The following is a 144179-nucleotide window of genomic DNA, read 5'->3' on the forward strand; positions in this document are numbered from 1 at the left end:
TTCATGATGACCTGATCGTTTACATTAACATGCACAATCATATGTCACACATAAACTTTACATTAATAGATTATTTTATAGTTAACAAACATAAACATTAAGTTTTATAGCATTTTTAAACTACATATATAATCTTACAATAGACTTTCTATTCCTCATGCATTGTTTTATATTTTAATCTAAAAATAAGTTCAGTGTGATTGAACAAAGCTTTTAAAAAAATATAACTGTAGTTTTTATGTTTCTTTACTGTGAATAAATTTTCTGGCTTTTCTTCTTATGCCTCCCATTAATAAACATTTTAACCCTATTTATTTATGTTAGTTCCTTATTTCTGCACTAATGGAGACAAAGATCTAACTCTATTTTTATAGAAAAATCAACATAAAAATTCTTCAACTAATTCCATGCTCATACCAACAAAAGCTATAAAAAGAAAAGAATCTCAATGACATAGAATATTTCCCATTTTTCCCATATTCACTACATTTGCTTCATCACAAAATAAATTGTTTAACGAAAATTTTTGTTTTTGAGAAATTGCAAACAATAATTTTGGTTGGCTGGTTAAAACTTGAATACTCATTGTTGTATGTGTTAATAGGACAAATTCCTTAACTTAGTTAAGAAAAAAATTTTCATTGTCATTGCTGTTCGTATATTATGGACAATATAATCATCTAGTCATCATATTTAGAGAATGTGAGTGAATTAGGATTACATATTCGTTAACATACAATATTTTTAAAAATTCAAGTAGTTTTTTGTACTTCATTTATGAGTTTAATCGATTCAAATCTTAGCGATAATTTATCTAAAGTTGTTTTCTTGTATCCCAGATAAAAATATGAGGAAAATCAAAAATTTTGGAGAATATTAAACAGCGACTTTAATTTTGTACACAAAAATTATATAAAATGTAATTTGTTTGCAGGAGGCAGTGTTTAATGCTTTCAGACTTGAAACATAATGTAAAATATTGGAATTGACTAAAGGTTTGAACGGCCAAAATATTACGAGTAATAACTACTTTTCAAATTTTAATTAGAAAAAACTTCTGGCATTCTCCTGCCTATCATATCTACAAATGCACCGGAACAATTTGACATTTATCCTCTTCAGATCTGAATGTGAACAGATTGATATAGTAGTATTTTGATGTATTTTATCTACCTTCTGGTGTAAAAATATCTGCGTATACATGTATTCTGAGTAAGATCCACCTTAAAGTATTCCTATTTACCCAGAAGCATTTTCGTCGATTTAACGATGTCCATCCGACCGTCTGGCTGGATGCCCATGTAATGTAAAAAATATATATAAAATATGTTGAGCTGAAAAGCTGGGTGAAGGGGGAAAGGGCTGGATGAATTGGAAGGTTGTTCAAACTCTCTGAGCGGAAACAAAATCGTTTAGATTTTGTACTCAGAATAATTTAACAAACAATATGAAACGAAAGAAATGAATAAAACCAAAGGATTAGGAATTTTTCTAATTATTTATTAAATTATTTGGACAATGGATTCTTACCAATAAGGAACAATAGGGTCGTAAATACTTCTTTTCGCGAGAGATACAAATCTAACTCTAACCTGTTCACATCGCTGTATTTCTCCTATTGTTCCTTATTGGTAAGAATTCAAAATCGTTTTGTATTTTAACTTTCTTTGAAAGTTTCGCGACACTAACAGCTACATTCTCTTAAAAAAATGACAGCTAAGCTGACATATTAAGTCGGTATAACAAAATATAAGAAGAAACAATTGCAACGAAATTGTGCAAGCCCAACTAAAATGTAATTTGAATTTTTTTATTTTGAATTTTTTGACATTTAAGTCATCCAGTATTATAAAAATACTTTTGTATTTTCTGATTACTTAACTTAATTCCATAGAATTTATTGATAGTAAAAAGATAGAATGTTAGCAATATTAAATTAAATATCATTCAAAAAATTCATTAATGTTTGCCTTTCCTGGTGAATAATTGTTTACAATAAATAAAATGGTAAAATGCTCACACATAACTTAAAATAAAACACAGAAAAAGGAAAAAGGGCTTACAGTGAGGCAGCAATAATGCCCTTATATAGATGTCAATCACTTAAACATTGAATAGGATTGAATGACATTTCTCATTTCGCACTATTAAAACGTGTTTGTATTTTGTGGTTACGGTTTTTAAAATCAACACCAAAAACATGGGGATATATTGATTTGGTCACTCCGTTTGTAACACATCGTAAATAAACTTATTTTTTTGCTAATTTCTTCTTGCAATTCATATTTTCTTAAAAATTGTTCCATGCTGAACATGAATTTTACATTTTTCAATAGCGATTGCCGATTCTGAATTTAAATACCATGAAATATTTTAGCTTATTGTTGTTGGAAAATATAATGTCCATGGTATAAAAATAAATGGTTAAAGTTAAAGTTTGCTTAAAAAAGTGTCCACTTTTAAAGTGTCATCTATTATTTTCTCATGTTGTATTATTAGCCGTTATCTTAAATATATCACATTTAAAACTGACAGATGGGATAAATTAAATTAAAATAATTTAGTTTTATTAAAATTCAAAACCCTCTATCTGATCATTTTCACACATACACATTGAATATTTTGAGCAAAAAACCCTCTATCTATCATTAAGTCCCCAATAATGCAAAATTTTAAAAACCAATTATATATGAGATTCAGTATTTGCTTTTAAAAAATATTGTAGAATACCGAATTTTAATAACTCAAGTAATACACGAAAAACAGTTGGCTCTCCTGAAAACTTGTGTTTTTTAAGATAGAGGGCTTTGAATATAGTCCCTCGATATGTCAGCTTTGTACGCAAGTAGAACATTTGAATTTATTTGCTGGTTTATTGATTTATTTTATTATTATCGTTTTTTCATATAAATTTATATACAAATTTAAGAAACTGTATTTTACCATATAAATTCAAATTGATTTAACTTTGTTCTGTTCTATTTGTTTAAATTTTTATATGAATTTATATGAAAAAACTTACTTTTAATAACGGTTTTATTTATAACTCCAGAACTAATCGAGTCTTCATCGATTTTTTTTTGCGCGAATATAGTATAGGGTTTAGGTGTCCTCATACCATTTTCGTTTTGAATTTTTAACACTGCGATCTTTGATATTTTATATAGAAATATATACTCTGAAAATTGACCTTTAACCTTTTGGAAGTAAACAATTTTAATCACACCATTTTAAGGACAATAACTTTGTCCATTCATCAAATAAATGAATATAATTAATACCGGAATTTCTTGTTTGTGATTAATTGCATACTATGCCGTTGAAGGTATAAAAAATATCCTGTGAGTTTTAGTCAGACTCCTTATAATGATATGAAAGCTATTTATTATAATAGTTAAAATAATGCTTCAAATGAGTTATTTTGTTACCATTGTAGATAAAATATATAAATAATCGAATATCAAGTCAATCTAATTGTAAGAGTCTTTAAACTTTGTGTAAATTACGTTGATGTCAGTGTCCTGTTATGCCAGAACATAAGAAGGGGTGCCACACCCCTTGTTCCCATCCGTCCCATTTGTGGAAAACTTCATGTACTGATAAGAAATTGATTAGTATAAAGTTTGAAGGCTGTGGCAATAATAGTTTTGCAGATATTCGAAAATACTATATACTTTGCATGGGAAGTTCCATGCCCACTTATCCACTCCCGTCCATTTTCAGCTATTCTATGTAAAATCAAAAGAGAGCTATTCGGACAAAGTTGGAAGAATCTAGTAATTATTGATCTCAAGATATTTAGAAATAACTAATTACTTTGTATGGGAGGTGACTCACCTCGAGTTCCGATCCTTCCCATTTTTTTACTAACTTCTTGCACTGATAAGAAATTAACTCATATGAAGTTTGAAGCCTTTCACATTTACAGTTCTCCAGATATTCGAAAATAACTATTCACTTTGTATGGTAGGTGCCACACAGTGCTTTGTTTTCATATAGGCAATGGACAAAAATAGAAGGAGTTATTGCAGACGAATAAAAATTAGTGGAATATTACCTTTTGGTAAGATTAAGAAAAAATATAATTCTTGAAAAAATCCGTGAAAGGACACGGGTACCTCCCATATATCCTGAACATATAATTTTGAATAAAATTCACAGTTATACTCCTAACATTTTAAAATTTGGTTATAGTCATTTTAATAAAGTTATTGTTGTTTGTGAAAATTTTTATTACAATCGCACCACGGATTCGGGTGGCTGCCATACATCCTTTTCCTTAAAAAACCTATAAACCTGTATAAAATTATTAATTTTCAGAAATTATTGTTCTCTTATAATATTAGATGCAAAGTTATGAAAATTTTATCGGAAGGATATTCATAATTCCAAGACATCAAGATTTCATTATCCTGCATAACATCTAATTTTTTTTTTTTAAATTTGTAAAAATCGTTTCTTATTTTGGAACCAATTTGGTTATAATCATTTTAATAAAGTCATTGTTGTTTGTGAAAATTTGTATTACAATCGCAGCAATGATTCGGGTGGCTGCCATACATATTTTTCCTTAAAAAACCTATAAACCTGAATAAAATTATTTATTTTCAGAAATTATTGTTCTCTTATAATATCAGCTTAATTTAGTTATTAACATTTCAATTCTAGCAAGGATTTACATAACTGTCATATATCCTTTTTTAAAAAAAATACTTAAATATTTTATATATTTTCTAAATTCGGAAGGACGGATGGACGGACATTTTCAAATGTTGATAGCCTTATGGTTCAGCTGTAATATTAGAAACTGGATGTTGGATTATACATTAAGTGTTCATAATATCATCAGAAGCTCATATTAATATCTCAATATAAGGATATGTAGGTTATATTCAATTATTGAGTTACTTACATTTACGGTAAAAATGTATTATTTATGGGTGCCATCAAAAACAAATTTTTTTTAAAGTTCTAGTCAAAACGGACAAATAATGATTTCACATTATAATAAATAAGAGATAGGCATTAGATAAAATTAAAGAAAAATTAAAATTGATTAACATGTTTTTTTTCAAAATTTAATCAAACTTTGGTTTTTTTTTGACTTCAGCAAAAAAACATACAACATCAAGAACCAAATAAAGACCTATTAATGCACTTTATGCCATTAAACTACTTTTGTTAAATAATGCAATATTTCTTAGTTATTTAAAAGAAAAAACGGTATTATTTTATAAAAATTCAAAAATCTGGAGCTATTTCCCCAAACCATCAAATTGAAAATTTTCGAAATGGTAATTTATACATTTAAACAAAAACAAAATTTTAATAGTTTTCATAAGAAAGGACAACACATGATTACATTTTCTTATAGATAATACTTATGGCTATTCTATAGTAAAACATAATCGAAATAGATTAACACGTATTTTACTAATATTCCAACAAAGTTTTAGAATTTCAGGCTTACAATAAAAAAAATGTTAATTATTAAAAATTGCGCAGATTAAACTGTTAAACCTTTTTTGACAAAAACAGTAATTTTCCATAATTCCACATTCATATTCTTTCATTTGCAGCCAATATCGAGTTTATATCTTTTAAAACGAACTTTTAACAATGATTTTAGTTAACCTTAAAAAAAATATATTTTTCTCCATAAAATTTATGTTGAAAATGTACTAACTTTAGCGACCTCTAGTGACTACAAACAGAGATATTAATAAAAAAGTATTTTTTACACGAATGAGATATTTAGTTGTCTATTGAAAAATATAAATTTCGTTAACATCAAAGACATGATCTTGTTTTTGATTTTTGTCCATTGAACAAAGCACTGTGTGCCACGCCCACTAATTTAATACCACTCATTTTCAGCCAAACCATGTAAAATGATAAGGGTGATATTCGGACTAAATTTATATATATATTTGAAAATAACTATTTACTTTGTATGGGAGGTATCACACCCCCTGTTCCGTTCCCTCCTATTTTTAGATAAACTTCAAACAGTGATACGAAATTGATTCGTATAAAGTTTGAAGATAGTCACAATTTTAGTTCTGCGTACTTAGAAGAAATTTTCCCGAAAATATTCTTTGTTGATCAGAAATATTTGGTGTTGAAAATGTGCAAAATGGGTCCAACCAAAAATAGATTGAATCGTTAAAGAGGTTTGCATTAAAATCTATGAAAGTCATTGCACGTACTGGCCCAATCAGTCAAACATTTTTCAAAAGATTGAAGATATAGCTATGTAAAGTATTTAGGACAAATTTTGCCAGCACCAATAGGTAATAAGCAGTGTTGCGAGTTTAACCTTTTTGAGGCTAAATTTAGCCTTTTTATTTATATTTTATTTAAATAGCCTTTTTTGAAATTAAAAAAGGCTAAAAATTTCGAGACTAAAGAGTAAATAAAAAGGCTAAATTTATATTTGTGAACCATTTTCATTTTAATTCATTACTGATTTTCATTTAGCTTTTCAACATACTCAAGAATTGTGCAGTATTAAAAGAACAAATAACAATTGCCAATATCAAGTGGTTCAAAATGAAATAGAGTACTTTATATCTGAAAGCTTAAATGTCTAGCAAATTCTCTTTCAAGACAAAATTGTTATTACACATTATATTCATCATTATATAATGGACAAGAGCCCCACAAACTCTTGAAGGCTTGTGATACTCGATGGCGATCAATAGCCGTTAAACGTCTTGTGGATCTATGCTTCGAGTTAAAACCCATTTTGTTTTAATTTCGTCAAACCAGCAATTCTAAAAAGCCAAACTTTTAAGTAATTAATACACTGATTATAATTTGGCGTACCATCTTTTTTTAAAACCAGTATTGCACAAAGTACAAAAAGTAAATAAATCATTTGCTGTTTTCTGATTTAAAATTCAAGGAATTTGATCCATTATCGTCGCCAATTGAAAATTGTTTAATGTTTTTGACAAATTTTTCATACTAGTTTGATGAATGAGAGATAAAATAAAGAACGTTTTAATTAGTGAAGATTATGACAAAAATAATACGACAAATTAAACTAATTGAGCAATTGCGACAAAGATTACCATATGAAAACTCTACGCAAAATCAATTTTTTTCCCGTTGATAATAAAGTAGTAAAACCAAAAAAAATATATTATGTCATATTGATAGTGAAAAATTAAAGTGCTAATAAAATTACGAAGCTTAAGGCTCAGGGGCAGAATATATTAAACTACAAATGGACAAATATAGAACCAACAATGTCCATTTTCTGACATGGTTAATCTAGTATTTAACTTTTTAGTACTTCCTTTAAGTAAAGCAGATGAATTTTATGAACATATTTTCTAATTTTTTATTTAAAAATAAATATAAACCAAAATTCTTAATTTATAATATTTTAGCTTTTTTTTGGCTTTTTTTCTAAAGCGGTTTAGCTTTTTCTGGCCTTTTTTTGAAGCCAATATAGCTTCTTTTTTCGCCAGCTCCTGGCAACACTGGTAATAAGTTACATGGATGAAAAAAAAACAAAACATCTGTTTGTCCAAAATGTAAAATTTTTAGCTCATCAGCTTGGTGTGCAAATGTTGGAAGACATCGGTTTCAAAAGTTGTGTCACTTGAGATGAAACCTTCCATATGTTAATCCCGATAACATGTATATTCATGAATCTAGCAAAGTGAAATTTACCACTGATATTTTCTAAATTTATCTATCCAAATCGGCTGAACTAGATAAATATTGTATACAAAACACAACAATCGGTGCCAGTATTATATAGGTGGAGCATATATACGATTCGGTACTGCCGAATATAACACTCTTACTTGTTTATACTGCCCTTTCAATATATGAATATTTGCCTTTTGCATGTGGGATAATTTCATTGTCAAAGGTCTTGTGTTTTCATGTGTAAATAAGAAAACTATTTGCTTGTAATGAGAGGTATTTTGAGTTTCCCTTATTCGTTTAAAGTTTAAATTGCAAAAAAAAACATTTATTTTGTATTTAACAAGTTTAAGAAAATTAATGGAAAATCATTTTTAATTCATCTTTTTATAATATAAATAGAAAACATTTACTTAAATTAATGATTTATTTAAGAAATTATTTAAATAAATTAAAAAGGAGTAAAAGTAACTGAATTAACAAATTCAACGTAGAGGTTTAACCATGAAGGTTATACAAACTTAAACTTAATAACATTATGTAACGAAAATTGATGTGGTTTTTATAAATATTGCAATTAATTAATTTATGTAAATTTTATTACCAGCAGTTTATGTATAAGATAGATTTTACTCGTTTGAAAATATGTATGTATAAACTCAAATAAGTATTTTATATAACATCATCAAACATCAGACAAAATGTACTTAATATATTTCTATTTATAGATAATTTCTGTCTATTGCAGAGCATAAAATGTTATTATTGCGAACATTTTTCAAATTAATTTACTGTTTATGTGTGTTTTTTTGCGTTTTCTTTTTCTAAATAACCAATAAATTAAGGTCATAATAAATCAATTTCACTCAATATCTAATAACATGCCGAATTACAACCCAGCCATTATCACCATTGTTTCTGTTCTTCTTGTATGTACATGAACGTTAGCTACCAACCGTCAGATTTCTAAGCATTTGACCACAATACAAAAGTATTCGTAACAATGAACGTATATTTGAATAATGTACATAAATGTATTTACTTGACACATAAATATGCATTTACGTTTGGATATATCAAAATATTTATAGCATAGAGAAATAAATATAGAGCGGAAACTAGAGAAAAACTCAAATATAAAAACTACTCAAAATAATCACACATCTAGGCATTGTTTTTGTTTTCACATAGTTATTTTACTAACACATTCTGTCCACTTACATTTTTGACAACTGAGTTAGGTCTTTGACAGCAGAGTTTTCGCTCTATGTACATTTCTCAATGATTTATATTTACCCAAATATTTGAGTTCGGTTAGAGGAATTTGTGTATTGGGTAGAGGAAAAACTCTTTTTGAAAAAGTAGAATTTTATTAATTAATAGCTTTGTTCGAATACAATTGAATTGAATCCTTAACAGCGTCGCTGAGAATGCAGTTGAATATATCAATCCTGTCATATTTTTATACCATACAACACTATAATATAGAGAGGATATATTGGATTAGTGCAGATACGCCTAAAAATATTAGTCTAACACTAACTTAAAGTATACAGATCGAATCAGAATCACATGTACATTGTGCGCAATGTACATTGGTCATAGCTCCCACATAAGGCCCACTTTCAAAAATCACTCACGAATATAAATTATTGAAATTTTAAAAGAAAAATGTTTTTGCTCAATTACTTAAGGTAGGGTCACATATGACAAATATTTGACGAAAAATACGTAACCACTAAATAAAATACATTTGAATTCTTTTATTTATATGAAAAACTTCTTTTAATTAGGATGATTCAAAACAAAAAATTTAGTTTTATTTTATTTGATGTTGTTTGATCTTACAAAACACTTGTAAGAGTAAACACGTCAAACAATATTTTGCTAAGAAAAGTGGTTACGCTTTTTTGAGCAAATATTTGCCATGTGTGACCCTACCTTTAGTGTAGTGTATTATATGGTCGACCTTGACCGACCTCACTTTTTTACTTGTTAGTGATTCGATTATGGGTCCATGTAGAGGATTTTGCGAATAATATTGATAGCTGCTCGTAGATTTATTTTTGGCTCGTCCTTGTACCATTTTTCAATGTCTTGAGTCTCGTATTAAAAACCAATAAACCAGAATTGCTGCATGACAGCCCCTACATATTTATTTCGTTCACTTTTATATCGCTGTGTTATAGGACATTTTATTTTTTTTTGTATCATTAGTATCTCTTTCTCCTCCACAATATTTCATTGACACTTACATGACACCTTTGTTAGTACATATGTACTTAGTTCACAGATATTAATTTACAAACAAAATTATATTGGTTGATTTTTTTAGTCGTTCCTATTATGTATTATTTCCCCATTACTGGTACACAGACTTTAAATGAATCTCAAGTGGTTTGGTTGTTGACGTTTATACGTTTCAATACATTTTTGACCTTTACAGCAGTGTCAGTGTCCTTTATAATTATTTTGTTTGGTAAATGACAACACAAGCACGAAAAATTGAAACGAGTTTCAAAATGGAACAAAATTTAGGCAGATAAAATCTTTTAAGTGGCTATTTACCAGTAATTTATTTAAATAAACTTTGTGTGCAGGAGGACAGAATTTAAGGTAAAGCAGGCATAGTTAATATACATTGATTGTTATGAGTATTTGAACATAAAACCTCCAAAATGTTTTTGGTAAAGTAAAGAGAGATTGAAGAAAAATATGCTAAATATTACTACAAAATTCTGCATTACTTTCCATTACTTAAGTTACAAATTTAAAAGTCTTTGTGCATTAAATTGAAAAAATTAAAAATGTTCAAAAATCATAAATATTTTTATTAGAGTGATAACTTTGCTAACAAACTTATAATTGTTATGATTCATCCCTAAGCGGACAGGAGTCGGATTTCTCATGTGTATGATTTGCTGCATGTGTTTAGCAAATCATAGACATTATGACTCCAGACTATTATGTAAAGTCAAGAAAATCTTAAAAGAATTTAATTATTGCATGTAAGTGCACATTGCAGTGCTCCAAGGCTAGAGCTAGTTTCAATAGGCTTTGTGCTAAATTTGATCAGTCAATCAATTTTCTCATTGTTAAATTACCTCAGAAGAAACCTTAACCCTAACCATACTGACAACATTTACATACGTAGACTCCTGACAAGGGTACCGGGGTACCCGTGTGTATTTATTTGTCCGTTATTATTTAAATTATTGATTTCAATGGAAGAACATAATGTTTTTATTGGAATTTTTCTGGTCATGGGTATAAATAGTGGCAACGATGATCCTTTTTCAATTCTTTACTGAAATTACAGTTATCCTTTGTATAAAGCATCGTTAAGTGTCAACAGATTTCAGCAAATTCTACGCGTAATACGTTTCGTCTAAGTTTACGTTTACTATGTCCGATAGCAGGAATATTTTGATGCAGATTTTACGTTTATATTATTTTCCAAATTGAAATGTTACAGAAGACGAACAGTTATTTCCATTTAGAGGCAGAACCAGATTCACTCAAAGCCAGCTAAATACGGAATTGAAATATTTTGGTTGTGTAATACAGCCAAAAGCTATTCTTTTACACAGGCAAGCCAGAACTGATCGATTTCTACAAACAATTTGCAATACTGTAACAATAGACAATATTTTACCTCACCCCTTTGACCAATCGACTACAAGTTAGAGGAATAAGTCTCGTCGGTACCTTCGACAAAACAAAGCCTATATACCAAAAGAGCTACGGACAAACCCAACGTAAGATATAGGTAAACCACGATATGGTTTCAATAAAAACGGAACACTTGTTTGTTGTGACCAATAATATGAAAAGTGTTCTTTCTTTCTGTCAACAATGCATTATACTGGGGGGAGACAATTATTATTGGACAAAATGCGGAGTGGATGCTATGGACCAGATGGTGTCTAAATATACCATCACATGCAAAACATGTGGATGGATATTGGCCGTTTTTGTCAACATGATTGGCGTGGCTGCATTGGGTGTATTTTGTGTATACTCCAGCCTCAATCCATGCACCAAAAAAAACGAAGCTCTCATCGAGGTTTTTTGACATCATTAGGCATGGAGTTAGGCATATTGACCAAAGAGCGAATAATAATAATCAACTACTCTAACGTCAGCAACAATATTATTACAAAGTTTGATCTAAAATATTTTTTATTTTTGAATAACCAATAAACATAAAAATATTATAATTTTTACTTTTTTTCATATAAAATGTAAAAAAATATATGAGGGTACCCAGGTACCCTTATCAGGAGGGAAAGGACTATGTGACTTTGGGTGGCTCCAGAGTCAATCCAAACGAATCAGTATTACTTTGGATGGGAAAAAACGTTAGAAAATGGTTATCTGAGGGAACTTGCGGAACATCAAATTTGTATTTTACTTCGATTAAGAGAAATTTGATTTAAAAGTTCGTTCGGGTACCGGGGTACCCGTATTTGTACGGTTAGGGTTAATATTTATGAATATTAAATAATAAACTCAGTTTTCAAATCCATGTGTCTTAAATTGTTTCATTAGTAAGGCCGTCATTAATTTGTTGTGCTTTGAGAAGTTTTTGTTTGCGTTTTTCCGCATTTTTCTACAACAAATAAGCCACCAGCAAAAAACATTTATTTATTTAAATTTATTTTTTTTTTCAGTTTCCCATTTCAAAAGTAATAAAAAGCTGTGAAAACAAAAGATTGATTGTCTCGATGGGTATTTTTCAAATTGATGGAATGCTTTTCTTTCTTCATTCTTTACAACTATTTACTATATTGTATGTTTTACTTTGTATAGATTTGTATAAAGTTTTTGTATATATTTTTTTTATTCCACTGGTCCTTGAACATGAACTGGCTTGGCTGTTGATAAGAATGAAAAATAGTTAAAGTTTTTATATTCTTTTTTCTGTTTTTAAATCGTGTACAGAAATTCATCAATTAACTGAATGTCTGTGCTGGTTTTTTCTGATTTTTATTTTCTAAAACCGCTAATAAATTGCTAAAGGCAAAACTGCTCATAGAAATATTCAATCACTTTCATGGTATTTGGTTTAATACTATGCATTGTTAGATATTGAATTCAGTTGGAGAGGAGAATATATATATATTTCGACACCTTAAATGCAAATAGGCCAATTATCACTTTTGAAATTTTACAGGAGAGACAAAAAACTTAATAAAATGAAAAGTGTTGTGGTTACAAATATGATTTTCTTTCTTTAATAATAATAAAGTCGTTATTTTTAAAAATAGAAAGCTAAAAATTTTTGAAGACGTGCGCTTTACCAATATCCATTAAAAATTATATTTTTAATTTTTTGGTTGTTACGCCCTTTTGCATTTCTGCTGACGATTTGTAATTATTAATATATTCTACAAAAATATTCTCCGTAACATTTTACATAACTTTGTTGAACACATTTTATACCTAAAATGTAAAGATCACATGGTTTCTTATGACGATTAACAATAAGAATGTGCCAGAGTTGGGAAACTTTAAGCCGCCCACAAATGAAATTCAGATGTAAACTTTCAAAACGCCGATACACGTGTCTTTTTTTTTGTCTCCTCTATCAAAATTTATTGGTCGGACTTCGTAATCTTTTTTGGTGTTGTATAGTGTAATTTTCGTAATTGAAAACACATTTTAGTTATTTTTTGTTTTTTCAATTACGAAAATTATCTATTCAATAATTTTTGTATTTAAAGTTCAACCAATAACGAAAATTGTATATTCAAATATCAAAATTATTAAATTCAAAACTCAATAGAAGTTATCAGAAAATTTTGTTTTTGAGCACATGAATACTTGATTCAATTATGAAATAATTGAAACCAGTTTAATATTTGATAAATGTTTAAATTGAAATATAGTTTTTTCTGTGTACTGCAGAAGTGTGCAAAGTAAAATCTAGCTCACGTAAGCGGACGTAGTCCCCATCAGAATTATCGAAACTTGGCCAGTTTAAAAAAATATCTTTGAGTAAAAAATTCTAAAAAATCAAAGCATGGATCTTCCAAGAAATCCCATATTTGTATAACCCTATGTCTTACTTAAATATGTACAAAGTTATTTTACTATCGCACGGTAAATAATGTCACAGTAGGCACTTTTCTAAAAAACCTCAGTTTTTCCCTGTTTTAGGAATTTCGGTATTTGAAAATAAAAAATTTCAAAAATTATAATGCCATTGATTTAAGGATATTTGGGTCTACGTTATTTCCAAATCTTGTTATGATATATTTTCTTTATGGAAAATCTCCATGTTATATTTTTTTTAGTTTTTAATTTCGTGTAGCTAAAACATCCATCTTCTAGTTCTTTGGATTTCAACAATACCAACTAATTATATAAAAAGTTTATACTTACTCTTCAGAAGCTCAACAAACTTTGCCCCCTTTCAAGGTTTTTAACGTTTTTTTCATATATTCCAAGTTGTAACAACCATAAAATAAATTTTGATTGTACCTATTCTTACATTCCCTTTGTTTTTTTTATAAACTAAGAATATTGTGTGTAAGTGGGTAAATCATAAAACAAAAATAAAGCAACTTTCTCCTTTTAATTTTTTTTTGTAAGATAGTCAGTTTTCGAAATTGTTTAAATATTTAAACCTCCAAATCTTACATCAAACGTTATTTTTGGGTATACAAAATTAGTTTTTTAGTTGATGCAGCTTTAAGTTTCCTTATTCGATGAACAGATGGTTGCGTCTTGTTGGCATATACCTTCGACTTCAAATAATCCCACTAACGGATTCCAGTGGTGCACAGTGGTATAGACTAAAAAAAGAGGGAAATAAATCTGTAACTTCTCCGATTTGACATACGGAAAGAAGAAGTGTTGTCAAGTTTAAGTTTTATACTTTGACTGCATGGCCACACCAGGGGTGCGGACAGGGGTCCCCAAAGTAGGATACCTCGGGTATGTTCAATTTTTAAAACGATCCTATTTCTTCGTCTGTGTTTCGATTTCAAAGAAATTACACAAACATATATAATCTCCTCATTATTTTGTAAAGGGTTCCGATAACTCCGCCATGGTATGGATATTATAACCAAAAAAGTAAAAAATATCATTTCTATGATTTTTCAACACTTTTTTGGGAATTAAGGGATTCCTGATTTCAAATATAAAAATTTGTTTTTACTTTTCCATTTTCAATAGAAAAATCAATATAACTGAAAAATTTTATAAAAGAATATTCATAAATAAAAATTTAATTTCAATTTGAAAATATTTTTTCTTTGAAAAAGACAAATTTAAAAATTCGAAACATACATACATACATACATATGTAAATATGTTTTCTATTTTGCCCAATTTGAAGACCCTATGAATGTTAATGTGCCAATTCCATTCCTTCTCTGTATAAATAATGTTCAATACGTTTGAAGCAAACAGTGAATTTTTACATTTTCTAATCTCAATTTTCATAAAAAGTGGACCTTGCAAATTAGGCTAACGATATATTTTTATACACACCACCAATAAGATGGGGGCATATTGATCATGACATTCTGTATGTAACACATTGAAAATAAAATAATATTCTTTAAACAAAAAAACATATCGCTCATTTGCTGCATCAGAAAAACGACTTTGAATGTTTTATGACATTTTACTATATCTTAAATAAATTTAATAAATGTTCATCAGTTCAGTATTGTTATCAGCTGATACAACACGTGAATATTTGTGCTCTCGAAAATATTTTTTAGTTTTTATAAATTATTAAGTATAGCAATAAATATTTTTCATAGAATTTAATTTGACATAATTAAAACTATGAAAAGAAAAAACCAATTTGGGAATAACCCAAGGTATAAGTTTCCTAAGGCTCCGGATAACAACCCTGTAAAAAACAGGTATGATTTGCTCGGAGATGAACAAGATCTGGATTCATTCAGTGAAGGTGAGGAAGTCTCTGTTAAAACAGAAACATTTCCCCCTATAGTCGTTGACGACTCCACCAGCTTTACGATAGTACATAAACTTATCGGTTCGCAGTACACATTTCAAAGAATGTCAATTGGAACAAAAGTTATGTCTAGTTCTCTACTGCTGTATGAAGACGCTATGAAAAAACTAAAAGAACATAATATTAAATTCTACACTCACCAACTTAAAGATAACAAAAAGTTTAAACTTGTGTTATTTGGACTCCCTCAAATCACTATTAAAGATATCACAGATGAATTTAAGTTCACTCACAATATTGAGCCCATTAATGTGAAAGAAATAAAAACAAAGCGTTCTAGTTTAGATGATGCAATTTATATGATAGAATTTAATAGGCAACAAATTTCAAAACGAGAAATACAAAAAATAAGGTTTTTCTGTGGTATTGCTGTTAAATGGAGAAACCCACTAAAAGGCAATAAGGGTCCAACCCAATGCAGCAAATGTTCAATGTTTGGACATGGTACTAACAACTGCCATCGATCTGTCGTATGTCCAGCATGTGCAGGTGCTCATGACTATTCGGTTTGTAATTTAAATAAAATACATAATGAAGGTCCAGTCGTATATAAGTGTTTCAATTGCGTTAAGAAAAACTTTAACAATGTTAATCACAAAGCAAACGATCCAAGATGTCCATGTAGTCAGGAGTATATAAATATCCGCAAAAAAGTTACATCCAACAACATTTCAAGTCCCAGAAGATCCAGACCAACTCCAGAATTTCATCAGTCGTCAGAAGATTTTCCGAAAATTTTATCAACTGAGCCATCAACATCAAAGCAACATGTAAAATCAGCTGGTAATCGTAAAGTGTTCTTCTTCACTTTACGATTACCAGCTGATTTTACATGTTGCTTTGATGTTGATGGCTCAGTTGATAAAATTTTCGGAAAATCTTCTGACGACTGATGAAATTCTGGAGTTGGTCTGGATCTTCTGGGACTTGAAATGTTGTTGGATGTAACTTTTTTGCGGATATTTATATACTCCTGACTGATATGTCAAAACATAACCAGTATAACAATAATAATGATGATGTTAGTGATGATATCTCTAACGATAGATTGTTAGATATTTATTTTGAAGCTATCGATGCACTACAGAAGTGTAAAAATAAATACGACAAACTGAGAGTATTAGGAAATATGTTAAGACATGCTTTGTAATACCTTAAATTTCAATATGCTTCATGTTATGCACTGGAATGCTCAAGGCATAACAACACATTCAGCTATTTCGCAATTAGAACAATTTATTCGAAAGTTTATAGAAGGGATCGTCCAACTCATGGCGGAGGAGTGCTTATTGCGATTCGCAACTGTTTAGAACATAAATTGCTTCGTTATGATAAAACTTTTGATATTGAGAATATATCGATTTCTATTGATCTTAATGGAAGAACAACAATTATAACATCAGCGTATTGCCCACAGTTTTCTGATAAATTTAAAAAGGATCTTGATGTATTAACGAATAAATCAACAGAGTTTTTTATTTTTGGCGATTTTAATGCACATCACACAAGCTGGAATTGTAGTTTAAATAACCAAGCAGGTAATGTTTTATTTAACCACCAAAATCAGTCCAACTATTACGTTTTCTACCCTACAAATAACACTCGCTTTGATCAAACTGCTTCTCCTTCTCCTCCATCCACAATTGATATTATGCTCTCAAACTCAAGTCTATCATTCTCAAATCTAGAAACTCATCCTAATGAACTTGTCTCAGACCATGTTCCTGTAACTTGTTATATATATGGGAATATTCAAGGTACCTCAAACAAAATCCCACTCTACCATTTAGCCGATTGGAATTCTATAAGAAGATGGGTAGACAACGAAATACAAGTACAAAACCTAATATCAGAAGACTTAACCAATGTAAACATTGACTCAATTTTTGTAAAGGCTATCTCCATTTTAAATAATGCTTATAGAAAAATTCCTGTGGGTAATAATAGAGATTGGAAAAATAATATTTCTGACCTAACGATAAACTTAATTAGACAACGAAAGAAATATCTACGTAAATTACAACGGTGTTCTGATTATGGTAGAAGGCAAACATTAATTAGCATATTAAAGCAACTAAGGAGTTTGATAGATTTTCATATAAATAGAGATAGAAATGAAAACTGGTGTACATTTATTAAGAAACTACCAACGGGTAGCAAAAAGTTTTGGAAACTGACGAAAACATTTAAATGTAAACGTTTTGAAATTCCTTCCCTCAAATTAAATGGACATGAATATAACACCAATGAAGATAAAGCTAACATTATTGCTGATGTATTTGAACAGTCTCATAAAATTACCCTAAATAATCACACAACTATGGATAAGAAAGTTCAAAGACATACTCAAAGTCTATACCACAATAATGAAATACTATTGGAACAAGATGCTTTGACGAAAGCTACCGAATTAATAGAAATATCTAGTAATTTCAAAAACAACAAATCTCCAGGCTTAGATATGATCCAAAGTATTGTCCTGAAAAATATGCCCCTTTCATTTTTTGAAGTACTCTCCAAAATGTTTAATTTCTGTCTCAAAAACGGATATTTTCCTGATATATTTAAGAAAGCAAAAGTTGTACCTATACCCAAAAAAGGTAAAAATCCAAAATTGCCTAATAGCTATAGACCAATAAGTATGTTAAGCGTATTAAACAAACTTTTCGAAAAAATTATACTGCTTCGTATACTATGCTTTACCGAGAGAAATAATATAATAAACAATCAACAATTTGGTTTTAGAAAGCAGCATTCTACGGTTCATCAAATTAAACGAGTTATACAACTTATTGAAAATAATAAATCTAATAAAAGAAGTACAGGAGTGGTATTTCTTGATATTGAGAAAGCGTTTGACTCGATTTGGCACGATGGCCTCATATTCAAACTCAACAGTATGAGCTTTCCAATATATCTTCAGAAAATTATTAAAAGCTTTGTAACCAATCGATCTTTTGTGGTATGTATACAAAATAGCTACTCTTCAGTAAGAAATATTCCAGCCGGTCTTCCACAAGGCTCCGTATTGTCACCAACTCTCTATTCCATATATACATCGGATATTGTAATAAAAAAAGATAGTGATGCTGCCTTTTATGCAGACGACAGCGCATTTATATGTAGTGGAAAACTATCAAGCGCAATCATTAAAAGAATGAGTGTTTCGTTAAAATCTGCTGAAAAGTTTTTTAAAAAATGGAAAATAAAAATAAATCATGAAAAAACTCAAGCTATTATTTTCCCATTTAACAAATCACCAAAACGCATACCCAGTATCCCATTACAATTCGAAGGTAATACTATTGAAATTCGGAATTCAATAAAATATTTGGGAGTTATTTTTGATAAAAAACTAACGTTTAATGAGCATGTTCAACACGTCAGTGAAAAGGCAATTAAGTGTGGCAGAGCATTATTTCCATTATTAAACAGAAAATCAGTTCTGAATCTTAAAAATAAACTACTTTTGTATAAAATGTGTATAAGGCCTATAATGACATATGGGTGTCAAGCTTGGTTTTCAAAAACAGCAAAATCACACATAAAAAAATTGCAAATTATTCAAAATAAAAATCTCAAGATTATTCATAATCTGAAATGGAGGTACTCTGCGATAAGATTACATGATAAGTTTGGTCACAAAACAATTAGCGCAATTATGAGGGATCTGACGCTATCATTCCACGAAAAATGCAGACAGTCTAATTACGATATCATAAGAAATTTACTCTAAAAGCAACACCTTCTACTTTTTTACAAAAGTATTTTTGTTGTTGTTTAATTATTTAAATTTCTATAATTTGTTAACGAGTTATAAAATATCTTTATATTCTTTATCAAAGGTTTTTCATACCTAATTTTTCATCCTTAAACTGTGATATATTTTATAGATTATATAAGGTTAAGCTAATTTGTTATTAATTGTTGAAATACTTATGTAAAATCTCATAATTTGTAAATTGTAAACTTGAAAAATTTGAATAAAGGAAAAAATATATAATAATAATAAATGTTCATCAAATCATGCGAATTCAGAAATAAAACCTGATTTAATCCTTCTGCATCCCTTGGATATGTGCCCTTCCTATGATCCTTTGGGTCAATATGACCCAACATTAAAATGTAAACAAAATTTCATATTTAATATAGGAAATATATTTTGTTTGTAGTTTTTTTTTATTTAGTATAATAAAAAATAATGAAAACTAAAAAAATTAGCCCTTCCTGAGCAATTATTAAAAAAATAAATATAAAATTAAATTAAATTTGAAATTCAGCTGTTCTTTCCAAACTACACTTTTGTCCTTAGATAAATATGTAACTGAATTGCTGTGATCTATATCTACTGCTTCTTCGACCACCACGTTTTCAACGCTATTATTTTATGATGAATATGATTCGTCTTCTGCATCGCTCTTCGTCTTCATCACAATGAACAATGAGCCCACACTGCGACGGTGCTCTAACGAATCAATAGAGATGGATACCCAACTGTCACCAATAATCACCTTCGCCCTCTCCTATACGCAGTCGAGAAGCTCCAAATTAGACTTTGAAGCACCGGCCCATGGGAGTTGTACTCCATTTTCGGTCGGATATAGGTGGTATAAATATTGAGGAGATCAGATGGATTGAAGTAATTCCTACACTCTTTCCGAAATCCGAGACACTTGAATGCTTCTTTGGATACTTGAAAAAAGTGTTGAGACCAGCGGACATCACATTCTTGAAAGACTTGGTCTGTAACTGAATATGAATGGGAAATGAATATGAATGGCAAATGTTGCTGTCATCTGCAAAGCAATAGATAGGGTTGGAAGTTTAACGTAGAAGGTCATTTAGAAAAATAAGAAATAGAGTAGCAGAAAGAATGGAGCGTTGCGGTACCCATGAATTTATCTTGAACTCGTTTGATGTGATCCCAACTATAACAACTCGTGCAGTGCGATCATTGAAAATGCTCGATATTAATCGAGAGAAATTAATACCGACACTAAAACCAATAACTTTTGATAAAAAAGCACCCTACCACACTCTATTGAACACCTTGGAAATATCTAGAGCCAAAACGGTGAATGGAACGACACCATTTTTCCGATAGGAAAAATATCAAGTCTCCCGTAGTCAATTTAAGCGATTTTATTGATTATTTGACTGAAGAAATTATTGATCGATGATTCTGAAGATGAACTAAACTAAATTATAATTAATAGGAAAAGAAATGGTAAAGTGGAATTAAACTTGCAATATCGCTTGTTAGGTCATATTGACCCAAAGGATATTAAATGTTTGTAAATCGTGTTTTGAAATGTAGAGGGGGGAGGAAAAATTTAAATTTAATTATTTTATTTTAAAAGCATAGTTTTCGTTCCTGTAATGGATAAATTAAAGTTTCATTTTCATATCTTATAGTTAAAGGGAAAAATTTTGCGTTTGAAAACCAAAATTGGGTAAAATTGACCCAAGGAGTGCAGAAGGGTTAAATAGTAGATATTAATATCTTCCTAGTCTATATTTAACCAAAATTTTTACTTGTCAAATATATGAGAAAACATGAATTTTAATTTTGAAGTTTACAACAAAAAAATACTCTCATACAAAAATTAATTGACTTTTTCTAAAACTGATAAAATTATATGAAAGACTACATAACGGAGCATTTTGTGATATGTTTCCTTTTCACTGGAGAATGCTATTGAAATAAAGTGTACTTATAACAACTGTAATTCAATTGCTTGGCTATAATTAAAGGCTTGAATTACACGTGCTTACAACTTGAATTCCAGTTAAATGGTTCTTAAATATCTAAATATTATTTGTACTAGAACAAGTCTCAAACCATAGATGACAAATAGTTAGGTAACTGAGAGCCAAAAACCTAAGTCTGTTGTCAAAAACCTAATTCATGAGAATGTATTACATGTATTTTGTTATTGTATCACCCGTATGTGTATAAAGACCGTAATTTTCCATTCTGTGCCTTTATTCTATGTCTCAAACATTATGTTATATATTATATTTCAGTTTAATTTAACTGCGAATTAAATTATATATAACACATATATTTTACTATTTCTAAAAGCATTTTAAAACCTTTCATATGCAGGTCTTTTAAAACATAAATAATTAATTTATCACTGCAACTATTAGAAGTTTAGCTTAAAGACAAATGCACTGGTTTCCTTACTATTTGCACATAAAAACGCTTAGGGATTAAAGGAATATGCAAAGCAGATTTTTATTGTTTTTCCCAACTCGTTCAACAATACTGTATTAACTGACAATTTTAAAATTTTCAGTAGAGGGCAAAAACTGTTTGTGATTACATTTTAAGAGAATTTGAAAATCCCAATACATCATAGTAAGCAAATTCCATTTGAAAATATTTATACCCTACACCACCATAGTGGGGAGGGTATTATGCGTTTGTGCAGATGTTTGTAACACCCAAAAATAATAGTCTAACACCCACCTTAAAGTATACAGATCGACTTAGAATCACTTTCTGAGTCGATTAAATTATGTCCGTCAGTCCGTCTGGTCGGCTGGCTGGCTGTCCATGTAAACCTTGTGCGCAGAGTACAGGTCGCAATTTTGAAGATATTTCGATAAAATTTGGTACATGTTATTTTTTCCCAAGGACCAAGCCTATTGAAACTGGCTGAAATCGGTCCATTATTTCACCTAGCCCCCATACAAATGTCCTCTCGAAATTGGACTTCATCGGTCATAAATGTTTAATTTATAAATGTATCTCCACAAGTTGCGCTCCAAATAAGTTCTATATATACAAAATTCATGTCACCAAATTTTGTTACGATCGGTCCATAATTAGTTATAGCTCCCATATAGACCCGCTTCCGAAAATCACTTTAACGTGCATAAATCTCTCAAAAATGTTAGTATACACACAAAATTCAACATATTTAACTTGAATATGGACATAAATCACACGTACTAATTTCATGGTGATCGGTCCATAATTGGTCATAGCTCCCATATAAGGCCCACTTCCGAAAATCACCTTTACGTGCATAAATCGCTTAAAAATGTTGGTATACACACAAAATTCAACATAGCTAACTTTAATATAGACATAAATCACACGACATAATTACATGGTGATCGGTCCATAATTGGTCATAGCTCCCATGTTGGGACCACCTTCGAAAATCACTCAAAAATATAAATTATTGAAATTTTAAAAGAAAAAAGTTTTTGCTCTTTTACTTAGTGTAGGGTATTATATGGTCGGGCTTGACGGACCATACTTTCTTACTTGTTTTACATTGTTTTTCTTTAAAATTTTTGCAATTATTGCAGAATTCATCTATTTTTTGAGTTAATACCATTTTTCTGAATCTTCTCGATATTTTTTTGTATTATTTTATCAACAAAACAGTATCAACTCAAAATACTACCAAATTTAAATAAAACAATTTGATTATTTTTAACTTGAATAAAGACTCAATTCAAAATAATAATTTTTTTTATGAAAATATTCGATGTATTTCTATTTAAATTTTTGTATTAACTCAAAATAATACCTTTTTTTTGATACAAGGTAGTCACTAATTATCACGAAAATTGTCTCAAATGTGGTTTTCGAGGTGAAAGAGTAATCAGTAATTTTGTACAGTAGATAGATATTGATGTTGTTAGTTGATTTCTTGCAAAAATTGAATTTTTAAACATTTTGAGTTAATACAGTATTTTTGAACGAGTGTGTTATCTTGTGATATAAAAAATATTTATTATTGTTCTAGCTGAATATTTATGAAAAGAAACAAAAGTATGAAGAAAATACTTTGGGTAAAAGAATAACAAGAACAATTTGGAATATGGATCAGTAAAGAAATAAGTCCAACACACATAAGTATTTATATAAAAACAAGTAAGAGTACTATATTCGGCCGTGCCGAATCTTAAATACCCTCCACCTAAATATGATGGTATAACAACTGAAATAATATAACAATTGTTAGAAAGACTAGTTTACGCAGAAGATATTTTATTTCAAATGTACAAAAAATTGTATCTAATTTAGCAAATTTACTATTGGAATTCCTATTAGAACATATGAAATTTAACAATTTATATACTTAATAATTAGTTAATACGTTTGGATCAACATTTTTCCGGAACATATATTTTGTTATAATCAATATATGTATTTTGTTATAAAATTTGACTTCAATTTCCGTGCTGTCTTTGACCTCTAAATTTTTAGCACAGTGTCTTTCAGGAACTTTTTCAGACTTGTATGTTTTTAAACCTACATTGGCTTTAACTTTTCTTACAATATAGTCCGAGTTTTGAGCTAACGCGACAGCTTTCCTACCGGGTGTGGTGCGAGCTCTTTTGAAAATGTTTTCTATTTATTGGCTTTAGAAGCAAATAAAATGGATGGATCATTTCTATCAACGGACGAGTTCTCCCGATGCAGTTTAATATCATTGGAATCAGTCCAAGTCCAGACCTTTTGTTTGTTTTTTCTCGTCTAGTTTACGCAGAAGATATTTTATTTCAAATGTAAAAAAAATTGTATCTAATTCAGCAATTTATAATTTAAATTCCTATTAGAATGTATGAAATTTAACAATTTATATACTTAATAATTAGTTAATACATTTGGATCAACATTTTTTCCTGTTAACCTCAAGTGAAGAAACAGAGTATAAAAAAGGGTATACAAATATATTTAGACAAATTTAAAAATATTGGGTTATGGGATTTATATGGGAGCTATGACCTATTATGATTCGATTGTCATAAAATATTTTAACTTGATTTTTATGTTCTTATATGAGAGCTGTTGCCAATTATGGACCGATATTCACAAAATTCAGTAGAATGATTTGATCTGTGTACTGTTTTGGTTCAATATATGGAAGCTATGACTTATTATGGGCCTAAGTATTTGAGGGCTATTTTTGTAGAATTTCATATAAACAACGCTATTAACAAGAGTGGACCTTATATGGGAGCTATGCTGAATTATGGACCAATATTTAAAAAATCTTGTAGTACGATTATTGGATACAAATTACTGATCCAAGTAAAATTTTGGTTCAGTAAAGATTATTTTGGATATTTGTTCAGGTTAATGAGTTTTCTGGAAGTGGTTCTTATATGGAGGCTATGGCCAATTATGGACCTATCATCGTAAAACTTGGTACATCGATTTTTGTATACAATAGATAAATTTGTTTGGAATTTCAACCTGATAACTAAATTTGTAAGACATTTTTGAGGATTTTAGTGATTTTCGGGAGTGAACCTTATATGGGAGCTATGGTTAAATATGGACCGGTAATCACAAAATCCAGAAGTATGATTACTGGATACAAATTACTGATCTGTGCGTAATTTCATTTTGATATCGATATGTGTTAAATATTTTTTAAGGTTAATATCTTTTTCGGAAATTGGCCTTGTAGGGGAGCTATGACCAATTATCGGCCAATCTGCATACCATTTAGTATAGTGATTTTTATGTATATGAGTATTATTTTTGTCGAATTTTAGCATGATAAAGATATTTATAAGAGATTTATGAGTACTTAACTGATTTTCGGAAGTGGGCCTTATACGGGAGCTATGGTCAAATATGGACCGCTATTCATAAAATCCTATAATATGATTTCTAAATATAAATTATGGATTTGTGTAAAATTTTGTTTTGATATTGATATTTTTTAGATATTTATGTAGGTTAATGTGTTTTTCGGAAGTGGTTCTTATATGGGAGCTATAACCAATTATCGGCCGATCTTCATAGAATTAGGTACAGCGATTTTGGTATATATGGGGACTATTTATGACGAATTTCAATTTAATAGCGATATTTATAAGACATTTATGCTTATTTAAGTGATTTTCGGAAATGAACTTTATATGGGGGCTACGGTCAAATATGGGCCGATCCACAACAAATTTGGTATTGTAATTTTTTTAAGCACGAAACTTATTTTGCCTGAATTTTGTGTGGATACTGCAATTTTGTAGGCTTTTACAGACCATATAACCATATTTCGGGAAGAAATTTGTATGGGGGCTAGGAGAAATCATGGACTGATTCTTATAATTTTCGCCAGAGTTAGTCCGTTTAACATAAAAATAGCGTGTGTAGAATTTTATGGTATTATCTGCAATATATTTGCACAAATAACAAAAACTATGTTAAAATTATCAAGTTTTTTTTTAGGTTGTCTCACATTTTTGTTCATAACTCTGGTTCCACTAAACCGATTTTGCTGATTTTCAATACCAAACTGCTTAGGAGAACAGTAAACATTTTTTTTTCAAGTCTATCAATTTTGTTTGCCTATTTTGGACGTCAGCGTATTTTACATATACAGACAGACATACACACAGACAGACGGACATGGATCAATCGACTTAGAATTTCATAAGGATCAATAATATATATACTTTGTTGGGTCTCAGATGAATATTTCTTCTTTGGACGTCAGCGTGTTTTACACAGACAGACGGCCATTGATCAATCGACTTAGAATTTCATAAGGATCAATAATATATATACTTTGTTGGGTCTCAGATGAATATTTCTCAATGTTACACACGGAATGACAAACTTATATATACCCTCATTCACCACTTATGGTGGTGGAGGGTATAAAAATGTAAATGTCCTCAGTCTAGAGAGTCATATTAACTCAACATATTAACCCAGTCATAGTTACCAGAGGTACCCCGAAGTTATTCCCAAATAAAACGAACTAATTCCAAATCATTTTATTTTTTATACCCACTACCAATATGTGAGGAAGCCGCAGAACAAAAGGTACTTTTTCGAATTTTTTTACAAATTGATTTTTTGGTATTTATATAATATTTGGGTTGAAATCTTCTAGAAAAAGTCAATTTCCCAAAATTTTTAAATTTTCAAAAAAGTGCCTTTTGTTAAGACTAGGGGTTATATGGGGGCAGGCTCAATTATGAACCGATCTTGTTTATGTCCAGCTTCATCACAATATTAATTATTACAAGACAATTATGTATGTTTAAGGTATTTTCTGAGGGTGTAATTTTTGATCAATTTACATAAGTATCCGCACATATTCCCTCACAAATAAGTTTTACATAAAACGTTATTGTTATCAGCAATTCCATAAAATTAAAATTTAATTATGTCTTCATAATAAAAATTAAAAAATGTTGCAAGTACACTAATAGTTTTACTTATTACAGAAACTTTATCAAACAAATGTTTTCTTTGTGCACTATAATACCAATTTATGAATAAACTTTAAGCTACCCTATCATATACCAAAGACACAGACTTTAAATATGTTTATATATTTTCAAACATTTCAAATTTATTTGCCAAAGTCTACAAATTGATTTTTATTTGAAGATTTCAATTGTTTGGTTTGCAATTGCAATCAATTTTTAATGCATCATTTTAGTTACGAAAATATTTGTGTTTGTCTTGCTTGTTATTTTGGCCAGAACTTTTGGAAATGATTTTTACAGTACTAAATTTTAATATAAACAAAAATTCAAAAATCTATTTTGGCTTTGTATATTTAGCAATGGAATTTAATATTAATGAACAAAAATTGAGTTTACCATTTTGTTCATTATTTTGATTATTATAAAATTTTTACAGGAATAAAAAATAACTGAGTATAAATTAGAATGAATAAATACAACAAATAAGTTATCACAAAAGGAAGCAAATGGACTTAAAAAATACAATTTTATTTAAATCCAAATACCTAAAAGTTCGCTTTTAAAATGTTTTTATTTTCATAACCATAATTTGTTAAATTGGTGGCGTATGATCAATATTTAATAATGAATTAATAATAATACGCAACCTATTAAATGTCTTGTAGATTTTTTTTTTAAAAAACCTTTTAGTGTAATTAAATTAATGAAGTCAGCAGAAACTTATAATTTGTTTGGATTAAAATCTGTATAAGATGCCTACAGCAGCATTATACAAAACCCCAATAGCAAAAATTGCAAAAAAGAAGATCAACGGCACTAGTTTTAGCAGCATTAGATAACAGCGTCAATTAACCACAGCTCTAAAGAGGATAGTTTAAAAGATTTTTTAATTAAGGACTTGTAAACACCAACATATTTGAGAAAAAACATTAATTTTCAGCACAAAGATACAAAACGAGAATAACATCAGGCAAGTTGTGGTAGTGGCATAGTAGCAGAAGCTACTTAAAATGCTACTCACATAAATATGACTACAACAACTGTACAAAACGAACCATTCTATGGTTTAAGCATGTTTTTTTTCTAGTTTGTCTACATTAGTTGGTTGCATTTATCCACTAAAAGAAAATCGACAAATTAAATTGTATTGTGGCATGTCTGGAGGGATTCAAATGTTTCTGTTTTTATACAATCCACCATGAGAAGCAAGATTATATATATAAGTTTGTCATTCCGTTTGTAATTTCCAAATTTTTCATTTGCGACATACAAAGCACACAAATAACTTACATACATGATTGATATATCGGCGGCATGATATAACCACCCACGAAATAACACCCCAAAAATAAAATGAAATAACCACCCAAAATTTGGGGCCTTAATTCATATGCAATAAAATCCCAATTTTAAAAATGAAATAAGACCCCAACGAAATAAAATAATGTTCCAAACAGAAATGAAATAACACCCCATTATTGGGGTCTTATTTCATATGAAATAGAACCCCAATTTTTAAAATGAAATAGGTCCCCAAACACAATGAATGTGATCAAAATCAATTGGGGGTTTCAAACGGTCTGCTATTGGGTCATATTGTCATAATATCCGATAGTTTAAAAAAATTTTTGTTGTTTTTCAAACAAAAAGGTTTTAAACTTACAAGACTTTTTGAACTATTTTTATTGTTTAATCATAAAATTACACTTTTTTTGTTTGAAGTATAACAACAGTTTGTTTAAACTACATAATATATTAGGACGTTATGACAATATAATTTAATAGCAGACCGTTTGAATCCCCCAAATGTTTGTATTTACTTTTAACAAAATACAATAATAATTTTTGTTAATACTTGTATAGTTTGCTGAACTGTAATCCAACAACATGGACTGTTGCAATTTTGGGAGACATTTAAAATAGCATCTGTCATTAACTTCTTATCGAATAAACTGCATATTTTGAGATGTTTGCACGGAATAAAAACAATGTTTGTAGCTTTCTCATTTTGTGTTGAAATCCCTTTTTAGAATTTTGGATGAAATAAAAACTGTATTTGAATACGAAATATATATTTGGCTTTAATGAGATTTGTTAAAATATTGAATTGTAAATATATTTTGAATTAGTGTAATGTAACAGTAATTTTTAAAACAACATTTCAAATAAACTGGTTTTAAACTAAGCCTTATAGCTCTTAGAAAAAAAGTTAAAGCAGACTAAATATACATATTTCCTATGAAAAAATTGACCTTTTTTAATATTAAAATCTTTTTAATTTATATTTTTATTTATTTAAATATGAGGAAATAAATTGAATTGCTTTCTTGGAAAGTATTTTCAAACACCACTAGAAATTTGGAGAAAAATAGAACAATATTTTTTAACTTACTAAGATACAACTTAAGTTTCACAAATATTACGGAAATAAGCTCTTATCAAGCTCATTGCAGAGGTATCGCCACATAATATAATAATACAATTCTTTTTCATTCTTGTGGTTGTGCTCAATATAATTCTTGGCAAGTAAGCAGTTACCAGCTGTTAGCACACTTACTCTTGTTTTGCAAGTTTTATTCCTGTACTCTTATTTACTTGTAATATTGTATACCGTGTTTTTGACATTCTGAACCAATAAAGTCATTCGATTTTGATGAAACTGAAGAGAAATATAACATGAAGTCTAGTATTTATAATAATAGAACAAAAATGGAAATTAACTCTTAAATGGCACTTGTGGTTAAAATGACCCCACTATTGAAATTGCCAAGGTTTTTTATGATTTTAAAAGTTTGGGGTCATTTAAACCCCAAGTGCCATTTAAGAGTTAATTTCCATTTTTGTTCTATTATTATAAATACTAGACTTCATGTTATATTTCTCTTAAGTTTCATCAAAATCGACCCAAAAATAAATAACATTCCGCTATCTTAAAATTAGAAATTCCAAATATTGAAAAATTTGACCTTTGACCTTCACGACTTAAGGTTGAATGTTTTCCAATTTTAATAAAACTTTCAGAGTCTATTTAGAATTATTTGGGTTATAATATTCTGAATAGGTTTTACTTAAAATTCATAACAGTAATGAAATAGAGCACATTCGCCAAAAAATGGCCATATAATTGGTTTTTCTCGAAAATTACAAAATTTAAATCGCAGGTACTGAAAAACAATAAGATATATTTTCATAATTTTTTCATATTTTTATTCCCTATTATGTTCTCAATAAATCCCAATGAGATAATCAAAAAATACTGAAATTTGTTTAACAAAATTTTTAAAAATTTGAAAATGGAGTTTTGAAACTGCCGTTTAAAAATTTTTATTTTTTTGGCCAGATCTGCGACTAGGTTAACGGTATCCTACGAAGATAAGAACTCATATACAAATAAATATTTACATATTTTAAGTAAAAATTAGCTTTTATTTTAATATTTATCAAAATATGTTAATTTTGTTCCTACATTTCTGGTTCTAGTTGCCTGAGACACGTTAATGGCCTGGCGAATTTTTAATAACTTTAAAATTTTTTGACCAATTTCGGTTTTTTATGTCTCATTAGAACGACAATTACGTACACATTTCTATTCTTTTAAATTAAATTGCAAAAGTAATTTTTTAATGGCAAAATTTTTACAAAAACTGAAAAATATGCATTTTTCCCCTTCCAACCGATTTACCTAAAATTGTTTCAGGATGATTTTTTTACCAATGTTCACCAAACTAGGGGGTGAGACTGGCCAAAATCCAACTTTCGTTTATTAAGGGCCACCCTAATATATATACTGGATCGTTATAGGTTTAGTGTTTATAAACCGGTTAACCGGCTTTTCTTCAAAATCTCGGTTTTTTTCGAACCGGTTAATTTAAAATGTTGATTTTCAGTTAACCGGTTTATCCGGTTTTTATCTCTCGGTTAACCGGTTTTTAAAATGTGGAACTAAAATTAATAAATCTCATGTTTTTGCGCATTTTTAATATGCATTGTGCACACATTATTGGTCTTATTTGAAACTTAAACTGCTGATTTACAATACAAACCTCTTTAGATTAATATTTTTAAGAATTACTATGATTCTAAATAGTAGAGGACGATGAATTTACTAAAAACCTTATTTGCACATAATGAAACTAATAAAAATTAAAATTAAATTCCGCATAATTCTATAAGTTTAGGCTATATCTTACTAATGATACATTAAAAACTTAGTGATGACTTTACCAAACGTTAAATTGAATTCGATGTACATACCTTCTTTCAATAAATTTGAATTCTATAGTGTGTTTTGTTCATACAATTTAAATTTATTAATCATTTCGTTGGCTTTTCAGAAATATTACAGGAGAGACAAAAAACGTTCTAAAATCCGTGATTTGAAATATTTTTAAAATCTGATAATGGAGTTTTATTAATTATTTGGTATGATTTATAATGACAAATAATTACAGCTAAGAAGAAGTGCGTTTGCATCTTATAAGTTCTTTTTTTGGGACTTGTAACATTTTCTGTTTCATATTAGAAAGTCGAGGTGATAATAAATTTCAAAATTATCAAATATTTAATTAAAAAATTGATTTACAGTTTTTGGTTGAAATTTAATGCATAAACCAATAATTAAAACAAGTATATTATATATATCGATGGCTTAATATAAAAAAGGCGTAACTAATTTTTTAGTTTCAAAAATTTCAATGAAAAAAGAATTATATTAAATAACTTCATAAAATAAAAAAAAAAAATTAAATAAGAAATAACATGTGATGTCTCTTCTTATTAAAAATTGCATTTAAACTTTTTTTGTGTCTAAAATTTAATGGATTTTATTAATTTGTTTCCTTCTCCTGTAAAGTAACAAAAAATCGAGTTACGCCTTTTTTATATTAAGCCATCGATATGTATTTAGAAACATATTTATACTCAATCCCATTTGACTGAGATAATAATTTTGAAATTTATACAAAATAAAATGGACTCAGCTCTTTTGTATATTTATTAGGGTATTCAATCGATTAACAGTTAATCGGTTAACCGATTAATTTTGGACGGTTAACTGTTCGAATAATTTGAAATTGCCGATTTTCAAATAACAAATAAACCGATTAATTTGTGTCGATTAACCGATTAACCGAAATTCCTTTTTTTTGCACTTTAAACAATTTGTTTGTATTTATTTTTCCGTTTCAATTCAAATACAAATTTCAAATTAAAATTAGATATTTTTGAACATCCAGTAAACATGATTAGTGAGTATGTATAACAATTGACATATTTAATTTACATGTATTTAAAACTTTGTTAGTATGTATAGACAAAACTTTTTTTTTGAAATGAGTCTTTTGTCATAACTAAACGAATCTATTAAATTAATCAAAATCTAAAACAATCCAAAAAGGAATATTCTTTATCATGCTTTTGATTTCTCCAACATATACAATCAGCGAGAGAGTTTTTTTCCAAGAAAAGTTTTATTAAATCTAAAGAAAAAAATTATTTAAATTATATTCTTTTTATAAAAGATTTTTTCAGAAGATCTCACTAAAACCCTAAAAAACTCACACATCACTCATTTGCTGCAACAACGTCATAATTCAAAAAAGTCGTTTCGAGATAAACGTCTTTGAATAGTTTATGACATTTTACTATTTCTTAAATAAATTTTCAACAAATCATGCGATTTCAGAAATATAAATAGTAGATGTTAATATCTTTCTAATCTGTATTTAACCCAAATTTTTACTTATCAAATATACGAGATAATATGAATTTTTATTTTGATGTTTACAACAAAAAAACACTCTCAAACAAAAAATAATTGACTTTTTTGAAAACTGATGAAACTATTTGAAAGATTATAGAACAGCGCATATTTTGTATTACTCTGTTCATAAAACACGGATTTTGAGTTATGACGTTGTTGCAGCAAATATATTTACAAAAATGATCTCAAATAACTCATTTGCTGTTTTTTATGTTTTTGTACACAAAATTCGTTGTTCTATTTTCAATTTAAAATGAAAATATAAATTATTTGGTTAATCGAATAATTTTAAATTAACCGATTATTAACCGAATAAATCTAAACCTCGATTAATTATTTGCTCGATTAACCGATTAAACCAGAAACCCGATTAATTGAATACCCTAATATTTATAGTTATTTAATATTAACCATTCCTGACTACTAAAAACTACAAATTTTACAGCTGTATATACCTTATTGAACATTTCATGTTTTCTACACATATATGACGGTTAAGCGGTTTTAACCGGTCATTTCGATGTCGGTTAACCGGTTTAACCGGTCATTTCGATGTCGGTTAACCGAAAAACCGGTTTTTTAAAAAAGGCCTATTTTAGGTTAACCGACAAACACTATATAGGTTTCAGTAAGTTGGACCTAGAATGGTTCGAAATCGGGAAAAATATTTTTTAACCCGATTTTTTTTCATAAATTATTTTTCCAAAATTTTTTTTTAAAAAATTAAGAAAAAAAAATTGGAAAAAACTTTTTTTAAAAAAAATAAAAACAATTTAAAAAATTTTTTAAAAAAATTTATTTTGTTTAGATAAAAATATTTAAAACAAAAATATTTTTAAATATATTATGGTGAAGGGTATATAAGATTCATCACAGCCGAATATAGCTCTCTTACTTGTTTTTATTTCAAATAGCTTTTAATAAATATCTTCAAGAATGCTTTAGTGAAGGATATATAACATTCGGCACAGCCAAATATAGTATTTTTACTTGTTGTTTTTCTTTCACTTTGAATCTGTTTCTTCTTTATTTTTTTAAGTTGTTTTCTAACTGAAACATTTGTAAATTTATTTTTCACTTAAGCTGTTATTTAATGTAGTGACAAAAAGTAGCATTTTTTGTTATACATGCTTAAGACCTGAATAGTTCACAATTAGAGTGTAAAAAACACCGTAAAATTTGAAAAACCAGTTTCCGGTTTAACCGATAATTTAAGTTTTTGAAAAACCGGTTTTGATTATTGTTTTTTTAAAAAAAAACCGGATAAACAGTTTCGCTTTTTGTGTCTTCAAAATATACATACATACTTATTCAATGTCAATATTTAAAAACAGTTGATTTTGACAAAAATTTAAAAAGTTAAAATAAGTTTTAACTTAAACGATACGCCAACAAACTCCTCCATAAAAATGAAGCCACCTTAATGAAAATATAGCAAATTAAACGTATTTACAAATGCAAATATGAAGTGCCAGAATTCGTAGAATATAATTGGTGCCAGAGCTAGTGTTAAGTTATTGAAAATTAATTCTTTTAATGTGTAACCAATTGTACATAAATTACATATATTCAGTTACTCTTAAGCAATTAAAATCGTTGTTGCAATTACTTGGCATACAGTTACTAAATTTCCTTGACCTAGGTAAAAATTTATTTCATTGTTCAGTTTTCTTTGTAACATTTTACTGTTTTCCTTTAATTATCCATTTGCTCAGTCAGAGATTGTTGAAGAAAGTATTTTGTTACAACGTATAATTAAAAATGTCCTTTGTCTAGCAATACGAATGGGAGAATTCATAGTAAACAGGAAATTCAACTCAAAGTTATTTTTAAACGATTCTTTAGAATTTATATGTATGAGTGTTACTTCGATAAAATGAAAAATAAATATTATTTTTCTTCACTTACAATTTTTAAATTAAAAAATAATTTGTCAAAGGATCATAGTTTACGGAATAGTAAAGAGAAACCTTGTGAAACAAAAAAAAGAACTATTTAACATGTAAAGTAATGTGCAATTATGCAATAATTCAATGAGCCAAATCATTTTTCTTTTAAAATTTCAATAATATATTTTCATGAATGATTTTCGGGGCTATAACTAATTATGGACCGATCGACAAAAAAATTATTGAACTGTTTTTTACAATCCCACAATTTCCAAAAACACTTTTCAAAAATCACAGAAATGGTATTTTAGGCTTTTGACTCTGTTTACATATTGGGTCATATAAAAGAGGTTTCAAAAAAAAAAAATTCCTTTTAATGTACATTCTTATTAAGTAAACTTTTATGAGATGTGTGGCTGCTGTTGAAACGGCCAAACAGAACAAATAAATTTCCACTGCGTGTGATTGATATCATTTGCACTAATAAATTAAATTACTGATACGTTCATTTCATTTAAATATTAAACAAAACCACAAAGTTTCATTTTAACATTTATCTTCAATACCAGAAATACCTAATTGTATTGAAATTAAATAAAACCTCATCTATGTAGTGTTATTTATTTACAAAATTATTAATATTCAGCATAAATATTTTTACAATACAGAAATAATATGAGTTCATTTGTTTACCATATCATCAGAAATTATTATTCTATTAAAACGTTTGTAACCATTTGTTACTATTTACTTTATAAGCAGTAGTTGGGTTTCATTTAAATTAATTTTCCAAAGTGTTTGTATTTTACAAAAATACAATTATATGGAAGACAAATAAAATAATAAAATTTAATTTCATGGAATTGTTTATTGGTTTGTATATTAATTATTCAATAATAATAAGACAATATTTTGCTAAAATATATTAGATTAAATGGGCAAAATTTTCCATGAATGTTTATGCATATTTGTTCACTGTGAACTATGAAATATTTTTCAAATTCTATTTATCATAATTTTTAATGCAGGTTAGGTAAGATAAATAAGAAATTTTCTTGTTTAAATAAGATAATTGAAAAACTAAATATTTAGTTTGTTGTTTTCTAAACAGAAGGTACTTAGTATAGGGTGAGTTTTTGAATTGGCAGAACTATTTTCTGTGACAGCTGATTTGGCAAATCACTGCTTTTTGAGGTTAGTTTGGTTATCTGTAAATATAAAAATGGATGTGTGTATGGACTCAAAAAGGGCTGGACCGATTTTGATGAAATTTTCAGATTTTTGATTTTCTGTCTGTGGGCAGAGGGGAGTGACAAAAACAAATTTTTATACATACCGCTTATGACATCAAAACAAATTTAATTGAAGCGAATGATTTGGTGTATGCGAAGAAAGGAATACATTACAGCACATGTCCGGTACATACCAAATGCAAAATCATTAAAACCTCCGGCTTGTCCACAGTCCTTAAAACGTGCTAAATTATCACTTGCGCTCGACCGGACCCTGCATCATTTTTGGGGAAACAACCAACCTATGGGAGGCTCTCTGAGTTTTATTGCTGGTGACTTCAGCCAAACTTTGCCCGTTATTTCTCGATCAGATGAGTTGAACGCATACTTCAGATCTTCATAACTTTGTAACCGAGCCGAAGAAATCACACTATCGATGAATGTGCGTGTGCATTAGCTGCAAGACCATTTTGCCAAAATATTCTCAAAACATCGGAAATGGAAAAATTCCAATTGATCCCGCCACAGATGAGATTTCGTAACCGCCGAACTTCTGCCAAATGCAAATGAATATTCAAGCCGTTGTCGACAAGGTATTACCAACCTACTATAAAAATTCGGATTGGCTTTGGCAGCAAAAAAATAATGATGTCAACGAGCTTAATGTGAGTATTCAATTGAAACAATGAAATACAAATCGATTGATACAGTAACAAACGAAGAAGAGGCCATCAATTATCCAACAGAATTTTTTACTGAATTTATTGGAAACAGCCGGAATGCCAGCACATTTATTAGCATTGAAGGTTGAATTTGACCACCAAAAAAGGATCACCAAATTTAATTGAGGTAACAATCATCGGTGGCTGATTTAAAGGCAAAGATTACTGATTCCGTGCATACCCATGCTTTCCAACGACTTACCATTTAAATTTAAGCGCCTCCAGTTCCCGTTTCGTCTTTCCTTTGTTATAACCATTAACAATGCACAAGGACAATCGTTGACTATTACTGGCTTAGTATTCATGTCATGTCACACGGTCAATTGTATATGGCTATATATATTTTTACTCCAAATAAAACAACAAAAAGCATTGTATATCCTCTGGCTTTTGATGAATTCATAAGGCATAACCACCTCATCCGCCTTCATCTGGCTATAGATAATAAGTATATCGGTTGCGAAGTCAGGTCGGGGGAGTTCGTGCTTTAGTGTTGTCTGACACTGTATATTAAAATCGAGATGCAATACAGAACAGACGTTTTTCCAAGGGCTAGCAACGCTGTTCGGGTTCAGCTAGTCGAATATAATTTTATATCTATTTCGTCATCTTACAGTTGGGAGGGTATACGTTTGTACTGTTTGGAAAATGTTATCGTCTAAGGGACGAAATACGACGACATCGACCATATTAGTATATATAAGGGTCCCCATAATATTCTACTGCGATCTAGCCATTTCAGTCCGTCTGTCTGTTGAATACACGATATGGCCCAAACCAAAGGTATATTGATGGTCATATATTCGTAACTATCAGGAAAAAACAACCTCCACAAAGTTGATGTATATTCCCATAAGAATTTCTAACATTGTTACACTACGAAGATAGTATTCCTAACTGTGTAAACTAACTCTATTTATAACTGCATATTAAATTTTGCTAAACTACAATAACGCTTTATATTTTTCTTCAGTCGTTATATAACAGCATATCTGGTTGTATCATCTGAATTCTGTTGTTTACCTGCCGTTCACAAATATTGCAAAAAAAACAACACCAGCCAATTTTATTATATTTGATTGCAACAAATTATTTCTGCAGCTGCAAAAGTTTATTTATCAAACTTTTTCCAGCCATTAGTGTTGCAAAAAAATAAAACCATTTAGTTTTGTAATTTGAGGCAAAATGAATAACAAAAAATTAATTGAAGTGAATAGCTAGTAAATAATTAAAATGGCAAGCAAAGTTTAAGTGGAAATTTGTTCATTTTTCCAAGCAATTTGCTGTTAAACAATTTGTTTGCTAAATTGATGACATTTGTTGAACTTTGTTTTAGTTAAATGGTATTTGTTACATTTTTCTACCCAATATACTCACTCTCCATAAATATGAGGAATAAATTGGGGTAGTTTTACCTATAATATTCCAAGACTATTAAGCTTTATTAGTCTGTCTGTTGAAATCACGATAGGGCCTAGGAGGAAATATCTAAATATATGTTGTTTAACACTTGTATTCTTTGTAGATCAGACAATTTTGGTAATGTAGATTGGAAAAAAATCGGTTGACCGGTTAATTTTGCACTTTATCAATACATATTCTGGTTTAACAAATGAGTTTCATAGAGCTTGTAGTTTATTGAAAGTATATCCGACGTACATATATCTAACGGGTGTTTTTTAATCTCGATAGATCTTATGAAAGAGTTTACTGTCAAACGAACTATCACACTGCGCTCACTTTTGGTATTTATGATCAGTAAACACTGGCAAATCATTGTGAATAAACTGAGTTTTGAACAGCGCTACCAAATGATCCAAATTAACTTTGAAAATCAGTCATCGATTCATACAATTTATCTTCACATTGAGCAAATGATCCGTCGATCTGTGGATATATTTCACATCAGGTACTCTCCAAATGATTCAATAACACCAACATGTCGAAGGACACTGAAAACGAAAATGTGCAAAAAGATGCTGTCCATAAAATTTTGCCCAAAGATCTTGGCCTACATTTGTATAAGATCTAGCTGGCACGAGACTATCCCATGCATCGTCCTTTTGCCGAATGGGCTCTATAGAAGTTGGAAACTATCCCAACTATATATCTCACAATTATGTTCAGTGAAGAGGCCCATTTCTGGCTTATCGTATTTGTTAATAAAAATGCCGCATATGGAGGGATACCAATCCACAACATACCCTACACTCTCCATTACATCCAGCAAATGCACCGCATGGTGCGCTTGACACATTAGTGGCATAATCTCTTCCAAAATTAAGCCGGGTATTGCGTTACATTTTTTTTAAAACAAACATAAACTGCAAAGCTTTTTGCTTATCTGCAGATATACCCAGAGTCTCTGGCGGGAATCGAACCCGAAACCCTCAGATTAATAGTTCAGCACACTATCGACTGGTCTATCACGGCACTCCCGATCAACTCACCATGATCAATGATTTTTTGTTTGAAAATATGGATGACTTTGATCCTGGCAAGATGAGGTTTCAACAGTTACGGCGACCACAAGCATCGATTTATTGAAATCAAAATTTGGTGATAACTTGATTTCGACAAATGGATCTGTCAATTGGCTGGCCTCCAAGGTCGTGCGATTTTCAACCTATCGATTATTTCCTGTAGAGCCACGTGAAATCACTGGTTTATGCTGATAAACCAGCAACAATTGAAGCCTTGGAGGCCCAACATTGTTAGTAGTATTCGTGATATACGGCCAGCAATGCTTGAAAAATTGGAACGAAAATTTTCATAAAAATGTCCAAACTAAATTTGTTTTATAAACCACTGAGGAATTTAAAAACTTAGTAAGAGTAAGCCTTTTATTCAACTGCATCTAAAAGAGATTTTTTCCATTTTTATTAAGTGCTTTTAAAAAGTTTAAAATTTTTTTATTTCGTTCATTGCTATGAAAAAACACCAATAAGGCTCATTATACAATAATCTCTTCAATATAAATTGCATATATTTTACATTACTTTTTGCTAAAGCATCGAGATTACTGCATTCTCTCGACCAGATTATTAAAACCTTACATTTATAAATGTCGCCTTCTCATATAATTTTGTATTACTAATATAAAACCAAATATATTAATCTAATTTTACTTTAGTATAAGTAACTTTGGAGAAGAATGTTCTTTTTAACAAGATTTATTAATATTTATGCCACAAATAACCGCTCTGGTGCGTCAATTACTGATGAAATATATATAAATTTGTGTTGAAATAAACTTATTATTTTGCTAATGCATTTCCAAGGATGAATTTTTAGGAATATTTATAGTTTGTTGTTAATCAATGACAATATATAAAATAAAGAACGAAAGTAACACTTTCGTACATTTTCAAGTTTTACATTTTATTTCTCCTTTTGTATCTATCCTTGTCAGTATATAACCGTAAATTAGGGAGGCCCGTAGTGTGACCTCTGTCAATTTTCGATGCTCGTAAGTTCAAAAATTCTGTTTTAACATGTAAGTATCAAATCCTACTCAGGCAATCATTACAAGTAAGTAAGTTAAACCCGGCAAATCAGACAAAACGACACCAAAGCAACATATTCATGGCGCTAATGCAATGCTCTGAAACCATAACATTGCATCATGACAGCGCTAGGGCACATATTGCAATACATGTTATATTCCAGACCTTGTCCCGTCCGACTAGCAATTTGTTTCTATCGATGCAGAACGCTCTGTCTGAGATACGCTTCACTTCAGAACAGAGTATATCCGAAATAGTCTTGATTGGCTCTTGGCCTCAAAAGATGAGCAGTTCTTCTGGGTCGGAATCTATATGTTGGCAGAAAGATGGGAACAGTTCATGGCTAACAATGGCCAATATATTAAGTAAATTTATATTGTACAAATGTTTCAAAATAAAAACTAAAAATTTAAAAAAATCCCGCATTTTTAAATTATACTCCCAATAGCAGAGTTAGTTCTCTAAATTAAGTTACATGAGTTATTTTCATCCTAAAGTACATTCAAAATTGAGTTTTTTACAAATCGTTTAAATTCAAAACTTTTTCGGTTTCGTAACAACAACAAAAAATATACCGAAAAAAATGCACGTGGTAAACTAAAGTTGTACATATAAATTTATTGTTGGTTATAGGTTCTTAAGTCTTTGCAAATTATCTAAATTCAAAACTTCTCCAAAGCCATGAAAAACAAAAGGTAATACATGTATTAGATATGCCAAAAAAAGAGCTTGTTGTAAATTAAACTTGCACTTGAACCTTTGCCAGTTTTCGTATTAAGTTTAAATGTTTATATAGTAAATTTCACCAAGAGAAACAATTTTTTTTTTCGAATTTTTAAATTTTCCAGGAAATTTTTGCAACTTTTGTTTCCTTAAAAACCATCCATAGTAGTGGTGTAGGGTATAACCCACCATAAAGTCCGATCGACTCAGAATCACTTTCTGAGTCAAATAAACGATGTCTGTCTGTCTGTCCGTCCGTCTGGCTGGCTGTCCATGTAAGACTTGTGCGCTAAATGTAGGTCACAATTTCGAAGATATTTCGATAAAATTTGGTACATATAACTATATTGGCCCAATGACGAAGCCTATATAAATTGGCTGAAATCGGTCCATTATTTCACCTAGACCCCATACAAATGTCCTTCCTAAATAGGACTTTATTCGTGATAAATGTTTAACTCATATAGGTACCCAGCAAATTGAAAAGTGCCAATTGGAAACCTTATACTAGTTATATTACTACTTGAACAACAAACTAGTTCGCTGTGGCTGCTAAAGTGGTAGTTAAATGGTTATCACTTGCACTACATTTCATCAGCATATTCAGTAATAACCCTGCAGTTCATTGCACTAGTTCCGTTACGTCGAATACGTTGGCCACTAAGAACTACTACTAGTGAATTTTCAACCCACTCGCAACGTTATTGACTGGTGAATTTAACACGGGGATGTCATTGCAAGTGACCGATTGGCACACTCTGCATAACACTTCACTATTAAATTCAATAGTGAAAATACTCCAGCATTTGAGAAAAAAAGAAAAAAATAATTTTTCTGAGAGCGGGGTTGAACACATAACCTCTCGTTTTCTAGTCAAATGCTCTAACCACTAAACCACAGAGCTCTTATTTGTACTGCTCTCTAATTGTTATTAAGAATAACATGTGAGTTTACTCTCTATTTTTGCATTTTCTACATCATCACTGAGAATGAAAACACAAACGGCTACATTCAGCATTACATGTGGCCATCGAAGTGGTATATTTTAGAAGATTTTATTTTTCTTGAATTTATTTTCAAAAACTTAGGACAAATAGCTGACTATTGCTTCCCAGCAGTTTGAAAAGTGCCAATTGGAAACCTTATACTAGTTATATTACTACTTGAACAACAAACTAGTTCGCTGTGGCTGCTAAAGTGGTAGTTAAATGGTTATCACTTGCACTACATTTCATCAGCATATTCAGTAATAACCCTGCAGTTCATTGCACTAGTTCCGCTACGTCGAATTCGTTGGCCACTAAGAACTACTACTAGTGAATTTTCACTAGTAGTAGTTCTTAGTGGCCAACGAATTCGACGTAGCGGAACTAGTGCAATGAACTGCAGGGTATCTACACAAATTTCGCTCCAAACCTAATTTCATGGTGATCGGTCCATAATTACTCATAGCTCCCATATAATGCCCGCTTTCGAAAATCATTCACGAAAATAAATTATTGAAATTTTAAAAGAAAAATTATTTTGCTCATTTACTTAGTGTATTACATGGTCGGGCTGACCGATCGTACTTTCTAACATGTTTAATATAAATTTGTTTACTCTACTGCACTATGGTTTCTTTATGTAAATACCCTTTTTTTTAAGGGAGTCAAAAATACTGTTCAAAGCAATTGCGAATACATTAGGCATTACAATATTTATGTGTAGAATTATATCATTGTGACCAAATAAAATTGCAACTATTTTTTGCAACATATATTATAGCAATTGTATAGATTTATAAACATTTTTACTGCTCGAAATTTTTGTAACATTTTTTCCTCTTATTAAATATTAAATTCTTTAAAACAATTAATATAAATGCTTCTTGGTATTGATAAAAATATTTTTACAATATTTAAATATTCTATTTAGCAGAATTTTCTTTTTAAATACATAATTGAAATTATTGCACAGACCGCAGAAAATCCCATTAGTCACATAAATATTCCCCTATTTGCTTCATCAATACACGTGTAACACAACAAACGCTACACATTTCAATGAAGTCCCCCATGAATAATTTGATTTGGCGATGATATAAATCTCAACAGTAAAGAAAGCATCAAATTCAAATTTAGTACTCCAAATAAAAATCGTTATGATTGCACAAGTATGTACTCGCATGTAAGACTGTAATAAAAATGTCATCATTTAGACTAATCCTGGAATATGAATATGATTTATTTATGAGTATGGTTGGTTGTATTTTTTCCAGCACAATTGTATGTAGCCCTGATCTGTTGTTCAAGAACAACAGAAAGTGCTGGCTATAAATCATTGAAGTTCACGTCTTCACAAAACATAAAACATATAATTCATAATTTGTGTGCTTATTGAATGTAAGAATGTGGCAGCATAACCAACAAACAAAACTAGGGAAGTAAACACATGGATAAGTGTTAAAGGATCCAGCTGTTCTGGTGGCTAAGTATCTCGAACTAGGGAATTTACCCAACAATAACTAGCAGTGACCTCAATGATGGGTAAAATTAATTAGTAATGTTATTAGCTATTTTACTGGAGGAATTCAATTGACCCTACATAGCGACAATTAACTCTTCACCGACTACATCCTAAATTACCTAGAGACCCTAAAGTAACGACAGACTTCTCTCTAGATTACCTGTGATGTATAAAGTAACTTATTGATTAGTCCTTGCATTACATAGTGCACGAACTTGTCACATCACTCAAAAACAAACGAATTGGAGTTATCCAAGTAATAACACATTAGGAACTACAGGGATACTAGTTCCTGTATATACAAATAAAGATATCTATATATACATAGATAGAAATACCACTATAAATATGCAACAGAGGAGAAACATTGAAAAATTTCAATGTAAACATCTAAATTGATTTAATAAATATTTGGGTAGAATCAGTAGCATCATCATTTCAACAAGCAGCAAATATTTAAACTGAACAAAAATTACGAATAAATTCATATATAGAACTTGAAATTTTATATTGCTACGTTTTTACCTTTTAAAAACTGTGGTTTATCTCCTTTAAATAAACCGGATACTTTTGATTGCAGTTTAGTAGTTTAAAATTGCTCTTTATTTATTCAAATTAATACATATATTTAGACTCGATAGGGCATTTTAAATGGTTCAATGTGGAATTTTTCAAAATTTAACCTTTGGATCAAAATAAGGAACATCGGAATTCATTTTAGAGGTATAGGTAGTTCTTTGGGCGATTTTTTTGCATCCTTACAAATCGACCCGCCCTAATACACACACTTTACAATGTGACAGAGTGCAGTTGATATTAACTCTAACAGCGCCTATTATAAACTAAACAAGTAAGAGTGCTATATTCGGCTGTGCCGAATCTTATACAGTGGTGGCAAGGAATTTAAGACAAAAATTGTTTGCTAAATTCCACGTGATTGTTAATTATTTTTTCAAATATTTCCACAAATATGTATGCATGAGGACTGTTTTAACAGACAAGTGTGTTTTATTCGACTGTGTCAATTCATACATATTCACAACTTGACCAAAAAAAATTTTTTTTAAATAAACATATTTTCTCACATTTATATCATTATATTTTTATTATTATAAAATATTCGGACCAAATTTCGTAATTTTAGTTCCATTATTTTCGGTCATATCATGTTATTAACAGCGGATGTTCGCTGAGGTATTTCCACATATCTTTGTCCATATATGTTGATGAAAAAAATTCAAGTATTTGCCTTAAATTGGTGGCCACCACTGTATGTGGGTCAACGTATTTCCACATATCTTTGTCCATATATGCTGATGAAAAAAATTCAAGTATTTGTCTTAAATTGGTGGCCACCACTGTATACCCTTCACCAAATTATACTTCAAAATAAAAATTTTAAATATTTTTAGGTAAACAAAATTTATTTTTTTTCCAATGTTGTTTTTTTCATGTTTTGGAAAAAAAATTTTTCTTATTGTTATTTAAATTTTTTTTTTTTTAAATTTAAAATTTTTCAATTTTTTTTTTTGTTTTTTTCAATTTTTTTTGTTTTGGTGAAAAAAAAATTCGGGTTCAAAATTTATTTTCCGATTTTGAACCATTGTAGGTCCAACTTACTATGGTCTTATATACGTCGTTGCAAATGTCTTCGAAATATAATAAAAAATAGGTCAAAAATCGAGGTTGTCCTGGTTTTTTTCTCATATCTCAGCCATTTGTGGACCGATTTTGCTGATTTTAAATAGCAAACTTCTCGAAAGCATGTCTGACAGAATTATTGAAGATTTGGATCCCGAAGATATCTGGGGTCTTCAGAAAATTGATTTCAACAGACAGACGGACAGGCGGACATGGCTCAATCGACTCCGCTATCTATAAGGATCCAGAATAGATATACTTTATAGGGTCGGAAATGAAAAATGTAGAAATTACAAACGGAATGACAAACTTATATATACCCTTCTCACGAAGATGAAGGGTATAAAAACGACAACAAGCGCTGCCGCTATTTATACACAGCGACATCTTCCTTCCAGTAGCATCATGAAAGCTCTATGTCTACAATGATCCCCTCAAAGCTTTTCTTCAATGTTGTACATTTCACAGTTATGTTGTACATTAACATATTTTGAGAAATATTAAAACAAATGTTTATTCTTACTTAAAATATATCCATATTTACTTGTATATGTGTTTTTATCTTCATTGTATAACCAAAAAAAAAAAAATTTTTTAACGGCAGTTTCAAAACTCCAATTTAAAATTTTTAAAAATTTTGTTAAACAAGATTAGAATTTTTTGATCATCACATGGGAATTTATTGACACTCTATCCACAGATATGTTAATAATGTCCACAGTTATGTTAACTGTTGTTAATCGGCCGGTAAACAACATTGTCAACAATTAGAAGTCTCCACAAAAAGAAATGTTAAGAAACATGATGGAACTTGAAACCAGCCCTTAGACACCGTTATATTTAAATTGAATGAGGTAATTTTACATGCATTTTTTAGAGTGTACACTTATTTCATTTGAAGTAGAAACCCTATTTGCAAGACTTACTAAACGACTTTTTACAAAAAAACAATAGCGGTATTCACTGTTAAGTGCGAATGGTCTAGCATCATTGCAAATGCAAAATTTTACCGTAATCCAATAACAAAATACACACATACAGTGAATACCGCTAATAAAATTAAGAGAAAGTAAAAGCATGTAATTGTCTTCGTAAAAACCTAAAAAAACTTAATGGCTGATTATTGAGATAAATGTCACACTTGTGTGTCGATTTGGTATAATAAACATATACAAATTGTTGATTGTGTTTTTCGAAGATTAGCGGAATAGCATTTAATGTGTGCAGAGAAGTCAGCAAACATTTTGTTATAAAATAAAAATCAAACTATTTGGTAACAATTTATTACCTTCACTAAAATTTTTGTTGTGATATATAAAAATACAAATGTGTAAATATTTATTATGTTTTTAGATTAATTGGTGCAATGTGCAATACTTATAAAAACAAATTGAAATTAAAAGTTGTTTTAATCAACATTTAAATTAACGTTTTTTAATAAACACAGAAAATAACATAATTATAAAATAAAAAAAATATGAAAAAATATCCATGTGCATTAATGTATTTAATAAATTTATATAATTGTTAAGCAATAATTTCAATGTTAAATTAGTTTTCATAAAAAAATATTAATAGTTGTATGGATGCGATTACACGAACCATTGTAATGAGAAATGATACAAATATCCATGTACCCAGCATTTCACGAATTTTTTAACCAGACAATGTTTTCGACTGGAAAATTTAATCTGAGGATGTCATTGCTGTAAATTCTATTTAATATTTCGTTATTAATTTTCAGTATTACATGTACACTCTAATAAATTTTCCTGTAAATTTACTCCATTTATAGTAGGTAACTTTTCTCCTTCTATAATTAGGGTAAAAATACATGTTGTGTGTAAATTCTAATATTTAAACATATTGTGTGTAAAAATGTACGCAAATAATGTGTAAATTTACTTGTATATATGTCTAAAAAATGTTTAGAAACATGCCGGATTCATGTAAATTTACATTGTTTGTATCTAAAAAGTATAAAAAGTTACAGTAAAACTGTTTAAAATTACACGTCAAATATGTATGTATATATAGATACATACAAAATGTATTTTTATTAAACAAATGACATAATTCCATATAAAAACAATTCTTTTTAAATGATGTGTTGTTAATATTTAACAATAACTACCAATTTAAGTAGCAAGGATAGGGCAATTGATGTAATCACAATCGATGACAGCCAGTCTCTTTCTCGCCGCTTTAAACAAGTTTGAACATCTTCTACATTTGCCGTCGGAGTCTGCTAGCCTCTTTCACGCCTCTTTTAACAAGTTTGGCCGTCTTCTACATTTTCCTTGCTCTTTAAAGCGATATGATTCATATTCTCCATTATCATCACCAATTCTTCAAAATAAGGTTTATATTTACATATAATAATATTGCATAATAGATCACTCTTATCAATTGCGTTTTCTGTAAAAATTATCATGCTTTACACTACAATATGACAAAGATCTGATTTATTGTTAGATGACTTACATTCAGATGTATGATTTCCTGCAGTAATTTTTCATAAATTTTGTTAACTTTTGCCAATTTATTTTTTTTAATTATTAAGTTTGTAAAGAATTTCAAAGACTTTTCAAAAAATAAAATAATAAATTTTGACAATTTATTCTTTTCAAATAAGTACGATTACACACTTTATGTTTAATACTTAAGTTTTAAGCACAATATGTGTAATTATAAAGATAACATGTTTATAATATTATAAACATGTTGATCAATATTCAAAATACTTAATTTTGAATGTATTTTTGCATTCAAAAGTATGTAATAAATTTGTATAAGCATATTGTGCCTAAATTTAAGCATTTTCTGTAATTTTACATGAAAACTTACTCAATTCATTGTAGTAATTTTACATGCATTTTTTAGAGTGTAGTTTTTGATATTTTCCTCAAAATTTTTTGACAATTTAAATGAAATATCTAAATATATTTCAACAGTATGAATAAGAATTGGACTAAAAATATTTTTCAACATTTTTGTACCAACGATCAAAAAAGGTGTGTTGAATTTATCATTCCTTCTGTAACAAATCGAAATATTTGTCGTAGAACCAAAAAGTACATATGTATATCCTGGGTCCTCATTAGATTCTAAAACGATATTGATATGTCCGGTTGATATAGGTCGTTCCGGAGTTTTTTGTATTAAGATTTAGCTTTGTGAAAGTAATGAGTTTTTAATATTGAGTACTCAATACTGACTGTTTTTTTTGAGTACTTACTACTCAAAAATGTCTACTGAATACCTTCAAAGTTGTATTTGTTATACACAAATGCTAAGTTTATTAAACATTCATAAAACAAATTTTTATCAAAAATCGTTTTTTTAGTACTTACTTTTCCCCAAATTTTAGAAAGAATTGTAAAACTTTTTCATTTAAAACTTTATTAATATCCACCTGATTTGAAAGTTTAATTTATAAAACAATAGCGTTAACTCGATATTATAGCTGAAGATTTCTGTATTTCGAAACCCAAAAGAAGCCAGTTTTAACGATTCTCCAACATTTTTGATTTCACTGATATACTTTCAATTTTAAAACAACAGGGTACTTAAATTATTATCTATCTGTTACTTTTGCTAGTTTACACATGTGTAGTTTTGGTTAATTAAGATTTTAATTAGTGTATTTACAAATTAATACTTTAAGATTTTATTGTGTAGACAGGATGTGTCAAAAAAATGGATTTAAAATTTTAATAATAATAAAACCAGTCCATAAAGTCACCCACAACCCATTGATAAATACAAATACTGAATTATTCATCAATAAAAAATATTTAGATATTTTTATACTTTTTAAAATTTAAATTTGTGATGTCCCTGAGTATAAATTTCGTTAAATGATTTTTATTGAAGAATTTTCCTGGGAAGTGTAAATAAAATTTCATATAAAAATCGATTATAGACTAAAAACAAGTAAGAGTACTATATTCGGCTGTGCCGAATCTTATATACCCTCCACCTAAATATGATGGTATAACAACTGAATAATATACTTAACAATTGTTAGAAATACTAGTTTACGCAGACAATATTTTATTTCAAAAGTACATAATATAATTGAAATTCCTATAGGAACGTATGAAATTTAACAATTTATATACTTAATATTTAGTTAATACGTTTGGTCAACATTTTTCCTTTTTTACCAGATTATAAAAAAGGGTATACAAATATATTTAGACAAATTTCAAGCAATTGGGTTGTGGGACTTATATGGGAGCTATGACCTATTATGAGTCGATTGTCATAAAATATTTTAACGTGATTTTTATGTATTTATATTGGAGTTGTTGCGAAATATGGACCAATATTCACAAAATTCAGTAGTATGATTTTAAAAATTACTGATCGGTGTACTATTTTGGTTCAATATATGGAAGCTATGACCTATTATGGACCTAAGTATTTGAGAGCTATTTTTGTACAATTTTATATAAACAACGCCATTATCAAAAGTGGACGTTATATGGGAGATATGGTTAATTATGGACCAATATTTTAAAAATCTTGTAGTACGATTCTTGGATACAAATTAGTGATCGGTGTAAAATTTTGGTTCAGTACAGATTACTTGAAATATTTGTGCAGGTTAATGTGTTTTCCGGAAGTGATTCTTATATGGAGGCTATGACCAATTATGGGCCTATCATCGTAACATTTGGTACATCGATTTTTGTGTACATATATTGAACAAATTTGTTTCGAATTTTAACCTGATAACTATATTTGTAAGAAATTTATGAGGATATTAGTGCTTTTCGGGAGTGGACCTTATATGGGAGATATGGTTAAATATGGACCGATATTCACAAAATCCAGAAGTATGATTACTGGATTCAAATTACTGGATCTGTGCGTAATTTCATTTTGATATCGATATGTTTTTAATACTTTTTAAGGTTAATATCTTTTTTCGGAAATGGGCCTTATAGGGAAGCTATGACCAATTATCGGCCAATCTGCATAAAATTTGGTACAGTGATATCTATATATGTATATGAGTATAACTTTTGTCGAATTTTAGCATGATAAATGTATTTATATGAGATTTAACTGATTTTTGGAAGCGGACCTTATATGGGAGCTGTGGTCAAATATGGACCGATATTCACAAAATCCAGTAGTATGATTTCTAAATATAAACTATGCATGTGTGTGAAATTTTGTTTTGATATTGATATTTTTTAGATATTTATGTAGGTTATTGTGTTTTTCGGAAGTGGTCCTTATATGGGAGCTATAACCAATTATCGGCCGATCTTCATAGAATTAAGTACAGCGATTTTGGTATATATTTATAAGACATTTATGCTTATTTAAGAGATTTTCGGAAGTGTACTTTATATGGGGGCTATGGTCAAATATGGGCCGATCCATGAAAAATTTTGTAATATAATTTCTTTTACCACGAAACTTATTTTTGCTGAATTTCATGTGGATATTCCTATTCTGTAGGCATTTATAGACCATAGAACCCTATTTCGGGAAGAAATTTGTATGGGGGCTAGGAGAAATCATGGACCGATTCTTATAATTTTCACCAGAGTTACTCCTTTTATCACAAAAGTAACGAGTGCAAAATTGTATGATATTATGCAATAAATTTACAAAAAATGTCCAAAAATATGTGAAAATTATCAATTTTTTTTGAGGTTGTCCTACATTTTCATTCATAACTTTGGTTCCACTGCACCGATTTTGCTGATTTTGAATGCCAAACTGCTTAGGACAATAATAAACATTTTTCTTGCAACTCTACTAAGTTTGTTTGCGTATTTTGGACGTGAGCGTGTTTTACAGAGACGGACAGACGGACAGACAGACGGACATGGCTCGACTTAGAATTTCATAAGGATCAATAATATATATACTTTGTTGGGTCTCAGATGAATATTTCTCAATGTTACACACGGAATGACAAACTTATATATACCCTCATTCACCACTTATGGGGGTGGAGGGTATAATAAAGGTGATCACAGATTATCATCCTTTTTCTATTTGGGCCATTATTAGCCGACATATAGACACTTTTATGTTTTACTCGATTTTCTTATAAAAAATTGATTTTTGGTTAAAAATAAAAATGATTACAGATGATCGTCCTTTTTCCATTTGGACCAATATTTACCGACTTATTGCCACTTGTATGATTTATTTGATTTTCATATAAAAAATCCAAAGTTGGTTAAAACAATAAGTGATCGCCCCTTTTTTCATTTTAATTTTAATACGGTTCGGTAATGGTCTGTGAAAGTCGATCAAATTTACATAATTCAATTTCTTATCATTGATTGATACTTTCTATACTTTCAATGGCAAAAGCATGATATACAATTAAAAACTACAATAACAAAAAATGGTGGTATTAATTATATTAATTTAGTTTTTTATAAAATTCATTCATATTTTTTTTATTTTACCATAAATTATATATATTCATGCGAACATAACTGTATTTACTTAGCTAAAATATTGCAATATATTTTTAAAAATCATAAAAAATATCATGTATTTATTTTATTGCGATGTAGGATTTTACAATTGATAAAATCCTTTGAATAAATAAATCTATTTTAATACGAACAATGAATATTTTTATCTGCAGTTTTCCATTTGTATTTGAAGGTCAAAACAAAACTAAACACAATATCATTTTTTAAAAGTTTTAATTGAATTTAATATTATAGTCGTTAAATAAATACTAGTCAATGAACAATTAAAGGATTATTTATTACTTTCAAATCGAGAGAAAATCTGTAGGTTAGGTAAATGTGGTTGCCAAATAAATAAGCAATATACTTGGAGTGCACGATGTTAATCTCTATAGGTATAGGTATTTCCTTCAGAATGTCTTTGAGTCTTGTTTACGGCGCACAGTGGTATAGAAAAAAAATAGAGGAAAATAAATCTGTAACATCTAAACACAAAGAGGATGTGCTGTTGATAACATGCAGTTATAATCTATCAAATCTATATAAATAAAAATCAAATGTCGTTCGTTGGTAATTGCATCAGTAGAGAACGGCCAGACCGATTTAGAAAATTTTGTTTGCAAAATTTTGGTCATAGCTCAACTTAGGTTTTTACGGAATGAAAAATTGACCACACCTACTTTTACGCCCACTTCTTTCGATTTACCTAAAATCGGAAAACGGCTAAGATTTGCCTAAATTTTTGTTTAAATGATCATAGAATTCAATTTAAGTTTTTACTGAAAGAATAATTGACCACGCCAATTTTTTTTCGATATATTTAAAATCGATTTTTAATATTCGCAATACATAGTCCGCAAAAGTTTTTACATAAATAAATACTGTCCACGTCCACTAATATGCCCACTTATTAAATACATCTGCAAAATACATCGGTCTGCGAACAATCATATTTCAGACCAAAATTCAATTACTTATATAAAAACTCATGATAGCTTAAATCGATAATAACTTGTCCAATAAGCGTTTACTCAAGAAAAGGAGCTCAATCTGTGATCACTCATATTTCTTAGCAAAAAACATTTTTTTTCTAAAAATTCAAAATATATAAATTCGCTAATAACTTGTCTAATAAGCGCTTAATCAAGAAAAATAGCTCGATCTGTGATCACTCATATTTCTGACCAAAATTTGATTTTTTATATAAAAACTCAAAATATCCAACCTCGCTAATAACTCGGCCAATAAGCGTTTAATCAAGAAAAAGAGCTCGATCTGTGATCACTCATATTTCTGACCAAAATTTAATTTTTTTATATAAAAACTCACAATATCTAAAATCGCTAATAACTTGGCCAATAAGCGATCAATCCACAAAAGGAGCTAGATCTGTGATCACTCATATTTCTAACAAAAAATTCGATTTTTTATATAAAAACTCCAAATATCTAAATTCGCTAATAACTTGGCAATAAGCGTTTAATCAAGAAAAGGAGCTCGATCTGTGATCACTCATATATCTAAACAAAAATCGATTTTTTATATAAAAACTCAAAATAACTAAATTCGCTAATAACTTGGACAATAAGCGTTTAATCAAGAAAAAGTGTTCGATCTGTGATCACTCATACTTCTGACAAAAAATCGATTTTATATATAAAAACTCAAAATAACAAAATTCGCTAATAACTTGGACAATAAGCGTTTAATCAAGAAAAGGAGCTCGATCTGTGATCACTTATATTTCTGAAAAAAAAAAGATTTTTTATATCGAAACTCACAATATCTAAAATCGCTAATAACTTGGCTAATAAGAGAAAGAGCTCGATCTGTGATCACTCATATTTCTGACCAAAATTCGATTTTTTATATAAAAACTCAAAATATCTAAATTCGCTAATAACTTGGCCAATAAGCGTTTAATCAAGAAAAAGTGCTCGATCTGTGATCACTAATATTTATAACCAAAATTCGGTTTTTATATAAAAACTCAAAATATCTAAATTCGCTAATAACTTGGCCAATAAGCGTTTAATCAAGAAAAGGAGCTCGATCTGTGATCACTCATATATCTGAACAAAAATCGATTTTTTATATAAATCTCAAAATATCTAAATTCGCTAATAACTTGGCCAATAAGCGTTTAATCAAGAAAAAGAGCTTGATCTGTGATCAGTCATATTTCTGACCAAAATTTGATTTTTTATATAAAAACTCAAAATATCTAAAATCGCTACTAACTTGGCTAATAAGAGAAAGAGCTCGATCTGTGATCACTCATATTTCTGACCAAAATTCGATTTTTTATATAAAAACTCAAAATATCTAAATTCGCTAATAACTTGGCCAATAAGCGTTTAATCAAGAAAAAGATCTTGATCTGTGATCACTCTTATTTCTGACCAAAATTCGATTTTTTATATAAAAACTCAAAATATCCAAATTTGCTAATAACTCGGCCAATAAGCGTTTAATCAAGAAAAAGAGCTCGATCTGTGATCACTCATATATCTGAACAAAAATCGATTTTTTATATAAAAACTCAAAATATATAAAAACTCACAATATCTAAAATCGCTAATAACTTGGCCAATAATCGATCAATCAAGAAAAGGAGCTAGATCTGTGATCACTCATATTTCTAACAAAAAATTCGATTTTTTATATAAAAACTCAAAATATGTAAAATCGCTAATAACTTGGCCAATAAGCGATTACTCAAGGAAAGGAGCTAGATCTGTGATCACTTATATTTCTGAAAAAAAAAAAAACGATTTTATATAGCGAATCTCACAATATCTAAAATCGCTAATAACTTGGCTGATAAGAAAAAGAGCTCGATCTGTGATCACTCATATTTCTGACCAAAATTTGATTTTTTTATATAAAAACTCACAATATCTAAAATCACTAATAACTTGGCCAATAAGCGATCAATCAAGAAAAGGTGCTAGATCTGTGATCACTCATATTTCTAACAAAAAATTCGATTTTTTTATATAAAAACTCAAAATATCTAAAATCGCTAATAACTTGGCCAATAAGCGATTACTCAAGAAAAGGAGCTAGATCTGTGATCTGAAAAAAAAAACGATTTTTTATATCGAAACTCACAATATCTAAATTCGCTAATAACTTGGCAAATAAGCGTTTAATCAGTAAAATCGATCTGTGATCACTCATATTTCTGACCAAAATTCGATTTTTTATATAAAAACTCAAAATATCTAAAATCGCTAATAACTTCGCCTATAAGCGTTTGATTAAACGCTAATATGCGATCACTCATATTTCTGAACTAATAACATGGACAGGACAACGTCTGTCGGGTCAGCTAGTTATTAATAATTATTATATTAATTAATAAGTGTTACAAAATTAACTGTTAAGAGCTTCAAAAAGTCCTAGAGATACGTAGAACATTCTAGTTTTGTCCGTTAAGATAATTCATGAAACTACTAGAAGTTATAAATAGTTAGTTTATCATAGGCGCTGCTAGAATTAACATCAATTGCATTACAAACGTATTCTTGTTTATTAAAAAGTGTGTTGTTAATGTATTTGTATTAAAAGAGAGTGACTATTTAAATTGTTGCGTAAATTTAAATAAATAGAGAGTTGTTACAATTTTTAAACTACAGATTTTATTTGCAGAGGATTCTTAAAAATGATTGAAAATTCGAATTATTCAATGTGCTCATGCACATCAATCGCATGCTTTTAATACTAATTCCGATATATGTAGTTTCAATCACAACTCTAATTAATTTAATTATAACTTTTAACAAAGCTCTAATGGTAGCTCTTAGTAGAGTCATAGTTAAGCTATAGTTAAGCATTAGCTCATAATTTGGTCTCAGTTTAGCTTCAGTTGCCTCTCTTCTTAAAGCCTAAGATTAGCTGAAATTACTACCTTATTATAGCTTCATTTAACATTACCTTTAAGAAAACATTCGTATTCTTTCATTTTTTTTTATAGTTAAAAATTAAAAAAAGACATTTCGCTATTTTAAAAATTTCGCTTCAAAATAATTTATTAAAAAGCTGTCATTGGAAAATAAATTGTTAATGTATATAATTTAAACCACATTTCCAAAACATACTTCATACTAAATACAGTTAATTAAAAATATTACAAAGTGTCAAAATTTGAGACAATACTCTAATGAAAGAATAATAATAAAAATAAGCGCTTTATTAACTGAAACACAAGTTGACATTTTTAGAATTTACAGTTCAATGAATTTCTGAACATAATTTATTAAATCAAATCAACAATTGTTACTAAATCTGAACTACATACATAAATATTGTAGCAATCCATACATTTATTTCGACTTTTATCAATCTTTGATAAATATGTAGAGGGAAAGTAACAGCTGCTTAAAACTACATTATTATAAGTAAAGTTTACACAGACATTAATCACAATAAACAAAAATGTTCAAAATAAAACCAATTGATGCCAATGCACTATAGGTCAAATGACCACTTTTTCTGTGCTAAATTAATAACGACTACAAAATCATGTTATTCAAACCAAAACCTGTAAGAATTTCATAACTAAGAATAATTATATTAAAAAAATGACATTTAACCCACTAAGGACCAAAAATTAACCCTTTTGCAACCATTAATGCAAACACAATACATTGTATTCATTCATTTATTTTAATTATACTAAAACATTTAGTAATTGCTTAAATCTAATTCATTTTGTAAAATTATATCAAAAATGTCCTCTTCACTTTCATTAATTTCATCGTCTTGGTGGCTAAGGTGAAATTCTTCCAACACTGCAACATAATAATTCAATTACTTCAGGTGGAAGTTTGGAATGTTTCCGCTTTTGTAAGCGCCAATTTAAAATTAATGTGGAAATTAATGGATCTGAAATGGCAACAGTTTTATATTAAGCTTCCATTGCATCTCAACAATTATTTCAGCAATATGCAGTAAAATAGATTGCAATGAAACTTTGGCAAGGGTCTCATTTGCCTTTATCATTTCTCTTTTAAAATTTGAATAATTTATATTCTTGATTGATTTTCGGAAGTGGACTATGACCAATTATGGACAGATCGCTATGAAATTAGGTCGTATGATTAATTTATATATGATAGTTATTTCTGTTGAATTTTATATGTATACCAACATTTTTAAGAGATTTATGAACGTTAAAGTGATTTTCGGAAACTGGTCTTATATGGGAGCTATTATTAATTATGGACCGATCATTAGAAAATTAGGTGACATGAATTCCGTATATATAAAACTTATTTGGAGCGAAGTTTTTGTTGTTAACTTCAATTAAAAATTACATTATTTTCGTCATATTTCAAATATATAGTTTTTTTATACATAGGTTACCTGAATTAAAGAGGAATTACTCCAAAAACGCAAAAAAATCGCAAAAAATTGCTAATAACTCACTAATGATTCTTTAATCTATTAGCAAAATTTGAAAGAGGTCAAATGGTGTCACATTTTTTTATGGCTATATTGGATTTGTATGGAAATACATAGTCAGGTCTCCTAAAACAATGTTTAAATTTATTTGTTTGGCATTCAAGTGCTGTAAACAAACCGGCTTTTTGAAATACATGCAATGAAACCACAATTATTCACATGCATTATTAATGTTTGAATCCCCTTACATTATATATAGAAAAGAGCTACCATGCGTATAGTTTCCTATTTTAATTTGTATTAACGTTCAAATTATTCATAGGTCTGCGCAGACCTGGTTATGACGTTTGAACCAAAATATTTGAAAATCTGTATTTTTCGCTCATTGTTCCAGGAAGTCATGAAAGGATTTGTCTCTAACACGAAAAACAATAAAGTTATACACATTTTAATATGCAACAGGTCTGCACAGACCTGGTTATACCTCCAAGGGTTAAATAAATACATATAACGAAGAAAGATATCGAAACATGAGTGTTTGAGTCCAGTATCTTTTTTGTAATACCACATTATTGGATATATTGCATTTGTGCTAATAATTGTAACACCAAAAAAATACCCGGTCGACTCTGAAACACTTTCTGAACCAATTAAACGAAGTGCGTCATTTTGTCTGTCTTGATGGCTGTCCATGTAAACCTTGTGCGCAAAGTACAGGTCGCAATTTTGAAGATATTTCGATTAATTTGGTGCATACTTAAGACTTTTGAAACTGGCTGATATCGGACCATTATTCCCCATACAAATGTCCTCCCGAAATTGGTCATAAATATTTAATTTATATATGTGTCTGCACAAATTCCGATCGAGCTCTTTTTCTTGCTTAAAGGCTTATTGGCCAAGTAACTACCGATTTTATATATTGTGAGTTTTTATATAAAAAATCGATTTTTAGCCACAAATATGAGTGATCACAGATCGAGCAGCTTTTCTTGATTAAACGCTTATTGGCCAAGTTATTACCGATTTTAGATATTGTGAGTTTTTATATAAAAAATTGTTTTTTTGTTAAAAATATGAGTGATGACCGATCGAGCTCCTTTCCATGATTAAACCCCTTTTGGCCAAGTTATTTGCGAATTTAGATATTTTGACTTTTTATATAAGTAATCGATTTTTGTCAGAAACACGATCACAGATCGAGCTCCTCTTCTTGATTAAACGATTTTTGGCCAAGTTATTTGCGAATTTAGATATTTTGAGTTTTTATATAAGTAATCGATTTTTGGTCAGAAATATGAGTGATCACAGATCGAGCTCCTCTTCTTGATTAAACGATTTTTGGCCAAGTTATTAGCGTATTTATATATTTTGAGTTTTTATAAAAAAATCGATTTTTGATCAGAAATATGAGTGATCACAGATCGAGTACCTTTTCTTGATTAAACGCTTGTTGGCCAAGTTTTTAGCGAATTTAAATATTTTGAGTTTTTATACTTGAGTTTTTATATTTTGAGTTTTTGAGCCAATTTAGAATGTATACAACATTGAAATGCATACTTTTAATCAAGATACAATAATTGCAGAAGGTAGAATCACTGGGGAGAGTTTTCAATATTTAGCCATATATTGTCAAACTTTGATTTTGTTTTCTTTTCATATTTTCTTTATATCTTCTTTTGTTTGACGTTACAAGAATTGTATAATTGAGAAGCTATTTTCTTTTATTTAGATTTTTAAAGTTTAGGGAATCCCCATTATATAAAAAATGTGTTTGAATCATCTAAATAAATTTTTTTGTATGACAACGAATGAGTAACGAATTTTAATTAATGATTTTTTGTTTTACCTATATATATAAAAGAGTAACGTTACTGACTCACTGACTGACTGATTCATCATTAACTGTGGGTTCCTTCCTCCCCAAAACGATCCGATAAGAAGGGATTTTTGGAAATTCGAACGTTTAGGGGGTAAACAAGGGTAAATTCGGTAACCTTATATCTTAAAAACTAATAAAGATAGAAAAAAACTTAAAATTGCATGTGACTCTATTCAAAAAATAAGCTGACAGGTGATTCGTACTTTTTCAAAATTCGAAATTTTTAGGGGAGAAAACGGGTAAATACTGTATTTTGGTACTTTTTTGGCACCCTATGTATCTTTTAAACCAATAAACATAGAATCAAATTTTGAATCGTATTCTTTACTTATCAAAAAATACAAATTAGAAGTTTGGTACTTTTTGGAAATTCGAAACCTTAAGGGATAAAAATTGTGTCTATTTTTGGTACTTTTTCATAAAATATGTTTTTCTATAATTTGACATAGACATACGAATATTTTGTTATCAGCTCCCACCACGTTACAGAAATTTATTTGAATAAAATTGTACCACCACAATTGGGATAAAAAAGGTACCAAAAAGGGGATAAAATTGGGAAAATACATTTTATTTGAAATTATTAATCCAATTTTGATAATTTTTTTAACGTTGGTTCCTGGATTCATACAAAAATTAACTAACAGGGTGTTATTTGGAACTCGAGTACCAAGGTTTATATGGGGCCAAATCTTGGGCACATTAACACAGATTTTAATATTTTCAGACATGTCTGTAGCATAAAAAATTTTGGCAAAATGGAATATTTTTAAATTTCAAACTTGAGGGGTGTTCAAGGAAGAAAAGGGAAATAGGTACTTTTCTCCTAATGGTACTTTTTTAACAATTTAAATTAATTCAGTTATCGACATTAAAGTTAGCTGATATGTATCTGAGTGAAGTTAGTGTCAGGAATAGGGTATAATATTTAGGTTCTTCTAATGGTACTTTTTTGAAATTTCTATAACAATGGACTTAGAAACATGAAATTAAACATATATGGTCCTTAGTGAGTGAGAATTCTAGGGGGATACTTTTTGGTACTTTTTCTTTATTCGAATGGTACTTTTTGTAATTTCTTCTCCAATGAACCTAGAAACATGAAATAAAGGTTATATGGACCAGAGTGAGTGGAAATCCACAAGTGGCTGCTTTTTGGTACTTTTTGTTTATTCTAATGGTACTTTTTTTAATTTTCTATAGCAATGGACTTAAAAACATGAAATTAAGCATACATGGTCCTAAGTGAGTTAGAATTCTAGGGGGCGACTTTTTGGTACTTTTTCTTTATTTGAATGGTACTTTTTGTAATTTCTTCACCAATGAACCTAGAATCATGAAATAAAACTTATATGAACCCGAGTGACTGGAAAACCACAAGTGTATACTTTTTAGTACTTTTTCTATATTCTAATGGTACTTTTTTGAATTTTCTATAACAATGGACTTAGAAACACGAAATTAAACATATATGGTCATAAGTGAGTGAGAATTCTAGGGGGAGACTTTTTGGTACTTTTTCTTTATTCGAATGGTACTTTTTGTAATTTCTTCACCAATGAACCTAAAGCCATGAAATTAAGCTTATATGGACCCGAGTGAGTGGGAAACCACAAGTGGGGGATTTTTGGTACTTTTTATATATTCTAATGGTACTTTTTTGAATTTCCTATAATAATGGACCTAAAGTTTCCAAAAAATCGAAGAATTTCAAAACCGCGGTTTCGGTTTTAAAAAATTAAAAACGGATCGGTTTCGGTTTTGTGATAATTTATTAAATATTATGTATTATAGAAAAACAAATTAGTTGATAATATAGGAAATGATATACAAATCTAAAATTCAAACTTGACGGGTTATGGTTTAGTGAATGCGAATTTAAAAGTGATAATCAATGGTACTATTTCCTTATTGCAATGGTACTTTTTGAATATTTTATAATAATAAACCTAAACATTTTAAATTAGGAACACATTTTGCATTTTCTATAATAATGGACCCAGAAATATGACATTAGACATTTACAATTAGATTCACAAAGTGAGACTTGATAGTACTATTTCTCTCTTCTAATTAGGGTGGCGAAGCGCACCGGGTCAGCTAGTATTTGAATAAAGCAGTTAATAATACAAGAATTTTACACAGGTTTATATTGTAAAATTTTATATTTTTCTCATGAAATTCGGCAATCGCTAACATGAACAATTTTACTTCCGATTTTATATAAATCGAAAAAAGTGGGCGTGGTTAATTTTTCATTCCGTAGAAACCTAAGTTGGACTATGACAAACATTTTAAAGGAAAAATTTTCTAAATCGGTCCGTCCGTTCTCAACTGATGCAATTATCAACGAACGGCATATAGATAGAAGATAGATTGCTCATAGCTCCCAGAATAAATTTCTTATAAATATTGACATCCAAGCAAATTTTTTCACAGAACAATTTTACGTATGCAAAAATCATACTGCTGGATTTTGTGACGATCAATCCATATGATCGACTTCCGAGATTAAATTTGTAAAGATAGGGCATAGGGGGCGGACTCAGGGGGTGTCATTTTATCAAAACTACTTTTTGTGGATCAGAAATGTTTGTTGTTGAAAATGAGCAAAATCGTTCCAAACTAAATCTATGTCCAAATACGATATCTCTGAAATTGATAACAAATATTTTTTGGTAATACAAAATATAAAACCAACCAAATTGGATGAATCAGATAAATCTTTTATACAAACTAATAATGCAATAACTCCCAATGAATTTTTTGTTGGGTTTTATTTCATTTTATTTTGGGAATTAGGAGTTATTTCACTGTATTGGGAGTTATTTAATTTTTGTTGGGTTCTACTTTGCAATAGCAGAACCCATAAATATAAAAAAATTGGCTTCACTCAGAAAAGTTTTTTGCATTGCCGACCTTCGGCCGGGAGCAAAGGTTTTCTCCTATGAGTGAAGCCAGTTTTTGACACATCCTAGAGGAGTAAAACTTTGCGCTACGCTATAGGCCCGCAATGCAAAAAATGTTTGGTAGGCGAAGAATAATTTCACTTTTGTAGTTCGTTTTTTTAGATTACATAAATAAATAGCTTCACATTGGAAATTATTTCATTTCTATTGGGATTTATTTCATTGGGAGTTATTTTGCTTTTTTGGGAGTAATATTTTTTAAAATTATGAAACCGCCGATTATTGGGAGTAATTTAATTTTATCCTTTGGTAGTTATTTCATATTTCAAGTTTGGGAATTATTTCATTTTTGAAGGGAATTATTTCACTGGGAGTTATTTCATTTGGGAGCTATTTCACGGTACCCACAATTGATGGCCATATAACACTCTTGCTTGGTTTTTTTTGATTTTCTACAACTAAAGCACCTGAGGGGACATATTGTGATTATTTTATGATTATTTTGTATGCCTGAATTGGTTATAAATAGTGAATGTATATATGCTGGTTTGTTTACCTATGTTTTTGCAGAAAAGTAAATTTTTTTTATTAAAAAAAGAGTCTATGAAATATTTAATCTTAGACATTGGTCATGGTTTGCTTTTAATTCTATTAAAAATAAATATTACTCATATGTAATGTTTGAATTAGAGTCGTGATCATTTTTTTAGATTGTGAGAAATGTACAAACCAACAAAAAATTTATATTTGATCAGCCTTAAAGTGTGATGAAAATAGGCTATAGAGGAATGATCGAAAAGTTCCCAGCAAAAACTTGGTAATAACTTAAAATAAAATTATTTTTACTTCTGCATTACTTAATGCAATTCTTATACACAGTGCTACATTTTTGTATGTAATTGATTGTTTCCTTTAATTTTGAGCGATTTGCTACCTATGGACCAAAACAGGAGAAAAAAGGTGCTTTTGATCTTGAAGATGAAGTTTTATTGTTTACAAAAAAGTGCATAATTTGGGCAAAACTGGGCGACACTGTGCTTTTCTTTTGTCTTTTATCACATAAAAAATTGTCCTAAAATATTATTTTACTTTAAACAAATTTTTGTTGTGCTGGAAACAAAGAAAGTGTTATTTTATGACAAAACAATAAACATAGATCAAAAAGTCATATTAGTTTAGAACATTTTTTTTGAAACACAACAAAAATTTGTTTAAACTAAAATAACATTTTAGGATATTATGATGTAATAGCAGACCATCTGAATCCCCCAATTGTATATAAAATGGATCAATAAGATATAACTACATGTCAATTGTCAATGAAATGTTTATTATGGTGACTGTGATGGAGTATGGTGGTGTTGATAAAGTAATTGCAAATAATGAAACGTATATTGCAACGTTTTTTGGGGGTAATTAATACTTAAAGGTCATAAACGAATTGTAATTGATGGCAAAAGTATTTTATGTGGTTGATCCTATAGTTTATTTTTTATATTTTTGATATTAGCTGCTTCTCTGTTTGTTTTGTGTCTTCCTGTCTTTTAAAGAATACCTACTCTCACGGCTAACCTCGTTTAATGTTTCTGCAATGTCTTCTGATAACTCTCCTCTCCTTTAATTTCTCTGTTGACGTAGGATCAGCATAAAAACGGTACCGTGAAATAACTCATACAAATTGGGACTTATTTCATTACCAAATATTTATAGAATGTATTATGTTAAAATCTTTAATTTGCAAGTCTGCATTAATTTGTGAAATCTTTTTTTTTTAATTAGTTTCCCAACTAAAACATTTAGAGCTCATGCTATAATCTCATAACAGAACGAAAATTAATTTATTTTAAATTTCATAGGAACTAAAATGCTTATACATTAAATTCCTAGGTATGAGTATGAGTACTAAACAATTCCATAATAATTCATCGTAATCATACGCCACATTGATATTTCTATTTACAACTATGAGAACTTGAATAATTTGAGTTGTACAGGGCAAACTGAAAAAACCAGGGACCGAAAATAATAATTATTCTTGAAATTTCTAAGGAAAAAAGCCATCACAGGATAATATCGGAGAGTCAAGTCAAGCATACCATTTTGATTGTTTTCAACTATAATTTCATAAAATAACATGCTTTTTAAATTCTTGATTTTTATTTTTTTTGTCAGAAATAATTATTATCTTCTGATTTTTATTTTTTTTTGTCAGAAATAATTGTTATTTTTGATTTTTATTTTTTTTTGTCAGGAATATTTGTCGGACTTTGAGTTTTATTCTTTTTTGTCAGGAATATTTGTCAAACTTTGAGTTTTATTTTTTTTGTCAGGAATATTTGTCAGACTTTGATTTTTATTTTTTTTGTCAGAAATAATTTTTATTTTTTTATTTTTATTTTTTTTGTCAGATATATTTGTCAGACTTTGATTTTTATTTTTATACCCTTCACTGTGAGTGGCATGGGTATAAGTTTGTCATTCCGTTTGTAATTTCTACATTTTTCATTTGCGACCCCACAAAGTATATATATTCTGGATCGTTATAGATAGCGAAGTCGATATCGCCATGTCCGTCTATTCGGCTGTATGTTGAAATCAACTTTCCGTAGCCCCCAAATAACTTACAAACATGATTGTTACATCAATATATCGGGAATTCTTCCGGCTCGGTTGTCATTTAAAATCGGCCCACAAATGGCTGAGATAACGGGACAACCTCGATTTTTGGCCTATTTTTGATCTATATCTGGATAACTAAGTCATTAATATAGGCATTATGGATATCTAATGATAGATATTTCAAAGTCCATTGCAACGATGTATGTATATAAGGCTTTGACCTACAATGGGTCAAAATCGGGAAAAATATTTTTTAACCCGAATTTTTTTTTTAACAAACAATTTTTTTGTTCATAAATTTTTTTTTTTACCAACAAATTTTTTTTGTCAAAATTTTTTTTTTTCAACAAAAATTTTTTTTTGTCATAAATTTTTTTTTACCAAAAAAATTTGTTTGTCAAAAATTTTTTTGTTTCCAAAAAAATTTTTTTGTCATAAATTTTTTTTTGGTAAAAAAAATGCCTATATTAATGACTTAGTTATCCAGATATAGATCAAAAATAGGCCAAAAATCGAGGTTGTCCCGTTATCTCAGCCATTTGTGGGCCGATTTTCTCGATTTTAAATGGCAACCGAGCCGGAAGAATTCCCGATATATTGACGTATCAATCATGTTTGTAAGTTATTTGGGGGCTACGGAAAGTTGATTTCAACATACAGTTGATTTCAATAGACGGACATGGCGATATCGACTTCGCTATCTATAACGATCCAGAATATATATACTTTGTGGGGTCGCAAATGAAAAATGTAGAAATTATAAACGGAATGACAAACTTATATATACCCTTGCCACTCGTGGTGAAGGGTATAAAAATAAAAATCAAAGTCTGACAAATATATCTGAAAAAAAAAATAAAAATCAAAAAATAACAATTATTTCTGACAAAAAAAATAAAAATCAAAGTCTGACAAATATTCCTGACAAAAAAAATAAAACTCAAAGTTTGACAAATATTCCTGACAAAAAAAAATAAAACTCAAAGTCTGACAAATATTCCTGACAAAAAAAAATAAAAATCAAAAATAACAATTATTTCTGACAAAAAAAATAAAAATCAGAAAATAACAATTATTTCTGACAAAAAAAATAAAACTCAGAAAATAACAATTATGTTGTGATTTTTATTATAAATGTCATAATTGTTACGGTCCCTGGAAAAAACATATTTGCGATATTTTCTTAACATAAATAAACAGTTTCAAATTATGCGACATAAAAGAAAAATTGAATTATTGTAAGCCACAAATTCTCTGTATTGTTGCTTTTACGATGCCTAGCATTCTTTTGGTTTTATATTTTTTTCGATTTTTATTTGCAATTATTCCCTTTTCTGTAATATTTATTCTGTTTTCTGTAAAAAAAAAAGATAAATGAGAGAGAAATGGAATTTAAAATAGCATTGAACTGTATTGATTGCATGTTTTGTGGTTAGAGATTTGGGGGAATTTTGCTTGTTTTTTATAATATTCCTGGTAGAATCTTATACCTCATCATTGTAAAATTATTTTGGTTTAAGATATTACCAGGAATATATTTGGTATACAAATGTTGTGATGATTTGAAGCAAAATAATGGAATTTTGTATTTTATAATATCCATTGTAATTCAACAATAATAGCGATACCAACAAATACCCTGAAATGTAAATAAGTATTTGTATAATTTTACCAAGAGAAAATGAAACAATGTAGGTTTCATAGGTATATGATCTTAAAATTGTTACACGCTTTGGAATGGTTTATTTAAAATAAATATATTTCAAATATACTATAAATGTGACATTACTTATTTCCAAACTAGGTGGCCTTTATATTAGATACTATTTTAAAATTTTTAGAGATTTTTATTTCTTGAGTTACAAATCATTTATTTTGATAGATATCCCACCAGCATTCCACTACGCGACCAAAAAGCTCTTCAAGGATAAAACCTAACCTTTTTTTGATGAAAAAGTTTAAAAAAAAGTTTTTTTTTTAATTTTTTTTTTTCAAAAGATTAAAGAAATATCTATATAAACTATTTGCTTTTTTCATCGAAAGTGTTAAATTATTTGCCTGTGATTATCTAATAGCAAATAATCTATAAGCAGTTATGATGTCGAAAAACTCCCATTTTTAAGATATTTCTTTTTAGACTGTAAATAATAAAAAAGAAAATTAATAATAATTACCCCCAATGAATTCCCATTCACTCATCAGGTCCATTATTAACAAAAGTTCAAGATGTACCATTAGAAGTACGTAAAAGTATCATTAGTTCCTATGTTTGATTGGAACTTTACTCTGATGAACATCAGCTATCTTTTATGTCGATAAGTTTTATAAATAAAAATATTAAAAATGTACCATTAGCAGAAAAAGTTGCAATTTCCCTTTTCAATTTTGAACACCAGTCAATTTTGAATTTTAAAAATACTTTATTTTGCGGAAAATGTTTGTGATATATGCAGATTAGATTGTCCCTTAGAATTAAATTTTTTGAAATGTTGTAAACTTTCGTAATGACCTAAAATACCACTTGTTCTAAGAAGGGCAACCCGTGCCGACTTTCGATCGTGCATTTACAAGGGAAAAAATGCATTTTTTTTCAGTTTTTTTTTTAAATTATGCTATTAAGTCATTGTCATTCTAATGATATATAAAAGACAAAAATTGGTTCAATAGTGTTAAAGTTATTAAAAAATCGCCAGGCCATTAACGTGTCTCAGGCCACTAGAACAAGAAATGTAGGAAAAATATTAACATATTTTGAGAAATATTAAAACAAAAGTTTATTCTTACTTAAAATATATCCATATTTACTTGTATATGAGTTTTTATCTTCATAGGATACAGTTAACCTATTCACAGGTATAACCAAAACGGCAGTTTCAAAACTCCAATTTAAAATTTTTAAAAATTTTGTTAAACAAATTTCAGAATTTTTAACATCACATTGGGATTTATTGACAACATAATAGGGAATACAAATTAGAAAAAATTATGTCAATACTTCCTAAAGTTTTTCCGTACCTGCGATATAAATTTTGCGATTTTCGAGAAAAACTAATTTTTGGGTCATATTTTGGCGAATGAGCCCAATTTTCATTAAGTAAAGTCTGTTCAGAATATTATAGTTCAGGTATTTCTAAATATGGTCTGAAAGTTTTCTTAAAATCGGAAAACGTTAACCCTTAAATCGTGAAGGTTATATTTTTCTTAAGTTTCATCAAAATCGGCCCAAAAATATATAACATTTCGCTATCTTTCCATGAGAAATTCCAAATATTGAAAAATTTTACCTTTGACCCTCAAGATTTAAGGCTTAGCGTTTTCCGATTATAGTAAAATATTCAGACTATATTAAATTGACCTGGACTATAATATTCTGGATTGGTTTTAATTAAAAACTATAACAGTAAGGAAATTCGGCTCATTCGCAAAATATGGCAAAAAAATTAGTTTTTCTGGAAAATCGTAAAATTATAGGAGGTATTGACATATATTCCCTATTATGTTGTCAATAAATCTCCATGATGATCCAAAAATTCTAGAATTTGTTAAATAAAATTTTTAAAAATTTGAAATTAGAGTTTTGAAACTTCCTATGAAGATAAAAACTCATATACAAGTAAATATGGATATATTTTAAGTAAGAATAAACTTTTGTATTAATATTTATCAAAATATGTTAATTTTGTTCCTACATTTCATGTTCTAGTGGCCTGAGACAAGTTAATGGCCTGGTTATTTTTTAATAACTTGGGCATCAAGAAATGGTCTATGCCTGAACCCCCAAAAATCAAAATGTTTAATAATCCGTAAGAAATCCTTAAAACAAAATATTAACGTTGACATTTGTATTAACAATGAAAAAATTGAAATCGTTACTTCAGCAAAGAATTTAGGCGTTACATTTAATAGCACGCTCAGCTGGGATAATCACGTTAATATTGTAGTAGGTAAAACGTACTCAATGCTTCGTAATCTATGGGCAACACAATTTTACACCCCAGTTAACATTAGAATGCTAATTGCTAAAACCTATTTAATGCCAGTACTACTTTATGGTTGCGAAGTTTATGCTAACTGTGATTCCGCTAGTAAGCGGAAGTTAAATACTCTTTTTAACAATATTGCCAGATATGTATTTGGTCTTCATACTCATGATGGTATTGCAACCTTAAGTAAAAGGCTTTACAACGTGACCTTCAATAATCTGGTCAACATCAGGACACTTACGCTACTACACAAAATCGTTTACACTAAAGTGCCGTCATATTTATATAATCGGATAACTTTTGCAAGGTCTAATAGAGGGAATAAGGTCATACCTATTGCACACCGAAGTAAGATAACGGAATGGCAATTTTACTATAACGCAATCCATCTATGGAACAGACTTCCGAATAAAGCACAAACAAACAGCAACGTAAACTCTTTTAAATCAGAAATAACGAAACATTTGAATAATGATATAACGTAACTTTTCACTTTAAACTTGATATTGTATTTATGATAAGTATTTTTGTTAATTAGTAACTTGCACTTTTGTTAAGTTTCGTTATTTTTAAATTGATTCTTAACTATTTTAATTTTTGATTTTTAAAATGTTTAAATTTTTCACACTTAATAAATTATTATGTTAAACTAAATTGTATTACAATAACTTCCCCTAGTTCCACACTATAATTAAAAGATGTATGTCTTGTTGTATGGATAAACAGATAAATAAATAAATAAATAAAAAAAAAAAAAAAAAAAAAAAAAATGTTTTAACCAATTTTTGTTTTTTATACCTCATTAAAACAAAAATTACGTACACATTTCGATTCTTTTAAATTAAATTGCAAAAGTAATTACTTAATAGCAAAATCAACATTGGGGTACCGTATCAACATTTCAAAAAATTTAATTCAAATGATTATAATCTGAATTCATATTTTAAAAAAGTACCAAACTGTTTTCCCGGATTTATACGATACAAGATATTTGAGTTTTTTATACTAAAAATCGATTTTTGGTATAAAATATATGTAAGTGATCACATATTGAGCTTATTTTCCCTAAAATCGCATTATTCAAGATATTGTTAACAATTTAAAATATTTGAGTTTTTTTAGAACTATGAGTCGATATTTGGTGTAAAATATGGGTGACTGTGATTTATAATATTATTTTCCATAAAATCACATTATTAACGAAGTTATTACCGATTTAAAATATTAGAGTTTTTTATAAGTAAAATCGATTTTTGGTAAAAATATGAGTGATCACAAATTGAATTTGTTATCCCTAAAATCGAAGTATTTACAAAGTTATTAAGAACTTAAGATATTTGAGTTTTTTATAACAAAAAAAAACAAAAATACAGTTTTACCCGTTTTCTTCACAAAGAGGTTCAAATTTCTAAAAGTATTGGATGTGTGACTTAAAAATTCATGATTTTTTCAAACATTAGTACAACAAAAATTTATTCAAAGTATTGGCCATTGTTAGCTATGACCTTTTTCCAACACTCTGGCAACATATGGATTCCGAATCAAAAGAACTTCTCATCGAAGGAAAAAGTAGTCTGGACTATAAAACAGGTGAGGCAGAACATCCCAATCACTTCATTCTTAATACTTTTTAACAGGTACTTCAATATGTGGCCGTGCGTTGTCAACATAATATTACAATATTTTCATATCTGGCCGCATATTCTGGGAGTTTTTCGGTCAATAATTGCTTTAATCGAATCAGTTGCATTTGATACAGGTTCCCTTTTGCTATAACTAAACACAAATAATTACATTAGCGCCATGGATATTTGGCTTTGGTATCGATTCGGCTGCTTGGCGGGGCTTTACTTACGATGGATCCATTTTTCATCGCAAGTAATGATTCGGTGCAAAAACTAGAATATCAGTATCCATAAAAAATTTTGTAGATATACAAACACTAGCAACTATAACAAGTAAGAGAGCTATATTCGGCTGTGCCGAATCTTATATACCCTTCACCAAATTATACTTTAAAATACAAATTTTAAATATTTTTAGGTAAAAAAAAAAAAATTTTTTTCCAGTTGTTTTTTCGAAATGGTTTTTTTTTTTAGTTTTTAATTTTTTAATATTTAGTGAAAAAAAATTTTGGTGAAAAAAAAATTCGGGTTAAAAAATATTTTTTCCGATTTTGACCCATTGTAGGTCCAACTTACTATGGTCTTATATACGTCGTTGCACAGGTCTTTGAAATATCTATCATTAGATTATTTATATTGTCTATAATAATGATTTAGTAATCCAGATATGGGTCAAAAATAGGTCAAAAATCGAGGTTGTCCTGGTTTTTCCCTTATATCTCAGCCATTTGTGGACCGATTTTCTCGATTTTAAATAGCAACCGAGCCGGAAGATATTGATGTATCATTCGTGTATGTAAGTTATTTGGGGGCTTCAGAAAGTTGATTTCAACACACAGACGGACAGACGGACATGGCTATATCGACTCCGCTATCTATAGCGATTCAGAATATATATACTTTGTGGGGTCGCAAATGAAAAATGTAGAAATTACAAACGGAATGACAAACTTATATATACCCTTGCCACTCATGGTGAAGGGTATAAAAACACGTTGATATTATTTTACTGATACAATGCCAAGTATGTTTACTGACTAAACTATATGGTCATTCATTACATGTATAAAATGTTAGACTGAAATACGACAGCATACTCACAACTTCATATTACTAAATACAGCTACTAACATCACTAATACCAAGTACATGCTATAAATAGCAATTTTAACATACTTTGCAATAACACATGCCAATGACAAGCGTATTTCTTAGCCTAAGGCAACAAAATTCACAATTACTTGCCTCTGATTTACAATGTTTTACTTTCCCCACTAATTTTACAGCATCATAATCACCATTCTTAGCATCATTGGTAGCAAAACCAACAGTATCCATATAAGCAGCCTTATTGCTGCTTTCTTTGGTCTTTTCAACCCTTTTAAATGGCCATGAATTTTGCAAATATAAGTCACATGAGTATGTTGGCCGATTAGAAAGTACTGATGACTTTATTGTGTGAACTGAGAAACTAAAATTTTAATTAAGAAATCAAAAGTTAAATAGCAGTGGAATAATAAAAATCTTTGTTCTGGCGCTAGTTATTGGTAGACAGGATAAAAGGGGATATTAAATTGTTATTATTATTTGATATTAAATAAAATCGATTGACAATAAACAAATATCCCAACATATAAAATCAGATTGCCTAAAGCAAAAAACGTGTTTGAATTTGGTTTTTTCTTCAAAACTAACACCATATATAAGCATATATAACCATGATCAAAAATCAAATGATCATAAACCAAAAAAAAAAATAATGTTGCCGAACAAATCGACTAACAATAAATGTTTCATTTGATTTTGTTAATTTTCCAAAGTCGCATTCCGGTATCTAAAATCATCGCTTTCTATCTTTAATTCAAATAAAAATTTAGTGACTTAAACTAAAAAATAAGTTATTGCTTATAGTAGCCATACTAAACATTTTATTTCGATATTCAAAGTATGTCTCGTTCGCGATCAAAAGTGTATTTTTTTAACATTATTTCTATTATTTTAATATGCATATTTAGATAATTAAAATATTCTTTCAATGAGTGGCAAGGGTATATAAAAGTCATTCCGAAATGATGTTTGAACACTATTCAAGAAAATCAGTTTTGCACTGAAGCATTTCTTGTGATGAAAAATGGATCCATAACGATAACCAGAAGTGTAAGAGATCGTACATAGAGCCCGTCCATATGTAGTCGGAAAGATAGGAAAACTTCTAACAATGACCAAAACTTTGAATGAATTTATATTGTAAAAGTGTTTCAAACTAAAAGCTAAACATTTGAAAAAAATACCAAATTTTTTGTAATACAATGAATAAGTTTTGAGCTATTTCAATTTACTTTTAAAATAATAAAAATTTTCAAAGAAAAAACCTTGCAAAATTTTGCACTGATGTTTGTTCAATTTCGTCCAAAAATATTAGTCAGACATGTACCAATCGTTTTAAAATCACCATCTGAGTCGATTGGACTTTATCAGTCATAAATATTTAATTTATAAAGGTATCTAAACAAATTTCACTGTCAACAAATTTTATTATGATCGGTACGTAATTAGTCATACCCCATAAGACCTGCTTCCGAAAATCAATTTAACGTGCATAAATCTCCTAAATCTCACATACAGTTCTACATAAATAAATTTCATATAAACCTAAAACACACGACCTAATTTTATGATTATCGGTCCATAATTGGTACTAGTTCCCACATAAGAAGGCCGAAAATCACTCACGAATAAAAATTATTGAAATTTTAAAAGAAAAATGTTTTGGTCGGATTGACTTTCTTACTTATTTTTCTACCCTTCACCTTCGTGAGAAGGGTATATATAAGTTTGTGATTCCGTTTGTAATTTCTAAATTTTTCATTTCCGACCCTATAAAGTATATATATTCTGGATCCTTATAGATATCGGAGTCGATTAAGCCATGTCCGTCTGTCTGTTGAAATCAATTTTCTGAAGACCCCAGATATCTTCGGGATCCAAATCTGTGAGATATGCTTTCGAGAAGTTTGCTATTTAAAATCAGCAAAATCGGTCCATAAATAACGGAGATATGAGCAAAAACCCGGGACAACCTCGATTTTTAACTTATTTTTGATCTATATCTGGATTACTAAGTCATTAATATAGACAATATGGATATCTAATGATAGATATTTCAAAGTCCATTGCAACGATGTAGATAAGGCTATAGTAAGTTGGACCTACAATGGGTCAAAATCGGAAAAATATTTTTTAACCCGAATTTTTTTTCATCAAAAAATTTTTTTGTTATAAATTGTTTTTCAAAAAAAAAAAATTTTGGAAAAAAAAATTTTTAAAAAAAATTAAAAAAAAATTTAAAAAAAAAAAAATTTGGAAAAGCAATTAAAAAAAAAAATTAAATTTTGTTTACCTAAAAATATTTAAAAAAATTTATTTTAAAGTATAATTTGGTGAAGGGTATATAAGATTCGGCACAGCCGAATATAGCTGTCTTACTTGTTTTTTTTTAATTTATGAAATATTGAGCGGAGTTGAGTTTACTTGAACAATAAGTATTACAAGCATGACAGGAAAATATATCGCATTACGAGTGTCGCATTAGAAATCATAAAAAATGTTGTAAGACAGAATCTAATGAAAACTTTCCAACAAAGCAACTGTCAATTGATAGCTACAATATTCCATTTATTTAATAAATGATGATCCTATTCGCTTATTTTTGCATTTTTTTAGAGGCAGTCTCGTTCGAGATACTAAATTTATTTCTAACCTTTTCAGACCTGAACGTTTAGCAATTAATGTTTTTGTATAGCGAATGTATTGTATTTTTTCTTCTGGTGTGCAAATATAATACTAGTCTGTGTTTATATTAAATTTGTTATTAGAAGTAATGTAAAAATATCGTGAACATATGTATACTTTAGGTTTGAATGTGTTAATTAGGTCCAATAGCCATAAAACTGAGAAGATTACCTCTTTTACTTACCGAATTAATTTTAAAGAATAAAAGTTGTTTAAATATAAATGAATAATAACACTTTTTACCAAGTTAAATATTTTATTGAAAAATTCAAGCTGTCACATTGGAATTAAAGACATATTTTTCCAAAAGTGTCATCTGAAAGCCCAAAAGCCTATTTTAAGCAACAGCAGTATCAACAGCTACATGAAGATAATGATACTTTCTACATCTTGAAATAAAGTAAGGTACACATATGTGTACCCACAAAACAATGTGGTATAAACTAGCTATAAAAAATATATAAGATAGAAATTGTTCTGTTTTCTCTAATTTTTTTCATTGCAAAGGCGTACGAATGTCGAGTTCGCGATCGTCTAAATGCCCATATCAAAGACAAAATAGTGGAAATTATTTTGAATACCTTCAGAGAACTGTCGGTAAATATTTACTTACCGGTGTACTAACCTTTATTTCTACACCTGATGTTTTTTGTTTCATAAAAAGAAATAATTATACAATAAAAAATTACACCCACATTTTCTCATTCATCTCATTATTTTTTTATTAATTTTTTTGAATTCTTACTCATATATTTTTTGCTTTTCTTTTTTACAAAATTATTATTTTAAAGTTACGTATTTTAATTTCAAAATTATTTTCATTATTATTTATTAAAATATAAAGGTTACAGTAATAATAACAAAAATTCAAAATGTTTTACCAGTACAGACTTACAAATTATTAAAAACTGTTTAAAAGATAATAAATATATATACAAATTTTTCTTTCATTTATTTTCATCAAATTTTCGGCATATGGAAGTCTTTATGATGTGTTATATACCTACGAGTTTTAAAATACAAAATTTGATCCATGTATGCAGTGAGGTAAGAGTAGTGTTAATATTGCTGCCAGCATCTGCTTAAATAGCCAACTTCTATGATTTAATTGCAGGCAACCATGCTGTAAGTCTTCAAAGGCTTCACCTGCAAAACAAAAAAATACACAAGAAAAATATATAATGAAAAACAAATCAAAAATAATTCTATTAAATCAAGATGTTGAAAACAAATTGAACAAGTAGAATGAATACAATAATGGATTAAAATCTTGTAAATTTTTTTAATTGAGCTTTTGGCACAATTTAATTAAATTAGAAACAAGTTAAAAATCACAGTCAAACAACTGCTGATGTATAGTATACAATATATTCCATACTTCAGTTAAAAGTATTAAGATGGACTTAAATAAAACATTGTGGATGTTCCTAACTAAAATCAAAATTTAATTTATTCCAAGATGCCATTTCTCTTTATGTGCAGGCCCAGCCAGCAAATTTAAAGAAATTTGAAAACCTGAATAAATAAATTTACGTTTTTTATTTCAATAGATTAAACCACACAATTATTAAGCAAATCTATCTTCTATATAAATAAAAATCATCAGTACAGAACGGCCGGACCGATTTAGACAATTTTTTTTTAATTGTTTTTATTTACGGAATAAAAAATTGATCACGCCCACTTTTTTCGATTTATCTAAAATCAGAAAACGGCTACACCGATTTGGCTAATTTTTTGTTTAAATATCATAGTAATCCAATTTAAGTTTTTGCTGAAAGAAAAATTGAAAACGCTAATTTTTTGTTCGATATATCTAAAATCGCAGGACGCCTGAACCAATTTAACTATTTTTTTTTTAATGTTCGCAATACATAGTCCGCAAAAGTTTTTACATAAATAAAAATTGTCCACGTCCACTAATACGCCCACTTATTAAATACATCGCTCTGTGATCAATCATATTTCAGACCAAAATTCGATTACTTATATAAAAACTCACAAAGCTTAAATCGATAACAACTTGGCCAATAAGCGTTTAATGAAGAAAAGCAGCTCGATCTTTGATGACTCATATTTCTGACCAAAAATCGATTTTTTATATAAAAACTCAAAATATCTAAATTTGCTAATAACTTGGCAAATAAGCGTTTAATCAAGAAAAGTAAATCGATCACTGATCACTCATATTTCTGACCAAAAATCGATTTTTTATAAAAAACTCAAAATATCTAAAATCGCTAATAACTTGGCCCATAAGCATTTAATCAAGAAAAGGAGCTCGATCTGTGATCACTCATATTTCTGACCAAAAATCGATTTTTTATATATAAATTCAAAATATCTAAAATCGCTAACAACTTGGCCAATAAGCGTTTAATCAAGAAAGGCAGATTGATCTGTGATCACTCATTTTTCAGACCAAAATTCGATTACTTATATAAAAGCTCCAAAAATATGTACATTGATTTTCATGTATTTTGTTGTTGCAAGACACAGATTTTTGACAACAAACATAGGTTCTTTGTCTCTCAGTAGCGCTTCTATGTATATTTTATTCTATGTCCTATATGAATAAAAATTATCATTCAATAATACATTTTTTTTCTTTTTAACTATTTTTACCCTTTTCAAACCGCTTCTCACAAATTCACAAATCGAACACAAGCATTTTTTTAACTTGAACAGGACAACGTCTGTTTGGTCAGCTAGTATTAAATAAAACAAACAGGATTTTACTACTTAAGCTGGGTTTCCGCATACACCGTAATCGGCGCCGATAGCGAAAACTGAAACTGAAAAACGTTGTTGTTCATCACCGTCTCGTTTTTGAATTGTTATTTAATTATTTTTTAATTTTGGAAATTTATAAAATATGTTTTAATTAAGTCTAGATACAATTTATGTACTTTGTACAAAATATATTTCTATAAACTTTTGTCGGTGAAATTTTTAGTCAGGCCACACAAGTTCTTCTACTGTTTCCGGTGGCAGTAATGGGATCTTCCTTACTTAAATTACGTCTATTACTGATGCTGCCTACAACTATTTGAGAAGCTTTTGGCAATTAAACTTGTACTATACGATGACATTTTTGTAGCTGCATCCTTTCTATTTTGTTATTTCGATACTGTTGGTAGCAAGCCCTATAGTGATATTTACGTTATCAACAGTCATGTGTTTGCTTGCGTATATTTTTTCCATTTCGTTTTTACCTGAGGGCTGCAGTATATGCCACCATCACATTTTGTGGATTATGTTAAAGTTGAAGCAGACAAGAATGATTTTAGTTTCGTTATTAGTTATCTTTTAATGACAGTCGATTATAGTAGCAAGAGTAATGATATGCAGAATATGCTATCTTTGGGATATCCGTTCCACTATCTTGATAATTATAGAAATCATATTTTTTATCGGAAGTTTTTGATGTATTCATGATGGATATTAATTATTTATTTGTTGTTTAAATAGATGTAGTTGCATTTATTTGATATTTAAAGCAATATATGGGCAATTCCATATCATCGTACGTGACATTTGTACGCCTATATAGTGGAATAGATTTTGCAAAAATAAGAGTATCTGAAAAATAATTTGGTCGTTATGTTTCATTCAGAGGGTACTATACTTGAAAATAATAAAAAGTTCTTTCGAAACAGTATTGTCCAAAATATCGAGCGAAATAAGAGTATATCGTACGTGACATAAAACGGAAGTCATTTTGATGTAGATAAATGTAAATTAATGAAGAATACACGAAAATTTTCGAATCGTGAGAGGCGTTATATTTTCTTTGAATTTCTCACACTAAACCAAATATTTTTCCTTTACAATCCGTTATATTAAAAAAAAAAAAAACTGTTGAAGATTTTATAATAAATAAAATTTAGTATCGTATGTGACATACCGTACGTGACAGATTTTTCTATTATAATAAAACAATATATGTTCTGTAAATATATGTATAAAAAACTAAAAAATATACATTCGGTTTCAATAGACATTTTTATAATAGCAACTAAACAATCAGAGTCAAATTCATTTCATACTATATGCTAATTTGGAACTTAGTTTAACATGTCAATTAAATTAAAAATTAAATATTGTCAGTTTAAAATATTATTATGCCAATAAAATGTTGTAATAAGCTCTAGATATTTACACATAGTAATATTTTAGTGGTTTCTCCTATTCAAATCATCTTGAAAAAAAGTTTGAAGGGTTTTTGTGTTTTCGGTCGTAGTAGTCATTGTCGTGGAATTGCCAATATGTTGTCATGATAGGAAATCTTTGCTAATTCGTTGTCTGTTTATCACCCTTAAATTGATCGATTTGGAATGTATTGATAATGTAAAGCAAAATCGCACAATTAAGAGATCACTTGAATCGAAAATGTATCATGTAGTAGATAAATTGTTGCATGGGCTATTTAGCATGTTGTACCGTCCTGCAGATATGCAGATATAACACAATTCTTATGATGCGATATCAAGCATCAGTAATCGCCACTGAACACACTAATTTTTGAAGAAGTATAGTCCAATGATCTTAAAATACGCACCACACAACCAGTTCAAAATAAATACTTTAAGCATGCAGTTATTTTTTGACAACCACATGTGAGTTTTTAAAAATTATTGGAGGCATCTTCATTATTTAATGAACTAACAAAGCCATCAAATTTTTTTCCTCCTATCAAAAGCTATAGCAAAATCAATGGTACAAATTTTTGTCATTTTGTCCACTAGGCCCACTCTAGTACATATACAGTCAGCGTCTAAAGAAAGTGTACAACTTGTTTTTACATTTAAAACATTTTATTTACATATTAAAAAAATATTTGTTCTCCAGTTCTAGTATATTTAACAAAACATTTAATTGTTCTCTTGCTGAACTAAAACTAAACTAGTTCAACTGCAACAAAAACAGTAACAACAAAACCAAAAATACTCTATTTTTAATGCGTCAAAAGAAAGTGTACAGTTTAGGGATATTAGAAGAAAAAACGTGTTTAGTATTTTATTTGACATCTTTTGGGTTTTAAAACAGTTTCAAGCCTCCTTGGCATTGTTTCTACCAATTTTGATGTCACCGATGTTGGGATGTTGAACCAATCTTCCTGCAGGATTTCGTGTAGAGAGTCATTGCTGGTAATATTTCATTTTCTGATCTGTCTGTCCAAATGCTACCACAGTGCGGGTTGTTCCAGTTATTTCGGTGTATGATACAACAACCATTCTTTAACAAGTTAAGAAGTATGCTTCGGATAGTTGTCCTGTTGGAAGATCCAGGTTCGGTCTAGATTTAATTTTCTAATGATGGGTTCCATATTTTCTATAAGACTGTTTAGGTAATCAGTTTTGCTCATCAAACTATCAATAAATATGAGTTTTCCCATGCCACTTGCCGCCATACACCCCCACACCATCACCTAACCACCACCATGCTTTACAGTGGATAGTACATTTTTTGGTCGAACTCTTGATTTTTGCTTCTCCAAATTTTACTCCTTTTTTTACTTCCGAAAATCTCAAACTTGCTTTCGTCCGTAAACAGCACATTATTCCAAAACAATTTTCTTGGTTTTTATACCTGTTTGCGAATTCTCGAAGTCGCTCTTTATTTCGTTTGGAAATGTGGGGTTATTCTCTCGGAACTCCACTATATAGAGCATTTGGTTGTAGCGCTCGGCGAACCGTACTGTTACTAACTCTCACTCCAGACGAATCGGTTAATTCTTCACATAATTTTGCTGCACTTATTGTGAATACTTTCTTCACTGCTCTCACAATCGATCGTATTTCAAGGTTGTTAAGGCGTTTTGGTGTTCCGGCACGTTGCTGATCTTCTAAAATTCTAAATTTTTTTTGTTTGTCTATAATTTTTTTTACAGTTCTATGGCTTTTTCCTATTATAGAGGAGATTTCACGTGACGATTTGCCTTAATTTTTAAATTTTATGACTTACTTTCTTGTTTCAATTGCAGTTTGTTTTCCCATTTTGGTTTTAAAGTTCTCGCGATCAAACAAGAAAAGCTACTATCTTAAAATCTCATGAGACTAGCAGCAAGATCCACAAAAAATTATAATCTAGGCAAAAATAAAGAATAACAATACATTTTTTTTATGTAGCTAGAAAAATCTTATTGCAATTCTAAATGTGTACACTTTTTTCTGACGCGTTAAAAATGGAGTATTTTTGGTTTTGTTGTTACTGTTTTTGTTGCAGTTGAAATAGTTTAGTTTTTTGTTTATATATTGCAAGAGAACAATTAAGTGTTTTGTTAAATATACTAGAACTGGAGAAAAAATTGTTTTTTAATATGTAAATAAAACGTTTTAAATGTAACAAGTAAGAGTGCTATATTCGGCTATGCCGAATCTTATAAACCCTTCACCTTTGTTGTGGATGTATTATTATTTTTTATAATTAGTATATATGTATGTACATTGTCCACTTTCAGCGTACAGCATCATAAATTTATCAAGAACACAAAAAACAACAACAACGCCAAACGAAACAAAACACCAAAAGAAAAAACAAAAACAAAATACGCAAGCCAATGAAACCAACACACATCCAAACATACGTTTTATTGTATAAAAAACAACAACGCCAAAAGAAACACAACACAAAAGAAAAACAAAATACTCAAAACATGCACATCCAAACATACGATTTATTTCTTTTTTGTCAAAAAACATACACACAACCAAACAAACGTTTAGTTGTATAAAAAACAACAACAACGCCAAAAGAAACAAAACACAAAAAAACAAAATACGCAAATCATGCATATCCAAGCATACGTTTTGTTGCTTTTTTGTCAAAGCATGCAATACATTGTGTTTTTTGATGAAATTTTCAGAGGTTGTCTCGGATTTTTGCTCATATCTCCGTTATTTATGGACGGATTTTGCTGATTTTAAATAGCAAAATTCTCGAAAGTATGTCTGACAGAATTGTTGAAGATTTGGATCCCGGAGATATCTGGGGCCTTCAGAAAATTGATTTCAACAGACAGACAGACAGACAGACAGACAGACAGACAGACAGACAGACAGACAGACAGACAGACAGACAGACAGACAGACAGACAGACAGACAGACAGACATACATACAGACAGACAGACAGACAGACAGACAGACAGACAGACAGACAGACAGACAGACAGACAGACAGACAGACAGACAGACAGACAGACAGACAGACAGACAGACAGACAGACAGACAGACAGACAGACAGACAGACAGACAGACAGACAGACAGACAGACAGACAGACAGACAGACAGACAGACAGACAGACAGACAGACAGACAGACAGACAGACAGACAGACAGACAGACAGACAGACAGACAGACAGACAGACAGACAGACAGACAGACAGACAGACAGACAGACAGACAGACAGACAGACAGACAGACAGACAGACAGACAGACAGACAGACAGACAGACAGACAGACAGACAGACAGACAGACAGACAGACAGACAGACAGACAGACAGACAGACAGACAGACAGACAGACAGACAGACAGACAGACAGACAGACAGACAGACAGACAGACAGACAGACAGACAGACAGACAGACAGACAGACAGACAGACAGACAGACAGACAGACAGACAGACAGACAGACAGACAGACAGACAGACAGACAGACAGACAGACAGACAGACAGACAGACAGACAGACAGACAGACAGACAGACAGACAGACAGACAGACAGACAGACAGACAGACAGACAGACAGACAGACAGACAGACAGACAGACAGACAGACAGACAGACAGACAGACAGACAGACAGACAGACAGACAGACAGACAGACAGACAGACAGACAGACAGACAGACAGACAGACAGACAGACAGACAGACAGACAGACAGACAGACAGACAGACAGACAGACAGACAGACAGACAGACAGACAGACAGACAGACAGACAGACAGACAGACAGACAGACAGACAGACAGACAGACAGACAGACAGACAGACAGACAGACAGACAGACAGACAGACAGACAGACAGACAGACAGACAGACAGACAGACAGACAGACAGACAGACAGACAGACAGACAGACAGACAGACAGACAGACAGACAGACAGACAGACAGACAGACAGACAGACAGACAGACAGACAGACAGACAGACAGACAGACAGACAGACAGACAGACAGACAGACAGACAGACAGACAGACAGACAGACAGACAGACAGACAGACAGACAGACAGACAGACAGACAGACAGACAGACAGACAGACAGACAGACAGACAGACAGACAGACAGACAGACAGACAGACAGACAGACAGACAGACAGACAGACAGACAGACAGACAGACAGACATACATACATACATACAGACAGACAGACAGACAGACAGACAGACAGACAGACAGACAGACAGACAGACAGACAGACAGACAGACAGACAGACAGACAGACAGACAGACAGACAGACAGACAGACAGACAGACAGACAGACAGACAGACAGACATACAGACAGACAGACAGACAGACAGACAGACAGACAGACAGACAGACAGACAGACAGACAGACAGACAGACAGACAGACAGACAGACAGACAGACAGACAGACAGACAGACAGACAGACAGACAGACAGACAGACATACAGACAGACAGACAGACAGACAGACAGACAGACAGACAGACAGACAGACAGACAGACAGACAGACAGACAGACAGACAGACAGACAGACAGACAGACAGACAGACAGACAGACAGACAGACAGACAGACAGACAGACAGACAGACAGACAGACAGACAGACAGACAGACAGACAGACAGACAGACAGACAGACAGACAGACAGACAGACAGACAGACAGACAGACAGACAGACAGACAGACAGACAGACAGACAGACAGACAGACAGACAGACAGACAGACAGACAGACAGACAGACAGACAGACAGACAGACAGACAGACAGACAGACAGACAGACAGACAGACAGACAGACAGACAGACAGACAGACAGACAGACAGACAGACAGACAGACAGACAGACAGACAGACAGACAGACAGACAGACAGACAGACAGACAGACAGACAGACAGACAGACAGACAGACAGACAGACAGACAGACAGACAGACAGACAGACAGACAGACAGACAGACAGACAGACAGACAGACAGACAGACAGACAGACAGACAGACAGACAGACAGACAGACAGACAGACAGACAGACAGACAGACAGACAGACAGACAGACAGACAGACAGACAGACAGACAGACAGACAGACAGACAGACAGACAGACAGACAGACAGACAGACAGACAGACAGACAGACAGACAGACAGACAGACAGACAGACAGACAGACAGACAGACAGACAGACAGACAGACAGACAGACAGACAGACAGACAGACAGACAGACAGACAGACAGACAGACAGACAGACAGACAGACAGACAGACAGACAGACAGACAGACAGACAGACAGACAGACAGACAGACAGACAGACAGACAGACAGACAGACAGACAGACAGACAGACAGACAGACAGACAGACAGACAGACAGACAGACAGACAGACAGACAGACAGACAGACAGACAGACAGACAGACAGACAGACAGACAGACAGACAGACAGACAGACAGACAGACAGACAGACAGACAGACAGACAGACAGACAGACAGACAGACAGACAGACAGACAGACAGACAGACAGACAGACAGACAGACAGACAGACAGACAGACAGACAGACAGACAGACAGACAGACAGACAGACAGACAGACAGACAGACAGACAGACAGACAGACAGACAGACAGACAGACAGACAGACAGACAGACAGACAGACAGACAGACAGACAGACAGACAGACAGACAGACAGACAGACAGACAGACAGACAGACAGACAGACAGACAGACAGACAGACAGACAGACAGACAGACAGACAGACAGACAGACAGACAGACAGACAGACAGACAGACAGACAGACAGACAGACAGACAGACAGACAGACAGACAGACAGACAGACAGACAGACAGACAGACAGACAGACAGACAGACAGACAGACAGACAGACAGACAGACAGACAGACAGACAGACAGACAGACAGACAGACAGACAGACAGACAGACAGACAGACAGACAGACAGACAGACAGACAGACAGACAGACAGACAGACAGACAGACAGACAGACAGACAGACAGACAGACAGACAGACAGACAGACAGACAGACAGACAGACAGACAGACAGACAGACAGACAGACAGACAGACAGACAGACAGACAGACAGACAGACAGACAGACAGACAGACAGACAGACAGACAGACAGACAGACAGACAGACAGACAGACAGACAGACAGACAGACAGACAGACAGACAGACAGACAGACAGACAGACAGACAGACAGACAGACAGACAGACAGACAGACAGACAGACAGACAGACAGACAGACAGACAGACAGACAGACAGACAGACAGACAGACAGACAGACAGACAGACAGACAGACAGACAGACAGACAGACAGACAGACAGACAGACAGACAGACAGACAGACAGACAGACAGACAGACAGACAGACAGACAGACAGACAGACAGACAGACAGACAGACAGACAGACAGACAGACAGACAGACAGACAGACAGACAGACAGACAGACAGACAGACAGACAGACAGACAGACAGACAGACAGACAGACAGACAGACAGACAGACAGACAGACAGACAGACAGACAGACAGACAGACAGACAGACAGACAGACAGACAGACAGACAGACAGACAGACAGACAGACAGACAGACAGACAGACAGACAGACAGACAGACAGACAGACAGACAGACAGACAGACAGACAGACAGACAGACAGACAGACAGACAGACAGACAGACAGACAGACAGACAGACAGACAGACAGACAGATGGCTTAATCGACTCCGGTATCTATAAGGATCCAGAATATATATACTTTATAGGGTCGGAAATGAAAAATGTAGAAATTACAAACGGAATGACAAACTTATATATACCCTTCTCACGAAGCTGAAGGGTATGAAAACAAGTTGTACACTTTCTTTTGACGCTGATTGTACATCTGCAAAATACATCGGTCTGTGATCAATCATATTTCAGGCCAAAATTCAATTACTTATATAAAAACTCACAATAGCTTAAATCGATAATAACTTGGCCAATAAGCGTTGAATCAAGAAAAGGAGCTCGATCTGTGATCACACATATTTCTTAACCAAAAATCGATTTGTTTATATAAAAAATCACAAAATCTAAATTCGCTAATAACTTGGCCAATAAGCGTTTAATCAAGAAAAGCAGCTTGATCTGTGATCACTCATATTTCTGACCAATAATCAATTTTTTATATAAAAACTCAAAATATCTAAATTCGCTAATAACGCGTTTAATCAAGAAAAGCAGCTCGATCTGTGATCACTCTTATTTCTGACCAAAAATCGATTTTTTATATAAAAACTCAAAATATCTAAATTCGCTTATAACTTGGCTCACTCATATACCAAAAATCGATATTTTAGTCAGCCACATAAGTTCTTCTACTGTTTTCGGTGGCAGTAATAGGATCTTCCTTACTAGAATTACGTCTATTACTGATGCTGCCTACAACTATTTGAGAATCTTTTGGTAAGTAAACGTGTATTCTACAATTACATTTTTGTAGTTGTATCCTTGCTATTTTGTTATTTCGATACTGTCGTTTGCATGTTGTTTATGTTACCAACAGTCAAGTTTTTTCTTGCGTATATTTTTTCCATGTCATCTTTGCCTTAGGGTGGCAGTATACGCTGCAGTAACTTTTTGTGGAAGCAGACAAGTATGATTTCAGTTTCGTTGTTAATTTTTTTAATGGTAGTCGTTGATAGTAGTGAGGGTTATGATATGCAAAATATCTAATAGTGTCTTATGGAAATGCTATCTTTGGGATATCCGTTCCACTATCTTGATAGTTATGTAGATAATATTTTTTAGCGGGAGTTTTTGATGTATTCATCGTGGATATTAATAACTGATTTATTATTTAAATTGACGTAGTTACGTTTATTTGATATTTAAAACAATATATGTTGTCATGATGGGAAATCTTAACTAATTCGTTGTCTTTATCATCTTTCATTGATCTATTTGGAATGTATTGATAACTAGGGGGCGGATTTTTATGCATTTATTATTGGAAAATATGCGCCTAAAATATGCTTCAAAAAAATCAAAATATGACCTAAAAATTTAAAAAATATGCACTTATATTTTTGTGCAGAAACATAAAATAATTAACTATGGATCGCTCAATACAACATATACAAAAATATACAACAAAGTTCCCAGCAGTTAGGATTCTTGAAATTATACTAAAAATTAAATTATAATTGTTCTTCTGAGATAACTATGGATATATTAATTCTAATATCTTGGGATTAATATTTGTTTAACGTCGGAATCTTTAAAGCCTCCACCATAGGACTTGCTTTTTAAAATCATTAAAATGTTGATCGTGCTATAAAGTAGCATCCAACCTTAATTTTCAGCTCGTATTAAATGAGTATGAAGACCGGTAACTGTGTATGTGAAATTAAAAAATTTTTCGGTAACGAAATCTCTTGTAAATCGAAATTACAATGAAAACAAATAATAAAGTTTTTGATACTTAAAAAACTCTGAACTTTTTTGAAGAAAAATTTTGAAATGATAATTTGATGCTATTTCTATAACAAATTCGAAAAAAATCTTTTTGTTGAGCTAATATACTGCCCATTGACGACAAAAAATAATATTTTTATTAAAAAATGGGATAATATGCATATAAATATGTATTTTGAAGTAAAATATAACAAAATATGGATTATCAATAAAATATGCAAAAATATGCCCTAACAAATCGACGCCATTTTACAGCAAAATGAGTGATTCGGATATATAATTAGTCTACATTGTATTTGGGCGTTCGAGAAAAAACATGCATTTGCATATAAATCCGCCCCCTATTGATAACGTAAAGCAAAATCGCACAAACAAGAGATTATTCGAATCGGAAATGTATCATGTAGTAGATGTATTGTTGAACGGGCTATTTGCCATATTGTACCGTCCTGTAGAAGCCAGTATAATCCAATTTACGCAGACATAACACAGTTCTTATGATGCGATATCAAGCACCAGTAATCGGCACTGATCATACTAATTATATCCTACACCACCATAGTGGGTAGGGTATAACGCGTTTGTGCAGATGTTTATAACGCCCAAAAATATTAGTCTAACATTTGGTACATGTCATTTTTTCGTACCAAGCCTGTTTTAACTGGCTGAAATCGGTCCATTATTTCACCTAGCCCTCATACAAAAATTCTCTCGAAATTGGACTTTATCGGTCATAAATGTTTAATATATATATGTATCTACACAAATTTCGCTCCAAATAAGTTTTATATATACAAATTCATGTCACCAAATTTTGTTACGATCGGTCCCGCTTTCGAAAATCACTTTAACGTGCATAAATCGCTTAAAAATGTTGGTATACACACAAAGTTCAACATAGTTAACCTTAATGTAGACATAAATCACACGACCTAATTTCATGGTGATCGGTCCATAATTGGTCATATCTCCCATATACGGCCCTCTTCCGAAAATCACTCAAAAATATAAATTATTGAAATTTTAAAAGAAAAATGTTTTTGCTCTTTTACTTAGTGTAGGGTATTATATGGTCGGGCTTGACCGCGTACATTTTTAGCGTACAATTTCACCCCTGAAAGGTAAAGAAAATTAAATCGGGCAATTTTTTTTTAGCTCAGAAAATGTAAAAAAATTGAAAATGAAAATTATTTTTTGGATATGTCTTAGTGAAAATTTGTTTCCTCTTGTCAAAAGTTACTGCAAAATCGATGGCACAAATCGGCCCACCATAGTGCATATACATGTCAAATGACCCATAAATATATAAATTGGTATCAGCCAAGTAATAAAACATTAGGAAATAACTCTGTCTAAAAGAGATACATATAGATATTCCATCTAATTGCAATTAACTAATTTTCAGTTATAAAAATAATTGATTATGATTATGTATCGTTCATGACTCACAGCAACCGTATTACCCAAGTAATCTTCAAATAACTTACAACACTTGCGAAAATACCGCACGAAAATGCAGTACCTTTTAGTAGATATAATTCGTGAGCGACACGAGTAGTCTCAATGTGTAGTTTAAAATCACTTGAAATTTTTTAAACAACCTAAGCCCTTTGCCACTTTAAATAAACTATTTACTTGTTTCCTCTATTTCTTTTTATTTATCCACTTTATACTGATGTTCACAACAGCCCCACAAACGTGAATGATGTCCAGCTTTTTTGATGTCGGCAATGATTTATATTGTAAATTGGAAGTTTTTGCAGCTCTTAATTTTGACGCAAAAATATAATGTGCAACATCTAAAAGTTGTATGATTTTTCATAATTTTTAAGATGCTCAAAATGTTTATAATTTTAATTAAAGTTTAAAATCTTAAGCTAAATCGTATTAGGAAAGTAAATGACAGTTAAATATGTTTCGTCTTCATATGCTGTTTTTATGCATATAATTAGAAAAAATAATTTTTTGGAGTTCATTAACATTTTAATTTTTAATTTACTTTACTCTTTTAATTTTAAACACTTAGATTAACTTCGGGTAATGCGGACTACCGTTTTGTTTTTTCTAAATTTTGGCCACAATATATATGGATATTAAAAAAGTTGTGAAGCAATAAATTAGCTAATGTATTCTCTAATTGTTTTTGCAGTTGAAAATTTTTTACGTCAAAGGATAAAAATTTATGTGAAAATATTGAAAGGAACCCAAAAACCAGCATTAAAAAATTGGAGGGTAATATGGACCACTATATGAGGGTAATGTGGACTAGTATTTGATACATAAAATTCATGAATCAGCTGACCATGAATGATTAAAAAATTTAATTTTAATATATTATTATTAATACAAACTAAAAAGTCGCGTTCTTGGCTTAGATAGATGGCATACAAAGTACATAGTTATTGTCGGGTAATGTGGACCAGTAGTACATAATCAAGTAATTTAAGTGGTCCACATTACACGAACTTGGGCTACAGTGGTAAACAATTATTTTTACCTAATAATCTAAATGTGCTTAAATTCTTACCAAATATATGCAAAACTACGTGTCCACTTTAACTATATAAAACAACCAAACATTAAATTCTACCAAGTAACTGTACCAAATTTTGTTTCTTACTTGAGCCGAAAAAAATGTTGAGCACGCGCATTAATTTCAATACAAGAATAAAAAGCCAATATATCAATTACTCATGAAAGCAGATGTGCAAATGTCGTTTCAAACAAATTGTAAAATGTACGACAAATCAGTTTTATCATACCTTCAATAGTTTCTGAAAAAAGACACTGGTCCACATTAGACGCATAGTCCACAATACCCGAAGTTACTCTACACTTTTTTAGGATAGCACATCGATTTTTACATTAGGAGAAAAACAAACTACTAATGTTTAGTACTAATTAAAAATTATCTGCTAATATAGAAAGTGTAGATATACTTTAATTCTATTTTGTTCTTAATATGCATTTTTAATTAGCCAAGATAAATTTTTGTGACCAACGTATGATTGTTATCAATGTTTATTTCAAATTAATCATACGCTTTGTTACACCTAATAGCTCTTCTTAGATTACTCAATTGGATTTTAAATTCATAATATACCAAAGATAAAAGCCGAATTTAAACAATATTAAACGAAAGATATAAAATTTACAAAACTCATTTCAAAACCAAACTTAATCGGTCCTCCTTAATTAACAAACCCAAACAATGATATTTTCGCATTTTGTTTTTGATATTTTTCAAATTAATTGCGGTTCGCATGTGTATATTATTATTACTGCTTTTAATTAATAGATATAAAAAGAACGCCACCACTCGTATGGTAAATTAAAATTAAAAGTAATGTCTTTGTGCTTCATAAAGATGTAATTAAATTTGATCAATATTAAAGTTATTATTTATAAAGTAATTATAATAGCTCAGCGCAGTTGATATTAAATATAATGTCAAATTGTTTTTTTTTCTTATGTTTACTGTTGTAAAAAATTTACTGTTTGGAAAATTTGTTTCCATTTTTTTTGGCTGCAAAAAGCCGAATTCAAATGTACCCATAATACAGCACAAATCAGCATTATATTTTATAACTTTTTGTCTTTTTGTTGGTTTATAGTTAATTTGTTTACTAAACATATAATTTATTTTCATCCTTTGTTTTGTGTACAATTAATCGTTGAATAAAAATTTCGATTTAATAAATAGAAGGTTAGCGAGTTTAAAATTTTGTATAAATAAAACTAATAAAAAAGCACAGTCCGTTATATTTATTTTCTTGTAAGTGATTTTCGGATTTTTTTTTTGACATCCTAAAAATGTATAAAGAGGGACCATATTCAAAACCATCTATCTTCTGAATTGAATTACCATGAAAATTGTTTACCTTTTTGTTTTTGGAAAATAGAAGGTCCATGGTTTAAGTTGGAATTATCTTAAAAAAATAAAGTTGTTGAACAGAAGTTCTTAGAGAAGACAGAGATTAAATTGTAAAATCAATCTATACAATTGCCAATCGATTAAGTTAGAATTACTAGAGAAGCCAGGAAGACAGTTCAAATTCACAATGAGATCGTAAAAAAGCGTCTTTAATAATTACAATGATGTCAAACTTTTTTTCTTCCATTAGACCAGGACGAGTAGAGAACGATGCTACTGTGTATAATTTAAGATCTCTTTTATATGTTGTAGATGATACCATAAAATATAAATTAAATTTTGATACAGTTCTTGTTCGTATTCAACCTTATACAGGACATATTGAACCAAAACCTCCATATCATCACTATCAATTGTTACGATATTTTTTTTGTTTACCATAACTTTGCAATTACTTATTTTTCTTTCGAATGTAAAACCCTTGGTTTATGAAAAGTTCTCACGGGATATACATCTTTTTTTTTATCGCATGCAATGTATTTATTTCAATAATTGTATTATTGCAGTTTTTACTATTTGCCTTCTTTCTTTGAGATACATTTCATTGTTTGTCCTTTTTTAACTTACATGACCTTTTCAATTAACTTAAAAAACGAGTTTAAAGTTATTACGCAATTATTAATTAATATATGGGTAGATATTCATACTGTCTCTAATTTGATTTTATTACTAGAGTAGAAGTGGTACAGTAAAGTGCTCAGTAAAATATTCGATTACAAATAAGTGCGATATTAAATAAAACGTGATTGCAAAATAAAAAAATTAATAAAATCAACTTAAAATTTTGAATTATTTCAATTTGAGAAATAAATTTAATTTAAATTTAAATTAATTGTGGTACTTGGAGAAAAAAAGGTAATAAAATTTCAATATTTGGTTAGAGGACTAGTATCAATTATATGTTTTTACTATGTAGGAAAGCCCACATGTTCCTAGTGGGTGATTTGTTACAGCATACTTTTAATTATCCTCAGGAGCTCACATCTAAGAGGACTCCGAAAATACACAAGAAATCTAATTTGTGGCACCAAGCCACAAAACCCAGGTCTGACATCATCAGGCAAAAAAAAAACACCACAAAAATAATTCGAAACCACATGGCCTTACATAATCAAATACTCGATGAGCTGAAGATTACATAACTCCAGAAGTTTCTACATACTAAGTATTCTTAAATTATATAAATTTTTTAAAATATGAATATTATAAACTTGCCTAAAATTTTCTAATTCTAAAAACTACTAATTTGATCACTATTATTAAAATTATGTAACATTTATCATAATTTAAAACTTGCCTAAAAATTTGCTAATTCTTAAAACTACCAATTTGATCACTATTATAAAAAAATCATTTAACAATTATCATCATTTAAACAACAAAAAAACTTAAATATTATGTAAACTATTTTTAAAATTATCTAAATTCAACAATAATTTTTCTAACTACATACTAGCACATGCAAAAGTAAAATAAATTTAAACTAATTAACTTAAACTAAAAAGTGAAATACTTAAACTAAAACCTGCTTAACTTTTAATTTTTCAATATGATTATAAAATCGTATACTTTAAACAAATTGAATAGCCTATAAATTACAAAAAAAAACAACAGTTTATATTTTACTTCTGCATTTAAAAGCCTTACAAAATATTTCTTAAAATAATTAAACTCTATATTTGATTCAATATTAAAATTATAATTATATATATATATATATATACCAATGTTTAATGTTCGAAAATTTAACTGAATATTATAAATTGTTCCATGTAAATATTATTAGTAACTATTAAAAATAATATTATTTTATTCGTATTTACTAACTTTTTTTTATGAGTGTAAAATATTATGACTTTTTTCTTGTGTCTAGCTAATTGTTTTCTTTTATAAAAAAAGAAATGCAAAAGATATAAAAAACTTACATCAACAACAACAACACTGTCTGAATGCTGGGCCCAACACATCATACAAGTGGATTTTGGATGTACATTTTTGTAAGTCTCTTATGTTTTACTCTCAATTATTTTTTTTTTGTATTTATCATTACTCTTATTATTAACAATTATTAGTAACAAATTGGTTCATTTCCAAATTGTCCCTATTCTTGAATATTATTTTTTTCATTTTCATTCCTTTATTTTCTCATTCATTAATGATCAGAATTCCTATTTTTTTATCTTAAGTTTTGTTTTCTTTTTTTTAATAAATATTCACATGAACTTGTAATATAAAAAAATGTATTTCTAAAGTCTTATTAATATGGGAGGGATAACCAAACAAAATAAGTGAATTAATGTAAGTGTAAATCATGTAATTAGGGACAGATACAAAATTTGTTAGGGAGACAGTCTGTCAAGGAGTTTGACTATGAGTCATACTGGGTGGGAAATTAATACCCTACACGGCGTAATATATAGCCGTCACATTGTTTGTTAAAACATAATTTTCTTTTTTTTAAATTGTTCATTCTTTTACACAGTCCAGGGTATTTTACAAGCATGTGGACAGTGTTATATGTTTATGCGTTGTTAATAAACGGGTTAAGAACCATACATACCCAACGTAGAGCTAGCTGGTACATCTATTCATGCCATTAACCAATGTTCATTTCTCACGGTTTTCAGTATGTTTTAAAAACTTATCAATTTAACAATAAAAACTATACAATTCAGCCAAATAAGTGAAAGAATTTACAAGAAATTTAAGAGCGTAATACCACCGGCATACCATTATTATACCCTACACCACCATAGTAGGGAGGGTATTATGCGTTTGTGCAGATGTTTGTAACGCCCAAAAATATTAGTCTAACACCCACCTTGAAGTATACCGATCGACTTAGAATCACTTTCTGAGTCGATTAAACGATGTCCGTCAGTCCGTCTGGTTGACTGGCTGTCCATGTAAACCTTGTGCGCAGAGTACAGGTCGCAATTTTGAAGATATTTCGATCAAATTTGGTACATATTATTTTTTCGGCCCAAGGACCAAGCCTACTGAAACTGGCTGATATAGGTCCATTATTTCGACTAGCCCCCATAAAAATGTCCTTCCGAAATTGGACTTTATCGGTCATAAATTTTTAATTTATAAATTTATCTCCACAAATTGCGCTCCAAATAAGTTTTATATATATAGAATTCATGTCACCAAATTTTGTTACAATCGGTCCATAATTAGTCATAGCTCCCATATAGACCCGCTTCCGAAAATCACTTTAACGTGCATAAATCGCTTAAAACTGTTGGTATGCTCACAAAATTCAACATAGTAAACTTTAATATAGACATAAATCACACGACCTAATTTCATGGTGATCGGTCCATAATTGGTCATAGCCCCCATATAAGGCCCACTTCCGAAAATCAAAAATATAAATTATTGAAATTTTAAAAGAAAAATGTTTTGCTCTTTTATTTAGTGTAGAGTATTATATGCTTGGGCTTGACCGACCATACTTTCTTACTTGTTTTTATGATAATTTACACCAATCAAACTTCAAAAAAACTTGTTTTCTATAACTTTTTGTTTAATGTTGTTTATTTTTTTTATCTTATTATTTGATATTAATCTTCAAGTCCAATGGTTTTCATCAAAATTAAATACTTATTTAAAAAGCCTTTATTTACTCTTCAGAATTACATTCGGATCATAAACTAATTTTTCCGATTTTTTTTAAGAAATGTTAGAACCGTAGTGACCAATTTTAAGGGGCCATTCATTGATTCCCATTCCGCCTATGAAGCTGGCCAACCTTGTGAATTTTCGTTATGTATCTCAAATAGTTCCTGAGATACCGAATTATTTCCAAAAAAAAACGTTTATAAACCACCACTAAATTTCATGACGATCGGTCCATGATTAGTTATACCTCCCATATTAGTTCACTTTCGAGAATCACTCACGGATAACAAATTATTGAAATTTTAAAAGAAAAATGTTTTTACACACGTACTTAGTGAAGGGTTAAATTTTCTTATTTGTTTTTTAATTAATTTCGAATTTAGTTTTTCAAAAAAAATATTCAAAGTGTTTGAAGGATTTGAAAACAAAATACATGGATAATTTTGAATAACATAAAATTAAATTATATTTCACATAACACATAGAACTAGAAGACCATCGATTGTTAAGCTACTTATACATATAAAATGGTTTTAATACATTGCAATATTAAACAAATTTTAATTATAAAACAAAAGCAATTTAGATTAGAATAATCTTTGGTTTATTTGTTTCATATTTTTCGTTATGTTGTAACTTACATACATATGTATGTTAAACCTAAGGTAGAATGACTATACAAAAATACAAACCAATCGGCTTACTATCAATTATTTTAAATTAAATGTTGATACAGTCTGAAATATGCATATAAAAAAACTCTAATAATATTCAAAACTCAAGCTGTTATAACCCAACCCCTTAACAGAGAGAAAGCAGCAGAGAAACCATTGTTTTTAGAACATATTAACGAAAAAAAGTTTTAATGAACAAAACCAACCATCTGGAAACAGCTACAAAAATAATTATTTGGTTTTCATTATTACGTAGAAAAAGTAACAGAAAAACCAACAAAGAAAGTTCATATAACTATATTTATATTTTAAAATGCAAACAAATATGAAATGCGTTATTCTCTCTTCTATGAAAATGATTTGTATTAAAATGAAAATATTACGTTCATATATGAAAGAAAATACATGGATCTATAATTTATTTAAAGGTTAGATTAATTATAATTATAGGAAACAAAACAGAAATGTTAAAGAATTTTGAAATATAAAATACAAGATGCAAAATGTAAATAATAGTAGTTTTAAATATGCCTCAAATTAACACAATAATTAAACTTTCTTGACACTAGTAAGATAATATATTTTATTGTACAAAAACTATAATTGTTCCTCATCTAAAAGCTAAATGCTGAAAGCCTATATTGAATAAATCGGATTATATTTTCATTTATTGCTTTTTGATAAAAATTTTTCAATACTTTCTTAAGCTAAATTAAAGAGCAGAATTTTATTTTTTTATTTAAATGTATATACTGTTGTTTTTTAAAAAAGCTTATTTTTCGACTGTTTTTAAAGCTTGTTTGCCTTAATGACACAAAGGAGGAATAAACGCACATGTGGACTAATCATGGACGATCATCATAAAATTAGGTGACATGAATTCCATATACATACAACTTATTTGGAGAGAAATTTGTATAGATACCTATATAAATTAAACATTTATCACCGATTAAATCGAATTTCGGGAGGACATTTGTATGGGGGCTAGGACCGATTTTAGGCAGTTTCTTCGTCCTTGGATCGAAAAAATTGTATGTGCCAAATTTGATCGAAATATTTTCAAAATTACGACCTCTACTTTGCGCACAAGTTTAACATTGACAGCCAGCCAACAAATAATTTATATATAACGTTTTAAGAAATAGAATATTGAATTAATCTCTCTCTATAAAATTCTGTGCAGTTCGGACCATTATTGATTTTTGTTTGCAATAAAAAAAGGTTTAACACAAATAGACCTATAACAAATTCATTATTCAAATTATTCCAAAAACTCGGACTGTCACAGAATTTTATTCCTATCGAAAGTGGAATTATTTTAGTATATTGCATTCTCACAAAGAGTAAAACGAACATTTTTGGAATAAAACCACCTTTCCACCTTCCGTGGAATTGAATTTTGTTTTCTTCGAGATTTGATTAACATCTTTACTTAATTTTTGATTTAATAAGCAAAACATTGCCAATTCAACATTTAAAAAAAATATAAAATATTTATTTTTTGCGAATTAACAGAATTAATAGGAATCTAACGAAGGTAGAACAAAATCTAATGGGAATTGGTGACAGGTTTGTATATAACTTAAATTAGAAATCGACTCAGTTTATCTTTTTATATTAAATTTGTATTGGATTTTTTATTTGCATCCAAATATATTTTAAAAGCAAAGACATTTTGTATCTTATTAACGAAGTCATTTTTAAAATTGAATAATTTGTTCTAGGAGGGAATTCCCAGGATGACGGAAAATTTCAAAATTAGTCCCGAATGAAAAGTTCGGGAAAAGAAAAACTCTAGTATGAAGTCTTAATAAGCTATCGACGTGAGAAAATTTGTGTATTTTATATTTAAACGCTTTTGAAAATATTTATTTTTTGAAATATTTTTGAAAATATTGCTACTTTGGCCAAAAACACGAAAATTCTAATAAAATGAGCAAACTTTAAACGTCTAAATCTAAATTTTGGCAGTATCGAAAATACAAAAAATTGCAAAATAAGGTCTACACTAATGGATACACATACATATGTATTTAGTTATACCATTTTGCCAAATATCATCCCATACCCTTCCTGGCAAGTGCTAAATTGAAGTTTCCACTGCATTTTTCTATAGGAACTTGAGACAAAAGTATATAAAATATGAATTTTTCAAGTTTTATGATATGTTTATCGTCTCCCATAATATTATCGAAATGGTTTGTTCGCCCTTATATACATGTATGCTTCATATATGTATGTTTTAAATTGAGTACATATAAAGTTATTAGTTAGTATATAATACAATACTTAGGTTATTGCACTTTATTAGCTTACTCTGAAACTTTCAATTGACGTTTGAACTTTCTGTCATATTTATTTCTATTAATATTTTTAAATACCTTTAAGAATTATATTTTTCCAAAGTAGTTGAACAAGCTAAACTAACTTAAATGAAATTTTATACACACATTTACAATACAAAACTAAGTGAAAGTACTTGAAATTAAATATATTAGTTTCTTGTTTTTAGTTAATGTTTATAATTTTGTATGTCTACACATGTGTATACATGGAAATGTTGAAATTATATAACGAAATTATGAATAATGCACAACTTTGTATAACTGAATGTATGTAATTTATATCTGCTGCAAGTAGAATATGTTAAAATATATTGGATAAATACATATCGTCATGTAAAATGCAAAATTGCCTACCATTACTTTTGAAAATTTTGCAGGACAGACAAAAAATATAATAAAACAAGTAAGTAAAAGAGCAAAAACATTTTTCTTTTAAAATTTCAATAATTTATTTTCGTGAATGAATTTCGGAAGAGTACTATGATGGGAGCTATTACTAATTATTGAGCGATCGACATTAAATTTGGTTGTGTTATTTATTTCTATATAAAAGTTACTTATATTGCATTTTATGTGTATACCAACATTTTTAAGAGATTTATGCTCGTTAAAGTGATTTTCGGAAATGATCCTTATATGGGAGCTATGACTAATTATGGACCGATCGCCATGAAATTTAGTTGTGTTATTTATGTTTATATGAAAGTTATTTGTGTTGAATTTTATGTATATACCAATATTTTTAAGAGATCTATACTCGTTAAAGTTATTTTCGGAAGTGGGCCTTATATGGGAACTATGACCAATTATAATTGGTACAGATGTTAAAGAAAATTATGAAAATATAAGCGGTATTTTAAAATTAATAAATTATGACCGACATTGTTGGATGATTTGTTCTGACCTGAAAATAGTTGCCATTTTAATGGGTTTAAAAAAAGGGTTTGCCAAACACCAATGTTTTTTGTGTCTTTTTCAAGGTCGGCGCAAAGATCTTCATTACACCGACCACAAATGGCAGCCTCGTATTGTTCATCAGCTTGGACAGGATAGCATTGAGAATATTCCGCTCGTGCCGTCATCAAAAATAATACTTCCACCGCTACACATTAAATTGGGACTTATAAGAAATTTTGTTCGTGCACTCGACGTTGAAAGTGCAGCTATGGTGTACTTGAAAAAAAAATTTCCCAAATTAAGCGAAGCAAAGATTGACGCCGGTAGGTTCGATTGCTAAATACTTATATTATTGTATTACCCTAAGTAATCTTTTATACTTTAAGGTGTTTTTAATGGATCCCAACTAAAACAAGTAAGAGTGCTATATTCGGCTATACCGAATCTTATATACCCTTCACCTTTGTTGTGGATGCATTATTATTTTTTATAATAAGTATATAGGTATGTATGTACATTGCCCACTTTCAGCGTACAGCATCCTAAATTTATCAAGAACACAAAAAACAACAACAACGCCAAACGAAACAGAACACCAAAAGAAAAAACAAAAACAAAATACGCAAGGCAATGAAACCAACACTCATCCAAACATACGTTTAATTGTATAAAAAACAACAACAACGCCAAAAGAAACAAAACACAAAAGAAAAACAAAATACGCAAAGCATGCACATTCAAACATACGATTTGTTGATTTTTTGTCAAAAAAACCAACACACAACCAAACAAACGTTTAGTTGTATAAAAAACAACAACAACGCCAAAAGAAACAAAACACAAAAAAAAACAAAATACGCAATGCTTGCACATCCAACCATACGTTTTGTTGTTTTTTTGTCAAAGCATGCAATACATTGTGTTTTTTGATGAAATTTTCAGAGGTTGTCTCGGATTTTTGCTCATATCTCCGTTATTTATGGACGGATTTTGCTGATTTTAAATAGCAAAATTCTCGAAAGTATGTCTGACAGAATTGTTGAAGATTTGGATCCCGGAGATATCTGGGGCCTTCAGAAAATTGATTTCAACAGACAGACAGACGGACAGACAGACAGACATGGCTTAATCGACTCCGCTATCTATAAGGATCCAGAATATATATACTTTATAGGGTCGGAAATGAAAAATGTAGAAATTACAAACGGAATGACAAACTTATATATACCCTTCTCACGAAGCTGAAGGGTATAAAAATACATACATATAAGAAGAAACATGCGTGTTAAATGTTGTTTGTGTAAATGTTCATTTGAACAAAATCTCGTAAGATTTATAAAATGTCCTGAAAATAAAATTAAAGAATGGAGTGCAGCCTGCGGTGTGGAGCTGAAGAAACACTCCCGGATTTGCATGCATCATTTCAATGACTCCGATAATATTGAACTGCATGAAGTCACAAAACGTGCACGTCTAATGCCAAATGCGACACCAAAGAATAACAAGAAGGGAAGCCTCTCAATTTTTCTACAACAACAACTTCTCTCTCTTCTCACATACTAGTAGTATATGAATTCAACACACTTGAGAGAGAGATTTAACTTCAAAACTTTTTCTTGAAAATTGCACAAAATTGCAATTCTAACACACACTTTCACCATCACATAATATTTTTATTATTTTTTTCCACACATTTGAACCATTTAAATAACCGAAACGTGTATATTTTGCACAAACGAAAAAAATATTTTTTTAATTTTTTTGACATTAATTTTTTGGGGGTTGAAATAAAAACTAAAATAAACACATTTGTAAAATTTCGTATTGGAAATTAATAAAAAAATTTAAATAAACTTAATTTTTGCAGAAATTATGGAATAAAAAGCGGAAAAATCTATTTATTAAACCTCTCCAGATCAAATATCATTCAAATAATTTGAGAATTGTTTGAATTTTTGTAATACAATTTTGTTATAATTTTTAAGGTCGCTTTTTTACAACTCTGTGTGTTTGAGGAGTGTGGTGAAAGTGGTTTGAAAACCAATACATATAAATAAAATGATACCAATACATTCTTATAGTTAGGTTTTTTTTGACAACCGACTTAGGGTTTTTTTGACAGCGTTTCACTTCTTGTTATTATTCTTTGTGCGACACCTTCTCTTGAGCCAGTAAAAGGCGTAAATGATTTTTTTTTCGAATAAATTATGTATTTCAAATATTTTTCAATTTTCATTTGTTGTTATTCGTGTTTTTGGATTTCTGTTTTTTATTTTTCTATTATTTGACGTAACAACACACAAAAAAATCCATAGGTTATATTTCCTAAGAATAGAGTATAAATTTAACTAAGCGCAAGGGTAGAATGGCATTTACAAAGTTTCTTAGTTAATATAACTAAAATTTTAGATAATTTCATACATACCCTTTTGCACCAAAAATATTTTCAATTGACAATAAAATAAACAAAAACAACATCGAAAAAGGATACCAAACATCAAATAACTAATTCCATACATAAAGTGTATTGTTTGAATTACCTATTGGCAAAGATAATAAAACTTAAGTTTTTAGTTTTCATATAAAAAGAAATTAACTATTTAAGCTTAGTTAATATAGCCTCGATTATTTTTTTTTGTGAAGGCATAGCATTTTAAACTCTCTCCCTGGTGATTCTACCTTCTAATGGTTGTATCATGCCTCTAATCTAATAATTGTATCTGGTTAGTTTTGCCATGCTATTTAAGAAATTATTTATACATAAATGTTATGAATTGAAATCAATTACTTCTATTTAAGTTGAAACCTTTTTCTGTGTAATGAAAATTTGTTTCACATTTTCTAATTAAAAGCCATCTCTTTCCAGCATCTTGGCGCCTCATACCCTATGCGAGTCAACAGTACTATGTACTTGAAAATAAAGTTTCTACAAAACAATTGCATCATGTCTCAACACAGGAAACGAGTTACACATTCAGTTCACTACTCAAAATCAATTCCGTATGGAACACAGAAAAGGAGCAACTTATAGAAGTTTACTTTACCGAAAATCGTGTCACCGCTCCGAGCAAAAAGGGCAATGCAAAAGTACAAGAGATTGATAAAATTCCCGACAGACCCTTCTACATCAGTTTCATCGAAAACAAACCAAATAAAATTATCGCACATACTTCACGGGATCAATCTCTGTTAAATATTGAACGGGGAATAGCATCATTAATGCACATTAATTTTGAAAATGGACCCGTAAGCGAAATAGATGTTTCGGGAATTTGTAATAATTTCTATAATATTAAATCGTCTACAAAAGTAAATAAAATTAAAACAGACTGTTCGCACTGGGATTTGAAGGTCAATTATCGGGGCGAAAAGCCTTTAGGTAAATGAAATGAAAATATAAAGATGTATTAACAAAAACAACTAATAGTAATCTAATGTATAATTTTAGGTGTTCATCAGAAATCATTTGAAAGAGTTGAATATGATTTGTCAGCTGATGGCCAGTTATTGACAGCCTCTTCGGTTGAAAGTCACAAACTAAATTTGGAAGCCCAGCCAGAAGTAGGTACTAAAGTGGAGTCGTTGTTTGTATTAAAACATAGTACTTTTACCTCAGAGCCTGTGGAGCAGCTAGCTTATAAAACTTCTGATGAAGCTATTAAAAGTTTGTTGGACTGGTATAGAGTATTTGATATTGAAGCTGATGTAGATGGTGTTATTAGTGAAATTAAAGATGTAAACGTAAGTTTCAGACAAAATTATAACAAAATCTCTTTACATTTTTATGTTTTCTTTAATATTGCAGTTAAAACAACAAGTTGCCTTATTCGCCAATGATTTAACTGATGATTTGATAGGCAAGGAAGCTTTAGCCGAAGCCTTTGTTAAACTTATACCTCTAGCGCGTATTACCAAACAGGAAGAATTTGAGGACATATTAAAATCCAACAAAAAGCTACACTCTCAATTGGTGGACCTTTTGGGAGCGGCACAAACTATCGATGCTCACAATGCCATTCATAAAATTTTTGATTACAATCAAAACTCGGATGTGGATTTATGGGAGAAATATTTACAATCTCTATCAGTAGGAACTCATCCCGATAGGAGTATTATCGAAGATCTCTTTGAGCGTCTAACATCGGCAGATACAGCAATAAAAAATCAAAAACTTCAAGATTCAGTACTTCAGTGTGTGACCTCTCTCACCCATCAGTCTGGCCTTGATGCTAAAGATAATCTTTTAAAAGAAATCAAACAATTTATATTAAAGAATCTCCACGAAGACTGCGAAGATGAGGTATGCCAGACTCGCTACATAAGAGCTTTACAAAATCTACAAGACCCTTCCGCTATTCCCATTTTATTGAAATATGCTTTACATGAAGAAACTAAAATATCGATTGCCGCTATGCAAGCTTTAAAATCATTCCCCACTATACATTTCAATGAGAAGCATCGGCAAGCTTTCACTAGCATCTTCTATCAAATACAAAAAAAATATGATTCCTCTGCTCGTACCTTGGCTTTGGACATTCTGTTGGCAATGAAACCAACACCAACACAGTTGGGACAATTGTTGGATTATTTGGCTTCAAGTGATCGTCATTTCGAAATTAAAACTTATGTTATACAAAAGCTGAAAATGTTGTCGGATAAATGTCCTCGTTTTAGGGCTTTGCTGGAGTCAAGCTTGTACGAGCGACCTCATGTTAATAATTATCACATTATTGGTCAAAAGGGTAAGTGAATGAATTAAATATTTTTTATATGTAACTAATAGAGAGTTAATTAAATAAATCATTAATTTGATATCAATTAAACAACTTCACTATTTCAAGTTGAAATTGCTAAAATTCGTTGCCAGATTTTTTTTTTAATTTTTCAAATTACACAAATTTACAAAAATAATATACAACAATACCCAGCAAAAAAAGTGAGGAAGAAGATGCAGAATTTTCACAACAAATAGCATGCTTGATGTACTTCCAATTTTGGTGAAAAAGCTATGAATTTTACATTAGCTTGTCATTGGAGGGATGTTGTTCATTTTTGACAACTTTTTACTTAATAAATTCGATGCTTTCGATGCGATTAAATTTCGATTTTAAGGTGTTATTTTAATGTAGGTAGTGGATACCTATATTTTTTGGCATCTTGGATGGAAATATAAATAATAGAAAAAAAGTGATGTAATTGAGCATTTATGAATTGATTTTAATGTAGTTATAAAATTTATGAAACAATGGTTGATTAATTTTAATGATTAAAAAATGTAAACATTTTTTGTATACCAATTTTTACAGGTTTTAATAAATTTTATAAAATTCAAAAAATGTAGGAAACAATTACATCAACGAAATATTTATAATTCAGTGTCAAATACCCATATTTAAAATCACATCTTCAGAGGTAGAAAAGATTCATTTGCAACTTTAGATGTGATTAAAATGTCATATGTAAAGATGCACTTCCATTGGAAAAAATATTACTCAACAGTTAAGAAAATTCATACAAATTCAAATTTAGAACATATTTATAAAACTCTGTTGGCTGTAGAAAATTTAAAAGTTACCAACACATGTGTAATTTTTTACTCATACATGTTTAGAGTTAGGTACTTTTTTACTAACACGTGTATAGAGTTAGGTACTGTTGTCAAAGAGTCAGACTACTAGTTATACTTTGGTAGTTTCATTCATAGAGCATAGACATAGAGCGGAAACTCTCCTTTCAAAGACCTAACTCAGTTTTCAGAAACCTAAGTGGTGAGAATGTATTAGTAGAAAAAACTATGTGAAAACAAAAACAACACTCGTATGCAGCGTTGCCGCTTTGGTCCAATTGGACCAAAATTGGTAGTTTCAAGTTAACAAATTGACTTTTGGTAGTTTGGTTGGTTTGTTCCGATATTTGTCGTATTTTTGAAATATAATTTTTTCTGTGTAGTTTCCGTTTAATTTTAAACATAATTTTTTTAATGTTCCTACATTTCCCAACAAACGACAGCTGTGGCTGGTCATATGTAAAACTTGCGAAGAAGATTTGCCAATGGTGTGCTCCGACCATTTCCTTAAAAGTAATATTTCAGTTAAAACAAAACGTCTGAGATTGGATAGGGATACTGTCCCAATGACCACAAGGTAACTTCAAAATACCACTTAATATGTAAATATGTTTGGGGTATATATCTCCGAAGCACAGTGGATAAGAATTCAAAATTTTTTGGAAATAAATTTCGCATTTCTAAAAGGCTGCTCCGATCCGAATAAAATAGCCAAAGTATACCAAGTAGTCCAACTCTCAATTTTTTCAAATTACTCTCTCACATATACGGGTATCGTGTGAGCTCAGAGAAATGTAAACAAATGAAATGTCTTGAAACTTTGAGAAATAAATTAAAAATTTTATTTTTTTTTAATAAACTTAAATCCAATACAGGGCACACTTAAGTATGCCCTGTATTGGCACATTTCTTCATGTATCAAAGAAATTGCAAAGGTGTATATATTCTCAAGAATGATGAAGCATTCAAATAACAAGCCGAATAAGAAATCTGATGTCTGTAACTATTGCAAAAAGAAAGGCCACTGGTTAAGTGAGTGTAGAAAATGGATCAGCGATGGTAAGCCAAAAAAAGAGATGAATAATGAAATTAAGTGTACATCACATCGAATACTGCCTCTAATTTGTGATGAAATTAATGCAATTAAATAAGATTTTTCAAATGATTGGTGGATTGAAAACGGTGCAACAACACATGTTACAAATAATAGAATATTATTTAAAACGTTTGCAAACTTTAAAGACTCCTGCAAAATTAAGGCTGCTGGAAAAGAAGTTTTGGATGTCGTTGGTAAGGGCACTATAGAAATTCAGTCAAAAGTAAACAACAAAGTACTCGTTTTTGATGTTCCAAATATATCGAGAAACCTGTTCTCAGTGTTATCTACTCAAGATAAATTGAATAACAGTGAATTTATGTCGACGGCAACAAGTTGTAAACTTTTAGTGAACAATGAAGTTTTGTTAGTTGGTAACCGTGAGGTAGGAGGTACCTTATATAAGGCAGATATCGAACCAATTATTCTAAGTGCAAGAAATGAAATTAATTCTACCGAAGCTGTCAATACATTGCAGTTATACCATGAGCGATGGGGACATCAAGATAAACGTCACGTGCAACAAAAACTAAAAGAAGAACTTGGTATAAATGTGAAATTGGACAATAAATTGTGTGAATTCTGTGTTTATGGAAAGTCTCATCGTCTACCATTTGGCAATAGAGAAAAGGCAAGTAGTCCAGGTGAATTAATGTCAGCAGATGTATGTGGTCCATTCCCAGCATCTTTTAGCAAGACGAAATATTTATTCATATTTAAAGATTCTTATATTAAATATTGTTTTGGCTACTTCCTGAAAGAAAAATCCGAAGTTAAAGGTGTATTGAAGGAAGTTTTGGATTTTGCAAAGACTCAAGAAAATCCTATAAAAGAATTTTTAAGTGACAATGGAGGTGAGTTTGATAATTTTGAGACAAGAAAAGTTCTTAGAGAATATGGAGTAACACAAAGATTGACTGCTCCATACACTCCACAACAAAATGGTGGGAAATATTATTGAAAAATATTATCTAACAATAGTATTACGTTCCAGAAATCTTCAGATTTATTTTTGTAAGATTGTTTGTAAGTATTTTTCAATCGGACGACAGAGTAAGAGTTTGGAGAAGGCCAAACACTGAATTGGAAAATAACAATGTAGTAAACACTGTCAAACATGGTGGATAAGGGGTCATGTTGTGGGGTTGTATGGCTGCATCTGGTGTAGGAAACTTAGTTTTCATCGACGGTTCAATGGCCAAAACAGTGTACCATAATATTTTAAAAGAAAACCTACTACAATGCGCTCTAAAGTTAAAGCTTGGGAATATTTCTGTTATCAACAGTACAATGAACACAAACACACTGCCCATGACGTCTGAATATGGGTAGTGCATCATGTTCCCCACATTCTCTCGACTCCTCCGCAATCACCTGACATGAATTCCATAGGACATTTGTGGGATAAATTGGCCGAACGTGTAGAAAAGCACCATATTATTAGTAACACTCAACTTAAAGAAGTCCTGTTACAAAAATGGAAAATATTGGAGCTTACATTAAAAAGATAGGCTACTCCGCAAAATATTAAACTATTTAAAAAAATAATTTTCCTATTAAAAATTAGAAACTATGTGAATATTTTTGTCCCCCTTAAAATCGAACTTCGAAACATTAGATAATTATTTTTCTGAAATGTGCCACCTTATGTTTAGTTTTTCCATATATTTCCAAAAGTTATATGTAAATAAATATTTTTGTTGAAATCCGTACGAATGTTGGGGCCTTCGTTTAAAAAATATGGACGATTAAATGCTGTGTGAATATTTAAGTCCGGTATGTATGTACATTGCCCACTTTCAGCGTACAGCATCCTAAATTTATCAAGAACACAAAAAACAACAACAACGCCAAACGAAACAAAACACCAAAAGAAAAAACAAAATACGCAAGGCAATGAAACCAACACACATCCAAACATACATATGTACGTTTAATTGTATAAAAAAGAACAACAACGCCAAAAGAAACAAAGCACAAAAAAACAAAATACGCAAAGCATCCACATCCAAACATACATACGTTTTGTTGCTTTTTTGTCAAAACAAAACCACATACACAAAGCAAAAAAACCAACACACAACCAAACATACGTTTAGTTGTATAAAAAACAACAACAACGCCAAAAGAAACAAAACACTAAAAAAACAAAATACGCAAAGCTGCACATCCAAACATACGTTTTGTAGCTTTTTTGTCAAAGCATGCAATACATTGTGTTTTTTGATGAAATTTTCAGAGGTTGTCTCGGATTTTTGCTCATATCTCCGTTATTTATGGACGGATTTTGCTGATTTTAAATAACAAAATTCTCGAAAGTATGTCTGACAGAATTGTTGAAGATTTGGATCCCGGAGATATCTGGGGCCTTCAGAAAATTGATTTGAACAGACAGACAGGCGGACATGGCTTAATCGACTCCGCTATCTATAAGGATCCAGAATATATATACTTTATAGGGTCGGAAAATTATATTGTGGAAATTACAAACGGAATGACAAACTTATATATACCCTTCTCACGAAGGTGAAGGGTATAAAAATTGTTAAATTGCAAGAAATTTCCAAACCTTCTATCACCTATTGAGAAAATTGGTTGGAGGAGTTTAGATGCCATAATAGAAAATTTCTTAGGTAATAGAAAATCTGAAAACTACAAAGAAATCGTCCGCAATCTCGTTCGCAACTTCGGTGAAATGGGTGTGAATATGTTACTGAAAATACACTTCTTAGATAGGCACCTAGATTTTTTCCCCGATAATTTGGGTCATTTTAGTGACGAACATGGGGAACGATTCCACCAGGACCTAGCAATTATGCTTGCTAAATACTGTTGGTCGATATGTCGAGATTCACATACTCCATACAAGCGGCAGAGTAAACGTATTCATTTTTCTCCATAATATATTTTTATATTTCTTCTTTCTTTTATATCATTATTTAGTATAGCTTAAATATTTTTTTTTATTATATAAATTTAATTTTTTTATAATAATTGCTTCTGCTGGTACTAATTGGGAATTTGTTAGAATTATACTAAAATATGAAAGAATAAAATTTAAGTAACTCGTTTGTTTCATTTCCATATATTTTTTTTAAAAATATATATTGGAAATTCTCAAGGATATAAAAGGATACATTTTTCAAAGGACATTTTTTACAACTTTTCGTCCTGAAAAGTAAAAATAAAAAAAATTATCTACTTCTACAAATTGTCCCCTTTCATTTGAGCAGAACTATTTAAATAATTTTTTTGAAATTTGTATATCCTTAAAACTTTGAAGTCCTTTAAAAAAGAGAAAAGATCACAAAATGAAAAACTGAAAACGCAGTTCTACTATATATGATCTCAGGTTTCATATGTGTACAGTGTCGTTCAAGTCCAAGAAAAAAAATGTAAAATTGTATCACGGTGTTATGGACCGATCACCATGAAATTAGGATTATGTCTATATTATAGTTAACTATGTTGAATTTTGTGTGTATACCAACATTTTTAAGCGATTTATGCAAGTTAAAGTGATTTTCGGAAGCGGGTCTATATGGGAGCTATGACTAATTATGGACCGATCGTAACAAAATTTGGTGACATGAATTTTGTATATATAGAACTTATTTGGAGCAAAATTTGTGTAGATACCTATATAAATTAAATATTTATGACCGATCAAGTCCAAATTCGGAAGCACATTTGTATGGGGGCTAGGTGAAATAATGGACCGATTTCTGCCAGTTTCGATAGGCTTCGTCCTTATGCCAAAAAATTATATGTACCAAATTTTATCGAAATATCTTCAAAATTGCGACCTGTACTCTGCGCACAAAGTTTACATGGACAGCCAGCCGACCAGACAGCCAGACGGACGGACGGACATCGTTTAAACGACTCAGAAAGTGATTCTGAATCGATCAGTATACTTTAGTTAGACTAATATTTTTGGGCGTTACACACATCTGCACAAATGCATAATACTCTCTTCACTATTGTGGTGTAGGTTATAATTAAGTGTGTTGTGGTTACAAATATGATATTCTTTCTTTAATAAAGTCGTTATTTTTAAAAATAGAAAGCTAAAACTTTGTGCAGACGTGTGCCTTTGTGCGCTGTACCAATATCCATTAAAAACTCAATTGGTTGGTTGTTACACCCTTTTTCATTTCAGATGACCATATGTATACTTACATATGTTTTTTGTTTTTTGTACTTGTGTATTTGTAATACATTTATGTTTACACACCAAGTAACTGCTCTATATACATATAACTATACATAAACAGAAATACATATACATGAATTTACCTACAGCTACGATTAGCAAAATAGCAAAACCAAAGAGATATATACATAGAAGGGAGACTTGAAAAAATAACTCTAACTAAAGTCAAGTAAAAAAGTGTAGTCGGTCAAGCTTTGGACTGAAAATAATATATGAAATTGTGACCTGTATTTTGCGCACAACGTTTACATGGACAGTCAGACAGATGGACGGACGGTCATCAGAAAGTGATTTTGAGTCGACAGTCAAACTTTAACCCTCTAATGCTTAAGCATGCCTCAAGGCACTCATCGAAAAATGCCAACGAATTCAAATATAACATTAGCATAAATGCCTCCCCACTATGGTTGTGTAGGGTATAAATACTCGAAAAAAAACACTCATACATGTCTGGTATGGTTTTTATATAGTTTTTTACAAATACATTCTCTTCTCTTTGTTTATTTGTAACAGACTGGCAGCATAGTTTTCACTCTATATGTTCTTCTCCTTGACTATTTTCCATTTTTAAGTTAACTGGTGTATGCTATTTTCTTTAACTCTGCTTTAACCCTGCTGTTTACACAGTAACTCAGATGAAAGTAAAATTTAAATAAAGAAAAACATTTTACAAAATATTAAAACTCAAGGCTTGCCCAACATCTGACTATACTGCACAAGAGGTGAAGGTTAAATTGTGGTTTATTGTTAAACTTTTTTTTTTTTTGGGGTTATGAAATTTGTGTTTTACACAAGTGCAAAAAGTCAAATTTCTGTGTGCGTAAATTTAAATGTTAACAAAATAAAACACAACAACATAAAACAAATTGTTGAATAAATGAGAAATTTTAAAGAAGATATATAACACAGTGCAACACGTAAAAAGCTAACTTCTTCAGGAAAACAAAATTCTAATTGTTTTACGAGATATAAAAATAAAATAAAAATAAAGTTTTAACCAACATATACATGAGGCCATAAAATTTGAGCTAGCAAAAGCCAAATGTCATTTTCATAGTTTATAAAAGTGATTCGAGCTATTCTACACCAGAAATAGTTTGCACTCGATAACTTCAAAAATTTTGCACTGTGTAATGAATAAATAATGCAAGTATTTAAATGTTTTATTTTTTGATAACACGCAAATTGCTGACAGTTTATTAACTAACAGCAAAAAAAAGTGGTGATATGAGTATAATTTGACCAAAAAATTGTATTAAAGTTTTTAAATTTGAAGTTGTATTTTTTCATAATTTTGGTAGCCCTGATTATTATATATTTACTAGGGTATTCATTCGACTAATGATCGTTCGATTAATCGAATAATTTCTTACGAATAATTATTCGAACAATTTAAAAATGGCTTTTTCGAATAACGAATAATTCGAACAATTTTATGTAGAATAATCGAATAAAACGAATAATTATTCATATATGTATATTTAAATTTATTAAATTGCTTAAAATTTTTCATAATTCCAAATAAGTAATAATGACTCACAAAAATTGCATTGTTTCTGAAATTCGACAAATAACTAAAGACAAAGGGACTTTCGATCACTGTAGATGAGTGTTCCGATAGCTCCTTCTATAAATATTACTGCAAGAAGTTACAATTTTAAAAACAAATCTTTCAAAAATTTTAACTTAGGACTTGAATCAAAGAAAATAAAAGGTACGGAATAAAATACTTGTTATTTAGTTGGCGAAATATTAGAAGAATCGCAATTAATAATCAAAATTTTAACTTAAATTAAAGTGGATTTGAATGTTATGGAAAATGTGTTTTTGAAACGGTCATCGAAAGTGATATTGAGGATGACATTTATAATGATTACATTTAAATATATGAAGGCCATAATCTTAAAATACATGTATATAAGTGATGTTATTAACCGCGTACGTAAGTGTTGCAAAATATTTAATAAATCGAATAATAAACACAAATATTGCAAATTAATGTTTTGTTGCAAGAAAAGCATGGAGTTCGTCTTATACATGATTTTGAACATCGTTGAACATCTTTGCCTAACATGGTAATAAACTTTTTGCGTATTTGTAAATGCGTCGATCATGAACTGCCTGACTTCAAATTAGCCACGTTCTCTGACAATGATATCAAACTTTGAACAGATTCCCTTTATTGTGTAATTCCCCAAGACCATTTTATTAAGCAAATATTTGGCAACGTTGATAGAGCTTGATGTATAATACAATTTGTTATAAATAATTTAGAAATAGTGAATAATTAATTTACTAAAGAATTAGTTACTCAATTTAAAACCCGAATTAACGAACGACATAAAAAAGTTCTTAATACGTTTATATTCTATTTGAATTCAGGATCACGTCCAACTAGCTCAATTTTTTTTGAAAGCATAGCTCCAAAACGGAAGCTAAAGGGTTTGCTAGTCAATTGTTTTGTAGATTGTTCGGGAGTTAATCTGATCAGAATATTTTTGTTGAAAATTTAATAATGGACTTTGTTTTCGAATGTTTTTTAACATTATCAATACTAGAATTGTTAACTTTAACATTATTTTTGGTTTTTCTTTAACAATAAAATATTAAAAAACCAACATCAAAACTTCATTCTATACTTTTTTAAAAAAATTTAAATTATTCGAATAATTCGATTAATTTCAAACGTGTGATCGAATTATTCGAACAAGTTAAAATCTCTTATTCGAATTATTCGTTTTATTCGAACAAGAGAATAATTCTAATACCCTAATATTTACATCATTTTAAATTCGGATTTACTGTGATTAGTGTGCCATCAATGCGTATGATGAATATTTTTATTGCATTCATACAAAAATATTACGTATACGTAATATAGTGAATCAAAAGTAGAGTTGTCAAACCGATTTTCGAATTATTCGAAAACCTGGTTTTCTTTTTCCAATTTTCCGGTTTTCTTAAACCGGTTTTTACAAGAGGACGGTTTTCGAATTATTCGCCTAACCGGTTTTTTTGTCTCAAATTATTCGACAAAATCGAATATTTTTTAATATTTATTTTAAGATTTTATTCGATTACTTTTAATAACACTCTGCTACAAAATGACACTTTTTGTCAGAACTTGAAAAGCCACATAATGCAGTTTGTGGTCCTAGGTGAGGACATACAAAAACCTCTCAAAATTTTAAACAATCAAAGTTAGGTAAAGAACTAAGCTTCATAAAATGTATGTATAAAATCTATATTTTTACATATAGTTTCGCTTTCATTTTTATTTTTTTCGTAATTTTTCAAATTCAACAATAGTTGTTTTAATTTTTGTCTATGAAAACCAATTTTTCTTTGCAAAGTTTTTTAAAGACAATTTTATATAGACAAAAATGAGACATTACTTATTAAAATCAGTTAATACTTGCAAAAGTTATTAAACTTTTTCGAAAAAAGTTCCACAAAATTTACCTTGTAAGTTAAAAATTGTACAAAAATTTTTTTTTTTACAGTTTTTTGTTTTTATACCCTTCACCTTCGTGAGAAGGGTATATATAAGTTTGTCATTCCGTTAGTAATTTCCACAATATAATTTTCCGACCCTATAAAGTATATATATTCTGGATCCTAAAAGCAACAAAACGTATGTCTGGCATGCTTAGCGTATTTTGTTTCTTTTGGCGTTGTTGTTGTTTTTTATACCATTAAACGTATGTTTGGATGTGTGTTGATTTCATTGCCTTGCGTATTTTGTTTTTGTTTTTTCTTTTGGTGTTTTGTTTCGTTTGGCGTTGTTGTTGTTTTTTGGTGTTTTGTTTCGTTTGTAACTTCTACAATTTTTAAAAGTGTTCTTGATAAATTTGTTGGGCAATGTACATACATATATACTAATTATAAAAAATAATAATGCATCGACAACAAAGGTGAAGGGTGTATAAGATTCGACATAGCCGAATATAGCACTCTTACTTGTTTTTATTTATATGGGCTGGGGGAGAAAATACTAAAAAAGGTGTTAATGAAAAGTTGAATAACTTTTACAATTTTCATCCCATTTGAATAATTGAAACCATGATTTGTTAAGAACTAAATTTCCTTTATACATTGGTATACACTTTTATAAGGTTCCAATAAAAAGTTGATAAAATTTGTTTTTCTTTTAGACATTCTTAACAAAAACAATACTTATGACTTACAAATGTAACAAAGACTGCACGTCATTTTAAAACGCATTCAGCTTGCTCTTCAATCCCCTTTAAAAATTTAAAGTCAGACAGAGACTGACTAAGTTACAAATCGATAAGTTCGATAAGTTGACGAACATCACTGAAAACGGTTTTTTCAGAATAACTTCTGATTTTGAGGGTGTTTCTGAAATTTTTAGACACAATTTCTAATGTACTCAGTAAGACCTATAGCCCACGCTAGATCGTTTTCCAAGTTTTTTTCCTTCGTAGCACAGTGTAATTATCTATTCCCCTTTTTTAATTTTAAACAAATTTTAATACAAAAATGTTATATTTAAATTAACAAACCAATGTAAGCTAAATTTTACAGATAGAAGTCAGAAAACATATCAAGTAAAAAAATAATCAGATGGCTTTTTAACGTCACCTGTAATAAATTCGCCGTGTTATAGCGTATGCAGTAACACTTTGTAATAGACTTTTTGGTCAGAACTAAATGAAAGTTCATCAAGCTCTGATTTAGAATATATTGAAAGTGACTCGCAAAATTTAGAAGCTCAGCTCAGTTTAACAATAAAAGAAGTTCAAAATCTGCACAAAAAAACTGATATTGCAACAACGAACAAATAGGATTTTAATTATTAGGACAAATTTTCAAAAATATCGAACTAAATATTTTATACAATGCAATTTTAACAGTTAATCTATGTCTCTTCTTTAATAAAAAAATAATTTAAGGCAAAAAATATAATTAACTATTATAATTATATAAAAGTACCTATTATTTTTTTATTCTTTATTTATTTAAATCGTCAATGAAATTACAATTTCTTACAGGCTAGCATAATTCTTAAATCTTAATTAAAATGTATTTACTATAGTATAATTTAAAAAATACAAAGTTTAAATGTCATCAGTTTAATAAATGAATACTCCGTTTGATGACGTTAGGATCAGTCGAATAGTCAATAAGATGATAGAAGTTATTGAATTGAGCACTAACTCTACGCATTGGATCAAAGTTTGCATAATTTGAACGGAAATATTGGATCTTAAGTGGGATATAATTCCTTGTTGGTCGATTTGGAACTATGAATTCGATTTTACGAAGTAGGAATTCCGAATTAGTTGTTCCATTCAGTAAATTAACCATGAATGAGATATTCATATATATTCTTCTACTTTTTAGAGTAGGGAGTTTTATGAGTGCTAATCGACTTTCATATGATGGTAAATTAATGTTTGAATTCCATGGGAGTTTGCGAAGGCAAAATAAAAGAAATTGTTTTTGGACGGATTCAATTTTCCTTATATAGGTATCGTACTGCGGATCCCAGACAACACTAGCATATTCTAAAATTGGTCTCACAAGTGACGTAAACAATTGCTTTGTGACATAAGGATCATCAAACTCTTTTCCCCAGCGTTTGATGAAACCTAATACCCCTTTGGCTTTGTTAATAGTTTGTGAAATGTGAGAATTAAAACATAATTTATTATCAAGTAATACGCCAAGATCAAGGAATATCCCAACTTTATCAAGTTGATGATCATTGATCGAGTATCTACAGACTACTGGACTTCGTCTGTAGAATGTCATTTGTTTACATTTTTTCAAATTCAGATCCATTAAATTCTTATTACACCATTGTTTAAAATTATCCAGATCAGCTTGAAGTAAGGAACATTGGTTAGATTGATTTAAGCTAAGGAAGAGCTTAACGTCATCGGCATACATTAACATTTTGGAATTCTTAATACAGGATGGTAGATCATTAATGAATATTAGAAATAATACTGGACCCAAATGACTACCTTGAGGAACACCAGATATAACTGGAATATTTTTTGATTTATAGTCTCTGAACAATACACATTAATATTATATTAACCTTCGCTTTCATAGTATCTACCGAGGTAGATATTTGGATATTCAGTTGTTAATAACTTACACAGTTTTTATCAACTTTGAAATTGCTTTCAGCTCAGTTATCAAAATTTGCCGAATTTTTAGAAAACAAACAAATAAAAAAAATTAAAGTAAGATTATAGAAGTTTTTTTATATTTTTGTGTATACGGGTTTATGAATATATACCGTGGTAGATACATTCAAATTTATGATAATTTATATTGGTTTTGTTACTTAACTAGCTTTACTTTATAATATCATCAAAAATTATTCAAAAGCTTATCTTAGATACATTCAATTGCTGTCTTGTTAAAAAACACCATCGTATTTTCGGCTCGAGATTTATTTGTGCGATGCAAAGATTTGTACCCAAGAATTCAAGAGTAATCTACGTCCAGAGTAATATATTTCCGTACTTTGTGTGTTGTTTTTGTCATATACTTTAAGCTGCTAGGGCTGACGAATCCAATGAATTGAAAAAAATCGCCAGAGGCCAACGTATTCTTGCACTTTTGGTTGGATATTGAGACTCATGTTTTTCTCGTATCAACGCATCCTTTAGTTTTATTGTAAAATTGGATGACTTCATAATTCTGTATTTTACCCGAAATATATGAATCGCGATGCGTAGATAGCTGTAAAATTACTTCTTATAATATATATTAGATATTTTGATACAAAAAATTAGTATATAAATAAAAATTCTAACACAAATTGAATGTATAAAGTCATTATCTGCCCAGGTAGATACCATGAGTTCACGTAAAAAACTGTCTTCATGAAAGCGAAGTTTAATATGCATCCTTTCTTTTGACTTCAAATTCTGTGTAATTTGACTGACCGATTTTTTAATTTGTTTTAATAAAAAAAAATAATTTAATATACCTCAATTCTTAAATTGACAAAAAGGGATAAAATCCTGTTATTCGAACCGGTTTTTGATAGACAAAACCGAAAACCGGTTTTTAAAAAATTACGCTTTTTCGAATTATTCGAAAACCGGTTTTTAGAATATGTCGAATATTTGAAAACTCTAATCAAAAGCCATTTTTGTATAAAATATAAACTGAAATAAAAGTTAATAATATAAAATGTGCTATATAAATTAATTTCGCACATGCACACACACATTTTTAGTTTTTATTAACAAATTATAATAAAAACTACTTTTCATTTAGGTATTAAAACTATTAATATTTCTAGTTTATTTACATTTTCCATTTAGTGCTGTTTCATGCTTCTATATTTATTAAATAATGATACACTTTTTATGATTGAAATTGACTTTATCTAATATGCAAATGTGTTCGTTATTGTTTTTATTTGTATAATAGTAAACATCCACCTTTTTTCATAAAAAAACAGAAATATTGCTATTTGTTTAATTATGTTTGAAATTTGTTATTCAAATATGTGTTTTATTTAATAGATATTGCCAGGGCAACAAAATGCTCAAATAACAATAAATAAATAAATTTTTCTCTGTATATAGGACATGAAATCGACAAAAACTGTTTGGATCAATTTATGGTTTACTATTTTATTGCATAAAAAAACGGAAGCTAAATTTCTTTTTAAGTTTGTAGTGTCTTTTATAATAAAAAAACATATAACAGCGCTATATTCGGCTGTACCCTTCACTAAATTATACTTTAAGAAAAACTAAAACATTTTGGTTAACAAAAAATCAAGATATTCGCAGTTTTTTGCTTACATCTCAGCCATTTGTGGGCCGATCGCTATCTATAACGATCCAGATTATACATACCTACTTTATAAAATCTGAAATAATAATATACATATATACTTGCCACTGATGGTGAAGGGCATAATAATATATGAGTTAGAATAATCCCACTGAATATCATTCAAATCAGATCACATTTTCATCTAATTTGGAGTACTGTGGTACTTTTATTTATTGAGGCTACTAAGATATAAATTTGGATTAATTTTTAATCAAACTACTAACCTAGTTCACCATAAATTCATAGATTTAACTATTGTGTAAAAAAAAACAATGTTGTAGTATGAACGTTTTAATAATTTATATTTTTGGTGTAGCATAGTTCTATTTTATCAGCAATAATTAGTTTTATTTGACTATTATGTTCTCTTTTATTTGGAATTTATCAACTTTTATTTTACGACAATGAATTTTAAATGATTTCACTTATGAATATACATAATATACATATAATTTTAATGCCCTACACCAAAGTTTAACAAGAAGTCCGACTCTTTGATAGCAGTATCTAACTCTAAACTTGTGTTAGTGAAAAAGTACTTAACTCTAAGTATGTGCTAGTAACAAAAATATACTTGTGTTGGTGCCTTTTTAATTTTCACCAGACACAGAGAATTCTATAAAACTTTTAAAATTTTAATTTATTTAAAATTTCTTTAAGTTTCAATACCAAAAATTGAACCTTTGTTCTGTATTTTAAATTCTACCACAAACAAAATAAAATGTCAAAAATTAGTAAAACTAAGTTGTTTAGTTCGTGCGAAATGGATGTGTTTCGGAAATGAAAAAGTGCTAAATGTGTTGAAAAAAAATGTAAAATAATCACAGTACAACACATGATTTTGGGACTCAATTCTGACAATTGCACGTGAAAGTAGCCCCAAAAATAAGAACTTCTGCATCATTAGTTTTGTCAAGTTGGCTGCCGTAATAATTTAATGGCCATACGAATTTTTTTCCTCAAGGTGGATTTTTATCACTTTTTCTATATTTTAGCCGGTTATATCTCGTATACTGTACGGAATATCTCTTTTGTGGCTGAAGCAAAGTTGTAGATATTGAATAGTAGAAGAAAAGTACGGAACATACCTATCCAAAAAAGGTGCATCCAGTGCCTTAAAAATCGCAAATATGACAATTTTTTTAAATTTTTTACCAATTTTTCACCTTTTTAGCTCAATAACTGGATTACAAATCCTATTATGGACCGATCACCATGAAATTAGGTCGAGTGATTTGTGTCTATATGAAAGTTATTTATCATGAATTTTGTATGTATACCATAATTTTATACAGATTTATGCACTTTAAAGTGATTTTCGGAAGCGTGTCATATATGGGAGCTATGACTAATTATGGACCGATCATAAAAAAATTTGGTACGTATAATTTGTTCGGACGAAGCACGTTGAAATTGGTTGAAATCGGTTCATTATTTCACCTAGCCCCCATACAAATGTTCTCCCGAAATTGGACTTTATCGGTCATAAATGTTTAATTTATATATGTATCTACACAAATTTTGCTCCAAATAAGTTTTTTTATGATCGGTCCATAATTATTCATAGCTCCCATATAAGACCCGCTTCCGAAAATCGCTTTAAAGTGAATAAATCTGTTTAAAATGATGGTATACATACAAAATTCATGATAAATAACTTTCATATAGACACAAATCACACGACCTAATTTCATGGTGATCGGTCCATAATTGAATTTGTAACCCAGTTATTGAGCAAAAAAGGTGAAAAATTGGTAAAAAAAAATTTAAAAAATGTACATTTTTGCGATTTTTAAGGCACTGAATGCACCTTTTTCGGGTAGGTATGTTCCGTACTTTTATTCTACTATTCAATATCTACAACTTTGCTTCAGCCACAGAAGAGATATTCCGTACTGTATACGAGATATAACAGTGCTAAAATATAGAAAAAGTGATAAAAATCCACCTTGAGGAAAAAAAATCGTATGGCCATTAAATTATTACGGCAGCCAACTTCACAAAACTAATGATGCAGAAGTTCTTATTTTTGGGGCTACTTTCACATGCAATTGTCAGAATTGAGTCCCAAAGCAATGAACTGATAAATGTTGTACTGTGTAATGTGTGTTACTGAATTTACATCTATTAAACTTTATTTATTCGAAATTCAAGACTTATGATTTGTATATGCGAGATAAATAGAGAAATTGAAAAATAGAGAGTCGGACTACTAGTTATACTTTTCCCTACACCATGATAATGGGAGGGTATTGGGTCAAAGTTTAAAAAAATTAAATAAGTAAGATAATTCAAAATCTCAAATTTTACATTCTAAAAATTTTTTTAAAGCGAAATTTCATAAAATTGAAAAAATTTTCTTAGATTTTAATAAACATTAATCGAGGACTAAAAATTCGAATTTAGAGTTAGTTTTATTTTAATTTTTGGAAATTTCATTTAAACAATATTTTGAATATGTAAAATTTGGGATTTGAGGTTTGAGATTGATTTTATAATTTTCTTTCGTATCAAGATATCTCAAAATTTGTATATTTAAACATCTATGATATATAAAATACAAAAAGTATTTTTAATTGAATTAAATTTTTTAAATATTGCACCTTGACCCAAAACATGTATCTTCAAATAAAATGTGCAACCTTTAAACATTATCCGATGTTGGCAAAATTTTAAGCATTTAGTTTTTAGTTGACGGGGAATATTTAAATTTGAAAATGGGACATTTGTACGAATATAGAATGAAATAGATTTTGCAAAAATAAGAGCATCTGAAAAATAATTTGATATTTATGTTCCATTCAGAGGGTGCTATATTATACAAAAATAATAAGTTCTTTCGAAACATTGTTGTCCAAAATATCGAGAGAAATAAAACGGAAGTAATTTTGAGGTACTTGAGAGGAGTTATGTTTTCTTTTAATTTCATACACTAAACCAACTATTTTTGCTTTACAATCCCCCATATATAAATAAAAATAATCTTTGGATGATTTTATAATAAATAAAATTTAATACCGAACGTGACATACCGCAAGTGACTGATTTTTCTCTTATAGTGAAACAATATATATTCTGTAAATATATGTATACAAAAACTAAAATATATATTTATATTCGGTTTCAATAAACAAGGTGATAATAGAAAAAAACAGTCAGAGTCATATTTATTTCATACTACATGCTAATTGGATGCTTGGTTTTAACCCAAAACATAGACTTAAACATACCAATTAAATTAAATATAGTCAGTTTAAACTATTTTTTTGCCCTTAATATGTTGTAATAAGCTCTAAATACTTTCACATAGTAGTATTTTCTCCTATTCAAATCAAATGTTTCAAGATTTTTGGTGTTTTCAGTCGTGGTTGTCATTCTCGTGAAATTTCCCATATGTCACAGAGAAAACTGATTCGTAGTTATAACCGAATTTGTTGCCAATCAAGTGATTCGATTGCACACATATCCATTTGATATAGAATAATTTAGGTTGAAGCAACCCAACTTTTGTTACCTCTTCTATAATTTTGTAGCCACAACTGTGGAATTCTCTCACTAAGGCATAATCATTCAATTGGTAACAAATTCGGTTGCTACTACGAATCTGTTTTCTCTGTGTACAAAATAAAAAGTCATTTCATCATTTCTTAAGGTCAGGCAGGCACTCAAATGCAGACATTTGAAATTGTTTACAAGATGTTTTATTTTCATTTATTTCTAAAATAAATTAATTGGTTTAAAATATTTTTACAGTATTTTTCTAGTATGACAATATTTTTAAAATTATTTTAAAATTTTCTAATATTTTCTATAACACTATTTTAATTAATTATATTAAATATTTATGCAAATGTTGCAGTTTTACTTTAATTGCTTAGACATTCAAACATGAAGTGTGTTCGTTTCAGAGCTGTAAATGAATCAATATTTTTTGATTTTAATTCGCTACGAATAACAAATTTTTAACAAATTCATTTGAATTGAAATTCATTTCTGCCGTTTGAATTGATTCAAATTTCTTTCAATTCTTTTTTGTTGTGTAAAGAACTAATTCAAAATTAAGCTTATTCGTAACGAATTAAAATATTGATTCATTTACAGCTCTGAAACGAACACACTTTAACAATTCGTTTCAATTGACTCAAATTTTATTCAATGAATTTTTTTCTGTGAATAGAATTAATTCAAAATTTACTAATTCAGTGCGTGAATAATTCGCGAATTAATTCAAAAATTAATGATTTTTTTCAAAACTTATGAATTCAAAAAATTAATTATTTATTTGAAGTTCTGGTTCGTTTACACAATATTATTTTTAAAAGTTTTATAGTTTTTTTTTCTGGCAGACATTTCAAGAGAAAATAGTTTTGTCTTTAACTAAAAATTGTCCTTGTAAAAAGTAGTTAAACAAAAAAAGCTTTGTTTCGAATTTTTTAGATATTTTTTTTTTCAATAAATGACAATAAAACAAAGATAGATTGAAATTTGAATGTTAACTTTTTATAGTTTTGAGAATATCTTATATTTTTCTTATATACTAGTTTTACTGTAAACGTATTTGAAGAAAGCTACGAATTACATTTCGATCATGTTTAAATTTATTATTTTAAAATACTTCATTGAAAAGTCATGCATTTTTTTTAACTGAAATACATGCACAACTATTACTTTCAGTTTGTGTTTGTATAGTTGAATTGTAAAATCCTTTTAAAGCACTCAGCATAGTACATACATACAATTGCTTTCACTACCATTTTATTTTAGATAAAGAAACACTACTGAACTGAAACCAAATATTATTTTGAAATATTTTATTTACCCAGCCACACAATAGACCTGCCCTTAAAAAATGGATAGATTATTCCTTAGTAGCTAAAATAAATTGTTGAAAAAATATAGGCCGCAAATTTAGAATTCGTTCCGGATATCGATTAAGAGTTGTAAATTGGGTTAACAATGATACTTTTTTTGATGTCATAGAAACGCTACACTCTTGTAAATTTTCCTGTAAATTTAATCCATTATTTAAGGTACCATTGTGTAGACAATTTCACAACATTTAGTGGATTTCGGACATGGGCTCTAGCTGTCCGATTCATCTCAAATTTTAACTACTTTAGAACAAAATAAGGGCAGATCTAATGCAAATATTTACATATACGTACATTAAAATATATACTTAAATTGTAAACGAAAAGGCAGATTCACAAAGTTATACATACATTTATCTGCTTAGACACGCCTGTATCCGGAGGTCTCTTATTTCAAACTCGGTTAAACACCGACAATGACAAGCCTCACCAATAATAATAAAAGGTAATGGTAATAAAAAATATATTTTTCTTTATCACATTTGTTTTCCTTTAAGTTTGTAAATGAAATGAAATTTTTTAAATATTTAACATTTTTAAGTTTTTCAACATAAGTTTATAATTTTTTCTTTATTTTGTAAAAATGTTTTATTTTTCTTTCTGTTCTGTACTGTTGTATACATTTTTCGTTTTTATACAATAAAATAATTACACGTTTTTTGATTTTATTTTGGTAAGAAGTATGTGAATATTTTTTATCACTTGTATACATCCGTTTAGTTTTAGCCATCGTTTGTTACTAAGTATTTGAAAATATAATTTTTTCATATTTTTTAGCTTTTCATTGATGCTTTGTTTGTTGGCAAAGAGCATATTTGCCTGTAAATGCTCTTTTATTTGTGTTTAGATAGAAAGTTAAAGCTTTTGGCATTAATTCACCTCGCTAGTGGTGAATATTATACGGTAAAACATTTACTAAATTATTAATGTTAAACTAAATATGACTTAAACAAATATTTTATCCCTCTCAATTTAAATTGATTGTAATACATAGTTTAAAACAGTAAATTGAAAAACTAAATAATTGAAATTTGGAAAATAAAATGGAAATGAATCGGCATACATATGCACACCAGTAATGAAAAAAAAAATAAAGAAAAACAAATATGAAAGTATGAAAATGGATCGGCAAAAAATTTTTCTCCAGTTTTAATTTCATTAAAATTGGTTCAGCAGTTCTTGGGAAATTTAAGGCTGGTTTGAACTTTTAATTTTTTAACTGGCTTACTGGTCTATCGCTACAGTTTTCGAATGAATTTGATGGTCCCCCAATATTATTTTGGTTTGTACATTCTGAAGATATCTAGACCGTAAGATCGCTAGCATTTCCACTAGTAAATTTTATGGATTCAAAATCAACAATAAACAAAAAATTATAGAATCTGGCTGTTTCGCTGACTGCTGCACAGTGGGGCAGAAATAAAATAGTTTAAAAATAAATCTGGCATACCTAAATGGCTTACAATTTCCGAGTTATAGGCATTTTAAAATTTAAATTTTAAAAATTTGATTTTTAAAAATATATGTCTTTAGGCAATTTTTTTTTTTTTTTTTAAAAGAGAAGTAACACTCAGGCAATTAATATGCCTATATTAAATGTGTTACTTTCTTTGGAAAGGGGATAGAGTGTAGAGGAAAAGGTGGTGAAAGGAGGAGAAAAGCTTTTTTAATTGACAATTGTAGATCAAACCGACTCAAATATTTTGTTAGATAGACACTAATATCAAAAACACTTCAGAGCAATATTTATTACGGATCCAAAAATAAACGATTTTCAATTTAAAAATTCTAAAAGTAGTAGTAGTAGTAGATTTGGTCTTTTTTTGGGCGAAAATGTGACTTAACTCTTTATTATTAAAAAAAAAACTTCTTTTAAGAACATTTAACAATTTTATATTTTTTTGTAAGGTATCTTTACGAGGAACATTTTTATATAAAAAACATGTCCCATTTTTCGAATATGTCGCCTAGGGTGGCCCTTAATAAGCGAAAGTTGGATTTTGGCCATTCCCACCCCCCTGTTTGGTGAACATTAGTAAAAAAATCATCCTGAAAAAATTTTAGGTAAATCGGTTGAAAAAAAAATGTCTTTTTTCCCCTTCTCAAAACTTCAGAGGGCTTGCGGCACGTCTTAACCCCAACCGATTTACCTAAAATTTTTTCAGGATGCTTTTTTTACTAATGTTCACCAAACTGGGAGGTGAGAATGGCCGAAATCCAACTTTCGCTTATTAAGGGCCACCCTAATGTCGCCCCTACGGCCTTTGGAATTTTACATATTTTTTACAAAAATTTCAAATTTGGGCCACATGTTCTGAAATCTCAAAACGGATATCAAAAAATGGAAAGCAACTTTAGAAACCCTGATGTGTTTATTATTTATCCCCGAAGTATTTTCCCACCCCCGAAGGAAATGTGTACCCTATGGTCAAAATTCTAAAAAATAACATTTTTGGGATTATCACACCAATTTTTATGAATTGCGGTTATTTTACACCTTGTTATTGAGATTGATAAATTTAAAAATCGTTGAAAATTTTATTAAGTTCTGTTAATAAATAAAGACACACGTTGTCCTGTCAAAGTTATTAGCGATTTTAGATATTGTGAGTTTTTAAATAAAAAATCGATTTTTGTTCAGAAATATGAGTGATCGCATATTAGCGTTTAATCAAACGCTTATAGGCGAAGCTATTAGCGATTTTAGATATTTTTTTGGTCAGAAATATGAGTGATCACAGATCTAGCTCCTTTTCTTGATGAAACGCTTATTGGTCAAGTTATTAGAGAATTTAGATATTTTGAGTTTTTATATAAAAAATCGATTTTTGTTCAGAAATATGAGTGATCACAGATCGATTTGCTTTTCTTGATTAAACGCTTATTGGCCAAGTTATTATCGATTTTAGATATAGTGAATTTTTATATAAAAAAAATCTATTTTTGGTCAGAAATATGAGTGATCACAGATCGAGCTCCATTTCTTGATTAAACGCTTATTGGCCAAGTTATTAGTAAATTTAGATATTTTGATATTTTATGTAAAAATCGAATTTTGGTCAGAAATATGAGTGAACACAGATCGAGCTCTTTTTCTTGATTAAACGCTTATTAGACAATTTAGATATTTTGAGTTTTTATATAAAAAATCGATTTTTTATCAGGAATATGAGTGATCGCAGATCGAGCTATTTTTCCTGATTAAACGCTTATTAGCCAAGTTATTAGCGATTTTAGATATTGTGAGTTTTTGTATAAAAAAATCGATTTTTGTTCAGAATTATTTTTTTATTTATTTATGTAAAAACTTTTGCGTACTATGTATTGCGAACATTAAAAAAATGAGTTAAATCGGTCCATGCGTCCTGCGATTTTAAATATATCGAAAAAAATTGGTGTGGTCAATTTTTTATTTCGTAAAAACCTAAGTTGGGCTATGACCAACATTTTACAAAAAAAAATTGCCTAAATCGGTCTGGCCGTTCTCTACTGATGCAATTACCAACGAACGACATTTGATTTTTATTTATATAGAAGAAGATTACATATTTAATGAGTTTCTAAAACCAAAATTTGTATCAACATTTTAATAGGATTGCAAATTAATTCCGAGCTAATTTATTTTGTTTAGAAATGTTAGTTTTTGGTCTTACATTTCAAGTCAATATCTCAATTAGATTCAAAAATATGCCACTTTAAATCTCCGTCCTTCATACTGAAAAATTTGTATAAATTTTCTTGCTATTTTATTCAACAACAAGTCAATGGTTCTGGCTTGGTCACATTAAAATATAAAAAATGCAATACTTTTAAAGGACGGAATTTTAAAGTGGTATATTTTAGAAGCTAATTGAGATATTGATTTGATTTTTTTGTGAAAAACCAAAAATTAACTCAGACCGACAGAGGGATGTGATGTTAAATTTTATATTTTAGAGTTTCTAAAATAAGTATTTTACAAAATCTAGAATAACAGTGCGATTTAAATATTAATCTAATTTCACATAAGTACGAATCTCCAAGTCAGTCTGCGATTGAATAAAAAAATCTCAGCAATTTTTACCATAATACAATATTATTTATAAACATGTTGCATGTAAAATCATACTGTATTATCGACATCATTTAAACTGTTGCATGCTAGCCTCTACAGTAATAAACATGTATTCAATACAAGAACTGTAAATCCTCATAATGTTAAACAACACATAATAATTTAACTCTACAGACTTCGAAAGTATCTCGTTTAAAAATCTACTCCACGTGGAGTAATGTGGTGAATTAGCTGGCGACAGAAACACGTGTTTATATAGGCTAAGAGAAATTTACAAAATTATGAGAGACATAAACAGAACTAAGCTGTTTGCAAATAAGAGAGAGCTTTCGAAAAAAATTAAAAGGACGACTGTAAAAGTTCAACTGTCGTTTAACGAGACCGAAGGAAAATTCTCTCATCACAGTTACAGGACTTATTATAGGAATTGATATTTTTGTAGTAGAAAACTAAAGCATTCAATCTTTAAGAATCAGTTAGACATTTAATGTAATACATGATGCCACGGTTTAGAACACCTGCTCCATATACTATATAATGTCAAATGGCGATAAAGACAAAAAAATGCGTAAATTAGGATTTAAAATATTTTGCTTTGGCTTTTAATTTTTAGTTAAAGGTTTTTTACGTACACCATAACTAAATTATATTCAGGTATATGTACTTTCTATTCTACGTAAGAAATTAATGTGAATGATACACATTTCTGTAAATTTAAAGGACATTTCTAAGGATGTTGTTTGTATTTTAAATGTTGTTGCGTGTGTCATTGACTATGTTGAGAAGTTTGATGTTGTCGATGATAATGATGCATTGATGTGGAAATACCACATTAGTTTGCTTCATTAACTAAATGTTCTTACATTTATAATTTATAATCTGATACATTCACATACAATAATCATGTACTTATCTACTAGGTACATTAAGGTGTTTTTTTTACTTTTTTTTAATGTGTACCAAGCGATATGTACAGGAAATAGCAGAACAAATTTTACTTGTTTTGAGAATAAAATCCATCACCCTAATATAAACATTTCATTCAATATTTATGTGACTTTTAGCAATTACTACTATTTTTCTATTTAGTATCTTTATTCGTTAAAGAATATTTATTCATTTATTTGCAAATATATCAATGAGTGACCTTGAAATTAATTTCTTCTTTTTGGTTTTATTAGTTTTCTTTGCAAACGATTTTAATATATGACAAATTTGTATAATGTTTTACTTAACTAAATATACACATAAATTTAACCCTTTGTCTACCGACGGTACTTATAAGTACCATAACAATAATAAGCTTACAAAATGAAAACACAACATATTTTGACTCTTTTTGCCAAAAAAACTTTGAAGTACACTATCATCTTTGTAATAATATATTTTATTTCGGCTATTGGTAAATTCGCTTACCCAAAATATCGGTGAATTATTTCATGTTCTCATTGTGGTGTTTATTTATGTTGTAATGATAAAAAATACTGTTTCGTAAAATACAATATAAAATATAAAAGTTACAAAATTAATCACTATATTAATAAAATTTAAACAAAAATCTATGAGTTTTTTATCTTTGCTTTTACACTGACCAAACGGTAACAGCTCCCTTTCGGATTCTTGCAAAGTTAAAATTTTGTAAATAACTCCCTGATGTACTTATTTTTAATATTTCATAAACAAATAAAACTTTTTCAACGATTTATAGCCTTGGTTCACAAGGTTTAAGTCGTTTTTATTTCAGTTCATTAAAATCCTTTCGGTTAGAGTTGTGTAGCTCATGAATGACCTAGTTCAATTGAGCTATTCAATCAACTGAGCGAAGTGAATCATTCATCATACTGATCATTTTCAACTGAGCGGTTTTGTTTTATGCTCATGTTTCTTTCAGTACTCATGAAAGAGCTGCACAAGCACATTCATTTGTCATCTTCAATGTTTCACATGTTTCACTTTACTCGTCAATTCTGTAACATTCTTTCGCTCACTGACATTGAAAAGTGAGTGAGTATTGTGTCCTACAAAAATAAAACGATCATCCGAATGTAGGTTTGTTATGTATGTATATGATCGTATGCTGCCGCGAATATATTTTTGCTTTGATATGATACAACGTTTGTATGAACTGTTTCAAGAATTATTGGAGTTATTCAAATTGTTTTTGTTTTCATGAAGGAATTCTTATGTGTGTGCTATTGAATGAGTGTGAATTTATTATGGTATGGTGATGTAGAATGAAATAAAGAAAGAGTATTGCTACAGTTTGTAAGTATATTTCATAAAATAATAATGAAAAAGGGAAATAAATAATTGTTATTGTTAAAATAATAATTGTAATTGAAAGTATGTAATACTATTCAAAAATACTATTTCAAAAATATATTTTTGAAATAGTATATATACTAGTATATATACTAGTGGGATTATGTCTACCAAAAAACATAATTAAAGAAATACAAAGTACTGATATTCTTAATTAAATTAGCAATATTATTTCAATCACCTTTTTGTAGAAAACATATATCTTATGCACATTTTTAATATACTGCTACATCAACAGGACATTTGTCAGCTGCCATGAGCGACCTATCGTGGGTTTTCGCTGTTTTTTGGAATGACAGTTTCACGTTAGTTTTTATTTCGTAAAACAATTCCTTAAATTCAGAAATTCTATTTATATATTGTTAGATCATAAAATAATTAAGTTAATGTTGAAAATATTTTTACACAAATTGTATCACAAAACTATTTTTCTTTCGTATTTTTAGTAGATATTTTGTTGATCATATATATAAGTTGTAAAAGTCAGGTAAAAACAAGTAAGAAAGTATGGTCGGTCAAGCCCGACCATATAATACCCTACACCAAGTAAATGAGTAAAAATATTTTTCTTTTAAAATTTCAATAATTTATATTCGTGAGTGATTTTCGGAAGTGGGCCTTATATGGGAGCTATGACCAATTATGAACCGATCACCATAAAATTAGGTCGTGTGATTTATGTCTATATTAAAGTTAACTATGTTGAATTTTGTGTGTATACCAACATTTTTAAGCGATTTATGCACGTTAAAGTGATTTTCGGAAGCGGGTCTATATGGGAGCTATGACTAATTATGGACCGATCGTAACAAAATTTGGTGACATGAATTTTGTATATATAAAACTTATTTGGAGCGAAATTTGTGTAGATACATAGATAAATTAAACATTTATGACCGATAAAGTCCAATTTCGAGGGGACATTTGTATGGGGGCTAGGTGAAATAATGGACCGATTTCAGCCAGTTTCAATAGGCTTGGTCCTTGGGCCGAAAAAGTAATATGTACCAAATTTGATCGAAATATCTTCAAAATTGCGACCTGTACTCTGCGCACAAGGTTTACATGGACAGCCAGCCAGCCAGCCAGCCAGCCAGCCAGCCAGCCAGCCAGCCAGCCAGCCAGCCAGCCAGCCAGCCACCCAGCCAGCCAACCAGACGGACGGACGGACGGACGGACATCGTTTAATCGACTCAGAAAGTGATTCTAAGTCGATCGGTATACTTTAAGGTGGGTGTTAGACTAATATTTTTGGGCGTTACAAACATCTGCACAAACGCATAATACCCTCCCCACTATGGTGGTGTAGGGTATAAATATATATGTATTTTGCCAATTAATAACTAACATTATGTAAATGGGAAAACCCCCAAAAAATTGTAACAATATTAATTTTGGTTTAGTTATTGTCACATTTTTATTTTGGATCACAATTATCAGATAATCAAAATATTTTTCCTTTTTCAAATTCCAGTTAATATCTTGAGTTTTTTGTTAATTTTATTATTTTGTGGTAAAAGAATACCTTATAGTTAGTGAATGTTCTGCTTAACAAATATTGTCTAAACATTTGGTTAGCATCGGAAATTAGAAATAATAAAAAATTAACTCTTTTTTCCGCAAAAATATTAGTTTAAATAAAGTACAATTTGATTTTTTAAAATTTTAATCAATTATTTCACGCATAAATCTTTAATTGTCAAAAGACTGTACAACTAACAACAGAAATAATTGATTTAATTACTACAAGCAATTCTCAAAATGAAATGGTCATTATACAACATACTGAGCTAATGAGGTAAAAGAGCGACCTAGTTCATTTCAGTGAGCTGAGCTGAAAAGAGCGGCCACTTCACTGAGCTAATAAACCCAACTCTACTTTCAGTTTATTTAATGAGCATACTAATTTGTTTCAATTTCAATTTCATATCGATATGTGTTACACGAGAAAACTCTAACATTTGGAGAATTTGAATAAAAATATTTTAAAACTTTTTTCTAATGACACGAACTCCAATTATGCCCTTCGCCAAGATTATATATAAGTTTGTCATTCCGTTTGTAATTTCTACATTTTTCATTTGCGACCCCAAAAAGTATATATATTCTGGATCGTTATAGATAGCGAAGTCGATATAGCCATGTCCGTCTGTATGTTGAAATCAACTTTCCGTAGCCCCTAAATAACTTACATACATGATTCATACATCAATATGTCGGGAATTCTTCCGGCTCGGCCAAAGTCGGCCCACAAATGGCTGAGATATAAGGAAAAACCCAGGAAAACCTCGATTTGTGGCCTAATCTATATCTGGATTACTAAGTCATTAATATAGACAATAAGGATATCTAATGATAGATATTTTAAAGTCCATTGCAACGATTTAAATAAAGCTATAGTAAGTTGGATCTACAATAGGTCAACATCGTGAAAAACATTTCTTATCCAAAATTTTTTTCATCAAACATTTTTTTTGTCATAAATTATTTTTCCAAAAAAAAAATTTTTAAAATTTAAAAAACAAAATTTGGAAAAAAAACTGTTTAAAACAAAAAATTAAAAAACAATTTGGAAAAGAAAAAAATTTTATTTTTTTACCTAAAAATATTTAAAAAAAAAATATTTTTAAGTAGAATTTGTGAAGGGGGCTTCTGAGATTTGGCACAGCCGAATATAGCTCTCTTACTTGTTTTTAATTACATATGAGGCCATCAGTGCAACAGTGGTGTAACCCAAAATTTTAGTTGGTTCGGTTCTGGTGAATATGCGATGCCAAGACGAATTGTACCCTTATAAAGGTAAAAGTTCTGATGAAGTGGGAGAAGTAAGTCAAGGGGAAGTAGTTGTTTAAGCCTTGGCTCAAAAATCTGCCGAAAAGCCATTCCAAATCCGCTATAAAGCAGGAGTTGATACAATGTATCAAATCAATGGCTAGTGGCCATATTTTACAAAAGGTTAAATATATCTGCATTTATGATTTATAAGGATATAGTAACCGACGACGTTTTCTTACTGAATTAGCAATTCAGTTTGAAATTCCACATATTGATTTAAGAGCCTCTATCGTACATTTTTCAAAAAATTATTTTTCGTCGATTTTAAAATTTGTATTTATTTGCCTTCAAATTCATAATATAATTCGAAATATTTTTTGGAGGTTATAAAATTTGTTCTATAAAATTGTAAGTGCTTAAAATATTTTATCGCCCACACGATTTCGGTATCAAGCTAAATTAAAGCTTATACTTGACACTAAATTTTATGATATTCAGGTATCTGAAAGCAAAATGTGTTTGGAGGTAATAAATCATAATAAAACAAGTAAGAATATATGGTCGGTCAGGCCCGACCATATTCTACCCTACACTAAGTAAATGAAACATTTTTCTTTTAAAATATCAATAATTTTCGTGAGTGGGCCTTATATGGGAGCTATGATCAATTATGGACCGATCACCATGAAATTAAGTCGTGTAATTAACGTCCATATGAAAGCTATTTGTGTTGAATTTTGTGTGTATACCAACAGTTTTAAGAGATTTATGCACGTTAAAGTGATTTTCGGAAGCGGGTCTATATGGGGCACTGACTAATTATGGACCAATCGTAACAAAATTTGATGACATGAATTTTATATATATAAAACTTATTTAGAGCGGAACTAGTGGAGATACATATATATATTTAAAACATTTATGACCAATAAAGTCCAATTTCGGGAGGACATTTGTATGGGGGCTACGTGCAATAATGAACCGATTTCAGCCAGTTTTAACAGGCTCCGTCCTTGGGCCGAAAGAACTATATTTACAAAATTTTATCCAAATATCTCTAAAATTGAGACCTGTACTCTCCTCACAATGTTTACATGAACAGCCAACCAGCCAGACGGACGGACTCAGTGATTCTAAGTCGATCGGTATACTTTTAATTAAAATTAAATAAAACCTGTGTTTTCCGAAATTTCCTAAATAGTTTAGTTCAGTATAATTGGTATTTCATATTACTGGTTTAGTCTGTTTAAAAATAAAATACATGACGTGACCTTCAGCTTTCGATTTTAGTATATTTAAGAAATTATTGATCTGTGTATTTTGCAAAGTAAACATTACTTCAAATATAAGAATTCCAAATAGAATTCAGCATTATATATTTATTATAATGAACAAAGGTCAAGTATTACAAAAATGTTTATTATCTAATTCTATATTACCCTTTATGTTGGATATAAATAGTTTTATATGTGTTTTAGATTACTTAAGTTGAATAAATAAAACAAAATAGCAGTGTGGACAATTTAGTGCTTTTAGCACAGTTTTTAGTGTTTTTTCAAAAGTTAAACGTTTTGTATACAAAAACATAATGAAAATAAATGTTAATTTGACAAGCCATTACAAAACTATATAAAGATAGTAGTCTTAACATTTCATTGCAAAGTAGTTATATTTATATTACTTTTTGATGTCCGTTTTTGAGTTCCTTAATTTTAAGAATATACCATAAATATATCATTGGTTTTTCCATCATGCAATTATTACAGTTGTGTTCCTATATTTATGCTTAGATATTTTGTATAAACTTAATAAAACAATTTTCTGTTTTCTTAAAATTAAATTATTTTCATCTGCAAACAATTGTTGCAAATTTCACAGCATGATTTTGCTAAAGACTGACAGACGAACGAGCATCTTTAGAAATACAATTTGACTCATGTTGTACTTGCAACATGAGTCGTGTACTTATATGTTTTACAGTAGTCACTTTCATTAAATTAACGCAAATACATTTTGGCAAAAAATAAAAACATATTTTTCTATTGTTCAATTTCATCAACAGCACATACATTTTGATTTCATTTCTGTTTTAGAATGAAAATATTAAACAATGAACTACAGCCCCTGTTGGCTTCCATATAATACGAAAAATTGTGTCAAAATGGATTTATATAATTATAACAATAGGCATTTTAGAATATTTGGAACACGTATGGAGTCAAGGTCGTTTAACTTATGAAGCTTTAATTGAGTTGTAGCACTGTAATTGAATCAGAAACAGTTCATATAACCTACATCATCATAGAGGGGAGAGTATAACGCTTTTGTTTTGCTGTTTTTAACTCAAACAAAAAGTACGCTAAGAACCACCTTAAAAAATAGCTATCCATTCAGAATCACTTTCGGAGTAGATTTACAGCTCGCAATTCTGAAGATACTACGATAAAATTTGTTATATGCATTTCTTCGGCCGAAGTCTATTGAAATCGGTCCATTATTTCACCTAGCCCCATACAAATTTTCCCCGAAATAGTACCTTTGTGGTCATAAGTGTCTGATTTTATACATTAATCCACATAAATGTCTTATAAATATTGATATCGAACTAAAATTTTACACAGATCAGTAGTGTATTTGCAAAAATCATACAACTAGATTTGATGGGAACTATATAATTGGTCACACATCAAATTCATAGATATCATTGGACGATATTTAGCAATACTTTACAATATAGGGTGAATTCCAAAATGTATGTGTGCAATGCAACCTTAAAAAGTCGAGTGATTCTTAACGCAACCGTGTAAACTTTGATAATGTTTCATATCGCAAAATGTTTGAAAAAATAAAAACAGGCAGTATGATAAGTTTTTTTTTTAATTTTAACTACGCGTTTGCATGCTTTGTCTTGATGAAGATATGACTGCATTGCATACATACATTTTGGAATTCACCCATCTTCTCGGAATAATTAGAACTAATTTGTGCAAAATCTTATCAGGATTGTCAAACAGTAATGCGGCAGATATTGTCCATTTTCGATACCAAACGAACCTGCAGGTAGAATTTGAGGAAAATTTTATCCAGCTAGTTTTTTTCGTTAGGGCCCTATCTTGTTTTCAACAGACAGACAGACAAACGGACATAAGTAGATCGTCTTAGAATTTCATAGCGTCCCAGAATATATATACATTTGTATAAAACAATTAAGTATAAAACAATTAAGAAAAGATAGTCGGTCAAGCCCGACCATATAATACCCTACACTAAGTAAATGAGCAAAAATATTTTTCTTCTAAAATTTCTATAATATATTTTCGAGAAGCTATTACTAATTATGGACCACCGATCGCCATGAAATTTGGTGGTGCCATGAAACATATTTCTGTTGAATTTTATGTGTATACCAACATTTTTAAGAGATTTCAGCTCGTTAAAGTGATTTTCAAAAGCGGGCCTTATGTGGGAGATCATCATATAATTAAGTGACATGAATTCTGTGTACAAAAACCTTATTTGGAGCAAAATTTGTGTAGATACCTATATAAATAAAACATTTATGACCACTAAAGTCCAATTTCGGGAAGACATATTTATGGGGGCTAAGTGAAATAGTAAACCGGTTTCAGCCAGTTTCAATAGGATTTGTCTATGGGCTGCAACTTTGGGCTGTACTTTGCGCACAAAGTTTACATGGAAAGCCATCCAGCCAGCCACCCATCCAACCAGCCAGCCATCCAACTAGCCAGACGGTATACTTTAATTTAGGTGTTAGACTAATATTTTTATACGTTACAAACATCAGCACTAACCCAATATACCCTCCAAACTATGGTGTTGTAGGATCAAAAAGCAAACTTATCTTTCAAGTAAGGGAAAACATTGCACAACACAGCCTCTCCCAACCATTTGATTAACTTCTTGATAACTTCTTCATCTGCCGATGGGTGACTCAATGAATTGATTCACTTGCTGTTATCCCAGAGTTTGTTTTGTCATTGGAATTTAAAACGTGTTCACATTTGCTTTTCCGATAGTAAGGAATGAGATCGAAAAATTCTTAACACACGTTTTTCAGTAAAACTTTTAACCCAAGTATTATTTGATTTTTTTTTATCAAGTTACCTTTGTAAAGCATGTTAGTTATTATGCTTAATGTCAATTATGTTCATTTGTTTTTAATCTGATTAAAATGAGTGACGGGAAAAAAGTGCATACTAAAGTTATTAAATATTTTAAACAAAGTCCAACATGTTCCTACAAAAAGTTGGCCAAACAACCAAAGGACTGCCGTTAAACTGTCTCCAATGTTATTAAACAGTACCGGGAGAACTTTTCTGTTGATAGGTATAAGGAATGGTCCACATGATTTTTCTAAAGCCAAAAAAATAGAAAGCATTTTCAAAAGCGCTCCCAACATATCCGGTAGGAAAGCCTCCCGGCTAGCTCAGTGCTCGGAGTATTTTGTGCGAAAAGTTCAAGCCAATGCAGGTTTAAAAACACACATAAAAACATACAAGGTTCAAATAGTTCCCGACAGGAACACTGCTAAAAATTTAGAAGCCAAAAACAGAGCACGGAAATTGAAGTCAAGTTTTATAAAAAAAATATTCCTGCTGCATAATGTATAAAAACATGTATATTCTGGCAGATTTTTCGCAGCTTCCCGGTCAAAATTTTTATGTTACTGATGCTCAAGGGAATGTTGAAGAACAGTTTAGGACCCAAAAGCAGTCAAAATTTCCCGAAAAGTGCTTGGTATGGCAAGCAATATGCAGTGTCTACTTATTTTTGGCCTGTATTGGCATCCTGTCACTACAGTAAGAAAGGTCTTGAGTGGTACAAGAACAATAATGTGGTATTTGTAACAAGAGAGGTAAATCCTCCAAACTGCCTGGAGCTAAGACCAGTGGAGAGATATTGGGGTCTTATTAAAAGAGAATTAAAGAGCACAAACAAGGTGTCCAAAAGTGTGGTAGATTTTAAACGGAGATGCACAACCTGTCCGAATAAGGTTCAAAATTTCATCACTAGTGATTAGAGCTATAAAATATCAAAACTGCAAGTTTAGAGGTTTCATTTTTATTAACATCAATGTATGTTAAGAATTTTTCGATCTCTGTCCTTAGCAGATGCATTATTCAAAATGCTTACTACTTCCTGGCTTTCAGAGAAGACCATGTCACTCAAGATCGATGTTTTATGATCTGCTAATTAATTTCCAAAAATTGTCACGACATCTTCACTTTCTGTGTACAATAACGTATTCACTAAATTAAATTTCACAGACATTTTCTGTGTCCACAACACACAGAAATTCGCAACCTAATAAAGAGGGCATCAGGTGATATGGTTTACACATTGATTTGAAGTGTCATAAAGGTTTTAAAATGTTTCTTGTTAATTCAATATTTTGCAATTTAAATTTCAACTTAATTGAGAAATTTATGATTTTCATTCAATGTATTCTACGAAATAAATAGAAACTACATTAACTCAAATTTGAAAATTATTGATTTAATGTTTTTCAATGAAATTTTCTATTATATTGAAAACTATTGAATTAATATGAACCCTAAGTTCACGTAATATCCTTAAATTGCAAGGTATATATTATTAATACAAATAATTGTTTAAATAATGTAGATAGTAGCGCCCTGCACGAGTGAATCTATTTGTCACCCATAATGAGTAAGCAATCCATTGCTTTGCACTCAACTCATTTTTTGTTTTGAATATTATTTATGTGCTGTTTTTCTATAGCGAACGAGTACTTTGAGTAGAAATTTAACATGTGTTTTGTTATTGTAACAAAAACAAAATACATGTAAAACGTTCACTTAAAGCACTCGTTCGCTATAGAAAAACAGTCTTATGTGATTTCATGTTAAGTTCAGATCTGATGCTTGAGTAGGATTCACACTTGTGAATCCTACCATTCTATAATGTTTTGAGTCTACAAAACATTTTTAATTACAATAACTTTAATATTTAAAAAAAATTCACAAAAACACATCTAAACTCAATTGACCTTAAAAAGACTTAAATTTATCTTCATTGTCTTTCCACATTTACAAACATATCAAGAGCATTAATTATAATCAGCTTTGACAACTGAGTTAATTAAACAAGCAAAAATATCTCATTCATATAATCACTGACATATATAATACATGTGTGTCAAAACAATACAAAATTGTATCATGTCAAAGGTTATATTTTTAACAAATGAGTCTTTTATAGCGAAAACCACGAGTAAATAGTACAACAAATCCATATTAAGATAACGGCAATACAAGACAAAAAACATGAATACTAAAGATAACTTAAAATGTCATACATATGAATAAATTGAAAAGCTTAAAAAGGGATTAAATATGTACATATAATTAAAAGTGAAAACAAAAAATAAATATACGAACAAATATAAATGCACCCATAAAAAGTAAGTGTAATTAAGAAATAATGAGAAGAAGGTAAAAAAAATAATAAAAAAATCAAAAGGACTTAATAATTTTAAAATGAGATTTACCAAATGTCTTTTGAATCAGCTTTTACTCCACTTCAGTCAAAAAACTGATAAAGTCATGACTTAAATCATTCATCGCCAAAAATTGCCCCGGGCCGAAGAATAATCGGAAAGTTGAGTGGATTTGCGTTTCGTGGTACAAAATTGGCTTGATGCCAAATAACACTCTGTGACGTTTTATAGCCGGTTATCGCGCCTGATGTCAAAAATAATTTGCTTCTTTTGCCAGTAACAATTTTTTAATCAAATTGCTCGAAAAAAATTTAAAACTTACCATTGCACATTCTTTCAAAAAACAAGGCGTCAGGCTGTAGGATTTATATTCGAAGCGTCTGCAATTAGAGGTGCCAATGAGGATATAGTAACGGATGCACAAGGCAAATTGATTCTGTGGAAGGAGCATTTTTTCAAGCATTCGGCAGGCGATAACGATAACTTGAAACGTTAATAAACGACGACAAAATCGACATACCACCGCGTAACTATATTGTGGCACACACAGCTATAGCCAAGTTGAAGAATAATGAAGCAGCTAGCGCCGATTAAGTGAACCTACTCTTTGCACCATCTATTGAGGTATAAGTCTCCACTCCATTGCATACAAAATACCTGATAGGAAGTTTTAGATGCAATTTAGAAGTCCACCATAGACCAGATTAACACTACGCCAAACCCTGGAAAAGACCAAAGAAAAACAAATCGACATTAACCATCTATTCGTCGACTTTAAATTTGCGTTCGATAGCACTATAATTGAAAACTGTTATATGTCCATGGCTGAGTTTGGTATTCCCCCTAAGACCTTCCGGCTTTGCATAATGACGCTGAATAATATCCAAAGCGCCGTCATAACAGGAGCACACTCCTCCGAACCCTTTAAAACAATGAGAGGTTTAAGACAAGATTAGAGTAACTTCGGGTATTGTGGACTATGCGTCTAATGTGGACCAGTGTCTTTTTTCAGAAACTATTGAAGGTATGATAAAACTGATTTGTCGTACATTTTACAATTTGTTTGAAACGACAATTGCACATTTGCTTTCATGAGTTATTGATATGTTGACTTTTTATTCTTGTATTGAAATTAATGCGCCTGCTCAACATTTTTTTCGGCTCAAGTAAGAAACAAAATTTGGTACAGTTACTTGGTAGAATTTAATGTTTGGTTGTTTTATATAGTTAAAGTGGACACATAGTTTTGCATATATTTGGTAAGAATTTAAGCACATTTAGATTATTAGGTAAAAATAACTTTTTACCACTGTGTAATGTGGACCACTTAAATTACTTGATTATGTACTACTGGTCCATATTACCCGACAATAACTATGTACTTTGTAAGCAATCTATCTAAGCCAAGAACGCGACTTTTTAGTTTGTATTAATAAAAATATATTGAAATTAAATTTTTTAATCATTCATGATTAGCTGGTTCATGAATTTTATGTATTAAATACTAGTCCACATTACCCTCATATAGTGGTCCATATTACCCTCCAATTTTTTTAATGCTGATTTTTGGGTTCCTTACAATATTTTCACATAAATTTTTTATCCTTTAACGGAAAAAATTTTCAACTGCAAAAACCATTAGAGAATATATTAGCTAATTTATTGCTTCACAACTCTTTTAATATCCATATATATTGTGGCCAAAATTTAGAAAAAACAGAACGGTAGTCCACATTACCCGAAGTTACTCTATGCCTTATCATATGATTTCTTCAATTTGCTAATTTGCAAGAAACAAAAATTAAAACCATATGCTGACGATATCGACATTATTGATCGCCACACATGAGCAGTAGCAGAGCCTTTGCAGAGCTCGAAAAGCAGTCAAATCAAATAGAACGAAACTTAAACGAAGTACTTTATTTCGAGTAGTAAAACATCGCAACGTATCGAACAGCGCAAAACCTTCTTATGTAGGGTCACACATGACAAATATATGATGAAAAAGACGTAACCATTAAATTAAATACATTTCAATTCTTCTATTTACTTCAAAAACTTATTTTACTTAGTATGATTTAAAACAAAAAAAAAATGTTTTATTTTATTTGATGCTGTTTGATCTTACAAAACACTTGTAAGAGTAAACACGTCAAACAAATTTGCACTAAAAAAAGTGGTTACGCTCTTTTGAGAAAATATTTGCCATGACCCTACACAGAAAAAATTATATTTCAATTCAAACATTTATCCTATATTAAACTGGTTTCAATTATTTCATAATTAAATCAAGTATTCATTTGCTCAAAAACAAAATTTCTTGATATTTTCTATTGAATTTTGAACTTGATTTTGAATTTGATTATTTTGACAATTGAATATACAATTTTCGTTATTAGTTGAATTTCAAATACAAAAATTATTGAATAGATAATTTTTGTAATTGAAAAAACAAAAAATAACAAAAATGTGTTTTCAATTACGAAAATTATCTATTCAATAATTTTTGTATTTGAAATTCATCCAATAACGAAAATTGTATATTAAATTGTCAAAATAATCAAATTCAAAACTCAAAATTCAATAGAAAATATCAAGAAATTTAGTTTTTGAGCAAATGAATACTTGATTTAATTACGAAATAATTGAAACCAGTTCAATATGTGACAAAAATTTGAATTGAAACGGTTTAAGAAACAGTTTTTTCTGTGTACCTTTAGATTATAACTTTGAGGTTTTTAAAAACATCGTTTATTTAGGTGCCAGCGATATTAAAAATAACGAACTCAGTATAGAAATTAAGCGGAGAACTATTGGCCTTAGTTCGTAATTGAGAAGTGAAGTCCTCTCTCGAAGGATGAAGATAACACTGTACAAATCACTAATTTTTCCCGTTCTGCTCTATGGTACTAAAACATGGACTATGAACATATCCGACAAATCAGTGTTTGAATGGAAAATTTTCCCTAAGATTTACGGCCCTATACGCGTTGATGATGGATTCCGAATTAGAATGAACCCAGCTCATGGTTTACTCCAAATATTATGTGGGTAAATTCAGCAGAAAATTCATTAATAATAACTTTAAATTTATTCAAAAAACGGATCGCTAACATTTCATTTGAATCAAAAGAACTTTTCATTTATTTTTTAATGTTGTTTTTATAACTAGCAAGTTACGTAAAATTAACAGATTTTTCATTAGTTTTTCTGACAGCAAATGAAAAGTGTATGCTGACAAACTACTGTAAATATTAACTGTACAGAAAAACATTTTTTTCTTGTAGTTTGTTTTTTTAAAAAACGTGCATAAAAAGTTAAAAAATAATTTCTTTATAAAAATAACTACATTTTCATTAATTTTTAACTTTACGGAAAACTTTTTGAATAAACTACAATCAGTTGCTGTAAAAAATGTGCGCCGACGCACAGTGGCTCATTTTCGTTTTTCATCGGCCAAAACTCTGTAACTTTTGAACCGATAGAGATATTTTAGAAATTTTTTTTTTTGATGGACAGATAACTTCTTAGATTTTTCTCCAGTTTTAATTTCATTAAAATCGGTTTAGCAGTTGTTGCGCAATTTAAGGTTAAAATTGAACTCTTAATTTTTGCATAGCATTTAGTATGAAAATGCAAATTTTTTGTTTTTTGAATCAGCTATACTTATTAAAAAAGTTATTAGCAGATAAAAACAAGTAAGGAAGTATGTTCGACCAAGCTCGACCATATAATACCCTACACTATAATTTATTTCTGTGAATGATTTTCGGAAGAGGGCATTGTATGGGAGCTATGACTAATTATGGACCTATCGCCATGAAATTAGGTCGTGTGATTTATGTCTATATGGAAGTTATTTCTGTTGAATTTTGTGTTTATACCAACATTTTTAAGAGATTTATGCTCGTTAAAGTGATTTTCGGAAGCGGGTCTTATATGGGAGCTATGACAATTATGGACCGATCGCCATGAAATTAGGTGACATTAATTCGGTTTATATAAAACTTATTTGGAGCAAAATTTGTGCAGATACATATATAAATTAACCATTTACGACCGATAAAGTATAATTTTGGGAGAACATTTGTATGGGTGCTAGGTGAAATAGTTTACCGATTTCAGTAATTTTCAATAGACTTCATCCTCGGGCCGAAAGAAATGTATGTACAGAATTTTATCGTAATATCTTCAAAATTGCGACTTGTACTTTGCGCCAGTCATAAGAACAAGTAAAATAAAAATAGAAAAAAAATGTGGGAGTAGTTTCATTCAAATGAAAAAAGTGTTCAACAAACAGGTCAAAACAGGTCAACAAGTATATATAGGCTTAAAGAGGATACTTTGGACTTTCTCCTGGTTTTAAAATTTGTTTAACCCCTTTTGACCCTAAGCACTTTTATTCCACTGAAATTCAAATTTGGCTAAAATATAGTACCTGAGAAAAAAATTAATAACACGTAAGGTATAAACGGTACTGTGACAAATCAGATCATATCTCAAAGACTATTATCCTACCAACATAACAAAAGAAAAATCATCCAATTATCTATAATAGTTTGCGAGTAATGATAATTTACTTCCGATCAAATTTACAAAAATCACATATTTTATAAAATGACATAAATTGACAATATTTTTATCAAATTTTTTGGCTACTTTAGTTTCAATGTGTTTACTATTGAATGGCATTAAAATTTTTGAAATCTGAGTTAGCAAAAAGTTGGACTTTTGGCCGATGAAATTGAGATATGAGCCACCGTGCGACGTAGATATAGTCAAGCGCATTAAAATCCAAGGAATGCGCTGGCTCGAACACATTTGGCGAATGGATAATGACTATTCTATGCTCTAAAAGCATAAAAAGAAGAAACCACCGATGGCCAACACATAAAAGAGAGGTCCAATCGCCATTGGAATGACCAGGTGCAACAAGATCTGAAAACACTTTGAGTCTCCAATGGGCGCCAGCATGCAGAATACAGAAAGAGCTGGCGTTCTATTTTGCTTCATACTCAAACCGAATGCCTGTTCTAAAATTAACCCAATCGGTGCAAGATTCGATACAGTCGAATTCAACTCCCTCTCACTTGTTTGTAACTGTGAATTCATGGAGCAATTTCCACAGTAGTCGTGAATTGTCTTCGAAAAGGTAGGATGTAGAATTTTATTGAATTATGGATGGACTAACGTTATGGCACCATTAGCTTTTGACATCACAAACAATAGCACAAGCTGATAATATCTTCCGCATATATAATATATTCGTATGTTTATCTAAAGCTTTCTATCATTTTAACTGACTGCTTTTCAATATAAATCTCCATCTATCTGTCTAGTTCATGTTACATTTATCATAAAGCCGCTTTGTTTAGGAAATACAATTTTTTGTTAAAGGTTTTACATATTTGTTTGTAAATTCTATTTTAGTTATAAAGGAATTTGAAAGAGAAACTCTTTAAATGTTATTCGGCTTTGACCATATTTTTTTAGTTGACGCAATTTTTGTTTCATTACTTTTTTATTTGTAGTTTTCTGTAAACTTTGGCGACAATAAGTTATAAAAAAACCACATATAAACTCTGAGTACTTGTAGCAAAATATAACATAGTGCTGTAGAAATTGAAATAGAACAGAAAATAAGTGATGGGAAAAGGAAAAATAAACAAAAATTAGAAACTTGAAATAACAAAACAATAATAATTTAATGCACACACATGACAAAGGCAGTATCCTCACTTAGGGCAAAAAAGGAAGTTTTGAAAAATTCACAAAATGAGAAAAAAGAAAAAGTAATAGAAAAGCAAATAAGGATCGTTCTAGGTGGAACTTAAATGATCCTACAAGTAAGTAATAAAAGCACAAATTTATTTATATTTTTTTAGATAAATATGGAAAATAATATGGGATTCCAAATTGTTTCAGAAGCGATCTACGAGATCTCTAGAATTGATCCAATCGAATGTGAGAAACTAAACGGAACTTTAACAAATATTATTGAAATAAATTAAACTTCGAAAACAACCCAAAACTAAAGAAGTCATGCACACACTTTAAACAAACAAAAGAATAACAAAAAAAATATTGTTGTGAATAAGAAAAAGACATATTTTTATTTGTGTTTCTTTGCAAAAAAAAAAAACTGTATCAAATGAAAAGGATGTGAAAACAAACAAAAAATAGGAAGAAAAAACTATTGTATGTCACTAGAGTGCTGCATAGATTCCATAGAGTTTTTTTTCTATTTTCCTTAATAAATACAGAATGTATTATACAAATATAGAATTGTGGATTCCATCCTTATTAGGATGGCCCTTATTTTGTACTTTTGCGATTTTCGATTACTTCAAGGTCTAAAATATTTCTGAATAATCTAATATTACTATAAGACAATTATGAATGTTCAAGTCATTTTCTGATTTGTATGGGGACTATGGACAAATGAGCATATTTTTCTTTTCAATATAATTTCAGAGTACTTAGAACTAGTTGTGCAAAATTTTGTCAGAATTGCCGCTGAAAGAGTATTCCGGGTAACATTTTTATGGCAGCTAAATGAAACCATTGACCATTTTCAATATCAAAAAAGACATTCGTTTGTACCCTATCGTGTTTTAAATAGACAGACATGTGGACGGACATCTGTATGTCCATCTACCACTCTTAGAATCCACTCTAAAATCCTCTAGCTTTCATTGGCTAAAAACACCAGTATTGATCTTATACAGAGGGCCCAACCTAAAATTTTTAGGACCATGAGATTTAAGATTTAACGAGGGTAGCTGCCGCATAGGGGTAAAAAGCATGGTGATCTTAACACCGGATACAAACAATGCGTCTATCACATCCATTGAATGACTTGCAAGGAACACTCACTTGGCAAATTCTTGTACAAAGAATTTGCACAGATCAATGCACATACCCATTGCTCGAGAGCTCGGGCTATCTAATCCCTGCCATCCATAGCTAGCTGAGCAATTAACAAGCCCAGGAAAATTATCAGAGATGCAGCATACGGCCTGCCGACTTCAAAAGTTCCCAGTCGATAAAAGACAGAGTGTGTGTACTATAACACACACTTCTGACCACGAACGAGAACCAAGACCAACGACCAGTATATCACGAATGCTACTATCCCAATACGTTTCCTGAGCACAACGCCAGTTGCCATCTGCTACTTTCAATGGCTCTGTTGTACTCAGCAACAGCACATAGTAAGATACATTTGGTGTTCCGAAATTTTCACTAGCCCAGACATCAGTACT

The 144179-nt window shown here is 29.8% G+C and overlaps 1 protein-coding gene across 1 annotated transcript; it reads left to right on the plus strand.

Annotated features, from left to right (window-relative positions):
* Positions 1-17981: 17981 nt before the first annotated feature.
* Positions 17982-105320, plus strand: LOC135955460 (microsomal triacylglycerol transfer protein-like). The gene is made up of 5 exons (XM_065505811.1): positions 17982-18087; positions 100564-101076; positions 101146-101438; positions 101503-102439; positions 104506-105320. Exons 1-5 carry the CDS (start codon positions 17982-17984, stop codon positions 105318-105320), a joined length of 2664 nt encoding a protein of 887 aa, XP_065361883.1.
* The last annotated feature ends 38859 nt before the right edge of the window (positions 105321-144179 follow it).

Source organism: Calliphora vicina, chromosome 3, assembly GCF_958450345.1.
Source record: "Calliphora vicina chromosome 3, idCalVici1.1, whole genome shotgun sequence".
NCBI lineage: Eukaryota > Metazoa > Arthropoda > Insecta > Diptera > Calliphoridae > Calliphora > Calliphora vicina.

What these genes read in the sequence shown, in the direction of transcription:
- LOC135955460 (XM_065505811.1), top strand. Translation starts at nt 17,982, where the DNA reads ATGGATAAGAAAGTTCAAAGACATACTCAAAGTCTATACCACAATAAT. An exon ending in TCGGGGCGAAAAGCCTTTAG is followed by an intron (nt 101,077 to 101,145) that starts GTAAATGAAATG and finishes GTATAATTTTAG; the next exon opens with GTGTTCATCAGAAATCATTT. An exon ending in TCACATTATTGGTCAAAAGG is followed by an intron (nt 102,440 to 104,505) that starts GTAAGTGAATGA and finishes CAAACTTTAAAG; the next exon opens with ACTCCTGCAAAATTAAGGCT.